The following is a 144179-nucleotide window of genomic DNA, read 5'->3' as shown; positions in this document are numbered from 1 at the left end:
CTGATTCAGGCTGGGATGGAGTTACTTTTCCCTATGGCAGCCCTCATTTTGCCATGGTGTGTATTGGTGCTGAATAAGTGTTGATAACACACCAGTGTTTGGCTACTGCTGAGCACCAAAGCTGTCTTTCCAAGCTGTCCCCCCTTCAAAGGAAAGTAGCTGAGGCATGGGCAAGAGTTTGTGAAGGAGCACAGCCAAAACAGCTGATCCAAGCTTAGCAAAGGGATATTCCATAGCATATGGCACCTGTTCAGCAATAAAAGCTGCATTTATCTTCTGGAGTGCTAAAGCCACTTGCCAGGAAGTGGCTGGTCATTGCCTGCTGATGGGAAGTAGTGATTAAAATCACTTTGGTTACCTTTGCTTCCATGCATGACCTTTGTTGTTTCTTTTTTTAACTACTTCCACCTTGACCCACAAGTTCTTTTATTCATCTTATTTTCTCGCCGCCACACACTTGAGAAGGGGAGTGATAAAGTGGCTTGGTGGGCACTTGGTTGACAGCCAAGGTCAACTGCCACAGGGATGAAGCAGGATCTAATATGTGCCAGCTGGAATGATCTCATCACAATCAGGATATTAGAGAAAGTGAACTAAAAAGAGGATGCTTTTCCTTTCTTTGTGCCCCCCACCCAAAACTGTCCTTTTGGAAATCACAGAAAGCAGAACCTTATATTTTTCAAGTTACCTATTAGAAAAAGCTACTTCCCAAAACATAACCTCTTCCCTTCCCACCCGCATACCACAGTCCCAGTTCAAAACACATTTTATCTTTTAGCACCTTAGTTAGATAGGATAAATGAACTCTTCCCTAGTCTTAGATTTTCTTGGAATATCCTCTTTATCCACACCTCAGTTTTTGCAGCTCTTTAGGACTTCTACACAACTTGTGTGGTTTTAAGTCCTTTAAGTCATTGCGAAGAGGAAATGTACCTATGTCATATCTCTGTACAAACTTGGGGTTTAAAAACTGGTGTAAACTATTTCTTTTATCTGGTATTCTATTCCTATAACATAAGTTAAGGAAAAAAAACTTCAGTGATTCTTAAAGCATGCTACCAGTCTTATGTAAAAATTGACCCTAGTAGCCATTCTAGGATAATTTTCAACCTGAGTAGTTCAGTCAGCAGCCCTTAAAGGGTGGAGTCCTCTTCTGTAAAACAAATTTATGATAGATCAACCATTTGGTAAGGATTAGTATTTGCTACCCACCTTCAAATTGTGTAAGCACATAAATTCTCTGTTAAAATGTAGCTAGATCAATTAATGGAAATAAACCTTTTGCTCAGCTTTTTACCTCGCCATATTAATATTATCTCTTAATCACATGTTAGAGGCTCTCAAATTCACCTGCACATTTCTATTTACTTTCTCATATATAAATTCAATATTCATCATATACTCAGGATTGTGTTGTCATAAAACCAACTCTGAGAATGCTCTGGCATTCTCCTTCTCTTTGTGACCATGGGGCTGTCAAGTTCTGCATTTTCAGTGCTGCATGATTAAAGACCTTACTAATTTATGTTAGAACTGTGAATTATCATGTTCCATGAAACATCTAACAGTGAACCAAATCTCCAAAATTCACCTTTATGTTAATCTATGCAGCAAAGTGGAATCTCACAGCGATACCAGGCTACTGCAAAGCTGTCTCATTCAGTCAGTGCTAGAGAGCTGTGCATATCTCTACAGAATTAGACCTAAAGAAACTAGGTTTCTGAGAAATTACTCACCACAGCCAAGGCAGAATAACACATTAGAATGACTATCCCACTTTGTCTTAGTGACAATGTATTTTTAGAATTAACCCAAATGTCCTCATGTAGTTTTGTCCTTTAGTTCTGTCTTGCAGTACTTCACCATATCCTCTAATAAACAACTTCACAAATTATTTTTGGTTTTTGCATACTTCTTTTATCTTCTGATATCCAATATTTTAGCTGTAGAACCTGCAAAAGCCCAAAAGCTAATAAGATTATGAATGTAAATATTAACCCTTCTGATTCAGGAGATAGATTTCTTAAATCTTCATGCAAGTCTGTATCAAAGTACTTTGTGTAGTAAGGCAGGGATGATATATTGACTAAAAATGGCTCTGTATTATAAAATATAGACATTTGTGGAGTTAGACATATGGGAAAACACTGTAGTAAAAATTTCATAAAGAGAAAAAGCCTGAACACTTTTCTTGATATTCTTCTGATTGTCAGTTATTTCTTTGGAAATAGTACCATTAGTACTACCAGTACTATAATACCTCTGAAAAGTAGAATACATAATTCACCCTGTCACTTTGAAAATGTGGGAACCCTTGGCAACATGGACTGTATATTTAGGAAACAAGAAAAAAAGTACTATCACTACTTTTATCAGTATCAGCTATCAGTATAAGACCGCTATGAAAGAAAACAAATTTTCTTCTACTTCATTGTAATCTGCATATAGGAAGTTAAAACATCTTATTAGTTTTGATTCTGACATGTCCTTTCCCCTTACCTCTGAATACTGCTTCAGCTTTACATTTTCAGAGGGCTTGCTCTGAAGGTACAACTTTGTCATCAGCAGTGCTAAGTTCATCCTACTAACAAAGAAATGCTTTGATCCACAGAGATGACAACAGGCTTTACTCTTCTACGCCGTAAATTCAATAAGTTCCAAGTCTACGAGTAGTCATAAATTAGGTGCACATTTTAGTGTTTATATAGGGAAGCTATTGTGTTTAGAGAATGAGATTAAGCAGAGTGGTCACAGAAAACTGAATAGTAAATCCCATGCTCCCAGTAAAGTCTTAGATCTCTAAGACATGAAAACACTGATCTGCCCATAACAGGGCTTTATTGAAGGTAAGAAATAATACTTCATGGGGTTTTTTTGTAAAATATCATGTATATAACAGTAAATTACTCTAGTGAGCTACTCAGTAGATTCTCCCTCTAAGTTCACATTTTCATTTTTAAATAGTACTCAAAATTTATATATGCAAAAAGATAAACCTAACTGCTTTCTTGTAAACAGAAAGTATATGTCAATGCAGGGACATATAATGGGACATATATAACAAAGTAGAACTGTATTTATATGCAAAGCCAACATTTTAAAATATGAGATGTTCCTATAAAAGTGAGAATGCATTAAAACAGTTAAACTTATAGTTTATATTGTCAGGATTTACTTCTTCAGAATTTGATATGAAAAATGATTTACAGGACCCCTACACTATTGAAAGAAAGAGAATGTGTTGCAAATCTATTTATAAAACAGATTTCAGGAGCACAGAAGAACAGATGTCCCTAATTGCTTAGTTACTGTTAGTTGTCAGCTTAGATATTCTGGCCAGAAAATTTTTATAATACAGCACAAGTAATTGCTGTACTGATAGACCCAGTTTAAATGATTGTTCCTAGTTTTGAACATAATCTCATTACCTGCTAGTCACGTAGAAATTTTTTATAAAAAAGCATAGATAGATTCTGATAGATTGTTGAATTTAATTATAACTATATTATCTGACAAATGAAAAGGAATCATTTTAAGAAACATGATAAAAAGTGAAATGGTAAATAGCCAATATGCTACTTAAGTATCTCCTACTTCTAGGAAGAACAGTCGGGCTTTTTTCCTTGCCTAAAATTGTTCTTCTGTCAGGATGTGATCATGCTCTGTCTGAGACAGAAGTGGACAATACATCATATAATCATAGAATATCCTGAGCTGGAAGGGACCTACAGGGATCATCAAACCCAATTCCTGTCCCTGCACAGGACACCCCAAGAGTCACATCATGTGCCTGAGGCTGTTGTCTAAAACCTTCTGGAACTCTGTCAGCATTCTGCTGTGACCTCTTCCCTGGGGAGCCTGTTCCAGTGCCCAACCACCCTCTGGGGTAAGAACCTTTTCCTGTTATCCTGTCACTGGGCACCACAGAGCAGAGATCAGTGTCTGTCCCTCCTCTTCCTCTCACAAGGAAGCTGCAGACTGCAGTGAGGTCTCCATCAGTCTCTTCTCCAGGCCATACAGACCAAGTGACCTCAGTGATTGCTCATATGGCTTCTGCTCAAGACCCTTCATTACTCTCATGTCCCTCCTTTGGAAGCGCTTTAATAGCTTAATATCTTTTTTATATTGTGGCACCCAGAACTGCCCCCAGCACTCGAGGTGAGGCTGCCCCAGTGCAGGGAGGACAATCCCCTCCCTTGCCTGGCTGGTGATGCTGTGCCTGATGCCCCCCAGGACACCCCAGGTTGGCCCTCCTGGCTGCCAGGGCACTGCTGGCTCACGTTCAGCTTGCTGTCAAACACAACCCCCAGGTCCCTCTCCACAGCTCTGCTCTCCAGCCTCTGATTCTCCAGTCTGTCTGTTTATCCAAAGGTGCCCTATCCCAGGTAAAGAATTCAGCCATAGGAAAAGCCAAATAAAAGTGATACTAAACTGTGCTTGTTTTCAGTTTCTCTAATAAATATGAATCACAGCAAAAGATGTAATCTTAGGTTATTTTTACCATAAGTATTTTACATTTCTTAACAACTAGAAAAAAATAGCTGCTTACAGCAACTTAGAGGGTCTGACCCTGGTTCCTAACTGGTTCCACAGTTAATTTGATCATGTTTCTGGCAACCTAACATCGTCAAGTGCAAACAGATGTTCTGCAGCAGTGAGATGCAGTTCAAAACTCGGACACATCAGTGTGGGTTCTGCCCAAGCTAATTTGCTGTGGTGAGAAAAAAAATCAGTATTTTATTAAAGCCACATGTTTTTAATTCTTGTATCAAGAATTAGAAAGAATAAACTGATTGTCAGAAGCAGTGAACAAGGTATAGTAAAGAGCTTTATGAGAATATGATCCATGACATTTCACTACCTGGAATGGGAAATGTTGTGGGTTATTTATGCAGCCACAGCTATATACTTTTTCTGTTAAGTGTACTTATCTGTGTTTAGGTTCTGGGCCCTTAAGACAAAATTGATCTGGAGCAAAACACAAGAATCCTGCCACCAATCATTAGCTCATAAATTAATCTGTAAATCAGTTGCTGTAATTTCTTTTGATTTACTTTTGTTTTCTAATAATTGAAGAATAAAACAATTCCGAGTGTTTATGAAAAGGATATTTTGATTGCATGAACATAATTGTTTTCCTTTTTTAATATATTTTAACTGTAATTAACTAAGATATTTGATGTTGATGGGACTAATTGTATGCAGCTTTACTTTGGGGTATAAACCTTGACAGGGTCTGCCCCTTACCATCTTAGATAATCAGACTCATAAATTACAGAAATAAAAGGCTAGAAGGAAATAGCATTCTTGTAGCAATCTCTGATTGTCACCAACCCTTTAACCATATTTGCTGTTCCTTTCACTGGATATTACAACATATCATGTTAAGCTGCACACCATCTACCTGCTCAAATCCTGTCTCCAAATCTCTAGAACTAGACTAACAACGTTATTACTGATTACTTTAAATAGCATGTGGCTTTAATTACATATGTTCATAGATGAACACTACTGGCAGGGCAGTACCGACTGTTTAAATACTGTATAGATAGAGAGAAAAATGTTGGCAACTTCTGAAGGCAGTTGTCCATAAACAGAAGAGTAGAGATATGAGATCAGCACTGACAAATGAGTGGTGATGTAGGCATAAATGTAAAGGAGAGTTTTAAAGAGTAATTTAAAGGGAAACAAGAAATTTTGTGAGTAGTTATGGAGATCTCAGATTGGCCTTACTGTCCTGAATGAATGATGGTAAGAACCGATCTTCTGAGAATAAAGGAGATAAAATAAGAGGAAAGGTAAAGGCAGTCATGGTCTTGATGGAAGCTTTTATATAGTCAAGCAAGTAGGTCCTTCTCATGAGAAAAAAGAGAAGGTGGAAGGATGCAGAGTTGCAAAAAGAACCGAGAAACAGTCTAAGGAAATTATCTTTGAATTAGCATTTTGTTTCCTCCCTTTTGATCATCACAAGCTGTTTGTCATAACGAAAGGCCATTGAGAAGATTAAAAAGTTATTCTTAACCCAACTGTATCCTCTGAGTTGATGTCTCTGAATTCCTTGGAATTTTGCTAACATTCCTACTAAAATCTCTGGATATACCCTTTTGATACTCATCAAAAAGGGGTCTCTCTAAGACAGTATTTGCTTAATCACACTTCTTCTAGACCTCTTAAGTAAACTATCCTTTCACATGATTAACACTATAAAGGCACGTGAATGTAAAAGGAAACTGAGAGTTTTAAAATATTTTAAATATATCTTCTCACTTTAGACAGCACATACAAGAATATCCCCTCTCTCTCTCTGTATGAAAATACAGGAAAGATAAAATGCACTATCATATCTCATTTTTCTAAACACTACTGAACCATGCGCTAGTCAAGCTACCCTGAAAACAGTACTTCATACCTAGTATGAGACTTAGTAGAAACTTCCACTTCTACCTCTGAGCTTGCATCCCAGTGGCTTTGACACGTGGCCCTTTGTAACAGGATTCTTAATTTCCCCTTTCATGTACACAATTGATTTTGTACACTAAAAATTTTATTTTGTATATCAAATATTTAATTCTGTCATTGACTATTAGAAGCATTCCCTCGGATTCTAATTTCCCTTTTCCATAACTTAGTCAGTTAGCCTTCCTGTCCTCCTAACAAACTCTCCTGTTGTTGTTCAAAGAAGTCAGTGCTTTTTAAGTTTTACTTAGTTCTTTGTAGAAGACTTTCTAAGAAAATAGGCTGTCATGTGAGGCACCTTCCTCAAAACATTTACTGGACCATAATTCCTCACTATGAATGTTAACACCACTACATCTTTCAGATATAGTAAAAGTAAAATCATCCACCCACTAAAACCACCAAAATTCATAATAGCCATCTCTCACTGGCTAACTTTCCAGACAGCAGCAAGGTCTTACAGGCTGAAGCAATTTTTTGCCTTTCCTCTAGAGATATGCTCTGTGTGCCTTGAGATAATCCGTTGAATTTAGGCAGGTATTTCAAAAACTGAGACAGGGAAAAAGAAACTTGAGTTTCCATTTGATTGGTGTTTTCAAAGAGCCACCTTCCCACAATCATTGAAGAAGGAAGAACAGTTACTGGGGTGCATCCCGTTAATTACTTCCAGCTTTACTTTAGAAAAAAGAGTATAAGAAAACTCAGCATTATCCTATAATTTTATTAAGGTTAGGAGTGACTAATGGCATAAATGCAGTAATGATGGGCATTAGTATTGAGAAACCCTTACAATATACAGCAGCTCATCTGAGCAGTGGTTTGAACTCATATATGCTACCTCTTGATCACAGGAGTCAGTACTGCTGGTAGCTTTAAGTAATAAATCTCACATTTAATCAATTCAGTTCTGTTTTCTGTATTGGGACTAACTAGCTTTATTCACTAGAGAATTTACATTAAATTTTCTTGATACTAGAAAGTACACTTTTAAATCTGATCAGCAAGGGTCAGGATTTACCCCAAAACTTAGTTTAGATTCTTCCAGATACTTGCAGACTCTTCTGGCATCAATGAAGCTGCAGGCTGCAAAATTGCCTTGATATATTTTCTATTTATTGTATATTTGCTTCCTTCATTTGTTGACAGTGGAAAACTCCTGACACAACTTTTCTGAACCTACTGCAACAAGTATATACATAAGACAAGTACACAATCAAAGGTATTATATTATCAAATACCACAGGGATATTGCAAGAGATATCCATCAGTCTGATCCCCATAGTTATCATTGCTTGAGGCATTTCAAAAGGACAAAACCTAGCAATTAGGTGATTTACTTTTGGTATTAGAATCTGCTGCATAAAATGCTATAAATCTTATTTATTAATTTTGTGTTTCCATTGTTTTCTTGTTATTCTTTTTACTATATATGGTTTCCTACTATTTCTATCTTGTAAAAAATAAATAAGGAGATAAAATTATATTCAAAGATACTTTCACAACATTTGAATATAATGAGCTCTTTTAGATGCTAAATGTTCTAATGCCTTGTTCTTAAGTAATTACTATGATGAGACTCTGTGTTAATGAGACTCATTTGACAGATTAATTAAAAAGAGATTTCTTTGTTATATAATCTCCATTTCATCAGAGCTTGAATATTGGCAGAAATGTAACCCTACAAAGTACAATGAAGAATGAATAAGAAAATGTTGATAATAATTTGGTTTAAGTCTTTGTGTAAATTTTAGCTAACATCTTTTCTTGTATACTGTTACGAAATTTTAGCACATATTTCACACACCCTTGAAGCAAAAAGGAAAACTCCCAGAAGAATAGTTTAATGCAGACCTTCACTTAGCACTGTTAGCTGCCACAGAGTCCAAATTTAAGTGCTTTTTCCCCTGATAGTTAAATTTTCCCTAATGTCACTTTGTAGCTGAAAATAATAGCTGGAATGCTTAAAAATATCATTTAATCAACAATTGGTCAATACTTGTTTCATATAGACTGTGTCATTTCAACTTTTGGTTAAACTGAACAGAATGGAAATGTGATTTTGTAGAATTATGGATAAAAATAGCCAAATTTAACCAAATTCCAGTACACCATCATACAATCACAAAGGAGAAATTATGCCTGACTGATATGATAAACTTCTGTGATGAGGTGACTGGTTTGATAGATGAAGGGAGGGCACTGAATGTTGCTTATCTCAAATTTAGCAAGGTTTGTGACACTGTCCATTAACAAGCTCATAGAAAGCCTTAAAAAAACAGGCTAGGGAAAATGGTTGGTAATGTGGGCTGAAAACTGACTGAACTTCTGGGATTTTAGAATTGATATCAACAACACAAATCCATGTGGAAGACAGTCACTAGTGGTATGCTTTTGGGATGAAAACTGGCACATATTGTGTTTAACACCTTCATTCGTGACCTGGATGATGGACGACTGAGCTGTCGGCAGATCTGCAGCTGGCATAAACATGGGAGCAGTAGGTTTTGCACTCATGGATCATGCTGCTGTCCAGGTGGACTTGGGCAGGCTGGAGAAATGGGACAGCAGAACTCCCATGAAATTCAACAAGGGCAAGAAAAACATCCTACACCTTGGACAAAGGAGGAATAACCCCAGGCACCAGTACAAACTGGGGCCAATGAGCTAGAAGGCAGCTCTACAGAGAAGACATTTGTGTCACTGTGGGCAAGTAGCAATCCAAGAGCCAGCAGTACACTCTCGCAGAAAAGAGTGTCAAAATTATCCTGGACTGCATTAGAACAGGTGTTGTCATCAGGTCAAGGGAGGTGATCCCTCTACTCAGCACTGGTAAGGCCATGAATAGGTGGGTCCAGCACTGGGTTTTCCAGTACAAAAAATATATGGACTTCACTAGAGTGCATCTGGTGCATCTTGCATGAAGATGAGTAAGGAATTGCAGCACCTGACAGCCAAAACTGCTGGGTGTGGTCAGTCTGGGGAAGAGAAGGTTCAGGGGCATCTTATCCATGTGTACAAACCTGGGAGGAGGGAATGAAGAAGAGACAGTCACCAACTTCTCTCAGTTGTGCTCTCTGAAAAGGGCAATTGGCACAGATGAAAATACATTAAATTCTATCCAAAGACAAGGAAACACTTTTTGTTTCTTTTTATAGGTGGTCAATCACTGGATCCCATGGTCCAGAAAGGTTATGCAGCCTCCATCGTCTGAGGTACAGAAAACTGGAGTGGTCCTGGGAAACCTGGTTTGGCTGCCCCTGCTTGAACAGGGGGACTGGACAAGATGATCTCCAGAAGTCCTTTCCAATCTCAGTTATTCAGTGATTCTCCGATTGTGTATGTCAAACCATCTTACAGTTTGAGTTATTTTCAACATTGTTTCAAATTCTTTGAAAAATGTCTTCTAGCATTATGACAGGCACGAGAGAAAATTTAAAACAGGAAAAATGTTCTGGCAGTAACTTTAATTTTCTTGTTTATACTAACCGGGATTTTGTTGTTTTTTTCCTTTTCTCTATAATTTCCAGCTTGTGAGAAAAACTACAATTCAGTGTATTTAGAGTGCAGAAATTTACTATGATTTCTTCTGACTTTGGTATGTCTATAGAAATACTAGAAAAGTGATTAAAATGCACCCACTAGGACTAGATATTTCTGGTTTAAATGCTAAAGATATGTTTATATCTTTAAATAAAGTTATTTATGGTTTCTTGTTTTGCAGGAAGGAGTTCTTCAATCTGTTCTAGAAATATTTTGAATACATAAAACATTGATGCAAACCATGTAAGAGATTATTTTGTGGATATATGGTGAATTCAAAGATAGAGTTGAAAAATGAAGGCTATTCATATTTGCGTACAAATCTATGTGTATGCTTCATAACAAAAACTAAGAAACTGAATAGCACTTTTAATGCCTATAAATATTAATAAATATTAATATTTCATTTTGCAGCACATCAAAGTTGCATCTAGGCTAGAGATGAGAAGTTCGTCTTTTCATTTAAAAGAACCATTGAGAAAGTTAAAAAGTAACTCTTTAGGAAGTTAAAAAATGAAAATAAGATACTGGAGAATATATGATGATAGCAGTACTTAAAAGGTTAGTTTATGGTTTAAGCAAACTACAAATACCTGCAAGATACCAAGAAGCTGATAATTTTTACTGTTGGAATTTTAGAACATAAATAAATAATACAATTTGCAACATTTTTTGTTTTGCATATACAAAGAAACTTGTCATTAATTATCTATTTACAAATCTTGCAATCAATGACAGCAAACCTACAGTAATACCACTGTGAAATAATCAAAGCAAGTTTCTACCATAGACCAAAAAGATTTTTCATGCATTCCTCACATGCGTTAACATGGCAACTTCTTCATAGGAGCAAAAACATATGTGCACTACAAATAAATTTAGTTTACTAATATCATTCTAATTTTCTTTCTTGGCAAAATGCTGTGGAACAAAAGAGTCTAGAAGTGATGCAAAACCATTCAGAAATGAAACACAATTTTTCATGCTTTAGTTCAGTTTATTTATGTAGCTAAAATGTCACTATATGAATCATTGGTTTATAAGACACCTACTTTGAAGGGTAAACAGCAGCTGAAGTCCCAACTGCTTCCAAAGCTAATCAAACTTTCAGCAGAGATTTTCCAGTGGTATTTTCTTCTATTATCATCATCTATTTTCATGTTTCTGTAAGAACATGCAAAACATAGAGAAGATATTCAGCTATAATATCTTTCAGGAAGTAATTTCTTTATAGTTCACTGACTTGAGAGAAAAGCATAATCTAACTAAAAGTCATATGCAAGTCAAAACATTTTATATATTATTTATATATTTTTAAATGTATTATTTATCTAAAATTTTAGTTAGCTATCCCCTTTTTAATGCAGGAATTTCTGTTTTATTCAGCCATACCAGTGTACAATAAAACTTACTTTTCAGAAAGTCATGCCATATTTTCTAATATTTTTTAATGACTCTCAAAAAAGTACAGTAGACTAAAGCTAGAGAGAGTATCTCAGCACCTCAGTAAGAAAACATACAGATGTAAAAATATACTTTATTTAGGGTGTGGTAGCATGCATGATAAAGACATATTTTCCATGAAAGTGCACTGACAGACTTACAGGAGTTAGAGGGCAGAATATAATTATTATAATCTCAAATACACATTGACATATCCTGCTTCATTACTGCTATCATATGAATGCAGTAATTTTTTCTACCAAACTACCTCTAAAGAATACACAAATTATTTAATTTTCCTTCAAAGCAATTTAATCCAGAAATTAAATCTATGTACATCACCAAGTGTAGATCCATAGACAAGGAATGGAGGAACTTTCTAGATAGCCAATTCCTTTTCCTGCAGTTCTTTGTTCCAAGTTCATTGGTTTAGACTTTTACGATTGTAGATCATCTGTGGGAACTAAGGACCTGACAGCAGCACATCAACTACAGTTGTGTTTTGTGGTTTTCTGAATGCTAAATTGTACCTGGAGGCTTCACAGTTTCCTTTTAGTGCAAAAAGAACACCAAAACATGTCTCAAGACTTTGATATTCGTCCCTTTTCTTCCCTCTTTGCTGCTTGTTTAGAAAAACTTAACTGTATTGTGTCTTTACTTAGCTCTAGGAAACCTGCAAGAATTCAGATGATGAATAATTACATGGGGGTGTTTTTGGATTTGGTCACCATATATGCTGTGAAAAATCCTAAATTCATCAAAACCTTGAGGGACAGCTGTCTAGTCCTTTTCCTTACTCAAGGACAGAAAAAAATATAACTAATGTCTGAAGTTTAGTACTACTACAAAACAAAATACGAAGCATCCACAATGTTGTTATGTACAAAGGAAAACCTCACATCTCCTGGTCAAAGAAGACTGAAATTAGAAGTTCAAAACAAACCAGAACCCTGTCAGTTGTGGTCTTGCAAGAATACAATTTTCTTCAGCTTTGCTATACTGTTCAGCAACTTACAGTAGCTTTCCAGGTTTCTACAAACTCCGCACAGTTCCTCCTGGGTATCCTGCTTTCTTTTTTTCTCAGTCTTAACTTTGGAAATCTTCCTTCATAAAGCTCCCTTGCTCCTATTGGGAGCAAAATGTCTGTTTATCTTCATGCTTCATGCTCCCATTCTGTCTTTGGCTGCTGTTCAAGGCCTTCTCTGCACTTATGCTATGCTCAGCCCACCTCAGGAGAAGAACAAGCTCCACTTCCCTGTTCCTTCCCAGAAGAGGTGGCACTAAAAAGTACAATCCCAGCCAGCTCTGGCAGCCTTTCTCTCAGCTGCTCAGCCACAATCTTGTTAACAAAATACACAATTTGCATTTATGTGACACAGGGTTATGTCAGTTGTCACACACAGACTGGAAGATTTTCATGGTGAGATCTTGTTTCAGTCAGCCTGAAAATAAGAAGGGAGAACATGGAAAGTCGATTCTGACTGATATTGCTAAAGATTAATATAAAATGTTTGCACAGACATAAAGAAACCCAGTCAAAAAGGCCAAGGTGCAAAATGAGCAAGAGACATAAGGGTTAGTTCTAACTCAGAGAAGAAGCTTTGTTCCTGAGGCAGGACAGAGAACTATTATCTTGATTTGATCATGTGTTTTATGTTCTCTTTTTTTTTTTTTCTTCTTTTTTTTTCTTACTTAAAAACTCAGTTGGTACAGTCAACAGTTGGTACAGGTGGAGGAGCAGAGACAAAAATGGGTTTACACTGTTTCAGTAAGAGAAGAATGGATTACAAAATAGCTGCATAAGTTGCAAATATTTTGAAGATCTAACAGAATCATCCAAATTTATCTAATAAAAGCAAGGAACTAGTCATTGCTAGGCTGGTCCATTTAACTTCATCTCCAAAACAAACAAACAATATGATGAAACAAAAAAGGCAAATATTTTCTAAGTAAATAGATCATAATAAGAAGTTAAGTAGCAATCAAGATAGACTTCTCCAAATATGATTTAAAAATAATGCTCTTCTATATGATAGGTATCCAGGTTTTTTTTGGTTTGTTTTTTTTTTTTTTGCAAGAGGGGAATTGGCAGAGATTTTTTGTCTTATCCAGTCATTCTTAAAACACAGTCCCACGATGAAAGTAGGGAAATGGCAAGTGGAAGAGGCAGCTGTACAGCTCACTGGAAATATATATCTAGAGGGACAGTCATTCATGTTCCAGTGTCAGACGGGCAGCTAAATAAAGGAGGTTTCTGTGGGAATTTCTCCCAGACCTATGAGTGTTCAGCACTTCTGTTTGTAACTTGGAGGAATGGCTGCATGTATTTTTAAGGAAAATTCAGAATTCAAGATCATCTTGACAAATCAGAGAATTGGTCTGATAAAAACATGCTGCAATTCAATAGATAAGTGAAAAATCTATCTTTACAGAGAAATGTTTGTCTGTGCAAATATAGCTTGGGCAGGAATACACAAATACTTTAGAGGAGAACATACAGTTATAGTAAATCAGACACTGAAAATGATGTAAATCTCTCATATTGTTATTAAAAACGACAAAACCCACATATTAGAAATAAATCAAAATGTTTACTGTTAAATGAATGGTCTGTGCTATCTGGTGCTGTGTGATCAAATTTTATAAAAAAGGTCTGGATTGAATTCTTGAAAGAAAATGGTATATTTACTCCAGAGGAAAATAATAAGAAGGAAGCAGTAAAAAATTAATAAAATCAAAAGATGTTTGTTTGCTTGTTTTTTATATAAACTACAACAAGTATAGACATCAAAAATTGTCTCAAATAATAAAAATAGAGTGAGGTGCAGGAAAGTTCACCTCAGGTTGTTCCTCTTCCATGGCTGCAAGGTATTACAGAAATATTGGACAAATGTTTGGCAGAGCTGTTTTTTATCTGTGGAAGAAGACTTGCAGTACACAAGTACTGCAAGTAGTACACAAACTTAATTTGAAGATTGAAAGGAGAGGCAGCTCACTAAGTGCAGACTAACACCTACTATTTGTAAGGGTTTATACACACATAGACTGTAATCTCTAATTGCAAATTTGTGATAGTAGAGTCTTGCTCTCAGAATTCTGATTTGAACACTTAAAGGACATTTCAAAATTAACACAGACTAAATGGGAAATCAGTCCCATAAAAGATTATTGGACTCCAGCTAAATACTCTAGAAAATTTGATGTTGAACAAGCAGGCAATTTTATATTATTTACTTCAATTTATCTTTTTAATATCAACATTTTTTGGCTGTTATAATTCAAATTGCCCATAACATAAATTATGTGCAGTTTATTAAATTTTTAAGTAGTTAACTGATAAGCCAACTTTAACTGATAAGTCAGCTGCAACTGGTCAACCAGAAAAATGCAAATATTTTTGATTTGATTCAAAATCTCATGTCCTTTAAACTGAACATAAAATATCTAGCAACTAAAAAGGTATAACAACTTTACAGGGAAAAACTAATCAACATATATGAAAAAGATTTTGGAAAACAAGTTTTTTAACATCATAAGGAGAATCAGAGTTTTATTGTTATTTGACATACATTCAGGCCTGGTTTTACTGTCTTCCATTTATGAGTTTTAGCTATTCTAATAAATCCCTTTATTACAGAAAATGTTTTCTGCTCAACAGTGACTCATATTCCAACAAGTTTCATATTTTATAATCTCACTTTGAAGCCCTTCACAATCTATCAATTTGTTATTACTATTTATTTTTAAAAAATTATTTTACTGGAGAATGTCATTAATTAAGCCAATAGGGCATAAGTATCTTCCTTATTTCTAATTGCATCATACATGTCTCTAGTGAATATCTTTTGATCTCATCTTTCCTTAAAAAGATTCAGTTTCATTCTAAAAATTCCCTCATGTACTAATGATTAAACTAACTTCTCTAGGGTGCAATAGGAGCTGAGAAAGTGATATTTAGCACAAATTTTATAGAACAGTTTCTTGTAACAGCAGGAAAGCAATAAAAGAACACTGCATACGAAATAATCTATGTACCATTCTTCTACTTAAAAGCACACATGGGACTGTTAAATAATAATATATTATTAGGTGTTCATTATACTGGATTCTCAATAGAGACAATTACCCTTTTGTTTCCATCAGAAAGTAAATTATTCTTTGTGGTGATGAGTCTTGTGCCTTAGTAATATTCCCATGTCTGATAAAATTTTTGAATAATTCAGTTTTCAGCAGAAGTTAGGAAGAGTAGGAGTGGCTTTGGCATGAGACTACAGTCACTGATTGGGAAGCAAAGATTCCCTGACCTGCTTCACTGACAGTAGCCAAAATGACCAACACTAACAGCTTTATAATATCTTGCACATTACTTTTCTCTTGTCTTCAATCTCTTCACCTTGTTTGTCATACAAATGTCTTTGATTAATCCCTATGTTATATTTCTTGAAAATACAACTACTTTGGGATTTAATTTGACAGTGTTGCTGTAAACCACAATATCCCTCAATGAGGACAACTCAGAAACCAAAAGTAAGGCACAAATTCTTGTCACCTGCTGTCTAATCCCTCAGCACCTGGGGTTATGTACAGTCCCCTTAACTGTTGCATGGGTTTTGGCGTCATGTAGCATGGGCAGTGACAGCCCCAGAGGGGAACAGGGGCAGGGCTGCAGAGTCAGAGAAACACAGAATCACAGAATCACAGAATGGTTGGAAGGGACCACAGTGGGTGATGTGCTCCAACCTCCCTGCTCGAGGAGGGCCATCTGGAGTGCATGGCACGGGATTGTTTCTAGATGATTCTTGAATATCTCCAGTAAGGGAGACTCCACAACATCTTTAGTTGTAGATACTCAGAATCAACTCTTCATTTACTACATAAGAAATTACATGACAAACATTGGCTGAGACTTTTCTGAGAAGTACTCTGTGTGGTTTGGCTGTGGTTTTCACAAGAGAGCTGTTTGGCTTTGCAGTGAAGTATTCACTGAACCAGAGAAAAATGAAGAAAAAGAATTTAAATATTAATTCAAGCAGACTTTGGAGTCCAGTTCTTCTCCTTCCTTGCTGAATTCCCTCAGGATCTCATGCTTTCTTACATTTTCTTGTTTCATTAATGTTTGATTCTACTATCTAAAGGGGAGCAGCTTAAATGAGAAACCTGATTCCTGAACATAAAATAACCATGCTTTTCACCCAACATGGTAGGTACAACCCAAACTTTTGAAAGTGTGGAAGATGAGAATGCAAATTTTACTAGCTAAATCTACAGAGCAGTGGGGGAAAGGAGTAGGAAGCAGCCCTGATCAGGGTACAGGAAAGCAAAAAGCAGAGATAGCCACTCTGAGATGATTGTAGATGGAACATAGAGCACCAGTTTTTTAATGTGATTTTTGACTACAAAAGGCTTGAGAATTGCTTGTTTGGAGGTCCCTCTGTGATGTAGTGACAGTTCCACCAGTGACATTTAAGAGTAGAAGGAGGAGATCTTTATCTTCCATCCCACACCATCCTGAGTTCCTTGGTGTACTTTCTGCCCTTGGATCCATTTGGGTGCAGAATAGGAATCACAAGGGAGAAGACCTATGTCCTGTCTGAATCCTGACTAGTTTATACATGAGACAGATATCTAGCAGAAGACAAGATACACCAATCCTGGTCATATCCAGAGGCTGAACTTTAAGTTTCCTATTTGCAAAATCTAAGTGTCCATAGTATTTTAATGACTTAGGAATTGGGCAATAACTGAAAAGTGATTTAGAGGGTTTTGAACAGGGTGTTTACTTTTATATTTTGCCATTTACATCTTTTATAGATATGGTCTTGGGGCTACACTACAATGTGTTTTCCTTTGTTTCAGTTAATGAGAGCCAACATCTCTATCTGTATGCCTGTGAAATATGTTCAAGAGGATTACCAAATGTCATCTGCTTTGAAATAGCCTGCTCATGAGTTATTTTAGTAAGTGGAATTTAATTAAATCATTTTTAAGGCAAAAAACTGATGAAAAATAGAAACTTGTCTGGCTTGTCATGGAAATATTTTGCTAATATATTTACATGGTAGAAAATTCTGAAACTTGAAAATATTTCAAAAACGTTGTTATACTGAAAAGGGACGTTTCATTTGCTCTGACATAGTTGTGTTCTGACATGTGCTGATCATACTGAATATCATTAAGAACCATAATATTTTGCATAGCTTTGATAAGAGAGACATCACTACTCCATTAAAAAATTCCTTTTTTTCCTCCTCAAAATGCTTCTGTCATAAAGTTAAAATGATACAAAAATTTCTCATCAACTTGAGATCCTGTTGGCAACAATTTTCACTTATAACAAATTAGAAACAGAATAATGTGAAATAATTTGCTCAAATCTCTTTTTCCTTCTAGGCCTGCCTCTCACCACCGGTGGGAAAAGGGCCAGTAAAGAATTGAAGCATATCTGATCCCTGGCTTGCATAAAAAAAAAACAGTAAAGGTTTGGAACATCAGAACCTACAATTTTAAGTTGCTTGGTGATAGTCAGGCTCTCTCATGTTTAAATGTGGCTTAAGAGAAATTGGTTGTACTCTCTATAACTGAAACTGATGTTTCTGAAATTTCTCACACCTCCACAAGAAGAGAAACCACTGAATAAGCAAACCATTCATATAAACTATGTTACGGCCTCTCTAATTTAGAGGTAGAACTTGAAGCTGGGTCTCCCACAGTCTGAAGGAGTGGCCTTGCCACTAGTTAATGAAACTTTTTATTTTGTGGTTCTGAAACAAGTCATGAAAAGTCGAGAATCCAATAATCAGTTTTAGTTTGTAGAAAATGCAGCTAGAAAAAATTACTAAATGTAGGAGCTGCTAGAGTCCAAAAGCTTTCACAGCTATGTGCTAAGCTGCTGAGTCCCTATAGAAATGTTACAGGCATGATCCATTCTAGCTGGACTAGTTGTCATCAGCTATCTCATCCCAGAACTGAGTAACTTCATAAAAATTTTGGCTTCAGTCAATCAGCATCTTTCAACAAATGTTATTTCACAGGAAAATTCCTGGATCAATTTTAATTATGACAGGTTAAGTCTGCAAAGGTGTGATACTTGTTTTGTTGACTAAGTGAAAGAAGTCAGAATGTCTGGTAAATTTGAATTCTACCCTGATTATCTGTAGGATAATAAATTACAGGATGTGCATGCAAGTTTGGACAAAGCTACATGACAGGCCAAGACAAAAAAGGAAGGGAGAAAAGGTGGGAGGGAGGGAAGGAGGAAGGAAGGAAGGGGTTTTTTTTCAAGGGAGAAAGAGGACAGGGCCAAAGATTAATTTTATTTTTTATGCATTCTCCCTACAGCAAAACAGGAAGATTCTAGAAAGAGGGATAGAAAGAGGTTAATAGGAAGAAGGTATTTCAGATGACAATTCAGAAACTCTCAGATGTTCTGAATTGCTCCTCTGGAATAGCTCATCTCTTTCCATTAACTAGAGAAAGAATGTAGCATGACTTCTCTGGAACTAACCTCTGTGTACAGTCACTCAGCACTGCTGTGCAAAGCAGTAATGCATACATTTGTACACAGTGTCTCTGACTTCTGGAACCCATCACGCATTCAAAGTGATCCAAGTTTCTATAGGAAAAGGATGGGGTTTGTTTTATATTCAATTTCTAGGCAAAAAAACAAAAAACAAAAAAACCAAAAAAACCCCCAAACAGAACAATTTTACACAAATATTAGACTCTTCTTCAAACTATACGGCTCTTCCAAAATATTATCAGTTTTGTTTACAGATTGCCAAAACTGCAAGTGCATTCTTAACCTGCTATAAAATCCACTGTGGGAACCATGCGCACTTTTACAGCCTCTCTGTTGAGTTTGGCAGGGTCAGTTGACCAGAAGCTAGTGGGCGGCTGTGGGAAGCTGGAAGACAAATGTCTTTCTCTGGCAACAGTTTTCCTTCTGGGTTGCGCTCATGGCTGGTGAAGTGAAGACACGGGTTCAATATTTTCACCATTGACCCAGAAAAAGGAAACTTAGATTTATCCAAAAAACAGTGCTAATGGAAATGCAACATCCTCATAGCATCACAAAACGCAGCATCTCTCTTTAGTCACGTTGTGGGGACAAAGGGTATCATTAATACCCTGCTGTTACCTCCCCCTCTCAGATCAGGAAGAATGCTCATTTGGAAGCCTGGAGGGCCTATGTAGCACAGTCTGAGAAGACTAAATGGCATTCCGACAGAATACCACCCAGCAGACAAATCTCATCCAGGTGCTTGAGATGGAAGCCCAGCAGTACCCTGCCACCTGCAAAGGCAGCAGCACTGATGCCTGCAGAGCAGCCCCCAGCACTGTGGAGGGCTACAAGTGGCAGTGCCAGCACCTGTGCAGAACTGGGCTCAGCTGACCCCTGCTCGGCTGACACTGCTGCAGGGGCTGTTGTTTATGATGGTTTCCATTATTTCAGGCTGGGGCAAGGAAACATTGGCTCTGTGAGCTTCCCCAGCATATTGCCTTTGTTCCCAAATACCATGTGGTGTGGCACATGGGAAAAGTCACCGTAGCACCTTTCTGTGGGGAAACAATGTGGATGGATCCTACTGCAGGGAGTGTCTGGCATCTTATTTTTGTTCCTGGAAGTGAATGTCTTTTTGTCAGTAAAATACCTTATCTTTTTTTGTATATTTCTGCTATTAATGTTGCTGTTGTTATTGTGCCTGTCTTATTCCACTGCTTTGTGCTTCTAGTAAATTGTCATTTCACCCATAGTCTCTCCTTTTTTGTCCCTCCCTTACCAAAGGGGCGAGGGAAGGGGAGTGGCTTACTTGCTGTTTAATTTCCTGCTGGTCTTAAAACCAGCACAGTGAACTCTTGGCAACTACCCTAATCAGCACTCCAAAGAGCAGGAAACCTTCAGGCGTTCTGATGTCTTTCAATGTATTATGGAAGTCCTGAGTGCAGATATTTCAGAGAAGTAACGGGGATAATGATTTTTTTAGGTGTAGACTCCAGGCTGTTTAGTTATTGTTCTTACAGTTGTGGCATTGTTCATTGGGCCACACTCTCACCTGGTGTAAAACAGATACATGCCTTAAAAATCAGTGGAACTCTGCAAAGTAATACCTAGAAAGGATGAGGTCCATCCCTTTGTAAATTCCTTCATGAAAATAATTTGTTAAAAACAAGTACCTTTTGATTCTTCCAGCTTTTACAGAAATATAACCACTTATCTTGTCTATCACTGGTATGGTTCATAGTCTTGTTAAGAGTGTGCCAAAGGAATGTCCAAGTTTATATAAACTCCTTTCTCACAGCTAAAGATGTGTTCCTCCTTCCTACTGCATCTCACATTCATCCCTGTCCCATCAAGTTTCTTTCCCACGTTGTAAAATGTGTACCTTTACTATTATATTTTAAAATTAGCCAGTGTATTGACACACCATTTCAGAACAGTTTTATTTCAAGAAGCAACAAAACCATGAGGCTGATTTGCTAAAGGCCATAGGTGTCCAAATCTTAAATTACTATCTGAAGTACTCAGCAATGACCCAAACATGAAAGTAGCTAAATAGATCATCTCGCTCCCATTTTTACTTAACAATTCTCTGGGTATATTTAATGAATTTTTTTGTGAACATATTGCATTGTCTTTATCAAGTCAACTGAGTGGATAACTCCCAGTATGGGTTTTCAGAAGTAGTTTAGAAGGAATACAGAGAGGGATAACCTAGTAGAGTTGCTAACATGCTTGTGCTTTGTTAAAATTTGATTCTTCTCAAACTGATTTGATGCTAATGGCATCAAATCAGTGTTCACCCCTCACCTCTCACCACTCCCCCAGTTATATCATGGTACAAAAGAATTTGCTTCTAATGTGATTAAAATACTTAGAGAGGAAGTGAGAAGTCAAAATTTAATTATTTTTCCCCCTTGGGAGAAATTGTTCTCTCTGTTTTCAGATAAATAATTTTCCTCCACTCTGTGAGCAGTCACAGGTCTGTGGTTAAAAAGAAAACATGTTTGCCAGAAAATTTAAATAAATATTTATGGTCTTCTTCAAAGAGTTTTCTTTGTAGGTGAATAGTATAAACTAGAAGGAGATAATATTATCAATATTTCTAGTCAGAGTTTTAACTCTTACATTTCTAACTAACTACAGAGCAATTAGACAAGATTATTAACCAGATATTCACTCTAATCAGATTAAAAGTCCTACTATTATCTTCTTTACTCTAAGAAACCCATTAAAAAAATGAAGTAACAGCATTATCATTCTCTGACCCATCTTTGACCCAAAATTCCCCTCACTTTTTACTTCAGTTTTGATATGATTCACTGGAAATTATTTTTAACTCCTCTGAACTGTCTAATTACTGTGAATTTCATATGTAGGCTGGTACGTGCTCCCTAATTACCATTGATAACTCTTTGGTTGGTTCTTAACATCACTGTTAGGAAATATAGGATCCTTTGTCTTCTAGCTCAGCTAATCAGGCACTGTAAAGCCTCAAAATATGACATTTTTCCATATAGGGTGAGTATTCTGTTATTTTGGATAGTTTTTGTAAATATTAGTTGCACAACTGCTACATTATAACCAGTCTTTCTCAAGAGAACATCTGACAGTTGCATTATGTATTGTTCTCCATATGATCTAAGAAACTCCAGCTGTCAGTTGTCCATAAGATTTTTTGCATACCCAGTCAATTGGGGAATGAAATACTATATGATATTTTAATAACTCAGATGCTCCATACAGAAGCAAAATAGGTGATTTTTTTTCTCTAACACATTTTGTCAAAGAACGTACTTTAATGTGTTTTAGAAGATTAGCCATATTCATTTGGAGCTAAGCTTATTACTAAGTCAATCTTTTAAATCCTGGCTTCTATGCACCTAATAACAACACAGACATAGCCCTTCAGTGTAAACAGTGCTCCTGTTTAAAAAAAAGCATCATGATGTAGGTCTTTTGTCCTCTTTTCACAGTGTCTTACCCTATTGAAAGTATATGGATTGACCTGATCTATAAATAATTTATATAACCTTCAAATTAAAACAACACAGTCATTCTTTTTGCCTCCCTTGACTTCAATACGTTAGACATAAAACACTGGATTGCATACAGAATTTGTCTGCAGCTTTTTGTAATGTATTATTCAAGAAGTCTGCTGTTAGCTACAGTATATATTGCAGTACCAGCTGCTGTTGCAACATAAATAGGGAGCTGCCACTTCTCCACTCTGTGATCAGGAGTATATGCTGGGTTAGTTTATGTAGTGAAGAAAGCATCTGGCAACTAGCTTTGCTCAGGTCTCTTCTAGTGGAGCTGTTTTAAACTCAGAATTAACTATGTGATAGGCTCCTCAGCTGAAGTGCAAGGCCTTAACTTCTCCTGGGTATCCAGACCAGCAGATCCAGCTGTCTGACTCATGTAAATGGCAGAGTAGCTGTGAATGTGAGAGAGAGAGACATAATACCAGACTGAGATTGCTGCCACAGCATGAAGCTTGTCAGATTAATTAGTAGCACATAAATAGGAAGGCAGCAGACTTCTTAACTCTTGCCATTGACATCATATTTATATATCCCATTTCACAAAATCAGCCAGACACAAGTGGCTTGTGCTATTCTGATTTGTACCACGGCAGCATGGTGATGCTAACGTATAAACTCATTGACCATTTCCACTTCCTAGCTCTTGGAAAGCCTTTTGTAATATGCAAAATATGCAAAGGGCTAAAATATCACTTAGGGTTAGATATTAGCACCACTTAGCTATTGTGGCCTCCAAAGATGCATTGGCCTCATATTATTGTGACACCAAACCGATTGGAACTCCCACCAGCCTAAACAGGACCATTATCATCTGATAATACCAAGATGCCTCTTTCCAAAGATGTATAACTTGGCATTTTCTTATGGCAGCAACATTTCTTAAGACCAGGGTGGGATAAAAACATGCCACAGACATGGTGAAAAAGGGACAGTCTTGTCTCACATTTTCAAAGGGCACAAGAGAGAGTTAGAGGGGTTTATGACTCCACAGGTTCCAAATATTTGTCAATCCAGCCAGACCAGAGAAGTTCTTTTCCCTACTCATAACATAGGAGGCATTTTTACGGTTTCCCTAAAGGGGAACTCCATAGATATCCATGGCCATGTTGGTCTTGGCATTCAGTCAGAACAGTAGCTATGCTGCCAGAGGCTTCCTGACCTAAAGAAATAGCTTTTGTGACAGGCAGGAAGAGACAAGGGAGTGTTTGGGAACTGTGCCTGGCAGGATGCATCCATGCATCCATAGGACAGTAAAGGCCCAACAGTTTTTTCTGTCCTCTCCCATGGACAATTTTTATGGATGGCTGTCATAGACATTCCAGTTCCAGCAGAGAGGAAACAACTCTTATTTTTATTAACTGCTCTTTGGCCCTGAGTTGCTACTGTAGGTGAGTCTTTATTCCTTAACTGCCTTGAAAGGCCAAGCAGTAGCATTGCCTTTATGTGTATTCCATGACTTCCTCTGAGGAATCTCCCTACACCATAGCCTGAAGAGGGCCTCTGGGAACATAAATCTCAAAGGTTTTGAGAGAGTCCAGATGGCCCTGGTAGGAAAGGGTAGTTTTCACTGATGTATTCTCATTGCACTGTGCCTAATGTGTGCTGGACAGTAGGAAGGCTGGCCAAGATGTAAATATTCTCTGTTGTTTTCTATTAGTTTTCCAAGAGGACAGTCAGTCGTTGAAGTTAAAGTCAAGCATGGACTGGTTTTCAGGGACAACACATTTTGTATCTGCCAAAAGGAAAATATTTTCATATTTAACAGTAAAATATTTCTGCACTTCAAAGCAGTGTGTCTGTTCTCTTGACTTCTAGGGAAATCTTTTAGCTGTCTGCCTTCCATCTCTGCTCCCCAGTTTTGGTGGAGTGCAAAAGTCACTGGCCTGAACCTTGATCTAGGCAAGGAGGATCTCTGCTCCAGCTGGAGGAGCATTTAATATGACCCTCAAGTCATGTACTTAGGAGAATAAATACAGGGTAGAGATAATGTGAGGCTGGGCAGCGAGCACCAGGGGACAGTAGGCAAGACAGCCCCCACAGGGTTGGGTTTGGAGGAAACTTGGAGGAAAGTATATATATAAGGTGGTTATATTTTAGTCACTTACTCACAAACAAGAGATTTTTTTTTTTTTTAATGGATGAGAACAGGGCAGACCTGCATGGGCTGAGCCCTCTTAAAACATTTTTAATGGCAGTAGGTGGAAAGCCTCCATAGGCAAATGAGACAGAGAAGGGAAAGGAAAACCTGTGCCAGAATGAGAAATCAGAGTTGTCATGAGGAGTATGGAGGGTTATGGGGTGTGCATGGTGCACATGTGAGCCAGAAGCTCTAGGATTAGTGTTGGATGGTACCATACTCATGGAAGCCCCAAGAAGAGCATGGTGTGAACAAGTCCATCAAAGGCTGGAGGGAGCTTGCAAGTCTGCTAAATTGCAAGGAAGCAGCAGCAGTAGAGGATGGTGGTCAAACACAGCAGCTCAGCTGTGGATATGTTGGACATGTAATTTTGCACTGTAAGTTAACTGCAAAACCTTATTTCAGATTTCTTTTTCTTGGTATACTTTTGGATGCTCCAGCAAACGTAACTAAATATGTCTCATGAACATTAAAATGAAGGAGGGTGTGTCAGCGTTATCTGTATCTAGGATCTTTTTATATTGTGTGATATTAATAGCAAGGATAGTATTAAAAATTTAAGTTAAATTTGGTAACCAAGTTTAAAATTAGAAGATGTTATTTTTAAAGCACAATTTAGTTAAATGTATTAATTTCATTTATCTGAAAATAAGTATTTTACTTTTGTGACACTTGTGCATCTGTTTTTTCAGCCATGACAGTTTGCAAATATTTTTTAGAATTTATGTTTGGGACAAACTTCTTCAGATTAAGGGTGGAGGTCTTTGGGGTATGATTATTTTATTGCTGGACTGTGCCAGTCTCTGCTAGTTTCTCCTGTTTGATCAAAACCAAATTTAAAAATCATGTATGACCTCTTTAGATAGATTTTGAAAGTGCTGTTTTTAACTCAGAATCAAAGTGTATTGTGTTTACTGGGCAGCAGAGATGATAACTAGGCCTATTTTCACTGAAGAGCATTCCCAGGGTGGCTCAAAAAGCAACTTCCTGAAATTATTATATTATCTTGACCAGATATCAGGAAAATGAGAAGCAGTACGTTATTAATGATCATGATGATTTCAGTAACAACAATTGGAGCTTTCTTCAGCCATGCATAATGGAACCAAAATGTATGGAGTTTATTTTATTAAGTCTATTTATAGAAAAAAATATGGTATAGGAAAGATTGCAATGATAAAGGGAAATTGGAATTAAGTACAGTGCGAGTATCATTAGTGGCACCTTTACTATATTGCATTGACTGACTAACTTGCATTGCTACACTAATGCTGCATTCCATAATATTCATGTTCATCACTAAAAAAACTGAGGTGTAATTAATGAAAGAAATTATTTTTCAGTAGAAATCAAATTATATTAGCACGTCACCAGAAAAGTCTCTTTTTTCCTCAGACATCTGCATTAACACCCTTAAAAACAGCTTGTTCAGCTTACAGGGCAGCATGCTCTTACTACTGCTCTTCGATCCTTTCGTGAAATGCACTGGGGAACTGAATGTTGTCAGCCTGGACCAGGACCTGCTTTTAAGCTCTTCATGTAAGTAAGAATGGAATGCTCTGGGGTCAGGCAACACACTTAAATCAGCCTTTATCTCAAACTGGGCTATGTAAGAACAAACAAAAGAAGTATTTATTTACCAAATGTAAATACATGACACTGCTTCTCAAATATTCAGAACTAAAAGGAAGTAACATATAGCATTTTAGCTTTTAAGGGCCATTTCACCCTTCAGAGGTCATCTAGGAAGCTGAAAGATGCTTCACAGCCTTCATGTCTGAAGTCTATTTTGCAAACAACCTAACTTAGTCTGACTACATATGTGGAAGAAAATCCTGGATTTGCTGTTCCTACTTCTCAAATACCATAATCCTCCTGATGAGGTTTAACAGAATTAAAGTTCACTCTGCAAGACACAGGAATTTTGGGCAAAGTTTCAACTTTGCTGCCACCAGAGAAGTGTCTGCTTAATCTAACCTGGAAAAGTTAATGTTTCTTGGGTATGATCCAGGGCTAACTTTATTTTTCCATAGAGCAAATGAAAGATTATTTTCAAGATGAGCTGAGCAAGTATCTAAGTCATTCATTGTAGGGTAAAAGCATTTCCTATTTCCTAAATCAATGAATGGTATCCCTTAAAATTGTCCCTACTATTTTCTAGAAATAGCATTTTCACAACATTGTTGCAAATGAAGTATGGTGATTACACCCCAAGATTTTCACAGCAAACAGCATTAGCCTAGTTTAGACTATGCCTACTGAAGAAGAAAGGATTGTATCATACAGGCAGGTAATATTTGTAAATGTTCTGGTTAAGCAAAAAAAGTTAACATAATTTGTTTAACTTAAAAGTATCAGCTTGGGTTAGAACCCTTTCTGCCTTCACAAACAATTGATCTCCACATTCATCACAGTGTCTCAATACTTGGCTACAACCCTGAGTTTAGCAGCTTTTGCATAAATATGTTCCACAGAAATGAGAAGTGGCAACCTATGCAAAACTCGCATCTACTTTTCCATCTGCTTTTCTTCTATTTTGTGTCTTTCCCCCTTCCTTACAAGGGCCAAGTGGATTGTGCAGAACTTCAGGAAGAAAGCAATTTGCATACACAAGTGCAAACAGAATGACGCTGGAGAGCAAGAGAGTGGCAATTCGATTATCTCTCTTAGTTAAAAGCTGAGAAAATCTCTGATCTGAGGGGATTACTCAGAACATCTTAGGAGGCTGTAAAAACCTTACCCTGATAAAAGTCACTTTGAATATATCATGTAACCTTCTTGTGTGAAAAAGTCTTTCCCTCTCCCGTTCTCCTGCTAAATTCTGGCAAGCTCCTTATAGTATCTAAAGCCACCAGGATTTCTGCAGCTTCAGGAGACAGTCTACAGAATACCAAGGAATCTACATTAGCATCTCTGGGGTTTGGCTAGGCTTTGTGTTCCTTGTAGACTGCTCTGGGGATTGTATACACTTCATGCCAGTGTGTTAATGGGTGTTTCGTGATGCTATATAAATATTTTCTTCTTTTTGTGTTATATTAAACATTACAGGTGGAGAGTAGGTATTTCATGTCTCAGCTAGGGTGATTGTGACAGACCTTATCAGAAAGGTCAAGTTAAAATGACTCCTTACATTTTAAAATTCACTTCCATTAAGGACACCAGAAAAATGCTAAGAATGCCACATCTACTTATTCTTTGTTTATATGCTTTGTGGCTATGCCACTTTCTTTAAATATTGTGTTAAGAAGGCATATGTACATATTCAGAGAAATGCGTATCACACTACAGGACACAGCTTTGTTCTAGCTCATTTGCTTTATAGAGTGCCTGGTGTAGTAATTTTGGATTTTAAAAAGGCACTATGTTCTATTTCTGTAGGGCCACAAGAACAAGACTTTATAAAGAGCTATTCCCAAGGGCAAGCCTGTGGGAAAAGTTGTGATAAACTGCCTCCCACCATTGTATTGTCCAGCAGACAAAAATAAACAAATACATGTCTTCCTTTCTTTTTAAAGAAACATGTATCATTGCAATTATTTTTTTTTAATCTCCATGTATTATGAGTAATGTACATTAATAAAAATCATTCAAATCTTATTGCAGACAGTTGCAGGATTACCAAAAATAAGACTGGTCTCTCAGAAAAGAAATAACATAACACTCTCCCAATTCATTGTGAAAAGGTCAACAATCTTAATACAATTAAAAATCTTTTTAAGTAGCCTTCTAGTACTTTTACTATCACTTTTCTTTAGTAAAGCAGCTCAAATTCAAGATGACCACTTAATAGCACATCATTCAAAACTAATGGCATATTATCTCATTTACTAGAAAATCACGAAGAAGAAAAAAAAACACTGTTTTTTTTTTCCACAGACCACATTTGTTATACCTTCTTTCACTTATATTTTCACACTATTGTATAAAAACACCAAAAGAGCCCATAGGGATACAAAACCTAGAAACACTTAAAGCTGCTTCTTGAAAAAGTTTGCCTGCATGGGGAGAATTTCCAAAAGGCATTAAAGCCATAGTCTATGTTGGGGAAGACAACAACAAAAAAAACCATGGCTCAAAGAGAGGCAAGGATGATCCCCTCAGTCCAAACACCATTCCTGGGGAGAAAGCACAGAACAAGATATTTAGAGGATTTCAGGCACCTGGGTGCAGCATCATGCCTCCGCCATGCAAGAATTGAGAAAGAAATCTATTCCAAGAATAGGATTTAGAGGCCCAAGCCATAAACAAAGCCCAGGCTTTCCTGAAAACCAGCAGGCTTGGAAGCGCTTGGCTCACCCACAGAAACCTTCTGGAGGTACTGAGCCAAGATGTGGTATCATACCCTTTTGGACCAAATTCTCTTGGGTAGCTTTTGCTCCCTTACTAGGTAATAAAATCCATTGCTAAATAAGACAACACTAAGCCTACCCAATAATTATTCATTGAAAAGAATTTTTCTATTTAAAGGAAAAACTATTTTTTGTATTTTTTTGGGGCAATCTCAGGGGACTACTCTTTATGAAAAGTTCCCTCAAGCAAAGAAAAGAGCAGACAGCAGAAACCTGTCTGCAAAGTTTGTTTTTGATATAAAAATATAACCCTAAAAATAGAATCATAAACAGGAACTGTGACAGATGATGCAGACTGTGTTTTGCAATGCAAGGTTTTGGTAGGTGAGTGACAGGTTCACAGATCCTCTTTGGAATTTGAAAAAGACCGCTGTGTCCCCAGCTCTGAGCAAGCAGACAGCTATTCGGGAGGACAAACTGCCAGTGACTTCACTCTGCTTTTTCATCAGGCCTGATCTTGTTTAGCACATAATAAACTTGATAATTCTTTCCTAAATTCTTCTTTAGAACAAACTTGTCAGTTCTCCCTCTGTGATGGAGCCCAGGAAGTGCTTTGGTCCAGTAATGATTTCTCAAAATTTCTTTGGACAAGGTCTGAGTCTCTCTGCTCTGTTCTCTCTTAAACAGTGCCTCAGCAGGTTCAGAGTCCTCAGCTAACTCTCCTCACCTTTATTCCATACTTCAGTGTATGGAACTGTACCATGAGCATCCCACCATCCTGTTGGGCTCTTCAGCAATGTCAATTTGGTGCTTTCAAGGGCACAATCACAACAAAAGTATACAGCTTTCAGCTGGATACTGCCTCAGCATGCATACTCACTATACTCACCATGCAAACAGCTTGTGTGCTTCAAAGAGCATCACCATCTGCAGTCAGAATGTGACCCTTGCTCAGCAACTTGGCCTGGGCTCCAGGGAATGCTCCCAGGGGACATTATCACTATTATTGGCAGTGTAGATGAAGTTAGAATCCAGTAATATGTGCTTTCAGTGAAAACTACTCCTTAAAAAGCTGGGTGCTGTTTCATGGGCAGCTTCGGAGATCCGATTGATATATGTTGGCATTAAATGAAGGCATAAGAGAGACAATTTTATTCAGTGAAAAACATCATGTAAACTAAGGTGAATAGATACATTTGATACTTCCTTCCCAGGCATTAATGAAATGGATTTGGGCCAGCCTGTTCCCTCATTTTCAGTACCACTGATATGACATTTAATCATAGAAAACTTCTAGGGATATCTACTTCTTAGATTTAGCTCAATATGTATGTGAATACTTGATGAGAGTTCAGAGTTTTCACAAGATTATGAGGCAATTACTTCCATCTTGCATCCTTAAAGTAATAGGCAACATATTTTAACAGGAAGTACATTTTGCTTTTGAAATGCAGAATTGCTCAAGCAATGACTGAAATGCTGCTTACTTCATAGGCTGTGTTCATGGTGCTTCTGTATATTTAAATGCTGTTTCATGTAGTGAAAGATTATGTCAGTTTTGATTAGTGTGATGTGATTTTTTTAGTATTCAGGTAAGACCCTGCAAAGTATACTCTTTCTGATGAGAATGATCTGATCTAGCTCGTTAGCAGGCAATGCCTGAATAAAAAGAAAAAGCTGCTTCTATTTGAGGTCGAGTTATTTTTAGCGTGCCTTCACTTGAATTTAAGTTTATGCAGCTTCATTCACACAAGAGTTTTTATAGATTTTTCTGAGGGGGGATGGGAAAGAAGGGTGGGAGCAGTGTAGTAGTGATTCCCTAGTTATTTGCAGGCTTTCTGACTGAGATATTTATGTTCTCTATCTGTAGTGATTCCTCCAGCTTAGCACATTATGGATTCAGATAACAATATTGTTCATTTAAAAATGATCCGATTATGAAAACTGGCAAAAATTGCAGCTTTATATGTATAAATACTTTTATTGTGTTGGCATACCCAATCCTTGAGTTCAGCAAGGGAGAAAGGAGTTAACAAGCTAAACATATCTAAGTGGCTACTGTTGGCTGTTCCTCACAGTATTTCAGAAATATTCCATATGGAAGGAAGCAGATTTGATAAAGTTCCTCAAGAGGGAATCAAAAAATAAGAGGATGAAAAAAGACAGAGAATCTTCTGTCATAATTAGAAGCATTTGGTCCCTCAGTTTTGACAAGTCTGCCAAGAGAAAAAGTAAGTTTCCTAGGAAGGGATGGTGGAGAGGGAAGAGAAATGACAGAAATTCTGTCAGTCTGAGATACTAGAATCAGAAAAATGAAAAAAATGTGAAATCAGTCTTTGAAACTAAGATTTTTGAAGAATAAATACTATTGTATGTGTTTGAGGTCTTTTTGCCTTTGTCATGTTTTTAGGGCGTTTTTTAATTTTATTTTGTAGTATTTCTCCAATGAAATTATATAGATTTAACATTTATGTGTGGAGTTTGTAAATAGAGAAATAATTCAATATGTATATAAACAGTCTCCTACAGACAACTGTCATTTTTGCATTAATGTCATATCTGAATTAAATTTGAATTCCATTGTAAGTGAGTTTAGTTTTATTTTGAACAGAAAGCTATGTGTATGGTCTCAGTTAGTGTCTCTGGGCATTCCTTTTTCACCTGGCCAGTCATAATTCTTTATGTTTTTCCTCTCTGACCTGTTTCTGTCACATACCTCTTGCAATCCATAGAAAGTATTGCAGAATCCTGCACCCAGATTTTTTATTTGCATCCCCCTAGGCTGAAGCTGCATGCCTGCAAGCATCTGAGTTGATCTTACAGCCTGCCAGAGCAGATGGGAGCCAGTTCCTGCCTCGCCAGTTCCTCCTGTTCATTCCCAACTCCTCTCACCCAGTCCTGCCTGGAAAGGGCCCTTGGGCTGGATCCTCACACCCTTCCACCTACTGACCCAGCTGCTCCTTTATGAGAGGAGGCAAAGCTTTCTGGGAGCCAGAAGGAGTTAAGTGGAAGCACATAAGAGAGACAGGGTGTGTTTGGTGGGGATGAGCGAAGGAGGAGAGGTCAAAGGGAGATTTTGACGTGTGCAGGATGTGTATGATTAAGGGCAGTAGGAGAATAGAATGAGGGTTGGGCACACCATCATTGAGGACAGGAGAGAGGATGGTCAGGGAGGGCCAGCCAGAAACTCTGAGACTCTTCTGGTATTGTTTGTGGAAGGAGCAATGCTGGGAGCTTGGGGCAAACTGTGATGCTGCCAGGAGTCCCCCCGAGCTGAGAGCTGTGCTGGCTCCCTTCCACCCTGGCTGTGCAAAGCTTTCATTTCCCCCAGCTTTCACTGAGATAAGGGAAAGCCTCAACATTAGCTGAATGGATATGTCTTTCTGTTTGAAGTCTGCTAACTGCTAAGCTGCCCTGAAATGTACTTTTGATCCTGTAAGCTTAGTGAAGGCAAAAGACAGGGCAGGATTATAGAAAGGTCTTGATTTCCTCTTGATACTTGGATGTTACCTCACTAAGTAGATTGCCAATCTGTAGATTCCCTTGTCTACAACCTATCTCACCCATAAATGTACTGCTGGTTTGGAGTATGCCCTGCCCCAGTGTTTGTTGTGACTTCTAGCAATAGGTGATCATTACATATTTTTTATTTCAATCTAAAAGCAACTTTTTATGTAAGAAGTTTCAAACTTAAAGTGACAATTTATTTACATGGTTATAAATACATTAAAATATGAATAGAGGGAGCAGCTCCAAATGTCTAACCTGGGCTTTATGTCAGGGTCTGCTTTTCAGAAGTTATGGAGAAGAAATCTACCTACAGTTTTCAATGATTGTATTTGATGCTCAGCAGCTAAGTGAGGTTCTGAGTATCTAAAGAATGGGTCTAGTGATCAAGTTTGGCAGTTAATTTCTGGCAAACACCTTTTAACCCAGATATTGTAATTTCTGGTGTATCTACAGATAAATCATATCTATAAATGTACTCCTATTTCACTTCAGCACAAAATAAAATAATTACATCTTTTGTGAAATAATATTTCACCAGAAAATTTTGCTGATATTTTGATACTAAGAAGTTAAGTTTTTTCAAAGTATATTGACATTATTAGAGGCCAAAATATAATTCTACTACTATTTTTTTTTCGTTAGGTTAAAAACTTTGTTATATGAAACAGCTATGGTTTTAGTAAAATTTTTATTCACAATATAATCACAGTGTTTTGCTTGCATGACTAGAGAAATAAAATTACCAACAAATCAAAACTACCAAGAAGACATTTTTCTTGCTCAGAAATATTCAGGTATGACAGGTATGACACCTTAGTAAGATTTTTGCTGAAGAAGCTTTGCCTTCTTTCCTTCTTCCTGGTGTCATGTTTTAAGTCCATCTGCCTTTGCCCTCTCAGAAAGCCACAGTTGGTGTTGACACTGCCAATCCTACACTGTATCCTAGATTAGATTTGGAAAAAAAATCATGATGAAGTGCTTGAACAGTAACTCTTTTCATTTGCATCTTATTTTGTTCTGGGCTTGTTGTGCAGACATGATGGAATACCAAACTAAATGGAGACTTATGAAAATCCTCATTGAGTGTTAGTATCTAACATCTCAGTACTCTGGCATTTCCTTCCAAATTAGTAGTTGTTTTAATATTCAAAAGAGATTAATTGTTCTTTTGTTGAGGCTGATGATGTGTGGCTGGGAAAGTCACTGGCTGTATGAGTTGATCCTTTTGGTTCAAGAGCCTGAGTCAAATTGCAGCTGTTTGCCCCCTTCTGCAAAACAAGATGTTGTAAAGAAACATAGAAATACCACTCTGAATCTTGGTAAAATAGTAAAATTTATCAGGATATAAACTTTAGTAAGAGCTCTTCTATGGCAGTTGTCTTAGAGTGTTTTTAATAAAAAAAACCTTTATAGAAACTCTCTCTTTGTATATTGGTAACTCCAGTATTTTCCACTGAAGAGGCAGAACATTCACTTGTATATGAAATATATGGAATAGCTGATATAGAAAAGATAATTTTTAGTGATTGTTCTATGAAAAATTCACATCTCATATGCTACATATTTTCTCTTTTTTTCTTCATTGGGGATCACTCAGCCCAGACAATTTTATTCTTTCTTTCTATGTGAAATCAGTAAATAATTTCACTTAGCTCTTCCTCCTTCTTATTTCACATTACCTAGCATAGTATTTGTTTACAATTGTCATGTGGATTTGTGGTTTGTAGTTTTGGTTTGGTTTTTTTTTTACTTTCCAGTAACTAATAAGGAGTAGGAATTGAGTTTCACTGAGATTAAAGTCTTTGAAAGCTTAGTATATGAATAGTTTTGAAGTGAGGCAGAACATAGATTTTTGCTGAAAGAATAGAGAGTTAAAATTTCTATGCTTTTTACACTGTCACAGGCCAGAAAGGATTGCTTTCTCCTTAGGAAAATAGAGGCAGTAACTGTAAACAACTACAGAGTATCCAGGCTCAGGTTTCTGATTCATTCACTTGTCATAAACACAGCACAACACCTTACAACAGTGCAATGTAAACTCACTCTTTTAAAAGGTTGAAAGCTCTTTCTCTTCTCAGTCTCCCTAGTTAATGAATAAAATTATTTTATGTCTTGGTGCTTATGCAAAAACAAAAAAACAACCCTCAAGAGAAACAGAAAAAATAGAAATCTTATTTGAGTGTAAAGCAGATTGTGCAACGGGTCTGAGTCTTACAGTTCTTTGTCTGAAGGGTGAAGTGAAAGTATTTATGTAGTGCTTTGTATTCCAACAAATGTTCTATTAAACAGGAGGAATGTAATCACTGAGTGTACTTCATTACATAAAATGAAGGAGACAGGGACACAAAGTAAGAGGCAGAGAGCAACAGGTCCTAAAAACCCGCTCAGTGTGGGTACCCTTCTAAAAGTACACTAAATGTCGGCAAGCTTTGGACCAGACAATCTCCATGCAGCCCTTCCAACCTACATTGTCATCCTGTAGTTTTGGTCAGATACTGTGATTTAAGCATAGACAAATAGACAAACAGACTTGTACCTGTCAATTCTTCTACTTTGGGGACTGAACTGTCCCTTTTATGGGTCTATTACTGGCTCTAGGGTTTTTTATGTGTGCCCATGCCTGAAAAAACAGATATTCACTTGCTTCCCTGCTAATCTTTGAGCTTTCTTAATGTGCTACAGGAAAAAAATCAAGACCAAAACAATTCACATCCCCAAGTGCTCTCAGTATTTCTGCTAACAATGGAGGACTTTGTCCTTTCACCCTCCCCTAAAACCCTTTCCATGAGACAGTTAGCCCTGCCTTTGCTTGCCTTCAGTTCAGACCAGTCTGCTGTGTCCAGCTATTGAAAGCTGGCATAGGCACAAGAATGTTTCATGAGGCTGTGCATGTTCAGATTAAATACGTACACTCCAGTGTGTTCTGCTGCACTCGTGTGTCTGTCCTACTCAGTCCAGAGGAGATGAGCAGCTTCCCAAATAATCTGTTCTGCAACAGCAGAAAGTCCATTTGGGGAGCTGTATTCCTGGAAATACAATGAAAAATAGGGAAGTCAGAAAGTCTTGTTCTGAATCAGACTACAATACTAAGCAACAGTCTCATTAATGTTGCTTTCTGCCAAAGCTATTTCACTTGCCTTCAGAACTGTCTGCATTAATGACTACTTCCACTTGCTAGTTATTTACATAAAGTATTGTTCTCATGTCACTGCTAGCAGCCACAAGCTGCTCCTTGCTAGGTGAGATGAAAAAGCTAGATAGACCAAGCTGCAAATGAATTCAGAGAAAGCTGGGTTTAATGTGTTGCTAGGAAGGATGGAATATTCCTCCTGTAATGTCCCCAGCATGCGCAATGTCAAATACATCACCACCAGGAATGCCCCTTACAAGAGACCCTCACCAACAGGTGAAGAGGATGAGCAAAGGTAGTCTGTGCTTTCCTGAATTTCATCTTATGTGTGTACCTGTTTCTCAGCCTTTCCTGGCAAAAATGGGTGAATCTGTGGAGATTAAAAGAAACCCAAAAGAAAAAGATAATAGCAAGATTCTTGAGGAGAAGACATAGGAAAGAAGAAGTTATACACCTGCTTAGTGTCTGTAGCAGGTATCACCTTTCCATAGTCTCTGGAGGACAGGCATGGTGTTTAACCCCCATGACCAGCAGCGAAGGTCTTCATACAGCTAGAGAGGTCACCAGGCTGTCTGCCAAGTCTGGTGTTGCCACACTGCTCCCACCCGTGTTTTGAATCAGTTTCAGGTTCCTGTGGTGGATAAGCAAATACAAATCAGTCTGAAACATTAAACCCCTCCCCTGAACTTAGGTTTCTTCCCAGAGAAAAAGAGACCATTCAAATGCATTCATACAAATTCATACAAATACACTTTGGTGTGATTTAAATTCTGCTCAAAAGGAGCTTCTTTGTGCTTTTGGCCTGTGGCACAGAATTGGCTATGGATACAGATGTTTTATCTGAGAATCAAACTTTATCATATGTATGTCCATTGATAATACAAGTCAGTTACAGACAATTTAGTATACTTTGAAAAAGTTAGAACTTCAAAGGGTGCTATAGTGGTGCTGCAACTTGATAGTGAGTTCATCTAAGCAAGAGAAAAACTGAATGTAAAGCCCATGTCCGAAAACAAGTTTTACTGCAGTTTGCTGCTGAAATTTTAGAGTTGATCTCATTCCAGTGTGACTCAGAGAGCTCTTCATTGTTTTGATTAATCTGCCCAAAAACATAAAAGCTGATGACTTAGGATGGCTGTAAAGATTGAAGCCCAATTGTTCAAAGCATTTTGACTTAATTGAACAGATATTTGGAAACATAATTACTATATAACTTATATAATGTGTGCTTTCTGAAGGCAGTAAAAAAAAAAAAAACAACAATATTTTGAAAAATTCCTGTAATAATCACATCTATTATTATATCTTGATTGAATAATTAGTTCCCAGGCTAATGTGTATTTTCCAGATTTGTACAACCCATTGATCTAAAGGATTTTGATACTTTTCCATTTTTGGCATTTTCATTGCACCAGAAACGTGCTTGCAATGGTGACTTAGCTGCAAAAATAATTCTTATCAAAGCACAGTTTAAATTAAAACAAAAACACCCAAAAACTTATTAAGCCAATTTAATAGATTTTAAATGTATAGAAGGTTTCTGAAGAGAGAAAGGTAATAGTCTGTTCTCCATGCTTTAGGAAAGCAAGTAATACTATACAGCAAGTGAGACACTAAAGGACATTATTTTAAGAATAAAGGTTGCTGTTATTTGAGTAGACCCAGACAGATGATGAGCTCTTTAGCACTGGCAAGTAAAAATTACTTATTTCAGAACTGATGAGATAACACTGATTCTATACTGGAGAAAGGATGGATTATTCTTCTAGCCTGTTTTCCTAAAATACTAAAGTAAGAAACTGAGCAATTTTAAAGCTTTACAACATAGTAGAAACTTTTGATAGAAAATTTCCTTTTATATTTCTAGACATGTGGGAGAAGAGAACTTAGAGGTAGTTATAAGCAGGGGGAAGAAAAGAAGGTGGTATGTCAAAACCTGAAATATCTGTCTTTTATTACTTTGATGCTTATTAATATTTGTATCTTGGTTATTCTACCTACTTAATATAATGAGGTTTATCTAGACCCACCTTACCTGAGTTAGATCCACATAATGTCATATGAAATGTCTTCCAAAAAATGGATGATTTTTTTAACTGAAAATGCTTTAATATTTTTTAAGACTTTCACTTGATGAAATGTTCTAGTTTTTCATTCCTAGAGATAGGCAGACAAGTTCAAGCAAGATATGAAGACAAACACAACCAAAGCATGTTAGATTTAAGAGAAAAAGATTTCAAACTATTGTGTAGAAGGAAAAAAAAAAAAGGAAAAAGAAAAGTAAGCTAGTCCTTGGAATAAACAATGCAGATACTATCCTTGGCTGAATTCTAAATGCAACATTTTTGTAGACAGTAATCAATTTTGGACATGGTAAAGTAAATATTCCCAGTAGATGGATAAAACATAACTGATGTTATTTTCTAGGGCAAAAACTGAGTCTTTGTCCTCAAGGTTACTGCAGGAAGCAAAATCTGCACATCAGTGCTTGCAGCAAACAACGCAAGTGACTCAAAAGCTTTTCTTGAGCCCAGAGATGTTATGTTTTAGGAAAAGCACTTAAAAATTTATTTCCATTCCGTATCTCTTTCCAGCTGCAAAAGCCAGTAGATTTGGTTATTTTTGCCCCACTGGTGCTCTGAAGTCCTGGCTGTCATTGAGAAATTCTCTGGAAAGTATGCTTCACTTTCCAGCAAAAGTGTGCTTCAACTAACGGGAAACTAGGCAAAAAGAGAGAGTTTAATTTTCTTGATAATTGTAAATCTAGTTTCTAGGGAATTATTTCAAAACTGGAGCTCATCCTCTGATGTTTCTTAAGATCTTGTAGTATGACCAAATATCAGCTTTTGTGTTGCTACACTCCGTTTGTTCTCAGGATGGCTGATTTGCCAGCCAGCTCTGTCAGCATGTTTGTGTGTTTATTTTTAGTAGCAGACTGCAGACAGACAATTACTATTGGCTGTGGTGTGATTTCTTCACATTTTCAGGTGTCCATTATCAGTCCTTTGCTGGATGTTGCCTCTCCCTCCAGAACTGGCAGAATGTATGATGAGAGAAGTCCTCAATCCTTGTAGTGCTCTATCACCTACCTCAGCTTCATTCATTAAATAGCAGCAGTTTTTAAAGTGTTTCAAGTTTTCCTGGTTGATTTGGTATTGAAACAGTGAGAAAGGCTTACCTGAGCTGTTCTGCCAGCTTTGCTCTGAGAGCAGTAACCTCAGGCAGAGGAGCTGTGGTAAACAGTGGGAAACTGTAACATACAGCAACTAGAGACTTCTCTGCAGATTAGTTTTCACTAGAACCGTAGCTTTGGTTGATTTCCAAAGTGCTTAGATCCAAAACATGTTGAAACAGAAAGAATCTTGTAATGAGACTGGAAACAATACATAAAGAAACAGTTGCAGTGGAGTTCAGCTCAGAAATGTGTTTGGTGGCTGTGAAGGCAAGTTGCTGACCTTACTGGTATAGCAGAGAAGTATTTAAGGTCATAAAATGGTTGTCAACAGAAAAGATATCTTGCAGTCTTCAAAGAAAAACTGCTTGTGTTCTTTTGCTGCTTCTTCCTCAGATTTTTACATTTCCATGAAAAGTAACATCTTATCAAGTAGATGGCATGTTCTGATATTCCAAATGCTTTATTTAATTGCCAAAATCAAATGATGCTTGCCTCTGCGTCCTGCAGTTGAACTTTCCCCTTACCAGAGCAGTGTTACCTCTTTATAGAACCACACAGAAAAGTTTGAAGTGGAAATTATGTAAATTTTTTTACATGAAAGTTAATACTTTTCTGCATAGTAAGTTGCTCATGTATCACTTTCAATTCAGATTAAATGTTTATTTGCAATGTAAAATGTCCATTATAAATTGACAGATTAAATTCAGGAATCCCTGCGTGAAATTCCATGGTTTATATGCAAGTGTTTCATATAACTAACTGGTAGATATGAATTAATAATTTCCTATGATCTCCTCTCCTTTTATGTTTATTCTGCCCTCCAAAGAAGTCTGAGAATTCCAGAACCTGGAAGTAATTTTGTCTAAAAAATAAATTACATTCACACCTCCAAAACTTGACCGCTTGAGTGCATAGCTGCTCTATATCACTTGTTTATTGGATGTTGTTTTTTTAAGTTTTTGGGTTGCTTTCTTCACTACTTACAGAGCTACACAGACTTAGTGGAATTTAAAAATTACCAGTTTTGAAAGGGCTACTTAATTTTTTTGCTGATGTACAATTTCTCAAAGATATTTCGTTTTTCATAACGTAGAAAATTCAAAGTTTATTTTTAAGCCACTGTCATGATATTTAAATATGATATTTACAAAACCATCAGGGAATTCAACAATCTTGGACTGCGTTCAGTCACACTGGCTTCCTGCATTATTGCTTATCTTTACATTTTCTTTAGAAATGGTGCTTTTATTTTGCTGCTTTCATTTTTAATATTGGGCACGAGGGACCTGCTCCCCATCCCATCCCAGCTCCATCATTGCACAGAAGGAGAATATATTCCTCCTATTACACAATAGCTAAATTCTTAAAGCTAAATTCTTAAAGCATTAGTCTATGAAAGAGGCAAAATGAAATGAAGGGGTTCTCAATCCCCTGCTCACCAAGCTGGGTACATGGTCATGCTTCTCTCTCCCTTTGAATCTGAGCTGCTGTGCAAAATGTAGTGCAGTACTCCTGAGACCAGGGTAGATGGAAGCCAAAGGCATGGCTTCCCACAGCCTGTGGAGCAGCCCTGCTGTTGCGGTGTCAGGAGGCAGTGGGCAGTGTTTGCCTCCAAGGACATATGCTTTTGTGTCTGACTGGTCAGAATATGCAAGCCTGGCCTGGATGGTCATAAGAAGGTACAGAAGGTGTTGGAATGGGTCTTTGGTCTGGAAATACGTGCTGCTCCTCAGCCTTGGTCAACACAGCAAGGTTTGGTAATGGACACAGAGTTTTGGGTAGGAAGAGCGCAGAGCTTGAGTTGACCCCTGGTTGGATAGGCAAGGGCCGCAGGAGGTGGTGGGGATGCAGCAAGATGAAACCTGGCAAAATGGCTCCAGGCTACAGTCAGTCTGAGTAACATCAACACAAGGGTCACCAGAAGGAGAGGTCAGACTTCAGTCAGTCTGCTCAGAAAGTTTTATCAGCAGGAACCCTCTGAGAGAGGACTGCACGAAGAAGCATCTCATTAAATTGACTAACTCTTGCTATCTTAAAAATCTGATGGGCAAATATTTTTAGAGTAAAACAGGGTTGACATATTTATTCAGCATAAATTGTTTGTTCCTCTGAGGAAAACTGTGGGAATTTTCATGCTCACAGCTGGCACACATACTGCTGTGCAGTGCAGTTTGCAGTCAGACTAGCAGTACCCTGGTTACAGCTGACCCCAGAAGACTAATCTTTTGCTAAACATTTTGAATTGTTTTCTTCCTAAATACTAACCCAGCTGTTTACTGTCTACATAAAAACTGTTAATGGTAGGGCTGCTAACTGCAACCAGGATACATGATGCTTTAATTGCAGAGTATGACTCAACAGGAGAGCACTGGAAGTCTGGGTGGAGGCTGAAGGAGGGACTGGATAATAACAGGACACAAAGGTGTGTATATGCAAGAGAGAAAACCTGGGGCTTTGCTGAGTTTCCAGTTATAGTCCAAGCTGAAATATAGAAGACCAGTTATGCAACCCTGAGCCAGATTTTTGGCTCTCAATGAAATAACGTTGGTGGCCTATATGGAAATATAGATGGGTTCATTACCTGAAGCCCCAGGGAAAATGGTAGGTGTGTGTGGTTCTGGCACAGACAGTCATGGAGCAGGAAGGTGCTGAGCTGCCAAAGGCTGGGGATCACAGCACAGTGTGGGATGCCCAGTGAACCTTTTGATCAGTGCATGGAAGTTGGCAATCCTAAGGCTCACTCTCGCCAAGGGTTGGATTTATGAAGATATTCTGTGATATGCAGCCATTCCTTCAGGGTATATGATTGAAGTTCATGGCAGTTACCTGATTTGCTAAAAAAATTTGCTGCATTGAAGCACCACCTCCTCCTCCTCCACCCGCACCAGCACCCCTCAACCCACACACGTGCACACTACATTATAGGTACATTAGGATGCCCACTTAAACTTTGCTATGTAGCACTGATTGTAGCACAAATTTCTATTTGAAATGCAGTGAGTACCCAATTATAGCACTTAATAGCATTCTTCATTCCCACAACTCTTTGTTTGATCCAAAGGTTGGAACATTTAAAATATCATCAAGAAAACACAGTGCTTAGTAACTGAGGCAACTGGATTCCTCTGAAAAAATATAAAACAAGACTTAAGAAAAAATTGCCAAGTGGTACCACCACGTCAATGAGATACTTTCTTCTCAACTTCTGGCAGAGGAGTAATTACTTCTAAGAACTCATTGCTTTATTCTTGGGGATGATATTTAAAAGATTTAGATGCTATGCCTCTGCCTTCACTGATGCTATTAATTGGTTTTGAGACACATCCCCATTTTTGTCATTTCTAAAGGTGAAGGCTGTTCTATGTTTTGTTAATGATGACAGCACTGCTGAGAAAAAGGAAGGTCTAAAATATTTGACTTTAAGAACATGACAGATTAAATAACCTGGGGGTCCTAATAATCATCATTCACAATGTAGGAGATGACAAGGGGAAATTTCTAAGATGACATTTTGTCACTTGTGGTAGTCACTTAAAATGACAAAAGCTATACATTCTGCTGTGCAGCTTCTTTACTCTAATTGGGCCAATTTTGCTATCATGCTATTATCCTGCAGAGCAGACTGGTGACAAACAAAGAGGCTTTTGTGATCTCAGCTGAATATTCTTCCATGAGCTCAAGAAAATAACTTGCCAAAAGAGAATGAAAATGGTCCCTGCATTTTGTGACTGGCCAGAAGCCTAAGGCTCATGTCTGTCTGGAAAAAGTCTCATCTGTATTTTTAGTTCCTGCTTGCTTATGATGGAATTTTGCAGAAGGGGCCACAAATCAGAGGAACTATAATTGCATTTGGGATTTTTCCTGTTACATTAAATAACTTACCTTGGGATACGGCATGGGAAAAAGAGGGCTAAACTTCTCTTTTGCGCTCTCTGTGATTTTGGCAGTCTGCTTTAATTTAACCATGTTTTCCACTATGCACCATCACATAATAATACCTTTTAAGTATGTAATGACATAAAAGTTGATTGTGTTAGCACATGCTTCTTTGTAGCTATTGGGAAACTTAATCCATTTTAAAAACGTTTGAACTTTGGGAGAAAAATTGTCATAAACAGCTACATGAAGAGTAGTAAGGAAGTGGTTCTATAAGCTGTTAATGTAGTGTGAAATCTTGAAACAACCCATCTTGTTAAGATGAAAACATATTATTTATCATCATTCAGAAGCTTTGGGCAAAAATATGTTTAGTAACACACATTTGTTAACATGGAATAAAATTACACTGGAGTGTAGCATGGAGTGTATGTGGAGTGGGCATATATCCAGCTCATCTAAAATACAGTCATTTCATGGAAGTGTTAAGCTGTTAAAACATATTGCTATCAAGAAACAGTTGTTTATTATAATAAGCATTGTTTTTCTGCATGACAGAAGTAGGAAAATGTCATTATTAATGCTGTCCATGATTTGGACAAAGATAGCCTTTGTTTCCATCTACTGAACGAGGTATTTATATTCATTGTTTTGGAGAAACTAAAATTGGAAAACTGAAGGTAAATATTTCTCTCAATCCTTTAGCACATTAAATCTGCAGGGTTCAGATTAAGCAGTGATGCTGGTATGCAGTTAGTCAGCATTATGTAAGGCACCAAACATTGTAAAACAGACTACCAAAAATATGGTGGTGTCACTTTGGCAGAAGAGCTGCACATTTTCCCAGGCCTTCCCTCTTGCCCTTTACTCCATATGCATATGCTGCAATTCATAGAATCATACATTAGTTTGGCTTGGAGAAGTCCTTTAAAGACAATCTAGAACAGCCCCCCTGAAATGAGCAGGGACACCTTCAACTAGATCAGTTTACTCTGAGCTCTATTCAACCTGACCTTCAATGTTTCCAGGGAACCTCTCTGGACAACCTGTTCCAGTATTTCACCTTTCTTACTGTAGAAAATTCCTTCTTTATATCTCATCTGAATCTGTCCTCTTTTGGTTTAAAACCATTGCCCTTTGTCCTATTGCAATGGCTCTTACTAAAAAGTCACCATATTTCTTCTAAGCGCTCTCTAAGTACTAGAAGGCTGCCATAAGGTCTCCTCAGAGCCTTCTCTTCTCCAAGTTACATAGTCCCAACTCTCTCACCCTTTCTTCACAGGAACATATTTCATCGCCTAACCATTTTTTGTGTCCCTCTTCTGGACCCTCTCCACAGGTCCATTCCTCTTGTGTGCTGGGGCCCCACAGCTGGATGCAATACTTCAGGTGGAATGTCACCAGAATGGAGCAGAGCAGAGGGCCAGAGTCACTTCCCTCAACTTGCTGGCCATGCTTCCTGTTTATGCAGCTTGAGATACATTTGGGACCACTCAGCTCGATGCTGTCTGTAAACATGGTGAGGGAGCACTAGATCCCATTGTCTGTGGCATTGATGAAGATACTAAACACTACTCTTCTCAATAAAGACCTTTGAAGGACACCCCTCACTGCCAATTTCCATCCGGACATTGGACCTGATTATGAATTACCAGCTCCTGATTTCAGTAAGAGTTGTTTTGTTAGCTAAGAGTGCTCAAATCTCATTTCTAGGTACCCTACAGTTACTTCTGCCTTCCTGAAATTCCAGGTCAACTTGGAGTTTTTGTTGCGCTAATGCAACTTGGCTCATGAAGTACATGAAGTACTCGTTTCCAACTCTGCAGCTACATGGTGCTCATGGAGCCTCAGCTGAATCAAGTGCCATCCTACTGCCGACCCACCTGAGCCACCAGCGTTGCTCCTCAGGTCATGACTCCTGCTACACCAGCAGTGAGGGCTGTTTCATGGCCTTCTTCAAGCCATCAACTCTGCACTTCTGGCTGTGTCCAGATCAGCAGCCACAGCTTTCATTCATAGCCATACCCCAGATTCTGGCATCTCCAAATTCTGTTCCCCTGTGTCCCAGTCCATTAACCCTGCTCTACTCTTCCTCATCAGTCCTGTCTCTACTTTATCCTTATTTACAAATCCCTCTGTATCTGCCTACTGCAACATCCCCTCTGTCTTCCAAGGCTCATTAATGCTCTCTGAGGCAGGCTGAAAGTCTCAGCAGGTTTACCTCTTTGTCTTTAGCTGGCATATTTTCATTCTCTCTCAGGAAGGGAGAGGTGCCAGATCTCCCTGAGCAGCTCTGTTTTTTCCTCCCAAACTCATCCCATCCCAGACTTCTTACAGAAAAGCCACAGTAAACTGCTGAAAACTTAAAGGAAGGATGTCATCCTTACCAGAAGGAGCAAAAGAAGTGCATTATCATGAAATGTCCGCATCAAGCAGCATATGTTCTGACAGAGAATTCTTTCAGATGATGACAGGACATAAAAATGTCTTAATTGGGACTAACACAATGCAATATACTAATTATTTGACAGTGCATAATATCTTTATTTAGAACAATAAAGCATATGTATATAATGTAAATTCCAAATCTGAACTGGTATAAAAAGGGATCTGGGAAAACATCTATCTTTAAGAGGACACATATGTACATACACATCACATTTTATAAACTTTGTTGATTACCTTCAGTCAGAATGTAACTATGCAAAACTGTGCTGACATTTACATTGAAATAAATGAATTTGCCCATAATGCAACCAGCAAACGTCTGTGTCTCTATCACTAAAGAGTCTGAAGTTTCCACGTTCTATTAATTTGATAAAAAAATAACAACATGCCACCATTACTGTAGATCTGCATTTAAGACAGCTGAATCAAATTTATGAATTGCAAAATGTTGGATAATTCTTAAACATAAATCAAACTCAAAATATCAGTATTTTATGTGTACTGTTAAAATTTCAAATTAATAATTCTGTTTTGTGTACTGAACACTTTCAGCATATTATGTAGAGCAACAGAGAAAACAGAGCTGCTGCAGATGAGAATCGAAAACATGTGCAGGTTGTACACATACTCCATAGTAAAGCACATTTTATATGCTTATAAAATGACCTCGTGATGAAATAAGTACCATTAATTCATTCAAGTAAATACACATCTAAAGTAGAACAGTTACTCAGTATAAGACTATCTGCTTTTTTATTCTCACAAGGCCACTAGTAATTGCATGCAAAGTTCAACTATTTCAAAGGAAACCTAAAAATGTTACATTTCTCACCAAACCACAGATATCCAAAAGCCAAATTTGGTTGACTTTTATAAGAAAAAAGAAAACACCCCTTTTCCCCCCAGTTTTATTCTAAGAGGGAGTGTGTTGATTTTCCAACTATGCTAATGTATGGGCTCTGTCTACCCAAAAAGAAGACTGAAAAACTGATCACTCTTTAGTAGTTAAATTTCTTTAGAAGTTGAGAAGCAATTAAAGGTCTATTTCTGCCACCCCATCTCCAACTGAAGAGTACATTACTCTACTTCCATTGATTTCAAAGATGTCTCACAAGTCAGTAGTCTTTCAGAACCTCACTATGTCCAAAGTAAAGATCTCCTCAGTGGACACAGAAAGTTTCCAGTAAATTCACGATGCCACTTAAAAGTGCCATGCCACCTAGTGTATCCATGAATGTCCAGAAGTCTCCCTCTGGGTTGCAAAAGGATTGAGAATACTCAATCAGATCTCTCTTGTGTTCAGATCTCTCAAAATGAGGGCAAAGAATGGGAAAACCACGTGGTCCAACAACAGTTCTGCTACTCCAGGTGTCACACGACTTTTGAACACATTCAAAGAACAGTGTTTGTGATGTGAAGGTCAAAAGTATACATGAGCTTTCTTTCTGTTCCCATATAATTCAAAATTTACCTTGCTCCATGGAAGAGATTAAAGTGTCTGACATTATTTGAAAGTGACTGGAAAGTTAACATTTTGCCATAGTCAATTTTTATTTCTGTTTCAATTCATAACTGATATTTTCAATAGTATTGAAGATTAAGAAGCCTAAAATTTGAATAGGCTGCTTTTGAATATCAAAGTATAATCTGGGGCACACCAATGTGACCCAAATTAAGTGTTATTGAATATTTGATTTTCTGGAAAGAATGCACTTAGAAAAATGAATATTTTTTATCAACAAAGAACATTAATAAATATAAGATTTTTGTTTTACTGAAGCTAAGGAAAAAACCCAAACCCTCAAATGCATGAGCTAGCCTCAAGAGCACATTTTATGAAGTATTTAAGGTTTTCATACAATGTGTAAGGATAATTGCTTCCATTTACTGCGGATACTTTTCCATTCAGTCAAAACCAATACACAGTTATTCTCTGCATTACCAATAAGGTGCAAATTTCCATCAGTTACATCATGCTGACATTTCTTTTAGAGTACCTCTTAAAAAAGTTTGAAACTCAAAGTCTGAGGGCCTTGTGAGTAAAGAACTACAGAGATTCAAAGAAGACTCAGCTTTATATTGGGAATTCCATTTTTTGAGGAATGCACTTGCTTTTTAGAAGTGATGAGCAACCCTGGTTATTAACTGGTGAGTGCTCCAGCATCTTCAGAATAAACGTGAAGGCCTAATTCTGACACTAAGCTTCTTTTGATCTAGTCTAAGAGAAGTTCCTCAGGTGATGCAAACTGCAAAGTTCTGTTAATAGAACTATGCTAATTTATACCAGCTGAGGAGGACTTGAAGACCTTTTTTTGACAAACAGATAGTGCAAAAAAGGCCTGAGTATAAATAAAAATCCCGCATGATCAAATCTTTCCAACAGTGAATTTGTGAGAAATTTCAACCTTATTACAATAGGGTCAAAATTCCATGCAGTGTAGCTACATGCTACATCATCAAGTATGGTAAGGTTCTGAGATTTTTTTTCTCTTTACAAGATTGAAAGACAGTTTTACCAATAATACACACAGATACACACACACACACACACACACACATATATATTAGATGATTCTTTTTATGCATCGTTCTCAGAAAATTGAGCAGAAGATTAAAACTTCCACAAGGACTCTTAAAAAATTTAGTAACTATACATTTTAAGGAGAACTCCAAATTTATGCAAAACTTAAAAAGATTTGGTGGTGTTTTTTGGTTGGTTTGTTTTTTTTTTTTTTTAGGTTTTCAAGTTATTTAAACTAAAACTCTTGCTGAGCTGGTCAATATCATGTGGTCAATATCATGACAGATGACAGTTTGTCACCTCATGTGAGCCTTTACCTTTACCCTTCTGAATTTCAACCCCTAATACAGGTAAATAATTCATACTCATTATCTGGGAAGAGATAAGATGAAAAGATGCACAACTACACTTGTAACTTTTACCATGGTATTTTTAGGATTTACTTGAAAATGCACATCTGTACATCAGTCCTGTTCATATTCCATGGATACTGTAACAGTAATAGATGCAGAAGACAGGTGGGAAACAAAGCCTTTCTCTTTTGTTTCAAAAGAATTAACTTTCAAGAGTGGAGAACGCCAGGATATTAAAGCTTACTAATCACTTAAAACACAATGCAAACATTAATTACAGCTGATGTAAGTAAAAGCTAAATACACTCTCAGGATCTTTCAGATTTTCTATGCTATACATTTACAGATAAGGTATAAATGGCATGCATCTTCAGAATTTAAAATGCATTTCATGGGCTTGTCTTTATTGTGATGTTTGAACGCAATTCAGACTCTTTACTTTGCCTTAGCATGACTGGAAATTTCACCAGTGTTCACATACTCAGCAGTTACACTTAATTCTTCAAAGCTCCATGAGGTACATTCACCTCCTGTTTACTTTGTCTTCATCCAGTATTTGGTTCTCCTGAACAGAGACCACCAACGCTGATGAATTCTTGAGGCTTTCTGTGGTGGGCAACCAGCCACCTGGCACCCGATAGAGACCACGTGTTGCTGTACTCACTGCCTTTGACAGGCATAAACACAGCTCCTTATAAGTCTAAGTCTAGAGCACGAGCTCAGGGCATGACTTTGCTTTCAAGTTTTATATACAATATTGAAGAGTATGTTATCTGTATCCGTTTCTGCGTTTTCTGTCAGTTCAGAGACCTTCATCTGAAGACATCAAGGTAGAGGACACAGAATTTAAATTAAGGATGCAAAGGTATTTATGACTTGCAATGATTACACACTGTTGGAGGCATTTGAAAGATACTTTTTTTGTTCAGGTCATATTTTGTTTGCCAGAGTAAGCTGAAAGTATTAATGCAATTAAAAAACCTCAAATATCACACAAGGTAGATATTCACATAAGATACAGTCCTGCTAAGTGCACACTCTTCTTGTCATTGTTCAATTCAGTGTTGGTTTCACAGTAACAAACACAAATTGTCCTCATTTCTGTATCATGTCTATGGAGTCATGGGCAGCAACAACAGATGCAGACTCAGTCTGTCACTCCAGAAGGAATACGAATGTGCTTAAAGCTGCTTCATTTATGAAGCGAACATGGAACTGTTACTTGCCTGAAGAGAAAAACAGAAATTTTGATTTTGCTGATTAGTTTTCCTTTCTGTATTACTAAAAAATAGATCTTTTCTCAGACATACAACATAGACATTTTTTACTTATAATTTTGGAAATAAATTTAATGACACTTGCATAGGGATTTCTTTACTCAGAAGGAAAAATGTTCTAAGATGTACTTTCCTGATGCAAGAACACACTTGCCTGCAAAAGCTCATTGATGTCATCTAAGGTAAGGGAACCACTCTCATGTTTTACAGAACTGTTTGGGCATTTTGGTATTGGCAATCTCTGGCAGCAAACTTCCCTTTGAAGTCATCTGGACAAACCGAACTGAGTTTACATCTTTGGAAAAATGGAACAACTTGTCCAATGCAGTGACAACTTTGCTTCTCAATGAGCATATGGTAGAACAAAGCAGTTAAGGATAAGGAAAAATCTCTCAAGTTGTAGATAACTCAATCCTTTGAACACCTGAGAGTAACTGCTACAGGATGAACTGCAGACTGAGATTGTCTGTTATACTCTAACACTGCTCTTTCCACTCATGATAAAAAATAAACAGCCCAGTGCTGTCTGAATTTTCCAGACTCTTACATAGATGCCATGGGTTAAATACAGCACAGTTTCTGTGGTAAGCAGCTTCTTGCCAGAGAAGTGCTGCTCTGCAGAGGACAGCTGGGACTGAGAAACCTCACTCACCTTTGCTGCTCACTCTTACATACTAAAGCAAGACTCATGCATCTGATAAAGCTACAGAGACTACAGAAATGTGCTGACTAAGCTACCATTATATGAAAGCTCAACTCTACTTGGCCTGTTCTCCTACACTCACCTGCTAATTTACCAGATTGTGTTTTTTAGTTCACATTCCTTTGAAACAGCTGTAGTGTAACAGCTGAAGGCTTCTCTGTATCAGCTCTAACACCGAAAAGGAGAAGCAGTAGCTGTGCTTTATGCTGGAATTCTTGTAAATTTCATTTTGAAGCATTCAAGTTAAAAATCAAAGGTCTACATTAATGAAACAGGATTAATTAAATTAGCTGCTAAAGATCTTATACACTGCTAAATGCTACCTACTGATAGCAAGATTTCTTTTTTTTTCCCTGAGAATGGACTCTGAATCACTTTATATTGCAGCAGCTGAAAGTAGTTCAGTCTGTGGTAAAACTCTCACCATAACCAACTTACCAGTACACGAAACAGTAACAGTGTTGAGGGAGAAAAAGCAACAGCTACACTTGTAGATGTTCCTTTTCTTTTTGCTGCAACATACTAGAAGAAAAAAAAGGTACTTTATTACTACAGTAATAGCCTTCCAAGGAAATAGAATAGAAGGGTTTATAAGTTAGTTAAAATTTAAAGAAGGAAACCCAAAGAATTATAATTTATGTTTGATATTACTTCTTCCTACTTATAGATGAGCATTCCTAATTTCTCATTAGGGAGGAGAAAATTGTAATAGTCATCTATGCCATGTATGCCAAAACACATGCCATATATTTACGAAGACATCTGATAGAGAACGCAATCTGTTTCAAGTTCCTGCAAAGGTCCTCTCCTGCATTTAACTCTGTCACCTTTTCTTCATATAAAATATGTTTTGTATTTTCTGTGAAATTAAAAGGAAGATGTATGTTCATTTCACAGGTTTTAACACCTATGAGGATGATGTGCAGAATGAGTTATTTGTAGGAACTAATATAATTGGTGAAATGAATACACAGCCTCCCATTCTATATACTGTATATGAAGAAAATTTGCTTTAAGAATATATTACTTTAGCAAGCTTAAACATGGGAAATTTCAGCTCCTGTGACCAAACTGCTAGATCAGAACCTTGCCTATTTGTCCCTTCACCAATGGGCAGCACCAGGCATTTCACACAGTGTGAGAACACTACAGGACATGTCCTTTTGCCACCTGCATCAGATCTTTCCCTAAATCATTCATAGTTAAAATCTGACCAAACATCATTAAATATGAAGCTAAACAATACTCTCAAAATCTTTAGCATAGACTTATTCTTACTTAAAATGTCCCTAAATACTTTCCTGGATTTCACAGAATTCCTTGCCCCAAGTCATGTCCAAGGAACTTCAAAGACTTGAACTGTTATTTCTAAGATATTTTTGATTCTCTCAGAACTTTCTCTCTTTAAAAATCAGATAATTTAGTGTATAAGTAGGAAGAAAGCCATGAATCATTTCAGGATGACCTTAAGAAGTTATTAGCATTTGATTGAGTTCTCATTAACTTTCCACAAATATTAAAAAAAAAAAACAACCAGAAAACATAGTATCCTGGGGAAATTGAAAAAGTGAAAGAACATAAAAAATGTTATTGTAAAAGGTATTTAAAAGGATTTAGGAGCACAACCAGAAAGACATTGCTTTCTATTTATTTATATAAGTTCAACCTAGCTTTACAACACACAGCAAATAACAACATTTACTTTATTTTGTTGGTTTTCCTATGGGTCTCAGCAATCCTTTCTCACAGTGGGAATAAAGACAGACAAAATAATATCCTCATAATAAAACACTGTATGCAGAACTATCCTCCATATCAACTTCTGTGCTGAAACCAGAAAGTCCTTTAAATGGCACACTATAAGCACATATTTTACCTCTGCAGCAAGACCTTGTGTTTGGGGTTTTTTTGTGTTTGTCACACAGCTAAACACAAAGTAGTTCTCAGAGATAAAATTACATCTGTAAGTAGAAATTTTAAGTGAAACAATATACCTTATCTCATTTTCCTCTTGATAGTCATGACACTGTGTAGTTTCATCACTTTCTGGTCTGGATTTGGGATGTATTTTCTAGGAAGAAAATGCACTAAATATAAATATTCTAAAGCTATAAATATTCTAAAGTTTTCTTTAGTAACTAAACAATTGTATGTTTCAATTTGCTTAATTTGCTTCAGATGTTCAAAATCAAAGTCATCTTGCAAAATGTAGGCCAAACCTTGTCCTCTGACATACATCTACTACTGATAAAAATTTTACTATTGAAGTTTTTGTATTTTAGGCAGGGGCATAAGGGCCAAAAGCAAAAAAAAAAGAATCATTTCTAAATATACAATAGGAGAAATGGAAAATTGGGTGAATCACACAATTTTTGTTTCCAATTAGAGAGCGATCATGCTGATAAGACAGGATTTGCACTTTGATGGTAGAATTCAAGAATTTGACACACGGATTTACATCTGCAAGTCACAGTTAAGTGGAGATAAAAGAGGTATCACTTGCTTTCAAATACAGAATGGTTCTCTTATTCCCACCTCCCCACAGCTAAGAAATGTAACATCACTATGTAAACAATATGTAGTATCTCTTACCTTCCAGTATAGGGCTCCCAAAATAAAGCCAATAAGGAGAGACAGCAATGATGTCAGTGCTATGCTGATCCCTTGCAGGCTGGAGCTGCTAATGAAGCCAAGTGCTTCTTCTGTAATTAAAGATACTCTCATTAGTGAAGACAGATTTATAGCAGAAAACTGTCTTCGGGGCAACACTATTAGCAAGAGCACTTTCATGCACCACCTACAGAACAGCATGTTAAATAGCAGAACAGATACTTCAAAGTGCAATGTACATGAGATGCACTTCATAAAAATCTTACAGCAAATTTTTGACCACAAGGATGCTCTACCCACCTCTGAAACAACAATGTTGAAAAGTACCAACACAATACTCTTTTTGCCATTTGTAGAGAATCATCTCTTTCCTACACTTCAAAGTTTTGGATTTCTTTATTTTTAAAGGTCTTACTTTGAAAGACAGAGCAATTATTTGAAAAAGAATATATATAAATTCATGCATTTGCATTAGTTCCATCAGACGGCTCCCACTGACTGCAGGCACTTTGCCTTGCCACTAACCAATGACCAACATGAGAGCTCTCAGGGTAAGTTAATTTAACAGAATAAACCCGATCACTTCTAAAGCTTCCTGGAAAGGTACTGCTGACTTCAGCAAGATCAAACCCTTGTACCTTGAGGTTTAACAGTGTGTTATTTGGTTATAACCATTTCTTGATAGCTTTTAATATTTTGTATAGAAGAGCACCAATCCTATTCTTTTATGTACACAAACAATTCCATTCCCCTCACTGGGAGCTGTCTGCAAGCTGAGACTAAAATTCATCCCTTCAATCATTCAGTCAGTCCCTTCATTCCCTTCAAGGGCAGGATGTGGAAAGTCCAACAGAATCACCTGGGGACCCTCCTTCTGAAATGCAAAGTGAACCTCAGGAGACTGGTATTTTGTCCACCCAGGTTTGGTTCATTTCAAACTGAGTGTCTGCAGCTCGAATGGTGGGTGTATTGACAGATTACAGGAAAAGAACCAAACTGTAAGCACTGGAAAAGTGTAGGTGATTGGATACATAGAAATGAAAATGAACTGACAGCACTCAAAATTTGCGTGACTCATGCAAACAGCAAATGTCTAAGCACACACAGTATGATATTCTGGGTCAAACAACATGTGTTTAGTAAATTATTAAACAGCTTTCAAGAAAATACGTTAGTTTAGAAAGAAGTGTTCTTATAATTAACTAGCAATTCATTTTCAACTCTCAGATTTTCTTGTTGACATTTTTCAAGTTTTAGACAAATATTCTTTTTATCTCTGAAATTCAGCTGTGTTTTCTAGGCTCAACGTTGTTAGAAATAACAAGACAACATAAAATCTATACCTTATATATTCATTATACTACATATATCTCTGTGTCTCATACACTATTTACAAAGTCTAGGTTCTGACTGCAGGGGCTTGATTTTCACCTATATCTGGTAGATTCGGCACACTAAAAGGGAACATCAGTCAAGCAGAACCGATGCCATCTTACCGTGAAAGAAATCTGTCTACAGAAGGGAAAGAGAGCAGACAAAGTTCTACAGAGGTGAACAACAGCTGAAAAAGAGAGGCTATCGATTAGTCTGCCTCTCTCTTCTCAGACATTAAAGCCAAGAGCAGACATTAACTAGGGAACACATAACCTTTCTAACTTTCTGTCTCAGATTAGGCACAGAGGATGTTTTCTTGCAGAACTGATCTGCAAGAAAACTGGGAAAAATCAAGTGGGTGTAGCCAGCCTGAACAACCCTAGAAATGCTCTCCTGTTAGTCATTTATCTAAACTGTATTCTCAGAAGAAAATTCTGATATTGCTCTTGTGCTCTAAGCAAGTAAAAAGCAATCCTCATTTCCCTAACGCCATTCTTCTCAGTGAGAGACTGCTGAGTTTTACAGCTAAATTATGTAAATCATATGGGGATGGCTATGTTTTCTGGATTCCACCCCACAAACTTCAGAAAAAAATTAAAAAGTGAAATAAAATTTAAACGAAAGACTCTTCAGGTCATGTAGAGCATAATGTGTTTGATAACATGTTACGTTAGAGTGTACAACCTCAAAAACGCTCTGCTTACCTACAGTGCTGGGCAGCATGTCATAGCAAGCATGCTCTTTCTTACATGAACTTCTAGAGAAATGTTCTGCATGCAGGATAATCAGTGATAATTTTGTACCTTTGTTTTTAACAGTATTTTTCAAAAATTTAATGCAATTTAAGACAACAGAAGAGACCCCTTTACAATGAGGTATCTAAAACTGGAAAAATCTGATTTCTGAAAAGTTATCTCCAAGGCAGGTGATTTCTTCATCATCTATGGCAAACTGAAAGGAATTTATAATTAGCTTTCCATGTGGGGACATGCAATCCAGGGATCGAGCCTAAATACAGTCGCATTATGACACTCTCCTTAGCCTACCTTTTAAAAATGACAACAGATTTTCTTTTCCACAACATGACAGTGTATGAATTAATTTGAAAGTTAAGTAATCCATAACTACCTTAAAAAGCAAGCAAAACCAGAATATTTAATTTCACTTTCAAGTCCAGAAAAAATTCTCTTGAACGATCTGGGGAGAATGAAATGAGTCATGGCAGGTTTCTTCATGTGCCTTTTATTCATATTAAAATTTAAAACAGAACAGGCTGAAGAATTTCCAGTCTGGAGAACCTCTCAGGGACTTGTCTTAATGAAGAATATGGAGAGAAGGAAAGAAAGGTGGCTACCACAGGGACCTTTTCCTTTGTTAGAAACTTTGGAGCTCTACACAGAGAGATTCTGATTCCCATCAGTTGTAAAGGCAGAGCAGGAGAAGGAATAGCAAAAACCAGGTGTACCAATAACTTTATGAGCTCTTTGGGCAATGCCAGAGGAACTGCTCACTCTATCCAGCAGAGTGAAAAAAGGGAGTGGATGCAGGCCAGCATCTCTCAGAGCTCTCAGTCTGTATCTTGTGGAAGATGCCCTAAGGAAGTGATCTCATTTGATGCTGATTTATGTATAGTCTTCATGGACATTGAGATGTTAAGCTGTAAACAAAATATCTTTACATTAAAAGCCACTCAGTTACACAATGAAGTTATTGACCTGCTTCCTACCTTGAGCCATGTGTGATTATGATTGAAAGCACTGGCTTCTTTTTTTTTTTTTGCCATATATGTCTCAAAGGAATTTCCAGTTTACCTCTGCTCAGTTCCAGCACAATTACCACAAGATCTTATCTGTAAAAATGCAGAACAGCTCTCACCTGTTCATTAGGGTTTTCCATTAACTATTAAGTTGGAACAACGGAACAAAGGCACGGAAGGCAGGACCAATTGCATTAAGCCATGGGTGAACATTTTAAAATTGTTGTGCAATTACTGAATTAAACTATGGTATTTTTTGCTTAATTAAAAAAGGAGACCTTCTTCCTAAAAGCAGTTACACAGATCTCTGTGTTTACATGTTCTTTGAGGTACTCAGGACTAAATAATAGGGCTAAATTATTGTGAGGAAATTACTGAACTCTTCATGAAATTATAAAGAATGTTATGGCATTCAATTAAAGAAGAAGTTTTAGTCACAGCTGGTAAGTTCAAGCTTTGATCAGAGCAACATGAAATTCATCTGATGGCTTCAACCACTGAAAAGAAGAGATTAGGACTCAAGACTTCTTATCCTGAACCTTCTTCTTTACATAGGAACCATCTCATCTACATATTCTAGGCAATGTGTGGTATAATCATGCAGAGAAATATGAGCAAGACTGGAACTTTAACAGCTAATTGGAACTTCAATGGATTACAGTCAGGTAACACAAAGAGGAAAGAACAAAGCAGCCTAAATGAATTTGGGATGGTGGTGCTAGTCTTTTGAGAATTTTATGAGAAATAAGAAAAGATCTTTCTGCTTCTGAGGGGGGGGAAAAGATGAAGTGGAAACATGTTACAAGTCTACATTCAATATACAAGAATGAATAAACCACTATTTCCATTCAAAAAACAATTAGAATAGCATAATTGTTCTATTTTTCATTTGGCTGGACTGAGACTTTTTGTGTATATTTAGTTGAGATTCTACTCTATTATTGTAGTTTAATTTTATTGTTGTATAAGAACAATGGAGTAATGAAATATGACTCAACAAAAATAGCAAAAATAAAAATCCATACCTTAGCTAATTTATATAGAATTTCTATGATATTTCACTAATTATTTTATTGGATGATGCACTTCAGGTTTGTTTAAGTTGAATTTACAGTTCAAAGTCATCTGACTACATAGACTGTTTTAATAGACTCAAAATATATTAATCTGGAGGGGTTCTTTTGCAAACACTGAACACTTCTAAATGCTCTAGAAACGATTAAACTGAAGAACAACTCAGCTTAAAACTGTTTAGAATTAAAGGGTTAATTAAAAAAAAAATTACTTTAGCTTGTGTCTGAAGATGCTTTTTTTCAGGCTTCCCCTCTTCTCAATGTTTTCCTTTTTGAAATTTGAATTTAGTGGTGCTTTTCTGAGAACAATACTGAAGCCAGGGGACTGTTATGCTGGGGAAGCTTCACAGGGGAAGTATTAAGGTTTATTCACTGTTGTTCATTCCAAGAAGGTAAGGATTAACTAAAACCAAAATTTTCTCAGCAATAAAGTCAAGACCAAACTACGACTGGCACTAAAGGCCATTTCAGGAAATAAACCAGTGATGTCAATAATGATTCCACAGCTCCCTCCCTGCAAAAAACCTCCAAATGAGTAACTACAGTGTAACCAGTCAACATCCAAATTAATATAATTTAATCTGATTATGAGTTCAAAATGTCCCCTGATCCAGCCAGACATGCAGTCCTCATGTCATTTCTACATAAGGCTGTTAACTGATATCCAATTTTCTAATAAATTGCTTAAGAGAATGATAATCAGTTAAAACACACCTGTAGAGCATATGGCAGCCAAGCAATTAACTGCATTATTTTAATTAGGCTTTTTTCCTACTTGATTATCAGTTCCAATTATAAAACAAGATTAATAATCCTGCTTCTGCACTCTCCTCCACAGTACAAACACAGGTGCCACACTCCACTGCACTGCCTGGCATTCCTCCTCCTGTCACTGTACTGGGTCAAACTCCTTACATCTGAACTTCTCCGGTAATCTGTCTGTCTTTTGGCTTCTTGATCCATTCCCATTGCTTCAGGCTATGGCTGAATATCTTTCCTCTAGCAATGACAGCAAAAATCATCACACGTTCAGACCTGAGAGAGAGACAGGTATGAATACTTTTACCCCTTCCTAGTGCCTCAGAGTTGGCCCTGGGCTCATCAGGTTATTTGCAGACAGCTCTATGACCTCCTGGCAAGGAATCTACAGCAGTGAGTCTTCTCTTTTCCAAAGACTCAGGCTGGCAGCCAGGAGTGGAGGGGATTTTTTAATTCCTTCTACTCTGAGGGTTCTGGGCTGTGATGACTTAAGACCTACTCTTAATTAGAAAGCAATCAAGAAGGGCTTCAAATCTGATAGCAGCTGTGAGCCAACTACAAGGTAGCATGCATGGTGCTAAAAGCCCAGAGGGTAACTAGATTACACATTCCAAAGAAAAGGATCATGAGAAAAAACTCAGGCCTAGTATCGACTGTGTCACCAACAGAAGCTACCATTGTGCCCACTAGATTACATCAGGCTGCCCCTCTGCACATATTTCCTCAAGCACAGGGAGTACCAGTCACATACTTCATCATCACATCATCACACACTCAGATAAGATAGATCTTTGTGGAGTGAAAAGGGGAAATTGTAAAGAGAGCCAGATACACGTTGTCATCTTGACGTGTCTGGGAAACGAGAACAAGGAAACAACAAGGTTAAACTTTGATCACCATTTCAGGAACCTCTAAGGAAAATCCCCTCTTGTTCACGTGGGAAGCTCCAGATAGTGTTCACCTTGTTGTACATGATGTCACTAAAAGCCCCTGAAACTTCACTGTTTCCTTTCACCTCAAATGCCTACACCCTTTCTGACCTCGTGATAGGTAATGTTGAGGCTCTTACAGCAACCATTCTGGACTCTTATCAGGGAGCTGTCATGCAATAAGTGACCAAGACAGATAAGAAAGGTGACATGAGTATGCCAGAGAGAAGATTGCAGCCTGCCAGAAAGGTAGTGACTTTGTCATTAACCCCAAGTGAAAGCATGCTGACTTGTGGAGGCGGCCCTACTGCAACTACACCAAACAAACATGGGGACTGGCCTCAGGGCTGGTGTAAAGCTTGGTTGGGATTGACAGTACTCTCAAAATGCAATGTACAGGTATCCTCTTTGTTCATGTGAGTACCCTCATCCGATTTAGGGTAGCTATTCTGTTCATTTGGAGCAACTTCCTTTTCTGAGAGTTAAAATGAAGTGTCTGGCCAAATTTTCTGAGGCCATATGACTAGTGAGACCTCATGACAGCCAAAACGAAGAGGCCTGCCCTCTCCAAGTTGTAGATTGCTGTCACATAATTGTAACTCGATAGCATCTCTACATTTTGATTAGATAAGTTCATTGCATTTCAGTATGACAGCTGAGAAACACATGGTACACCATCAGGAACATGTAACTTCCCATTAATTTGCACAATTAATGACATTTCCTCTAAGCTCTCACAACCAGCTACCAGAACAAGATGGAGACATATATTCAATCACTTGTACTTACTGTTACTGCTAGTGCTACTGCCAATGCTGTCATTCCTAAGAGAGCTGGCAGCAACAGGAGGAAACAAAAATGTTTTTGTGACAGCGACTCTGGAATCTAAATAGAAAATGAATGTGTCAGAATTATGAAACTTAAAATACAGTTCCCTCTATATAAGACTATGGGCTACAGGACTACTCTAATGGGGCTATAGGGCTGTTTTAAAAGCTGGCTGTAGGACTCTTCATAAAGTGGATTAAGCCAAAAAAGGTAGTTTTATTAAGATGCAGAAGTGTCTATATGCTGAGCTGCTGCTGAATAGCTAATCTGGAAAAGCAGTTACTGCTTGCAAGTTCTTAAGTTATGGCACTGATCTGCTTCTAGTTACTAGTGATGTAACTAACTGTACAACTGGACACACTGACCTAATTAAAAAGCTAGTATCTGTCACTGGAGAGAGTAAAAGAAAAGGTAATACAAACCCTCCATTTACTGGAAGGATAAGAAAGAGCTGCAGGAGCTTGACCTGAGCTTGTTAAAATGTTCAAATGAATAAACATTTCCCTGTTCAGGAAAAGTGGGATGAAATTGAAGATGACTTGAGGCTGCTGCAATTTACAGTTTGTCCTAACTTCCTCTCCTTTCAGTTGTGCAATCTTAGGCTCCTTTACTGCCTTATAAAACTAAATAGAGCATTAAGAGAAGATAAGAAGGACAATGCAAAAAAGACAATTCAGGATATATTTTGGAGGAATAGAAACAGAGCAGCATAATGCAAGGTTATTTTGATTATACTGAGAAATGATGTATCTAGGAGTGATGGCACTAGAACTCGACTTCGAACAGAAACACAACCTTCAGTGTTGGTACTTATTTTAACTTGCAGTAAAAAGGGGACATGGAGGCATGGTATCAGATCTTTAGCATCGCTGAAATCCAAGGAAAATCACACACTTTTATCTGCCAAGATTCTGCTCCCCAAAAGGAGACCCCTCTTACCATTCTCCGGTGTTCCTACTGTTGAAGGCAGAATGCAGTCATTCTTATCCAATCTGTCTGCAAACTCTTTGTAGACCTCAATGGTACTATTAAAGTGCCTAAAAAAATCCTCAGGAATGAAGTGACCTTCTTCATAAAGGTGACCATTTTCTTTTACAAAATCCTAGAGTAAAATATAGAATTCAGCTTGAAAGAAGGTCAAGGGAGATGCTCATTTCAACATCTCAACAAATGATAAAAATACCCAAAGATTATACAAAATCATTTGTATTTTTAACCTGCAGACAACCAGATTAGCTGTATATAATCTTCATAAAACAGAGAAACCTTCTGATCTGAAGATTTCTAATTAGCTTTGCAAATAGAAATGAATTATTAATACAGTGTTGCAAAATTGCTAAGGAATGAAAGACAGTCTCCCATCCTATACTGAAAACCAAGAGACTTTTTAAAATGCCCCTCATTAAAAAAACCCCCTTGATTTCACATTACTTTGCAAAGTTTCACATGAGTCTTTTAATCTCAACACATGAACACAACAATCATTTGTATTGTCATCTAGATGATGGGGAACAAAATACAATAGCTGGGGTACACCACTGCTCAGAAACAGGCTGAGATCCCTGATAACAGACCTAAAAATAAGAGCAACTATAAACAAGGAAGCACAAGGAAGCCCAGTCACTCTGAGGTCTAACAGACATGTTTGTGATGCCAGACTAAACAACATGATTGAGATCCATGATGATTATTAACGGTTTTCTTATTTATTTTTTTTTTAATGTCAGCAAGTCAAGTTTGGCCTGGGGTTACTCTGTACTCTTAAGAAGGAGGACAGTGGTAAGAACATGGTCTAAGTATGTCCTAAAGAAAACCTCCTGGTTTTGGCTCCAAAGTTATTTTATGTTTGATGCTGAAAGTGCTAGACTTAAGATCATTATTCTCTAAGGAAATCAATAGCTAGTTGTTTTGCTGAATTACAGGATATTTACTTTTCCATTCTACAGAATGAAATTCCTCTTTCTCAACCACATCCCAGCTGAGTGCTTTGAATCATCAGGACAAAAATAGAAAAGAAAAAGATATATACACTGAAGACTCGAGATAATTCAGTTTGAACTGGAAAAGTAGGGAATATCTAAATACTCACAGCAGTGCAATGCAAATACATAGCAAGCTTACAAGGTTATTCCACTCTAAAGGCACCTGAGTGTTTTACTTATTTGATTCATTTTGGGTGTTGAAAAGCTGCAATTACAAAAACTAAGGACTTATCTGATAAAAACAACTGTATATGGAAGATAAAATACTTGCTCTAAAGGACATGGTGTATTTTACCTGTTTTATTCAGTGGGACAAAACCTTCAACTACAGAATTATTTTTAATTAGTGATAGTCTGGTCAGATCTGGATAACAGACTAGAAAATTAATTTCTTCCCCACTTCCCTGCCTGCACAGAAAATCAGATATCTCTTGAACAAGAATCCTTCCAGCTGCTGTCAGAATCCAGAAACACATGGAAATGGACCAATGTCCTCTGGTCTTTGCTGTGCCTTTATATAAAAAAGTTAATTAAACCATGGAAAAGCTTTTAGAGCTTCACACACTGTGATACATACTAAGAGTATATTAATAACTTTAACCAAATCATCTTTACATTTACATTAACATCACTAGCAAAATATATAATTTAAGCTGGATACACAAGGAAGATTTCTGCTAGTTTCAAAAAGATCGGAATGGATTAATTATCTTTAGGAAGATCACTGCATTTCTGACTTTAAATAACTGCATACGGGTAATTGTATTTACTGTAATTCCTTGTAAAAATTTTTCTTTGAAACAGGAGATAAAAATTTACCAATGTTAGCACAATGTACTCAGTGCATTTCTAAACAAAGTAGGATTTCAGATGCACAGGAATAGAAATGAAAACAAATCTAATAAAGCCTTGGAAATTCCTAAACTATTACTGAATATTGTGCAACAGAAAGTAAAAAATAAGTATCCAGTACAAAAGCTGAAACTCTGCATAAAATTACCTTGTTTTTGTCAAAAGCAAGGCATGCCATAAGATCATTAATTATCCTTGTGAGATTATTGATGATTGAATAGTTGCTTAAAACATCCGACATATCTGGAATATCTGAAAATTTCTGGAGAAGATTATGTAGACTTATTGAAAATTCAGGCACCATCAAATGCAACCAACAGTGACTAGGCTGTCAGGGGATAAAAAGAGAAACAGATGTAAATTAAATATCAGACATTTGTAAAAACTGGTTAAACATCTCAATGTGTAAAAGTAAATTAGACTGTTCTTTCCAATTTAAACTATCTCAAAAGTACAAATTACAATTCTTCTTCTTTAATGTGACCCATTTTCTCTTCGTTCCTTTTGGTAATATTTCTATTCTGACTGATACTGACATGTTTATGGTTGTTTTTTAAATGCCATCCCTTCATTAAATTATCAATGAATGCCAAGTGTCAGTGTGTTGAGCATTTGAGCCTTGGAACATGTTACTATGAACCCTAGTCCATGCTTTCATTAACCTATTTGTTTTCTTTTCAATTCCTACTGCCTTAACAATTCTTTAAATATCAGGATTCATTTATTGCTGTTGCCTTACATGACTCAGTTGACCCCAAAGATCCCTGACTTAAATTTCTTTTCAGGAGGGTTTCCATAAAAAATTTGCATGAAACCCCTGTGTGCTTTTATCCACCTTTAAACTTTTTAGCTGAGTTAATTCTTTCTCTTCAGCTTTTTCACTAAATGCCATTACTGGGAGCAGTTTCTAGATCTAAAAGCCTTTCTTCTTCCTGAATCTTTGATAACAAAAGTGTTTTGCACAGCCTGTCCCTGTATACACTAACACCTATGCAATTAGTTTGCAGACAAAGTTTGTACAGCTGTTCACATGACTGAAACCTGATAATTCCTTGCTGTCTTAGAGGAAGTCATTAACTTCTTTTAGTTAGATATATATAACATATATAACAGTAGTCAAATAGAGGAAAAAGTCACCCAGCCCAGGAAAATTCCTAACATGGCATGATCAGCAAAAATACAGGTAATGCATAAGTCAGAACTGCAATTTGTACCTGTAAATACCTTCCCAATAAAAGCTAATTTTTTATGGCAAATGTTATGAGAATTTATTCCATATATATCATTATTTTTCCAATATTGAAAATGTCTCCTTAAAGACTTCCAGATACAAAGATCTTGGCCCAACAAACCCAAAGTACTCTAAGTATCACTAAACCAGTTTCCAATTGCTGTGCAGTGGATAGGCAGCACCCACTGAATCCACCTTCAGCAACACACAGCAAATGTTTGGCAATGTACACACTTCTAGGCTTAATCTCATTTATTCAATTTCTTCAATAAACCTGCATACAGATTATTAAAAAAAAAAATCCACAGGTGTTGTTCTTTGATGTGTAAATGTTTCTCACAAGAAAAAATACACTTCACATTTCTGAAGACTAATCAGACTATTAGGCTTCCAGGCTTAGAGAACCAAATGTAAATACATTGTTCAGCTCCACTTGAATTTCCACTTCTGCGTACAATTCTTTCACACAATGATAACCTGTGGCAAGTAAGTGATATAACCTTTTGCAATTATCTCAACAATGACTTAAAAAAGAAAAACAAAAAGCAAAATGATAGCATTTGACTCAAGTCTGCTTCCCCTTTTTCCTTCGAGGACAGTAAGGTGAAGGGGGAGGCAGAAGCAAATAAATCAGAGAAAGTTTGTTGAAACATATTCTGTTCAAGCAGCATATGTTGTGCCATGTCCCACTGCCCCCATGAGACAGGCAATGCATTTTCTTTCTTCTGCTTTGGGGTGGGAACACTGACACAGAACTAGCTACTGTGCTTCCCTGAACTGGAAACCTTGAAACCTTTACCTTTGAGGTTTTGTGGGTGAGCATTATCCTCTGGCAGGGACTAGCATAAGCTTGCTGCTTCTTCTAGTGAGCATTTGGCAATTCCAGCAGGGAGCCTATTTTGTTGCTCCTGTGGTTTAGCATGTGTGTGGGAGTCTCCTCTAACTGAACTGTTCTGACCTACAAAGCTGTATTTCACAAAAGCTCTAAGTTTTCTTTTCAGTAATGTCAAGCTGTGCAATCACTTCCTATGTCAATACCTACCAAAAACGTGGTTAAAACTGCTCTAATTGAAAAAGATGACATTATTTGCAAAGAGAAATGGAGGCTTGACTTTCATATTTTGTGTAAACTTTGACCAAGATTTACATTTTAGGGCAATTGCAAATGTGATTTCCCTTGTACTTCAGGGTTGCTCTCATTTGGCTTTTACTTTCTACATCTGTGTAGAAGTTTAAAAGTTATCTCCTCTTCTGAATTCAGCCCTTTGCTGTCATCTCTGCCTTTTAACCTTCAGGTTCGACTACACAGTTTATTCTATACAAGACTACTTTTAAAGCCACTCAGTTGCCTTGAGCTAGTGCATAATGCAACAACCCTTTTGTTTAATGGATGGGTCAGTCTGTTCCTGTTACATGCACTACACTGGCTTCCCATCTGCTTTGTGTTCACCTTGCCTTCCTACCTTTAGTCATCTACATTTGGGACTTGCTACCTTGAGTACACTTCCCACTTTATGCACGCACTGAAGATTAAAATCTATTGAAAAAAAAATTGCAGAGCACCATTTCAATCTCTTCAGAGCTGAGCAAAAGGCATTTACTTTAGGCATAGTCATGGGTTTCCCAGCTTGCATGGACCAGAGTAAAGCCTACTTATCCCTTGCTGTGGTATGCATAACACAAACCTGAAATTCCCAGAGAAGAATTTGGCAAAGTGGGATCTGAATACTGCTGAGTACTTTCTCCTGTGAAGGCATGTGGCCAAGAGCTGCACCTGCCATTACCATGACTGAAAGTGCTGTGCAAAGGGAACATGGAAGTCTCAGCTCTGAACTTCTTCCTTTTTATTTCTTGGCTGCTTGCTGTAAATGTAAACTGGATCTAAATTTCTGGATATGATACCTCAAGATGACATAGTACTGAAAAGAATGGAAAAGAATTTGCATACTGGCAGTCAAAACTGAACCATGGAGAGAGGCAAGAGTGAGAACAAATAGGACTCATTGCTTAAGCAGGTTCCCTGGCCTTCTTCATCTGCCAACACCCCCAGAAGTGCAGTGGAGGGAACAGCCTCAATCCAGCCCAACAGCTAATGGGCTGGAAGCTGGGGAAAGGGCACTCAAGCTACAGCTGTCCTCCACAGATGTGAATGTCTTCACATCAGACACCAAGATCAGTGAATTTCAAAAAGCCCAGCAGTCAGAGGATGGTGGCAGCCAATCTTGCTTCCTTTTTCTCTAAATATTGGATATTCTAAGAAATGGAAAATTTTCTATTAGTTTTATTTATATTGGACCGAGTACCTGACTTCACAGCATTTATTCTGCAGTTTTCCTGTCTAAAGAACCAACTTTAAACTGGGTTTTCCAAAGTACTCTAAGTTTTAGTGAAAGCCTCAAGCTTCCAGCAAAACTCTTAAAAACACTTCTACATCTGACATAACCCTCCATAACTTCACAACTCTGCCCTTCACTATCCTGCACCCTCCTTTTCCTCCTCCCATCTTCTTTTCATTCAGGATTGAATGTTGCTTCTGGCATAATTTTCCATTATCAATAGGGAATATTGCTAGATTTGCTACATTGTTGTAGAATAGGACACATTTCCATAGGTTTATCACATACAAATTGGATTTTTACAGTGAAAACTTTGTACAGACACAAAATCAGTTTCTTACATCCAGTAGATATTTTTCAGCTACTGATGTATTTGTACAATGATTAATTCTTAAGACAGGCACAGTGTTGTTCAGTTTAACTGACAAAATCATAAGTTTCTTACTTTTCTCCTTGCCTAAAACAATATAGCATTCAACATAATTTGTACTTTCAACTTGTTTCCTTTCCTCCTTTTTATTGCAGTGTATGCAACAACCAAGTTTTCAATACAAAACTTTAAAATGGTTTTGCTAAACTGAGGAAAAACAAAAAATATGTAATAGATTGATCAATAAAATAATACAATTTAAAAATAAAAATGTTATACAATTTTAAGATGTATAGATAACGCTTATTTGAAAGTACCACTATGTATTAAATATGGGATTATAAAGAAAGAATAACACAAAGTATGTTTGAAATTCTACTGGTTTGTTTAGTTACTGACACCACCATTTGCTGAGCTTGGGGCTCTCTTTACTGGCTACTTAGTATTTTTTGTGCTCTAGTGGCATTTCCACTGGTTGAAACAAGAAGGACTTCTAGAGTATGCTCCAAAGTACAATTACTGAGAACCTATTTCTTTAAGAAAGCAATATTTTTCAATTGACACCATGAAATAATATTGACAAAATAGTAACACAATGAAAATCTGACTTTTCACAAAAAAATAAGTTAAAAAATTTAATATGAAGAAAAAGACTTTCCTAGAATCCCTGTAATTAAAAAAGTTTTAAGGGACTGGGAATCGCTTGACATTTCTATTAAATAAATACTTGGGAACCATATGAAAAGTGAAATAAACATTATTTAACTGTAACTTGCTAAGACATAGGACTAGGTACAGAATGTTACAGCCATTACTGGTTCCAGTGGCTGTTTTATTGGGAATAACCTGAAGTGATTGTACATACCAGACTATCCATCTTCGGGACATATTTAAGGGTTATCATATAATCATTTGGGAGATTTCCAACCTAAATAATAAAAACAGATAATAAAAATGTTATTACTTACTACACAAAGTAAGACTTTATTTCCATTACTGCATTCAACAAAATCGACCAAATATCAACACAAACTTTCAGTAAATTACCAGGTGCAGGCAAAGATGTTTACTTACATGCTTACTTTCCTGTGGAACTGCTACTGACACTTATTTATTCACAAGTGAACTACCTTTCCACAGCTCTGCAATATGCCCAGATCTGATCTGATCATGGTCAGTGCTACTGCTTCCCAGCAAAGTTAAAGTCAACAATGGGTTGAGAAGAAGTGATCTGATGTTTTTCCTTACTGCAGAAACTCCACTGCCCTTCCATCTTTTAATGCCTTGAAGTGTTTACATGACAGCTTCTACTATAGACAGTAGAGGACCCAGAAGTATCTTGTCCTTTTTCCTTCAAATAACATCCAACTTCAACATCCTTCTGAACCTAAATACTTGCCTGCCTTGTGCTTAGTTATGTCCCAGGTCAGAAAAACACTTGAGTACAACATTAACTTTTCAGTTGTGCTTCTTAGTAATGATGAGCAATATCATTATGTCATAGCAATGTCCTGGGGCAAAGGTGAGCTTCCACACACGTAAGATGCAGCTTTGCGGAAGGGGGCGAGCACGAAGTGTGCTGCAGCAAAGACAAGGAGTGGAAGAAGGGTTCCCAGTGAATTATCCTCTACAATCTGCCACAGATGGGTTCCAACCCTACTGTGAGACATAGTTGAACATCTGGGGAATGTGCTACGTTGGGAGATGAACAGTCCAACAGTCACTGGACTGCCACAAATCCACAGTTTTTTAAAATATTTTTTCAAAAGCATCATAATATGATACTTAATACAATAAACCTATCTTCTATCAATGAAAGTGTCAATTGATACTTATCCTGGTTTGAAATCCACATAGTCAAAAACAATATGCACAGATGTAGCTCCTTTGGTGCAAAAACATTTCTACTTCAGGTTAAAGATCATTCTGTTATGGCTGCTTTTGATTCTGCTGCTATAGCAACCAGCCCAGGGATTTCTTTTCTTCCTGAGCAGTTTTTAGGTAGTATTTTGTTTGGCAAAACATAACGTTTTATTTCTTAATTAAAAGTTTGTTTCAATTAAAAATTAAACCAGCTATTTAAAAACATTATGGTTCTAGAAATGATCAAGGACAATGCTTATACACAGCCAAACACAAGTGAATTCCAGACATTTTTTGATTTATGTGGGTTAAGATACAATTTTTCAGTTCAATGACATCTACTATTCTCCTGCAGCTTTAGAACAGTTTCTGTAGAAATGACCCTTAAAAATTTCCTCCCATAAACCAGTTTTTTTTTCTTCTTTTATTCTTGTTTTATTTTTATACCTACACATTCCCAAAGCAGAAGCACCACTAAAATTCTCTGTATTAATTTCTATTTACCTGGCATTTTGGTGAGTTGATTCAAGATGCTATAAATACTGAAAAATATTTCAACACATTTGTTCTTTCTTTAGAGCATCAGATTTATTCTAAATCCTCATCCAAATTATTTATCTATTATTCCTTCCTTTAAAACACCACAGCATCACAGCATATGAATACGTATTCAATTTTTTTTCTAGCTTCCTTTGCACGCCTAGAGAGGTAGGATTAGCAGCACTTTAAGGACTACAGATGGTGAAGATGCAAAGTTTCCCATACTCACTCTAGAGGGATTCCACACTTAGCAATGCCAGCAAAACCACTGTTCTTTAAGAAAGGTCACTGGAAGATTAAATTTGTTCCATATAAATGAACACTACAAGAATTGACATGCATTATGTATAGAATCTACTTTCCTGGCATCAGAGCCTCTCAAGCACTTTTCACGCACAGTTAAAAAAATTTAAGTGCCCAAGAGCCCTTACACCTTCTCAATCAGAGCTGGAGCAAGCAGCTCAGCTGCAGATATATCTCTCCTTGACAGACTGTGAATCAGATAAGATATTTTTGAATTTACTACTAAAAATGAAGATCACTGGGAGGAGGGTGTCAAATACAAAATATATGCACTGCCTCAAGACAAAACCTGTTGAAGTTTTGTTGACTGAAGTCCACATGTCAGATGCTGTGCTGGTAAACGATGGATCTCAGTCAAAGTGAGTGACTTACATTTGTATTGCACTTGGACTTCCCAACTCTCACACAGAAAACTGGGTAAAGCCCCTGATGTAAGAGTGAAAGATATGTCTGTACTAGGTCTGCATTTTGTACACCCTTGCTTTGCTGAAATTAATCTTGAAATTTTGTTGAACACTAACCACCAAGACTCTGATCCAAACGCAGCCACTGGATTTTCATCTGCTGAAATGATCCTGAAAGGAATGAATGGACTCTGCACACCCACTCACTGAAGGGTGCCTGACTGCTGTGCCTTCCAGCAAGGAGCAGATGACAAGGTGACTCTGACCTGCCTGAGCAAAGATGGTTGGAAAAGAGCTGTTCCTTGAAGCCACCTGAGTCCTGGAATGGCTTTTTTATTAGTTCCCCATCTCAGCTCCATGAGTACAGTGATAAATCTGGGGGGCCACAAAACACCTGCCTGCACAGCTTACCTTGGTTTAAACAGAAGTAACAGTTTTGATAATTATAGAAGTAACAGTTGGTTTAAACAGAAGTAACAGTTTTGATTATTACATAGAATGTCAACTGATAATCTTGCAAAGCAACATACAGAACCAAAAGCATTGAACTGCTATTAAAATGTCATTAAATTTTTCTCTGATTTAGTGGCTGTGTGTGATTGCAGATAGCCTAACAGGCTGAGAAGAGTTAAAGAGCAGGGAATCTAGCTCTTTAAAAAATCTTTAAATCCATATAAAACCAACAGTAAGTGCTATATTCCCAGTTGTAACAAAATCTTAAACTGGGGAATGTAAGATTACTTTTGACATAGAGAAGTCTGAATATTTAATACAGCACTGTTAACGTTGCATAGCCCAAACATGTTTTAAAAAATGTTCATGGTCACATAGATGTGGAGATGAAAAAAGGATATAAAAGTAATTTGGGTTCCATAAACTACTCTTTCATTGCAACAGCAGACATGAGAGATGACCTATCTGCAGTCACATCCTTTAAAATGAGGCCTACTGCTCTTGAAAATTTCTTTTATTGTGATTTTAATGAAAATTACAAGGAGACAAGCACAGATATAATTTTTATACACATATAAAAGATAAAGTATGCTAATAAAATAAAATTACCATTTTCCATTGTCAGTGTTTTCTTATTTACTCTGAAGCATATGATGGGAAAAAACATACTTTCCTTTTGGATATAATTTCTACCTTGAGTTTCTCTCTATTTATTTCCCTTTTCTCTATTTATTTCTTTTCACAGAATAATAGAATGGTTTAAGTTGGAAGGGACCTTACAGACAGTCTGGTTCCAACTCCCTACCATGGACAGGGTCATCTTCCACTACACTGGGTTGCTCAGAGCCCCATTCAACTTTGTCCTGACACTTTTCCAGGAAAGAGCCACCCACCACTTCTCTGGGCAACCTGCTGCAGTGCCTCACCACCCTCACAGTAAAGAATTTCTTGCTTACATCTGATCTAAATTTCTCCTCTTTCAGTTTAAAGCCATTCCCCACTCTCCTAGCACTACATGCCCCATGTCAAAAGTCCCTCTCTAGCTCTTTCTCACTGGCTTCTTTTCCTTCAGGAGATTCCACTGTCTATCCTTCATCTCTGCAATCCACTCTATTTCATCTGCTAATGAAGCAGTTAATAAAATCCTCATCATTTGGCTTAAGACAACATGCTAACGATTTCCGTTCACACTTTTTACAGTCATAGTGGCAGATTATTTGCAACATAACAACTCTGGATCATTTTTTATAACCCCTTCAGTAAGGAGAGTTAAATCCATTTAAAAATAAAAATCAAACGTGGCAGAGAGTGTACATATTTACAGCAAAGATGTAATTTGAAAGCAAAGTATTTGACAGCATGTCTCCAGCAAGGAACTGGTCAGTAAATCCTGATTATTGTTTGGGTTTCCTACATTAAAAGAAGAAAATTACAAAAAAGAAAATTGCTTTAGAGAAGTAGTTCATGGAAGAAGAGGTATTTTAGATTTTGTTAATGAACAAAACAAAAATATGTAGGTATATTCTGTACATACTGCACAGCTCAGTGAAAATTCTATTTATATGTAGGTTTTGATGTTCATATTTAACAAACATATATAAACAACTGATTTCTAATTCTTATGCAAAATCAAATGCACAAATACAGAGATGCAGTTTTCTGCTGACTTACTGTGCTGAAAAGAACAATGGGGACAGACTTTATTGACAGGTGCTGCAATTACAGTTTCATAATATGGAACATTTGCTCATCAAGGAATGTGCTTCCCTCCAGACATGTTCATTACAAAAGAAGCAGGAGGTCACGTGGTGAGTAGTGCAGAATGAATGTTTTCTAAATACTTTCATTCTCTATCGGTATGAAACTATGCTCTTTTGAACTTCTCACCATTAAAAAACCAAAAATGATTGTTCAATTGTTCTTTGCTTCTTAAGATCATTTTGCTTAGGATATATTCTTCATATGACAAAATTATATTACCTAGATGTGAATAAATTTAATCCTACAAAGTATACAAGTCATTTTTTCTACGAAGAGATACCAGTCTGGTTTGATCTTACATTGACTAATGGTCAGAAACCTTATAGTTATTGAATTTCTTCCTTCCAAGTCTTTATTCTGGTGTGAGTCTAGCATGGTGCTAGTGAAAATCCAGATTAAGAGCACTGAAAACAAGTTACAGCAAACATCTGTCCTCAATTTATTACTCAAAACAAAGTTGATTAGGCAAATGACCCACATTTTCAGGCACTGCACAGCATGCCTTACTAATTCTCCAATAGCTTAGGCTTAGTAGACATCTAATGTCTATATTCACTCAGGGTCTTGACTGAGGCATGTTCTCATATCCCTATAGTACAATAAAGTTGAGCAGAACACAGCCACAGTCATGCTCAGGAGTTTTCTACAAGTGATGTAGAGGGTTTACAGTACCAGTTTACAGCAAGCCCAGTACCAAATAAACAAAGACTGGATAGGGAATTGTGGCACTGTAGCAAGCTGTAGGTGCACTGCAGTAGAAGCATGTGTGGGGGGTGGGGAAAAGCATACTGGAGAAAAAGCCAAATGAGGGACATGGATTCATACTGCAAAGAATTTTAGCATGAGATAGGAAGAGGATGGGCATCTGCCTGGAGTTCATCAAGGAGCATTTTTCCGGCAACCACAAACAGTGTAACAGATACCATGGAAATAATGAGGAGAAGCTGAGGGCAAACTCAGCATGTGTTATGACAACACAGGCAGTGTTAATAGTACCTTTGAAGATAAACCCAAGAAGCTTGCCATTGATAGTGGAAAAAAAAGGAGGAACAGCTTGAAAGAAATAAGTAGAGGAGAAAGGGTCAGAGCAGCATGTGTACAGACAGAAGAGCAAAATTACAGAAGCTGAAGCTAGAAAAAGATTTTTCATAGACTGGATTTTTATCCACCAAGAATTTGGAAGAAAAATGTACTTGTTTGTCCAGAGAACTACAAAAAATATTTCTACTATTATGACAAGAAAAACAATGAATGTTTTAAAAGCGAACTTTGAAGGGTCTGTGAAACATCAAGAGCCAAATCAGACACCTTTGTTGAAGACCTGAATGGCTGGGGAGAGATGGTGATGTAACTTTACAGTGAGGAGAAATGGCCCAGGACAGACTAACATTTTGGGGAGATGAAAGAGATCATACTCTGCCTCTGAGGAGGACTCATGCCAAACTGAAGCTAGGCTCTAGACTAGTTATGCTTGATAATTTGTGATGAGACAGGAGGAGATGGGATCTGTGATGGGAAGTGATGAGATCTGTGCACTACCGCTGAACAGATAGTTTGTTGCACACAGAGATGGGGCTATACTCACAAATGTGGACAAAAAGGGTTAAAGAACATGACAGTCTGACTGAGAATAAAGCTTACATCACTGTGTCCAAATGTGACAGAGTTTGTGCATAACATCATAATAACTATGAGCAATAACTGTACACATAACACTTCTGTGAAATCCTCCGGGCTACAATTTGTTCTCAGTGTGAAAGAAAAGGATATTTATTAAAGACCCTATGTTCTACAGGCACAGATTCTTTGGATGAGTGAAGAAATAAAACTCAGAGGCCCATAGAATCTCCAGACAAAAGGGAAGACTGTGGACGTTGTCTACCTCAATTTCAGTAAAACCCTTGATACTGTCTCCCAGAGCATATTCCTGGAGAAGCTGGCAGCTCATGCTTTGGACAAATACACCTTTCACTGGGTAAAAACTGCCTGGATGGCTGGGGCCAGAGACTGATGATGAATGGTGCCACAACAAGTGGTGATTAGTGTTCCCCAGGGCTCATTATTGGGGTCAGCCAGAATCAGTTTATTCATTTTCTTTATTGATGATCTGGACAAGGAGACCAAGAGCACTCTCAGTCACTAAGTTGGGTGGCAGAGTTGATCTGCTGGAAAGTAAGAAGGCTCTGCAGGGGGAGCTGGACAGGCTCCATCAGTCAACTGGGACCAGTTGTCTGAGGTTCAATAAAGCCAAGTGCAGGTCCTGCACTCATCACAACTCTACCCTGTGCTACAGGCTAGGGCAACAGTGGCTGACTGGAAAAAAAGCACCTGGGGGTGCTGGTTGAGGGTTGGCTGAATATGATCCAACATGTGCCCAGGTGGCCAAGAAGGCCATTGGTATCCTGTTCTGTATCAGCAATACTGTGGCCAGCAGGACCAGGGCAGTGATTGTCTCCCTGTACTTGCCACTGGTGAAGCCAGAGCTCACATCCTTTGTCCAGTTCTGGGCCATTCACTGCAAGCAGAACAACAGAGAAGGGCAGCAAAGCTGGGGAGGGGTTGAGAGAGTGAGTCATATGAGGAGTGGCTGAGGGATTGGGTTGAATTTTGAAGATACACATCATCAGAATATCACTCCTTAATTCAATGAGTATATGGTGTTTCAAAAAGCAGAAATGGTACAAAATTTTTACTTCAATTTGCAAGAGTTATAGGGTCACCTGAACCATATTTTTAAGTAATATCAGGTTGGAGTCCTTTTTATAGGTACTAAGGATATAGCTCATAGAGCATAAAAAACCCTGTACTTGCTACAAAGTAGTATGATCAGTCAGTATTCTCTTTAGGCTTCTCCCTCCTCATATTCACACTGTCAGCTAACAAAGTTTTGTTTTAAAAGTACTTTAAACCTCATTATGTATTTTTATATTTTTGTTCTCAATGTCTAGTTGCCATGTTGTAGAATTTCAAAAGAGAATGATCAACATGCAATTTAGTCACATTAATTGAAACAAAGAGTTCTTATACTAAATTCATAGTACTAAACTTATTTTCACCTTATCCTTTTAATTCTCAAGTGACTTCATTGTAATTATTTCTGCAAATATTAACACAGAGAAAACAGGAAGACAGGCTTTCCTCAAAACAACTCATGCAACTCAAAACAGAGAGAATCTATGTTTTGCATCTGTCTGCATCTGTCTGTTATTTCTCCAACCCAAAGTATCTTTGAACTTGTTTGGAAACTTGACCTCAATTTTGCATTTGTAGGGTGATCTGAAAGACACAGGTCTAAGTCAGGAGAATGACCACACAGCATCCTCATGAAGGAGTGTCCAAAGTAGCTCAGCCCAACCCCACTCTACTAAAGCTTGTCAGTAGCAGAAGAACAGGGTAACCTTGACAGAGTGATTAATCAAGCTGCTTGCACATTTTTTGTAATCTGTATTTATATGATTTTGAAATTTAAATTATACTACAGGGAAAGTTAAAGCATTTGTTTTCAGGACACATAATTGACAAAAAGTTATTACTATCCCTGCACTGCACAATTTCACCAGCCCTCACAGGAATTCTGTTGTTCTTGCATGCTGTCAACAGGTTTACATCAAAGCTTAATACTTTTCCAAGAGATTAAATATTAACTGGAATAAATATGCCAATACTTCAAAATTCTGCCTAAAGGGACTAATTTGAAGCACAAAACTTTTAAGTAGGACTATAGAGCACACCTAGAGATTCACACTATGTGCGAATGTGTATAAAAAGGACCAAAGAAAACAAGTTAAGAACACTGCACAGGCAGCAAATGCTAGGGGTATTAATATAGGTGTTTGACAATAATAACACAGATGTTGCAACTTTTTTTCCCACAATGAAGCCACAATTTTCAGCTAGATTCAATATGCAGATGAAGATATACTTGCCAAGTGTTCAGTATATATTATTTCTTAGAAACCTTGGTGTTATATCCTGCACTACTGCAAAACAGCATAATTATTAACTTCAGTGGAGCTAAACACCAATTGACTTCACAAGCAGATGCTGTTTTTCAGGTTAATGCAGTGGTAAATTAAGTAACAGTTAAAACTTCCTTAAGGGAATTTAGTTTTTATATGAAGCTGTGAGTCTTTCAGACTTAAACTTCTGTGTACAGCAAGCAGAGAAACATATAATGTGTGTAACCCACTCAAAGACTGCAAAACCTGTTCAATTGTTATTGCTTTGACTGCTACAATGATGTCTAATACCACTTTATTTCTATGTGCACCACTTGTCTTTCATATACCCGAAGTAAAGACTTCTGCTTCGGTTCAGCTCTGTTTGCTGCCAGTCTGCTCCACGCAAGTCAGTAATACAAAGACAATAATCTTTCATCTGCATGGGGAACAAGCTGCTCTGAAGGAATGTTTGAGGAAATAAAGATTTTTGGCAATTGTTACTGAAGTTTGGAGTCAGGAAACTACATATGTACATACACTCCATTTTGGTCAAGGTAATCTCTTCAATTAACACTGGATTTGCTTTCACTGCAAAAAAAGATTTTGTTCAAGTGACAGATGTTAATAGATTTTCTTTTAATATTCCCCTAGTTTCAATACAGATTTACTAACTTTACTTAGAAATGTAAGTGCCCTTAGACACTGACAATTTTTTAACATGAATAATGTAATAAAAGGTACTTACCAATTTTGCAATGTCATTCACATCATCTGTGACTGGATTCCCGCAGGAACTCTGGGCTTTGACAAGAGGATTAAGTAGGAGGAGTTGAAGACAAAAGCAAGTGATAATCCAAGTCTATTTAGTAAAGAAGAAACAAGAAACCCCAAGTAAGCAATTGCCAAATATGAAGCAACAAGAGATTGCAGTAATGTTTTTCATATGTGCTGTCTAGAGGTAACAATACTCTTTATCCTTCATGAAGGCATACTTCTACCACCATTACAGCATCACCTTCATGGCAGGAATCCATGAAAATGCACTTAATTGATCTTTTCTGGAAGCAAATATCTTTAGAGTGTTAATGGAAAACCTAGTGTTGAGCCATTAGGTTACTTGCACAGGATCATTCTTAGCTGGGTTTTTGCAAAGTTTGCAAGGAAGAGAAAGATACAAATCTTGCAATACTCTTTATCATCAAAATACAATTGACTGTATACTTGTCATTCACTTGATAGATCTGTGGCTCTAATGTGATAAATGATAAGGAACAAAATTATACCAGAGTAGATCAAGACAAAAGGAGAAAGTTCATAATCACAGCCATTTCATTTGAGTACTTAAACTGCAAGCAAACCCACAACTGGACTCTGCCCAAGTACTGACATCTCAAGCAGCAATACAGTACATCTTCTCCAAGTGACGTGCTCTGGCCTCTCAGAAGTGCCAGCTTGGCTTTGGCACTACATTCCCCTCCTAAATCCTGCTGGAAACAGCAATGCAATGTACTGACACAGGCTTGTGAGACTCACACAGAAAAGCACCAGATAACTAGCTGCGATGCACCTGGGTGTCTCCTTGGCTACACTGCCTGAACTTCCTTGCCTTCTGTTGTTCCTTGTGCTTCGCTGGTTTCCCACAGAGCCCTGTGCCAAGTTTAAGCTGCAGATCCCTAGTTCCAGAATGTTAAAGCATTTAAGTTATGGATAATCAAAAGTTGCCTCGGGTTGTGAAGCTGCTTCTGCCAGCTGACTGAAGCTGTCAGCAAAAGCCGATGATGGTGTACATTTACGGCAAGTATGGAATTTGCCTGTGCAGGCTCCTCAGCCTCCATAAGGGCTGGACTGAGATCAGGATTTGCTTTTGCACAAACTAAGACACAGCTCAGCCCCGTCTGTTCTGTGTGACAGGTAGAGAACTCCAGCCTCCACCCTCGCCTTCATGTGCTCTCCAACCTTTCAATTTAAGAGCAAAGCAAATGAAACAACAGCAACACAATTCTCTAGGAAAGCAAGAGAAAAATCACAGATTAAAAAGATGTATCATTATAGTAATCTAGAAGGCCTAAGAAAGAATGATAATAAAGATTGCTCAGGAATTTCATAAACTTGACAGAACAGTGCCAGGCACTTTAGCTAAAAGAGCTGTTAAATGACAAGAGTAATCTCTTTCTTGTATCTTTTATCTCTTAAATCTTGTATCTATCCTACAAGTAAAACTGATCATTTGCTTTCTTAGAATACAGCTTCCTGACATATTTAGGTAAAACCAGTGTGGGTTGCTGGTAGAAAAGACAATCCAGCTTCCTCTCCCTACCTCTTGCACTGGCAGAGATGGTTTTAGTCAGTTGTACCAGTCAGACAACTTCCATTTTTGTTTTCCTGTAGTATTTTTCAGCTTTCTGATCCATGTAACTGACACAGCTGAAATACTCTGTCAAAGATGAGGCAAGCCAGGACTGCTGATTTCAGTGGAGCCTGCACTTGCCTTCCCCTAAACTGTACTCAGACACCACAGAGAAAGAAATCAGAAGTATTCTGAGCAAAGTGCATTTACAATATGCATGTCTTTTGAGAATGTCTCTTGCTTCAACAAAACTAGCATTTAGAAATAATTTCATTTTAATATTTGTACAAATAATTACTGAGAATAATTACCAAGGTGAAGGATTGAGAATAATTAATAGTCCATCTTACAAAATGTCTGTGTTTTAAGCCACAGAAAGCTTTGCAGTTATATATATATGAACAATTTGAGCTCTGGGGAAATGGAAAGATGCTGCTAGTTTTAGAAAGGACCTTTGAGAGCTCCTTGCAGTGTATTAGAGCTCAAAGCTGTTTAATAACTGATTTCAAGTGATCAAGAGAAATGTCTCCCTTTCTTTCATAAGCTCCAGAATCACAGAGGAAACAAAAGGTGACCTCAAGTTAACAGGCTACCCCCTCATTCACAATTTTTGGAAATAAATTGCAGTAAAAAAGGCAAGAAGTTAATGACAACTATATACGGCAACTATACTATAACTATAATGATAACTATACTGCTTTCAAGAACAAAAACTGAGTAGTTCAACCTTTGGAGTAAACCAGTGCATTAGCAGTTACACTGGCAGAGACTTTTCCCTGATGTCTTCGTTGGAGATGGAGTTCACACCAGGAACTGACAATTTCTTGATTGGATTCCTTAGTATTGATCAGTACGTAAAGATGGAATTTTTTACTGAACTGTGTCCTGGTCATAGGATGATGTTAAGCGCAACAGTCTAATAATCAAAAAAGTAACAAAATTCTTTAACTAGAAATGCTTTTTCAGCAGATCAGCTAAATAATATTAATAAACACATTAGCACACTCCAAATAAAACCAGAACTTTTATGCACCTTGCCAATTTTTTTACTTCTGAAGTTTAAAATCACTATACATTATATAATTATGTAAATAAATAATACTTTTTCTCCTATGTAAAAATGGATGGGATTTAAAAGCATAATAATTTTATAACGGCTATTAAAACCAAATTATCTGTAATTTTTGAGATTGTTTGAGTTTTTCTTGCTTATTTTCTCCCTGTGTCATCCAACAGGAACTAAAAAAATCTTCAAAATACTGCTAGTTTCAACATGTCTATTATACAAAATCTTTTAATTATTTGCACTTACAAAATATTTACATTACGCATGCCTTCAGGCACATTATATGTAAAGACTGTACAGATGAAAGGGTTGAGCTATTTTCGTGTTATTTACTAATGACCAAACCTGCTGTTTGAGCAAAACTTGAATAGACTGAATTAAATCAAGGACAGAACAAATGGGAACCTTAAACAATAGCTTTATAAAGAGAGGTGCCCATTTTATACTTTACTAAGCATAAATAAAAGTTACCTACACAGCGCTCATAACAGATTTCCATATCTAATTACCCCTAAGTTAACATGGGATTTTTCAAAGCTGGCCTCAGAATTTAATCACACATCATTTATTAGCATTAATTTGAAGATATATAGCAGACTGGAGGCAGACCTACATACCAAAGTGCCTCTTCCTATTTTTGGCTCAAAAATTATTCAATTGTCTTTAGATTCTAAAATCTCTTAAATACTAAATATTTATGTTTGTGCAAGGGGGAAAAAATAATGATGAGACTCAAAAGGATATTTAAAACTAAGGATTTCAAGTACACACATTTGTTTATTCTGCAAATGATTTGCACTATTGCTTGTAAGCCACAATCTAGAATTTCAGCAAACAGCATCTTAGAAACTCAGCTAGTGATCCAATGTGTTGAAGACCACCCTTTCAGTTGTAAATCAACATCCTTTTCATTCATTCACTTCATTTACAATCTCAAGAGTTGACAAAGGCTGCTGAGTGAGTGGTTTAGTATCTCTTTCACAATATGCTATGAAAGATATTCAATCACGTTAATGTTCAGCTAATTCCTTAAGAGGAAAGCAGCAAGGGGAATACCACACTGCTAAATAAACCATACTTTGGAAAGTCTGGACATTCCCAAATATCTAGTTTGTCCGGATAACACTTCTAATCACAAGAAGGTTGAAGACATTAAAAAAAAGCAAATAAAAAACCACAAAAAAAAAAAAAAACATTAAGCACAGGGAGAGGTAGTAACTACACAGATGAACAGGTTCTCCAGGTTAAAATTTCTTATATTCAAATCATATTAGTCATGGAATTTTTCAGCCCAGTTTCCTGAGCAAATCACCCAATTAACCACAACCAAGCCATAGCTGAAGAAGGTTAGCTGACAATGTGAAACAATGTTCACCCTGGGCTAGGCTTCCCAAATTTATTTTCCACTTCTGTTAACATTGGAGTAGGAACATCTTTCAATATTGGCCCCTCAGACAGTGTTTACACGCTGCTTTGCTGAGACACAGCTTGTGAACTTCTGCCACAGGCAACCCTGGTTGGTCAATCATGGACAGGTAACTCAATGTTCATACTTCTGCCTTGAAATACCTTTTTTATGAAGATATAGAGAAAATGTAAAGAGCAAGAAAATATATTTCTTTGCTATTTTTTTAAAGCACAAAGCATCCAGATGCATAGAAGCACGGTAATTTTTCCTAGGTCTATTTAGTTATCTAGCTGTGATAGAGATTAAATAATTAAAGTCATGGAAGAACTGTCTTAAACCAATTAAGAAATTAACTGCCAGAATAGAAAAATCTTTAAATGAAAGAAGAGCATTTATACAGAATGTAATCCAATTACAATTTCCAAGGTATTCAGTGACACCTTCACACTGCAAATGGCAGTGCTAACTTAAATACCCAACATGGCCATACCTAAATAGTGCTTAGAGTACTAAACGTTTCTCAAGCCCTCGAAACAGTGAGTTAAGTGTGGAAAAAGAAGTCACCCACTTAAGACCACCTAGTTCTGGAACACTGAAGTACTTGGCAAGCACATTTGGAACTGGCAATGTCCCCTGCACATTCTCAAGTACCCAGGAAATTACTTCAGAGTAGCTGAAAGAAGCACTGCAGAATAAAGCATAGTTAAGGATTAAGTCTAGTGAACACCCCCTGACCACCAAAACTGGCCCTAGTCTCAGCAAATACAATAGCCTATCAACTGGAGTTCTCTCTGAGTGACAGACCTGGGTTACATTTCCTGCAACCAAGGTCATTCGAACTCATGGGAGGTGAGCTGGGATTCTCTGATATATCTACCTTGTAATTACCATGGAATCATAGATTCATTTAGGTTGGAAAAGACCTCTAAGATCATCAAGTCCAACCATAAACCCAGCACTGCCAAATCCACCGGCAGACCACGTCCCCAAGTGCCACATCTACACATCTACACTGGAGCTGATTTCCTGTCTATTATGGCTTCCTGGCTAAAAGGGGCAAACGAGGGGTATACTGGGTACTCTTGACCCTTATTTTTCACAACATTTATGCATTTTACATTGTCAAGCCAATATGTAGAAAAATAGACGTGTTCACTGAAGAGACATCACCATGTTGGTGTGTATCCTTGTGTCACACATGCTCTTCCATCTGGGCACCCTAACTTCTGCGAAGCTCCCCAGTCAACTTGTGAGTTTTCCTGAACAACCTTTTGGCAGTCCAATGAACAAAATGCATAACTCCAGCTCAGTGAGTCACTCTGCGGTGGTGAGACACCTAAAAATCTCTGGATCACACCCTCCATGCTTAGTTATGATTACAAAATCTAGATACATACTTTTCTAGTGACTGATACCACTCTTTATTTCTTTAACAATGATGTGTAATAAGGAGTATGATGGTAAAAGTAAGCAACACAGAGTGTCAGAGATATTTTTCTGCATTTTTTCTGTTTAAACACAGACTATAAAAATACTAATAACAACTCTTTTTCAAAGTAAGTTTTAGAATGTTTTGGACACAAAATATTTGAACATATATTTGGTTGTTTACAAAACACAGTATATTTTCTACTCAGTTCTGCATATAATATCTAAAATACATAACATGAGGGTATTTCAAGGGGTTAAGGGGAAGGAAATTAGCAAGTTCATGCCACAAATATAAGCAGGGAGAGGCGCCATTGCTACCTACATTCAAATGAGTTCAACAGGCAATCTGCTTTCATAGCTGTTTGATCTTTTTGTGGCAATACTGTATTTGCCTTTCTGTGACTTTCCCAACCCTAGAAGCTCTTCCCCCACACCTTTACACTCAGGTGTATATTCACAGGGGACTCCTAGAATGCCTTTGCACTCACTTGTGTGACCACAGGGGACTCCTCTAGAATGTCAAGAATGGGAGTTTTCATCTAACTGTTCATTTGGTGGCAAAATGTTAAAGTGGCACTTGCTAGACTCCACCAGCCATATGTGCAGAAGCAAAGCCAACTGCTTTTGCAAAGCCAATTGCTGTATTCAGATGCTTATAGGCCAGTTCCCTTCCTAAGGTACACTCTTAATGAACTGGAAATAATTTTATTCAGGTCAATGGATAAAAGGCAGTCCCAAACCTGTTAAGTGCTAATGCAGAACTACTTTTTCTCCAATATTTTTCTTTTTCAGCTGGAAGGAGAAACCATTCTCTAGCTCTGCCAAGTTAGTCACATCTATTTCCTGAATCAGACAAATTTAAGATATGTAGTCTTAACCGTGCTGAGAAAATGATGAGTCACACCATTCTTTCCCACCATCCAGACCTTGGGAAAACCGGGAAGCTGCTTAAGACTATATGCCAACTTCATTTCATATGACCTCAGGCCAACTGCTATTATCCTCTACCCCTTGTAGCTCTTCTTGACAGAAGTAGCTGGCTGCTCCAGCCAATGTGCAGCTGCACACTTGGTAAGGAGCACCCAAACTCCTGCTGAGTTTGGTTTGTGTGTTTCAGTTGAAACCAAGATGGATGTGATAAGCAAGAACTGTAAAGTGATAGAGAGTTTGCCTTGCAAATCAATGCAATTCAGGTATTTTGCAATTGCATTCAGTAAACTACAAAAAAGTCTTTTTTGTAAATTAATGTGTAAATTAACATATTTATTTTCAATCTCTATAATGATACCATTGCAAAATATTTGTCTGTTCTAAAAATATAAGCTCTGGTTCTTTAAAAATGTTATCTGATCCATAATAAATTTTGTCCACTCTTTAATCTCACTTGACAATCAGGGATTCAGGCAGTTTCCATGCATCTTAAACTTGTCCTGGATGACAGCCAGTTTGTTTAGTTCCCAAGTACTGGGAAGTGAAGTTACCAAGAGACAGGTAATTATATATGAATGTTGCCTCTGGAACTCGTGTTAAAAGCGTCTGAATAAATATTTACTGATAATAATCCATCAGGTGGCATTCTAGTTCAGTAAAAGAGCCAGGAGATTTAAAGGACAGAAGTGTTTCAGCTGGAAGAAAGGATAAGAATTTAAAAACTTCTATATTTTGAAAGAAATCTTCCTATAAAATCAGAATCAGAGATTATCAGGATCTCCAGAGGTCCTGCACTTAGCAGTCTTTTTAGGACATGTGTACTGGCAAGAGATTTCCTTTTCCACTTCTTGTAAAATTCCATAGCAAACATCCAGGATTGATACTGAAATTTTTCATCTTTCTGTCTATAGAGTAATAAAGGCCAATAATTTCTTGTCCTGTAAAAAAAGCACTGGGATCCAAATACACGCACAATCAAAACAGAAATTAGCAGACAACCAGACTTCAGTTGACTCAACAAAACCTCCCACAAACTTCAAAAAGGAAGTTGTCTTTTTTTTTTCCCTCTTGAGAACTTACGGAATTCTAGCATAGACCCAATGGCATTTTTAAGTAATTTAAAAGGGAAGGCAACATAAGATAAAATTATCTTTGCAGGGAGGAAAAACTCCTCACACTATATGGAGGTGGATGATCTGTCATCCTCAGGGAATGAAAAGACAGTCTCTTGGATAAAATACTTAATTAAACATTTTTTTCTAAAGATCTATTTCAGAGGTCTTGCTTGTTTGCCAAATTCATACAAAAAAAAAATTCCACTATATGAAATATTCTTTTGAATTATAATGAAGATATATACCAAGCAATCTTCTTTAATCTTAGACTTTTAAGCACCAGTAAAGTAAAGGAAATAAGACTTGTTATAGAAATTCTGTACTGGATCTTTAATTCTTACCATCTGCTAGAAATTATATGTTGTTTGGGTTGGAAGAACTATTACACTGGCAAAATAAATTAAAATAAATAAAATCATGTAGAAAAGTGAAAACAGCTATTTTGATATTTGGCATACACCAGAACTCATGTACATAATGAAAATGTCCTCCTATATCATTCTTAGTATGAAGCAAAAAATCTTAAGTGGATTCTTAGTCTTTCATGCACAGAAACTTTGCTAGATAATAAACTGCATTATTAATCTGAAGAATTTTCAGTTCATGCTCAAGCCCGTGGAAAGCAAACATCAGGGAAAAAATACTTATACAAAATTAAATGGAATTTAGGCACTTTTTCTTTCTTTCTTTCTTTTGAATTCTTTTATACTTTTTTATATAAGCAGGGGATGATTTTCAAAATTTAAATCACAGAATTGTCAACTTGGTTTTAAACCAAAGACATTCTCAGAAAGACACTGTTCTGTTTCTCAACTCAGAATTTTTTTTATAACATCCCTGATAGGCTGTATAAGGATATATATTTATAAGGATATAAATCCAGAACTAATTTCTCTGACCTGCCTGATATGAGACCTCGTTACAAAAGGGTAATTGCTGAACACAGACTGAAACTAGATGCCAGTATAGTCGAGACTGTGTTTCAAGCTCCTACCTTAACTGTATTACATTTATATAATTACAAGCTTAGCTGTGATTAAAGAGCAGTTTGGAGGTCTTTGATATGCCAACACCAGTATAAGCTTTGACAGTGCTGATGGATGACAATTTTTCACATCAGTATTGTACTATATATTGAAAGACTTTTCATTGCCAGACTTTTTATAGTTGCTGTCTACATTAGTGGTCTACGAGAACACTCAGAATAAGCTGAGGAAACAGAGTTTGTGTTAATGATATGGTTTTTATCATAATAAAGATCATGGGATCCAGCCCCAGAAGCTTTCCTCAGTCCCTCTCTCATTGAGAAGGTCTCATGCCAAACATGTGCAAATGTGGTCCTCTGCAGTCCATTCAGAATGGCTTTGGCATCATCTGCTACTAAAGGCAAATGATATTAGTAACCTGAATTCCAACATACAGGGATAGGTCTAGACAGTCCTCCTTGACAGACATTCAGAAGACTGGTATTCTTGGAGCATAAATCTCTTCGGTAACTTTATCTGCCCCATACCACAGCAGGTATCAGTTTTCAAAGACATTGTGGGCTTCAGGTAACCCCTGGGATACATAGGGTCCAGATTACATTTTTTGTATCCCACTCCTTTGGTTAGATAGCTTATATTTTTAACAGAACTGGATAAAATGAAATAGAAAGAGTGGAGTGAAGAGGGATTGGAGGGATATTCACAGAATCATTCAGGTTGGAAAATACCTCTAAGATCAAGTCCAACTGTTAACTGAGCATTGCCACCACTAAATCATGTCACAAAGCATCACATCTATACATCTTTAAAATGCCTCCAGGCCTGATAACTCAACCACTTCCCTGGGCAGCCTGTGCCAGTGGTTGGCCATTATTTTGGTGAAGAAATTTTTCCTAAAGTCTAATCTAAACTCTCCATGGCACTACTTGAGGCCATTTCTTCTTGTTCTGTTGCTCTACTTGGGAGAAGAGATCAATTCTCACCTGGCTTCAAACTCCTTTCAGGTCACTGTAGAGAGCTGATCACTCTCCTGAGCTCCCTTTTCTCCAGGCAAAACAGCTGCCCAGCTCCCTCAGCTATTTCTCTTAAGACTTGTGCTCCAGAGTCTTCACCAGCTCTGCTGCCCTTCTCTGGACATGCTCCAGCACCTCAGCGTCTTCCTTGTAGTGAGGTGTTCAGAACTGAGCAGAGGATCTTAAGTGAATCTTGGGAAATTATCCCAGATCTTCTGTTCTGATGGTAAAAGCCTGGTAAAGTCCAGTGTAAGTGACAGTGGTTTATATCAATGCATTCTCATGGAAACACTGCTCCTTTGTTTGTGCATTCATTGTCCCATCTTTCTGGTGTGTTGTCTTCATGTACTTATAAAAATCAACCCTACTATTTGAGTCTTTGCTATGCATAATAAAAAAGTCCATTTGACTTTCATTGCTTCATGACAAAAAAGCAACATAAACTCCCCCCAGATCTCATGGAAATAAAATTTTCTCTCTTACCTCTTCTCAGATTACAAATTTTATTTATTTGCTTTCTACAGTATCTTAGACTCTCCTCTCCAGAAAGTGTAAATATAGGATTGCCCTAACTCTTACTAAGTATTGTTACAACTATCTCAATGGGTGCAGCATCCAACCAGGTGGTTGCTTCTGAAGTGAAGACAAACAAACCAACACTAAGTCATGCAACCTTTAAATGGGATCTCTCCTCATTAGTCAGAGCAGTTTCTCCCATTGATAAGTAACTGTTGACATAAAAAGTATACCCAATCTACTTTTCACAAAAGCTGGCTTCTTTGGATATATTCCAGACAGCAGCACCTGCATCAACTTAAAAAGGTTTGAAACAGGAAATAAAAAGTTTTCACTTTGATCCCCCAAAAGCCCCAGTTGAGAACTTTCCAAATTATGATGTAACATGTATGCTGGTGAGGAAAGTGATTTTGTATTTTGAAGAGTGTTGTGGTTTAACCCAGAAGGCAACTTAAGCACTATGCAGCTGCTCATTCACTCTTCCTCCCCAGTGGGATCTGGGAGAGAACTGAAGAATAAAATTGAGAAAACCCATAGGCTGAGATCAAGACAGTTTAAGGGGAGATAAAAAGAAGAAAATACTAATGGTAACAATAGTAACAAAATAATTAGAATATACAAAACTAGTAATGCACAATTCAAGCATTCCTCACCTTGCTGACCTGCCAGTTCCCAAGCCGCAGTGGCCCTCAGCCAGCTTTCCCCCATGTACATGGTGAGCATGATGCCACATGCCATGGAATACCCCTCCGGCCAGTTTGGGTCACCTGCCCTGGCTGTGTCCCCTCTCAGATTCCTGTGCCCCTCCAGCCTTCTCACTGGCAGGGCATGAGAAGCTGAGAAGTCTTTGACTTAGGGCAAACTCTACTTAGCAACAACTAAAAACCTCAGCATGTCATCAACACTATTCTCACACTAAATCCAAAACACAATGCTATATCAGTTATTAGGAAGAAAATTACCTCCATCCCTGCTCAAACCAGGACAAAGAGATTTAAAAAATAAAACAACCAACCAATCAGATAGTTTGCCAGGCCCGTGGTGAAAGTTTTCAACACCAGCTACAACACTGATGAAAGAAGGTCATTCTTATCTACAGCTGTATTAAAACTTGGATCTCTTGGGAAATAAATAACAGATATTTTAGGTTTCCTCCTATCATCAGTAGTGATACCTAACATTTTAAACATAAGTAATAAAAACTGTTATTTATTCTTTCAGAATTCAAAAGATGCTTTTATAAGCATTATTTTAAACCTAAATTATTACCTTGGGGCATGTATAAAGGATGAAAAGTATTTTGAACATATTGATCTCCTGTAGCATGAGGGAGTGCCATTACACAACTCAGCTGCAGAAATGGGGCAAGGTTATGGTCTTCCATAGTGAAGCCTGCATTTCTGCTCCTTCTCACTATTTTTCATCACAAAATTTACTTTATACCACATAATGTCTATTAATGATAAGCCATTCATGATTTAGAAACATGACTTTACAGATTAAATGCTATGTTTTACAAGCACCTTGTACACTGTGCCATAAGAAGATGAATGAGGAAAATTCAACAAAACAGTGTCTTGTTTGCCAGAAACAGTTTGAGATTTAAATAAAATACATAATCCTTTCCACATTATGTTTTGTCTGTTTCGAACAAAATGTTGTTAGGCAATCAAGTCAGCTTCTGGTCCCATAAACAGCCCCTACGGACACTTTAGCAACTATCCATAGTTAATTTTTACAAAAACTGCCAAAGGTTTTGGTAAGATACTTTGGTAGGGGAAAAGATTAAAAGTATTTACAGGCAAGCCGCTTAAGAGTCAGCATACTAAAAAACCAAAAAAGTGAAAAATGAAACCTGCATCTCCTGTCCTTGGTTTTAAGTTTTCATCTTCCTTCATCAAGAGATATAAGAAAACCCCTGAGGACTCTCAACATGTTGAACATCTTTGTCCCAACAAAAATTCTGTTCTTTGTACAGAGCATTTCTTGGTACAGTAGTTACCTGACCATTAGCTTTAAGGTAATGATCTGTAAAAGGATACATTACATTTACACTGTTATTAGAATATAAGTGCATTAATAATGGATCTATGTTTTTTTGTGAAAAGAATATTTATCCAAAGCAATAGACCAATGTATGAGATTATTCTCAAATGCCTTGAAGCCTGTGAGACTGCAGACAAATCAGGTAAGAGACACATCAAATTAGAAACTAATCTTCAAAACATTTAAGTATGCTTGCAAGACAACGTAAGCACTAGGCAGCCAATAAGCCATTTACCTCAGCAAGCTGGAATTACAAACACATTATGCCTTGCCTTAAAGTAATTACATTAGTATATTAGTAAGAAAAACCAACAATATTTTTTTCAGGTTTTTGATCTAAACCAAAAGCATTTTCGTATGCCAAAAATATTGGCATATGAAAAAAGTTGTTATTATTATTCTAACTGCATATTTTTACAGTAGAAAACAAGCGTAAATTCCTTTTTCAAGATGTACTAAAATGCATCATGCCATTGTTAATTCTATAAATTTTGTCTGAAATTATTTCCTGGGGCATATGTTGCTGGGTTTTTTTAAGAAAGCAAACTGTCAGAATGGCCATTTTAAGAATTTCAACTCATGTGTAACATTTTCCAGGAAAATGTAAGTTTAAGGTAGCAAAAATGGGGTGAGACTGATCAAAATGCTTCCTTTAACACAAAAATCCAGCAACTGCATTACTGCATCAGAAACTCAAGCATATTTTTAATTCCTATACACCTGTAAAAGTGGGCACACTTTTAAGTGTTTTTTCCTGCTAACACAGAAGTGCTGTACAAGAGTATCTTTCAGGGATGGTGCATGGAAACTCCACTGGTTTTCAATGGCTAGAGCCATGCAACAAGTTTAAAATTTTGACTTCTCACCATTGATAGTCACATGGTAAAAGAACAATCTTTCAGTATAAACATCTCAGCTGTCATTACTTTCCCATGTAGTTGAAGTTCAGCTACAATATATCTTAAAAGTGTTTTCCTTTCCTCCAAGCTAAAGGCTGAATTGTTACAGATGGTAGTTTTGGCAGATGGTTGTATATGAAACTGAGTTTATAATTAGGCCAAACCTGACTTGTACAATTAAGGCAATGAAGATTTGAAAAATAAGAAGTGTCAGATCAGTACATGATTAGTCTGGTGCCCACGGAAAACTGAAGAAACCTGATAATTCAGATTTACAGAATGCATTGCCTATATAAAAATTTCTCCTGAATTGCATGAATTAGAAGACAAGAAACATTTCATGCACAGAGTGTAAACTGAAATAACCATGGCTTTTTACTTACTTAAGTGTATAATCCCTTTTTTTTCAGTCGAGGCTAATGAGATGGTCTGAAGCCATCTAACAGCTCCCTGCTGCTGAGACAGGGCTCCTTCTCTGCAGCTTCCCTCCCTCTGACATTCACCCGACCCCTAAGCAAGCCAGTAAATTCAAAGTCAGTGACTAGCCAATTCAGCTGAGAGACAAAAAGTAATCCCTGAGGAATGAGTGGAGGAGGAGATGAGATGTGCAAGGATGAGAAGACTAGGGCTACCCCTTTCTGGATGTGACCTCTTGGGCTTGTTCTAACATATATCAAGCTGCATTTCAAGCCGTATTATATCTAGTGTCCAAAACCTTTCCAGAGTGGTAATTTGGTGTTAAGGCAGCATTGCCAGTTTTAGCCTCTTCTGTTAAATATTTATTTATTCTTATACGAAGAAAGGATCAGTAACGTCCAGCAATCATTCTCTCTACTACTTTCTGCATATCATTCAGTAGTTTCTTGCAATCAACTTTCAGTCTCTCACCATATGCAAATTGCTCCCTTATAATGCTTTTGCCTATTTTAAGATCCCTATTTCTGTTATGCTCTTTTTTTCAATGGGAAAAACTAGAACTTTTTTTGGGATGGCTGATGAACACTATCATAAAAGCACTCCACTTTCAAATTTCTCTTTCTGCTCCTACTGCATCCCAACATGCTGTCTGATTTGTTCTACTGTGGGCACAATATAGGGATTTTTCATTAATTTTCCTGACCAAGCATTGCTACAAGAACATAAATAAGAGCTTGTAAGTAGCTTTCAGAAGTAATTGAAATGGCCTTTATTAATTCAGTTACAATTAGTTCAAAACATTCCTTCCAAAATGCATCCCCCTTGCTCTTCAACACAACAAACTCCACTTGCCATCACACCATCTGTTCTCCCATCTCCTCTAAACCTTTACAAAGTTCCTCAGAATCTCTTTTAGTTTCAATTAACCTGAGTAATTTATGTAGCTTGCACATGTTGTCATGAATCTGTGAACCCTATTACAAGATTGAACTATATGAGGTTACTGACAATTAGAGAACATTACCTTTTAGGTTATCGCCATGTTACAAATTAATGACTTGTTCCTACACTTTGCTTTCTGTCCTAATTAATTTTTTTCCCCTTAAACTGTTAAGATAAAAGAGATACACTGTGGGGCTACATAAGTTTTTTATTAGGCCTTTATGTTTTAAGAATCTAAATAAGTAATTTCCATTCTTTCCCCTTGTTCATCCATTTTGAAACACAAATATATTTCATGCATTGAATGCATTTCTTTTACAGGAACTGGGCTTTTCTATTCCTTTCATTGAACGCTATTAATACAGAGTTCCCATCTGCCTTCTACCAAGCAAATTAAATACAGCAAGATCTGCTAGCAATGCAACAATAGAGGCAAGCTGGTAAGAAAAATTCTTTTTAACTCTGGACATATTCATTAATTCTAAAGACAAGAATTAAGATTTAATGTGTTAAGAGGTACTATATATTTAAGAAAATTAAAAACCACTATGTTCACCTATATCTATGAAGTTATAATCACCTTGTCTTTACCTTAAAATTAACCCAACTTACAATTTATATCCTGCCCTTATCTTTACATCTGTTCACACAACTATATTTTTAATATCCTGGTGGTTTGTGGGTGGGTTTAGAGGGGGTTTTTTGTTTGTTTGTTGTTTTTTTCTTGTTGTCTTGTTTGTTTTTGGTTTTGATTGGGATTTGTATAGACTAACAACAACAAACTCCATCAAAGTGTTTCTGGTATTCCAGTGTTTCCCCACAATTCTGCTATATGTCCAGGAAGAACAAGCACATTACTACGATATATACCAAGATGCAAGTGCTCTCAGCTTACAATTAAGAGACACAGGATAAATCCCAGCTAACTTCATCATCACAGAGTTGTGACTACAGAATTAATATGAATGTCATTTACATGGTATCTTGATGTTTTTGTTTGAGTTATGCTAACTAGAGAGAACTGTAAATATCTAATCTTAAACCTGAAGCTCTACTTGTGGCTTTCCTTACAAAAAACCCACAGAAATTGTGGGGTAAGCATTCCAAAAAGAAGTTAAATCATTCAGCTTACACTATGGAAATACACACATAACTGGACAGAAAAAAAAATCTGAGAAAAAAAGCTCCCTAAGTCTGTACAATTTTGAAGAAATATAAATGCCCATGAAACATGACTTTTACACCAGTAACAAAGTATTATCAATTTAGTTAAATAACTGAGATTAAATATTAGCTATTCTCACAGCATCTGCAACAATACAACAAAACACAATACTTTGAAAAAACAGCTATTTTAAATTTACTTTTACTGATAACTTTCACAGGGGTTACTCATTAAAAAATGGAATTGTAAATCACATATAGTGTGATACAGAGCTTTACATTTGGTCAAAAGTATTCATGTGAATTAGAAAGAATGGCAACTGTCAGTAGTGAAATTATTCTGGTACAGGTTCAATAGAACCTTTGTTACAGATGTGCTGATAGAAAACTCATACAAATATTGACACAATATAATATGGTTTCTTGGATTATTTTTACACCTAGTTCTCAAATGCTTCCTAGGATCATTCTTATTAAAGAAGACCCATAATTTGCCTAGCCTATTATGAAATTTCTTCGGCTTCCATAATTAATCTCACAGAAAATATAACCCATTTTTGAGAAGATTAGTGTAAATATCCTCAGAGCATTTACTTTTCAATGTCTGTACTCTAAAGTTCCAGTGACTAGTTATGCATTTTCATAATTGATACAATTTTTAGCAAGTTTACTTGAGTGACACTTATCAATTTTTACAGGAGAAAAAATCTTCCCAATTTTACAGGAATTGCACTATTTACTTTGAAATAAGTAATTGAATATGTATGTTAAGAAGACGGCTCCTTCATAGTGAATAAATCCAAAAAGAACATAATCGTTTGACAAATAGCACTTTGAACAGGTACTAATTCAACAGTAACTGAAATAGTATTCTTGGATGGAATTGACTTGTTTCAATAGAAATGAACCAGATTTTAGTAGGCTAAAAGCAGATTAACTTCACATATGTCTCAGGCCATTTGCAAATGTCAACAACATTCTGTTACAGTGGGAAATGACCAACAGTACTGTAGAGAATCTGACCATTACTGGCAAATGTTTAGTTGATCTCTAAAACCTGCATGTGAGAAGAGATTTATTTTTTTTAATGCACTGAATGAGAAGACAGAAGTTCACTTCAATTATTTAAAGAACTTATTAGACCAGAACTTTTTTAAAGTAAAATGAAAGCACCAGATCAGGTATTTCTCGCTTGGTTAGGTAACAGAGCTGAGACACACAGGGGAAGGCAATACCAAATACTTCTAAAAGGATTTCATTTGGTCTCAATAAGTATCTGACCATTAAAAGAAAATAAACAAACAAACAAACAAAAGCAAGAATTTCTTAATGTATTAAGAAAATTACTGACTTTACAGAGAAAAAAAGTATTGTCACTTCTAGAAATGGCAGAGCAGTATTTCAGAGGACTCTTCCTAACTGTAATAATAGCTTGCAAGCATTGTAAAACAAAAAAAACAATATATTCCACAGAACAATGGATTCATTCTAATCCTGTCCAAAGAGACACTTTGTTTCCACAGATGATACAAAATACAGTGACAACAGGTTATTCAGAGGACTAATATTTGAAGTGGGCCCCAAAAGGTAATGGGAAATAAAAATGCCAGAAAAAATATAGAGAACATACACTGGAGATGAAGCTTAAGGTGTATGTGAGCAAACAAGATGCTGATAGACACACCTTCAGTACTGTGGATACTGGAAGTGCAGAAGTTCTGTTGGCAGAGGTGAGGACACCAACTTAAACACAGCAGATGGTGGGAAAGCTGCACAAAGAAATGAAGGTATTTTCTGTCTTGAGGGGAAGAGGTGATAAACTTGCTGACATTTTCAGATGTGGCCTTAAGCTATGAGGATAAGAAAAAGAAATCCAGAAGAAAATGGATGGAGTACTATAACACCATCCGACTTGGATTGGAGTCAATTTTTAAAAATAGCAAGTTTTTCATTAATTTTAGTAGCCTGAAACACTGGCTAGTATCGCACTATTAATGGAACAAACACTGAAGAAATACATCTAAACAGTTTGGAACATACTACAATTATGGCCAGAATTTTTAGAGAGTGCATAGCAAACCTAGGGCACATTCTTTGTCAGGGATTATAAAACAGAATATCAAAGCACCTTCAGTGACAGTAATTAAATTTACAGTTTATAAGAAAAATTTGCATTTCCTAGAAAATAAAGCAACATCCATCAGAATCATTTAAACTGGTGTCAAATACAGCACTGGTAGTTTTTGCTGTTAGAACAGAAATGCAATGCACACATTGCTGAAGCACAGTAACTTGAAAAAGACACCAATTATGAATACTGGAGATACATTTTTTCCCTCCTTTTTAAAATAACCACCAAAAAGCTCTGTTTATTAAGGAACATGTTTTTTAATCCAAACGAAAGAGGGTGCCAAGCACTGTTATACAAGCTTCCTAAATTCATTTGGCTGACTAATGCTCCTATTCCTGCATGCTTCAAAGTAGTAAAAGAAAAACAAATCTCAGGAAGAACTGACATTCAGATCTGTATCAGCTTAAAGACATAATGCATAATATTATCTGCTTGCTATTTAATGCAAAAGACAAATTTTGCTGAGTTCACTTAATAATGAGTAAATGAAGGGTGGAAATTAGAGGGCTGGAACTTAGGACTTTTTTACAACAGACTATTAGCGCATTTAAATTTCAACCTCCCTAAATTTCTAAGCACTTCTTTTCATTTAGTGAATTATTTTGCATATATACAGCATATTATTAATTTAAATTTATCATGCCTGACTCCTTAATGTCTTACTTCAGTTAGACCACAAAAGCCAGCACCTTGGTATCATACTCCCATTTTATAGAATTATGAAATCTCTCTAAAGAGACAGGAATTTTTTTGGACCAACATGAAATGGTGGAAGAAACTTTCCTACACAATTTAAACCCTCCACATTACAGACACTTTATAATATCAAATATTATATAGTATTTTATATCAGTATTGTACACTAATATAATATTTAAAGTTTAAATATATTATATTAATTTCTTTTAAATGAAATTTTTATATCAGTGTATTACACCACATTTTCAGAATGTGTTATATACACATCATCAAGTTCATTCTTTTGTCCTGGAACAAGTCTTACAAAAAGAGCTGCTGTATGCTTTGCACAGAGTTCATTTTGTGTTCTAAACAGAGACAGATTGCCAGGACATGCACAACTTGGTTTTACAGTCTGACTTATACTGCCAGAATAACTTTTTTCCAAAAGTAATTAAGAGATCATGTGTTACTAAACAGACCAAAGAATCTATCCAGTAATGATGCATCATGCTGCAAACATAAAAGGAAGACATACCTTGGTCTGCTGCTACAAAGCAAGCATAAGCTCATGAGAAAAGTTACAAAACAGTGTAATTCATTTAGGAGGAAAGACACTGGAAGGTCATCACTACAAGTCATCCTGACTACATCAAGTACAGAGATTCCAGCCATAGCAAATGCAGAATTTAGGTCCACAGGAAATACACTGCATACTCTTCACATATCTCTAAAGCTGTATTTAGGGTGCTTCTAAAAACTTCTCAAAGTATATCTAAAGAATAGATGACAGAGCTAATTGGACTAAATTTATTCTTGGCTTTAATTGTCAGTAAACTGATGTTCCTGGAGGTCATGGCAGCAGAACAAATGAAAGGCAGAAGGCCTGCTAAATAAGACACTGGATAAGGGTTTATTGTTACTAAGACATTTAAGGTGACTGAAGCCAGGTTCAGTCACGTGGGATTGGCCAAGCTACAAGAACAGATATGACAGACAGACTGGTATTTTCAGACTCTGACTTGAAAATGCTTAAATCTTTCTGAATGGAGGTTCAGAGGGTGGCATGATTCACAATCTGTGAATTAGGAGTTGAGGTCTAAAATACAGTCTCCCCCACATTCTTAGCTCATATGTAAGCCACCCTCAAGATTGAACAAATAAACCTTCAACAGAACAGCTTCAACAAGATAAACTAGATAGTCAGAAGCTTCCCAGAGACTTAGGATGCTACCCAAGAAAATATGTGAACGTGTGTCTCTCTCACTCTAGTGCGTATGCTCACGTAAATTTTTCTAGATTAGCTTTTCAGTCTGGATTGAACCAAAGCTGTTCACAAACTCAGAGTTAATTGCTGTAGACCATTCATGCTTCCTTTTGTGACAGCCCAGACTAAACCTGCATACTTTGCAGAGCATCAGTCTAATCTGAAGAGTGTAGCCCACCGCCTGGCCCAGCTCCAAGGCTGCCAGGACACAACACCTCTCTCTGACTTCCCAGCTCTGCTGCCTAAAACCAGTGAGAAGCCAGTGAAGGTAGAAGAGGACTGAAATACCTAACTGGACTCCTAGAAGTTCTTCACTGGGACATTAACAAGTACATGTGAATGACTGTCATACAGGTGGGAGAAAGGGTGGCTCTTGTGGCTTGGGCTAAATATGGTCTTGAGGGTCCTAAACTCAATTTTCTCCATTGAGTAGGTTTTGCAGCAAAAGTGAAGAAAAAGAAAAATAACCAAGTGTTCTTTAGCAGCAATGAAAGTTTAGGGCTGGGAGGTAAGTGAAAGGTGACCTTTCAGAAGACCTGCTTGAGAGATCCCTCCAGGAGCACTGATCACCGTGAAGCAGCAGTTGGCAATTGGCCCTGCAATAGAGGAGCCTGCACTCAGTCCCCCAAGCCTGCACCACATGGTCTCACTTTACTGTTGCTTCAAGTGGTGATGAAATAGCTCGAAAATCAGCATTTACCTCCCCACTTTGCAAAACAGTGTGCTCCACAGTATGGCTTCACAGCAGTGAGAACCATAAGTGAATTCTTCAGGCAATACCTGCAGTGGTATCTTGCTGATGCTAGACCTGATGCTATTTTCACCTTGCACAAAAAATTAGCTCTGCTCCACACAACAACAATAATGGAAAAACACATATAGAGCAGAAAATTCCTAATGAGATTTAAAATCATTACTGTATTCATCTACCTTGTATAATTTGAACCTCGTTTAAACAGAAACAGCAACCAATCATTCACCCAGAGGTTATTAGATAAGTGTAGGAAATCAGATGACAATTATCTTCTACACTAATATGATCCAAAGTGTTCATAAATCTGACCTCCAAAACTGGCTTTTATTCAGACATACAGTAGAATTAATGTCTTCATTATCATACTATCAATGACGTCTGATACTGCACATGCTACCAGCTTAAATAAAATAAAATACTTAACACCATTTTTGTTTTCTCATACTTTCATTCACATACTAATAGATGTCTGATACTATTTACATTTGTCAATTAGTAAAACCATCCAGCAAAGAAGTCTGTGTTTCATGTGCCCCCTGCAGCCAGTTATTTCAGCATCGGTAATATTTACGACAAGTCAGTTTTGCAGGTTTACATATGACTTGGTTGGCAATACAAACATGGGCCAAACAACACAACTAAAAGAGAAGTGCTACCCCTTGCCACTCACCTTACATTCATCCATCTCCTTTACCCACAAACACATGGAGAAAAACACAACCAACAAAAAACAAGTGGTTTTACAGTGTGTTTAAAAGGTTGACTAATCTCAGGTTTGGCACACCAAAGACCAGGGCGAGAACAAACACTTTCGTTTTCATGTCAGCTCCCACAACACTCAAATGGAATTGTGTAAGGAGATTTTTCCCTCCTTTGCTTCTAATAAATGGGTGTTGTGTTTACATGCTGCATACTGAGCATTGCCCATCCGAAGCCAAGGGCTGCATCTTGCCAACTCTTAACTTTCGTACAATATGGTGATTACATGAGCCAGCATACCATTAAATCACATAACAAAACTTGGAGAATAGCACTGTCAGCTTGCAGAGCCGTACCTGAAGGACTGACATGCAGTGCATAAAGGGAAAAAACAGATCTCAGTGCAATGGCAAAACTGGGTCAGGAGAAGACTGGGTTACTGGCCTCACTTTAAACGACAAAGCCACGTGCTAAATAGTTCACAGAGATAAAAACTTGCAGGCGCATAATAAAAGCAAAGAAATCAATAAAAATATCACTAAACAGTCCTTAGAAAATGCTCCCCCACCCCTAAATCTTTCAAGGTCATCTGTTGTTTATTCTCCATACCACTCTTTATTCCAGGATGTTCTTTCCAGCTGCAGTACTTACAAACTGGCTTCCCGTGAGCAGAGTCAAAACCAGGGGAACAGAGACCTTAGTCCATTGCCTAATATGAATAGCACAGCATCTTTCTGGCTACAGCAAATTCTCGTATTCTATTTAATGAGCAACAGATCTATACCTGCCATGAGCTCCAAATATCTTCCAGTTCCTAGTGTTCATTTTTTTGCAGAATGTGCAAGAAAGACTGATGATCAGAAGTCACTATTTCACCTAAAATCAAGCTCACACCAAGGTATCAGGTATCTGATTTGCATCTCTGATTTAGTCTGCTGATAGGAGAGTAGAAGTGCCAATTTAAGTACTAATTCTTTTTCCAGGTACCGATCCACAATAATTTCTACAGAGGCTTCCACTTTAGTGACCCAAACATACAGATAGGACAACCTAAGATGGTAATTTAACTGCCAACAATAATGCACACGATCAGAGGTAGAAAGTTCTGCTGAAATCTAAGACACTTTCAATACTGAGGTTTCTAAGAGGATGTGCATCTAACTTACTGCAGGAGATCAAGTGCCTGAACCATGTATCTGTGATACCTTATCAGCCTTCAGAGCTACCCTACAGGTGACCCCTCTTTGCAACATATTTCTTAGTAACTTAATCCTATTTAGGTTGTCTTCAAATCACACAAAGAGCAAGCAAATCAGAAAACTGCTACATGTTTTTGCAAGATCATATCACACTGGCATCACTAACCCTGTTCTATTCAAATTGTAAAAGGCTGTCCAGACATCAGTGATATTTTATTTGTTGTCATATTAGCATGCAAAAGGACATAAACTCACTTCTGATAATAGTTTTAATTACTAAGTAGTTAAGCCTACAAATCCTCTCATCCAAGTAATCCTTCAATAAGATTAATTCATGGAAATAGCCTCATTGAAAAAGGATTTGTATGACTGAACCCTAAATGCTTAATCACGTCTTTAAGGAAATCATGACTTACAAAGAAAAATCCAGGTGTTGGTATGTTTAAAACAGGGGGGGTTATGTGTCCATCAAAGCACGGAGTTTCATAAACATTACTTCTAGGACTGACACTGTTGGGGAATGTGCTCCTGCAGTTCCTGTGGTTTCTCAGGTTAAGATTGATTTAAATAAACAGACCAACTTGCTCACATTGAGTCTAGCACTCAACAGGACTCTTTTTTCAGCACTTCCGTTGTACTGACGTATGACTCAGCTACTCCTTCAGCTGCACTACTTATATATTATCACTGTGCAACATCATCTCAAAGATCAAAATCCCTGATTTATCTTAAACAATATCCGGGCATAACCAAGTGTTTGCAAGGCTCAGCGAGTGTGTGGTTCTTGCTTTCTGTACTATGTCTATTGCAGAATATTTTATTGTAAGAAATATTAACCTTTTTCCCAGTTTTCTGATCTTGTTCTTTCCATTACGACAGTTACCAGTCTAGACAATGACTGAAGTAGCCATAGAGAGCATATAGATTAAGATTTACTTTGTAATGTGTCGAGTGCCCTCATGTGCTTAAGTTCTCTTCCTTGTACCCATTTCACTTGCTCGCTCTCTTTGCGCAGGGCCTTCATGGTATAAATGGTAAGTCTTCTTGAAGTATGTCCTGCTCTGATCCCCTTGGAATGATTAATGGTTTGGTATCACATTTGTTTGCTACTCCTTAAAATACAGGAAACAAGCCTTTGGAGAACTAGGAGTCTATCAGTGCCTCCAAAAAGCAGAAAGCATAACTGCTTGAAGGCTGACAGATGCTTCACCACCATGACAAGAAGCTGTTCCACAGGCTACAGCTTGTGAGCCCCTGAGTCAAGCCATATGGTCCTGAATGCCAAGACTGCCTGTCTTTCCCAGTTTACTGGGAGAGATGGATTGTTCCTGCTTTGCTCTGAATTTGCAAAAGTAGTCTGTTGATTTTTATAAGTTTACAGTTCAAATGTAATAAAATGCTTCACTGCTTCCACTCATAAATCTTCATTCGTAAACACAAACATGGCTCTCAGACTTTAAGAGACCCTTCACAATTAATAATCTATTCAGTACATTTAAAGAATTGTGTACACAGGGTCTCAAACATCTTTGTTCAAGGCATCTATAGTAATCTAATGTGAATAACAGCAATGGATACACATTGCTAAAATTCAGAGCTGATAACTTAAGATAAAACCCCAGTGTACTTCAGAATCACAAAAATTAAGTCTCCAAGTTTTAAGTTCTTAAACATGGGTACATTCTCCAGTGCTTCAGTCAGGTGAGATTTAAATATTTCAGAATGTGAGTATTTCTAATTCCTCTCATCTCTTGAAAAATTATTTAACTACCCAAAATGCTTTGGTAAGATCTTTTTTTAAAATATGTTTTATGTCTTTTCCAGTGACTTCTGAAGTGTCTTCACTGGTGTGTAGGTGACCCAGCAATTGCCAAGAAACAGACGAAGGCAAAAAGTATCTCGCTTCTAACGCAGCAATGTAGGAGGTAGGAAAAGCCCCCAGCGAAGAGACAGCGGTGTGCGTGTTCACGCATTGTTCTCTCCCGGAGCAGTCCTGGCTCTCGCTGGGGTCTGCCCGGATTGAGGCTATCGGCACCTTGCGAAGTCCAGCCTTTAACTTTCTCCCGTTAGAGTTTCCTTGAGCCACTTCTTGTTACAATTTTCCACTCATGTCTGTCCCTTGCTTCCTTCTAAAAAACGCACAGCATAGTGACTGAAATCTCTACAGAACCTGCAGAGATAATGGCAAGGGCCCCCGCAGCGGCACTGAGCGGCACTTCCCGGAGGGATGCGGGTGGACGAAGGGCGAAATGCCGGGGTTCCCACAGCACCCGCCCGGCGCCGCACGCTGGAGCGGCGTGCGGGGAGACACCGGGAACCGCAGCCACTGCACTGCTGCCCCCGATTATTTCATGTTCTCGCACTCGTCAGGGAAACACAGACAACTGATTTACTATGGCAATTTTTCCCAGTGCCTTCCGAGATCTCCCAAGGCTCGGCCGCTAGTCCGGCTGTTTGCTGCAACTTTTCCACGGGCTGCGGAACGCCGAGGGCAAGAACGGGCGGTATTTTTTTTCTCTCCCCCTCACCTCGCTCCCCCAACCCGTTCCCCGGCGGCAGCGGCTCCCATCCCCCGGCGGGTCCCCCCCCCCGCCTCTCGGACAGCCTGGGAGCCGCCGCCCCCGCGGACGCGCACTGCCCGCCCGGCGGCTGCCCCGGCCCGCCGCCCCCTCCGCGCCCGCCGCCGCAGCCCCGGTCCCGGCCCCGCTCCGCCGGGAGCCGCGGGGCAGCCCCGCCCGCGGGCAGGTGGGTACCCCCGCCGCCGCCGGGCCGCACTCACTTGTGCCTTCTTCATAAGGAACGGCAGCGCTGCAGTCCAGCCCAGCCGGCCGTGTGCAAACTCCCTTCAGCGGAACTGTAGCTCCAGCATAATGCAGCAGCCGATAGTCCACGCATTGGGGTTGCCCACGGCGAGCCCCGCGCTGCCTCCGCCCGTCCCGCCGCTGCTCCGCGCGCCCCGCTGCGCCCCCTCCCCACGGCCTGAGCGTCCGCGCTCACTGAAGCCACCGCCGGCCCCCGGCCAGGTCTTTTATATCTCCGATCTGCCTCCAACCGCGGCGGCGGCGGCAGCCCAGGCAGGACACGCCTTTCCCCTCCCTCCCGCCCTCCCGGAGGACCGGGAGCCCAGGCAGACCCTGCGGGGCGGGGGAAACCCGAGTTAACTCGGGGCAAGTTGGAGGCAGGAACAAGCCGAGCCTGCCCCTCGCCAGCGCCGGAGGGGAGCGGGGCCGCGGGCGGGCGGGGATGCGGAGGGGGTGTGGGCATGTGGGGCGGGGGGCGCTGGCTACCGGCCCCGGGGCTGGGTGCAGAGGGCTCCTCCCGGCCGGTGCCGGGGCGTCCGCGGTGCCCGGACAGGCGATCCCAGCCGACCGCGGGAAGCGGGGCGGGGGTCGCCGGCCCTGCCCGAGTGGGCTCTGGCAGCGTGCGGGGAAGCCGCACGCCGCCGCGGCACTTGAGGTCAGCCGGGCTGCGGGCGCCGAGCCCAGTCCTTGGGTTGGGTCCCCCCACCCTCGCTGGGGAAAAGGGGGGTGCCCCCGGCTGAACCCGCCGCCGGGCGCCGGCTCGGCCCGCGGCGGGGAGGGCAGCGGGCTCGGAGGCTGGCGGGGCTCCCAGCCGGTGCCCGGTGCTCCCAGCGGAGCAGCCGCTGCTGCGGCGCGCACGGCCGAGGTGGCAGCCCTGGGCTTGTCATTGCCATTCCGGGGCTGCTTTCCCATACTCGGTGAATGCAGGTTAAGCACTGGGATAAGCATTTCAGCTGGAGCTTAGAAACTCCTGTAACCTGCTCCAGACACAGAAAAAATTGTTGAGCAGTGCCTCCTAACGCTTCTTCAAAGGTGATCCTGCGGGTCTTTTTTACATGCTGTTAGAATTTGCATCGTCCCGTGTAAATAATGCATTAGTGTTGGGTGTGGAAAAGCGACTTGACTCACTGCTTGGAGTCTTCTGGCCAATCCATCACAGCAGTAGCCACAGAATTTTAGTCCTCTTTAGAGAACGCAGCTCCCAAGGTTAATACGAATTAAATTTTGGGTGTGAATTAAATGGAATGCAGAGCAGTTTATGGAACTAGTATCTCCTGAAACAGCCATACCAGGTGGAAATTTAAAGAACATTAAAGTGAAGGAAGAATAGTCTGACCCAGTCCATGGTCATTTCCTAAAGGAGATTAGGCATGATCAGAGTGTACAATAAGAGATTTCATTAGAAAGTCAGTCTAATATTTGCCTGGAATTAATGATAAGTTTTTGTAAAGTCTTGATTTCTGCCAAAGTAAAGGTGAGCTGTTCAGGTACAGAAAGGTTTTGAACTCATCCCCAACTTTGCTATGTATTTGGATAAACATCTAATATAATTTTGCAGATAAAAATCTAATATCATTTTGCTTCTGCATCAAATCCAGGAAAATGGGTCAATAATTTTCTTTTACAGCATGACAATACTGATGGATTCATTCCCTTTTTGTCAGTTTTTTTTGCATTTCATGATTGTTACTGAGCTGAATTTGTCAGACTTTTATATGCATATAGAAATAGTCTCTTCCTTTAAAGCAATAGGTAAGCAGTGAAAGGGAGGAAGCCTGTAACAACAAAAGAAATCAAGGACCTCAGTCACTGAAAGGGCGGTTTGTGTATCATCTAGCAGTGATCAACCAAATCACTTTCACTGTCTACACATTTAACTAAATAGGGCCAGGAAATTAAAATTTTATGGCATATTTTCTCCATAGAACAGATGACCAGTTTAGTCTCCTGCAGAGAAGGCCTGGAAAGTGTGAAAGAGCAGTCTCTCGCAGCAGTTACCAGCCTTATGGAAAACGCTTCTGGTCTTTCTCTGTGTTGAACTCTATCACAGTTCACCATTAGTCATGACAGGAAAAATTTTGTGGATGCCCTGTATCCAGTTGCATTATTGGTAACTGTGCAGAGTGAATAACACTCTTGGGCATAATTAAGTTTCTTTACCACCCTGGCATCATGCACCTTTTCTCTCCTTTCCCAATCTGACTATTTGAACCTGCCCTTGTGTTTAATCCCAACTATAGTGAAGTAGTGCCCTTTTCATCTCTTTCTTTTGTGTTTGCAATTTTCAAGTGTATTACTGCTAACACTGTCTGTTCTCAGTTTGGTTTGGGAAGACTTTTCTATGAAGTTCAGAATTTAATAGTTTAAACTCATTAATATCTTGTGGCTGTATCCCATAGGTAAGCATGTTTTTATTAGTCTTGCCCATTTCCAACATAGTACCAACTTTTGATTTCCCAAGGGTGAGAAGTGATTAGCCATAGACTGGTTAGTACATTGACTGGTAGCTTTCCAACGCCAACTGCAAACCACATTTAGTCTTCTATGGCCTACCTTATTTGCATTTCTTAATGCTTGGGGGTGCACACAGGCCCTGTCATAGTTTTGTGCAAACCTGTTCCTTCACAGGGAAGATATGGAAAACAGTGCTAGTTATCCCAGCTCTTCACAGGATTTAGTTCCACCCATTCAGCAGGATTGTCCTCACCAGGAATACTGTTCGACCTGTATGGAAATACCAGCAACTGAGAATTAAGCCTTTCCAGTCTAACATGAATGGAAAAGCCTCACCATCTTTACCAGCTGAGAAATGGCTGTTAAATGGCTCTTAAATGGTTTTTTTATTCTGTAATTTTGTGGAATATCTGCTGTGCTTTCCATAGCTTCAGCTCTGCACTCATTCTGTTGCTAGCTTGGCTGCTGGCTGGAACAGCTGGAATTTGGGAATATGCAGGATGACATCCAGCCTCGGCCGCTGAGATTGCTGGATTAAAAAGTGTTGTGTGTCAACTTGGAAAATTGAAAAAATTTCTCCTATGAAACCATTTAAGCTGTGGAGGCAAACACCAGTGTGTGAGCATTAGAAAGACAGCACACTAATCCCATCTAATCGGTTACAGACTGAGCATGTGGGCGCTTTGCTGTCACAGAGACCTGGCCTGTAGCATCAGCTCAGTAAAATCCCCTCTCACCAGTCTTTTTTAAGGACAGAGTAAGTACACACATTCCTAACCTACTTCAGACACACAGAATTGAAAAAATTATATTTAAAATTGAGGTATGTAGAGCCAAGAAACTCAAAAGATGGCCTCAAACTTCTTTAGGTTTTATTTACAGGAGTATGTGATTGTAGTGGAATGACTTTCTACAGAAAAGACAAACCTTGCAAGATTTACAGAAAGTTACATTAATTTCTTTGACACTGAGGAAATACATTGGGATAACTATCTCCCTAAGCAGTCTTTTATCTTTGATACCACAAAATGTTCTAGGTGTTATTCTGTGATTGTGAACTTGTACATTCTAATTTCAGAGCACAACCAAAACCAATATTTAATATTCTGTCAAAGCACATATTTTGAATTTTTAATTGAGCCTTATGTTCAACTTTACCAAAGGAACTGTTAGTTTATTCTAAGCATTGTACATCTTTTGTGCTCTATACAAGTGGCAGGGAACTTCTGCTGATATTCAATATCACTGGTCAGTAAGTGAACAAATGACTCAATCAATACTCACTTCACAGGGATGTGCACACCACCATAGAGCCACTTTTTATCTCATTGAGCACCATAAGAGCACAGGATTCAGGTGTATTTTTTTCACTCACATGACCTGCCTCTAAAGATTGATTTACAAGAAGTGGTTTCCATGCAACTGATTCTTCATAATATATTAATGCAGACTCAGATTTTAAGGATAATTAAGTTATTATATGGTAAAATCATAGTTCATTTGGCAGAGTGGTTGGTAGATAGCTGTAAGGTCTTAAAGAGCACAGTTGTCTGTCTCAAACGCTGTTAGGGCCACAGGAGGACTTTGCCATGAGATAAGCACAGATCAAAACAACAGGATGGCACTGACTCCAGGCCTGGTGGAGATGAGATCCTGGTTAATGCATCTGGACAAAAATTCCCTCTGTGGCAAACTGTGTAAAGAGGCAATTTCTCATACACATATCACTGGCCAAACAAAGATCACCCCAAGTTATGGGACAGATGGCATCTCTGACCACCAACAGCCACTGAAACCCCCCTGAATATGCCTTTGTGGATGCTTGGAATTTAGACTGTAAATTAAGCCACCACAGGAAACTAGAGATAAGAAAAAGATGAGTTTATCTCAGACCTAGGGGGAGCTTAACAGGCTGGGGGAGAAGAATCTATCACTGATAATGGTCGTAAAGAATGCGGAACTTACAGACCACAAGGAAAGCCAACTCAGCAGCTGTGCTGAAATCAGCTCAGACTGGGTAAAAGTTAATTTTGGCAGGGGGAGGTAGCAATCACTGACTCACAGCCCATCAACCCAAGAAACCCACTTACTCAGAAAAAAAGACTGAGCACAGGACTAAACAACTGTAGAAGTGAGGAAATAATTTAACCAATAGAATGAGAGAATTTTGTAGCCAACGAGTATTCCTTTGTTTGTTAAAACATACAAATAGTGAAGTTTTGAATGACCTCAGAACTCCCTCCACAGAGAAGCCCAGGGTGAAGAAGGACAAACAGAAACACTCATTGGATCCATGGGTGGTGACTGTTTTCTGCTTGAACTGTCTCTCTCTTCTCCCACCCCATGCCTCTTTTCTGTTTCTTTCTATCTCTCTAATTTACATTCATTGATAAATCAAATCTGTGTTAATGACTTTGGCATGTTTGTACCTTAATTCAGGCAGGGACATCTCTCACCGATCAGATCTTAACACCAGCTGAGGGAAAATGCAATATTCTGGATGAACAGAGATATCTCAAAAGGAAAAAAAAAAGATTGAAATTCAATTATTTACTATAATGACAGAATTAGTAGCTCAGTATCTCGTTACGATGCTTCTCCAAAACCCATCTAAATGGAAAAAGAAGAAGCAAGCAGTACATCATTGGAGTGGAGCCAGGGAGCTTCAAACTATCAGAAATCTGTTCAAGTGCCAGTGAAGGAGGCTGGAGTTCCATGATTGTGTGTGAGATTTATTTGCCCAGAAGCAGATATGGAGACAGGTAGAAAAAGCTAGAGTGTAGTCTTTGTTGTCAGTAGAAGGAAGGTGGGCTTTGTTTATTTGAGTATGATCCTGGTCTGAAATACTGATGGAGTAAAGGAATGATGGACTTTTATTGGAAGTTTAAAAGTGCTTCTGTCTATTAGTGTCTTTACTGGTTTACTTTCCAGTAAAATGACAGTTTAATTAGCATGCAAGGGATACTCTGTTTTACTAAGAGAAATTTTTTGGCAAGGAAGACAAGCCCAAAATAGGAAGTTGCACTGATGCTGTTAAAACTCAATCAGAGCCTGTAAAATATAGTTGTAGATAGTAAAAAGTAACCATTATCTGACTTACATGAAATCTTATTTCTACTATTCTTTCAGTATGCTACAGTTTTAGCCTCTGAAGATCTCACTGTTATGGGTGGATTCTCAGCTAAGAAAAGAAAGTTGAAGAACAAAGCCTGGGAAAAGCTGATGCTGCTGAAGTTTTCTGATCCTTGGCAATCCCCTTTTGGCTTCTAGTGACCCTCACGATGTTCACAGATGTTAGCAGAAATGTGAAGCTCCTTGAAACTCACGTAAAATTTTGCAGCCACTAAAGTTCCAAGATCAGAGGACAGCAGCATTTCAAAGGTTTTTTGGTCTTAACTCTCAGAGTTTTCTTCACGTGTGTGCCAAGAGGGATCGGAATCTGGGATTGCACTAAAAAACACTAGTCTTTTGAAGAATTACTTATGTGTGCGCTACTGAAAGATCAGGGCGTGCCTCTGTTTCCTTCTGTTGTGGAGGAGGTAACAGGGATAAATGCTGTCCATCCAACTCTGATTCCTGGCATTTAAAAAGAGACTGGAGTATACCTGAGGATGGACAGATCAGCTGTTTTCCAAGCCTTGGGCTGTGTACACCATGCTGTGGTAGTTGCTAGTGGTTATGTTCAACAGTGTTCAGCATGGCTCAGTTTACCAGAGTACAATCAACACCATTTTTCTCTTTCTAAAATGATGGTATACTGAGCCCACAAGGACAATTTGCTCTTCCTTGCAGAGTTTTTTGAGTTGGGTTTGGTTAGAGTTTTGGAGAGTAGTGCTCAAATCTCTGATCAGCAGATGCAGTTATTAGCCCTAACTCTGAAGAATATTCTCTTGCTGAAGTTTACCAGTCATCTGCTGAGGGGTGTCCCCAGAGATGTTGAATGAAAATAGAGCAGTTATTGTATTCTACAGATAGCAATTTCTTCAGAGCGCTGTAGTTAATGTGCCCACAGCGTCCAAGGAGCATATCCAAGGAGAGTGTAAAACACACTGCCTTACAGCAATGACAAGGACTTATAGTTACTGTATTAAATAACCATTATTTCCCCAACATTCACATGATTTTTCACTTTCTTAGCATTTCCTTCATTTTCCAATTTGTGAGAAAAATAAGATAATTATGCACTACAATCACCAAGCCAGGCAACATTGGAGGTAGGCAGGTTCAAACTGATATATCCCTTTGAACAACTACAGTGCAACTAGATGTTTATTACAGGACAGGACAACCTCTGCTTATTACATCTAAAATTCATGTTTTCTGCCTCTCATGAGATCATGCCTAATGTGTTATGGCTATACAAGCTCAAAAAAAGGTGCTACTTTGCTTGTACAATTCTTTTTTCAAAGAAAATAACAGTTTATAATTTGTACCATAATTATGTAGCTCCTTGTTATATTCACATTTTGATTCCAGTAATTTGGAAGTGATAAATGTGTGAGAAATAAATATCTCTGTTCCTAGATTTGTTGCCTACATCTCTTGATTTGCATTGGTCTGTATCATATTAGTCACAGTAATTACAGCCCTAGGGAGTTTCACAATAAAATGGGTTCATTTGGAAACAAATGCTGTGTAAGTGGTATTGGATGTAAATATTCACTGTTTACAGGGAAAGCTGAGACTTTCCTCTTCAATGACATATTGACATCTTTTTTTCTTAAAATGCATTTAGTCTGGAGGAAGGGGGAGGTACAGTATTATGTAGAGTGACCTCACAGCCATATCATGTCATCCCTTTTCTCTTAATTTTGTAAATTCTGGTTGTGTTAGGACTGTAGCAAGGATTAAAACATAGGTAGTAGTAGAAGGACTTCCTAGGCTGAGATTCATGCCATCAAGAAGAGCTGCATCATTCAGTCTTTGATTTGAACATTTATCCATTTCCAGCATAAAATGAGTTAACCTTCTTGCTCTTGTTCATATATGGGAATGTTGCTTTAGAATTTGACTCATCTCATGGTTGGAAACCATCTTTTAATTTGAAGCCTAATATATTCATTGTTAATTTATACCTGTTTGTTCTTGGGCTGAAGTTATGCTTTACCATAAATAGCTTTTTCCTTTCTCTACTGCTTTTTGATCCTCCTCCTCAGCCTACTGACAATATGTTACTAATAAATGAAACAGAGACCAAGCCTGAGCTCAAGTACTGGCATGCAATGGTCTCTGCAGCTTGACTTTTAGCACTCATTTTGGCATGTGTTCAGTCCAGCCAGCATTGTGATCTCCAGGCCTGAGCTCAGAGGAAGAGTACAAGCCAGGGCCTGTTTCGAGCAGGCAGTTTCTGGGGAAGGAACAAAGTTTTGCTGTGTGGATGCAAACCATCCTCTGCCACTTACCCTGGGGCCAGAGAATGTGTCCAGGCCTAAAGCTGTGGTTTGGACTTTCTCTTCTAGTGCAAACACTATAAATAGTATTTTCAAATTATACTGAAAAAAAAAAAAAAAAGGTTGGTAAAACAGATGTTCAGGAAATACCCAACCACAGCACCTGTGCTGTAAAAGCCAACCTTAATTCTGGAATTTCATCTGTTTTGAGGTTTGGAAATTCAATCAAAGCATTCTATTAACAAGAAGAAGGGGAAGAATGCAGAAATTACCTTATGCTGAAGTATTCTCTCCCATACTAAGGTACTCTGCTCTTGGAGCTCACTGAAGGAATGAGGTCTTGCTGTACCAACAAGGTGTTATGGTGCACTGAGGAATGGTCATCATCCTGTATTACTGCAAGGAAACACTTGGCTAAAGCTTCTAAAGTGCTGAAGAAGGTAGGATGGGGAGACCAGTCAGTGAATCTACATCCTTTGCAGGATAAAGAGAGAGGAAAGGTAGAAAGTTAAGGATTTTTTACATTTACAAAGAGTCATTGTCACACAGGTGTTTTCAGTGCTGCTCTAGAGAGACACTGTTCAAAACAGAGGTCTGGTAAGAGTGATAAGAAATGTTTGAAATTAATTTTTTGTCCAATAGTTTAAATCACCCAAACTGATGGTTCAGCTTACAGCATAAGGAAATACAGAACTAAACTCTTTTACTTTGACTTTCATTTTCATTAAGTTGGCAGTGCTAATCCATGCAAAGCCCTGAGATCTGACAGGATACGTCATCAAGAAATGTGAAGATGACATTTTTCTCCCACCTTTCAGTTTGAAAATAATGCAAAATGTAGAGCTGTGATACATGAATTAGCCTAAGTCATTTCTCAGATGGATTTCATGTGGGGTTAATGACCATATTTTATAGAAAACATGCCACCTGTACGTTGAAAGGATGATGTATTTTCCTGTTCATCTTTCTTAAGATTTTGTGTTAGAGTGGTAGTTCTCATTTAACACATTCGATCTGTGACATGTACTCATATAATACCTTTAATAAGTAATTCACTCATTTTAAAAAGTGGTTAAAAAAAAGTAAATGTAGTTCAGTCTGTTTTCATTTATGAAGTAATATGAATTCTAAGTATTATTGTTATAAGGAAAAAATCATGTCGCAACCCTTTCCCCAGAGTTTACAGCTCTGGATGACTGTGTTAAATGACTTTCACTTTCTTTCTTTTTATCTCATCATGCAATGCTCTCTGACAACTGTTTTCAGAAAGGTAGCTTTCCATATTTTCTTCTGTAGTCATAGATTTAGTAAAGGGCTATTTCAGAAAGCGTTAGGAAAGCATGAGTGAAAAAGAGAGGAAATGCAATGAAACTATTTTTGTTATCCACTTCATTTTCATCTTAAAATTTTGTGAAGTTATTCTTCAATTATTGTATTGCTATCAATTTCACAAGCTGACTATTCATCTTGTAAAATATATACCTTTCTATTTTAATCCAACTGCCTTTCAATATAATTTAGTTACTTTGTGTTCTTTAACTATTGTAGAATTTACAGAAGTGCACTTAGTATGCTTTTGGTGCTTAATTGTTCGTTACACATCTAACATATATCCATTTATATTTTCTCTAGACTAATAATGTAACATTTTTAGTGCTTTTTTACAGGAAAATCACACCGCAACTTAAATAAATTCCATTTTCTACCTTTTATCATAGCTTACTCTCTTAAAAAGAGGCTGAATGATGGCATGCTTTGTCTGTCAGACAGGAAAGGAGTTCATGTAGTGATGCAGACAGCATACTTCAGGCTGGTACTGGAAATGATAAGGTTAAATCTGATGGGAGCCAGCAGCTAAAAATTTCTTTCAACAAATTCTGCTGCTCCTAATGTCAGCCTTTCCTCAGGAGCTTTGGCCCTCTGTGCTTGAATGGCCTTTCCTCTTCCTTCTTCTCAGACTTAGACCTAGCTGTCCCTGCTTCCCTGTATATCCATTTGTATAGAAGGAGGAGGGTATCCTTGCCAACTTCTTGCCTCCCAGCCCTGGCACTGAAATTGGTTGCTGTTCCCTTGGCAGTGTGTGATCCTGGAGCTCTACAGTTGTATACTGCAGCTAGTGACAAATAGACAGCTTTGAGCTGCCAGCTTCAACTTCTCTAAGACATTTACTTTCCCAACACATTTCTTTTCTTCGTAAAATGAAATACTAAGTCCAATCCTAAAAGACAAAAATCACAAATAGGGAAAGCAGAGGTTTTCTTCAGCATTTGGAATAAAATTTTTCAGTGGACAAAAAACTTAGTAAAGGAAATAAAGTAGGATCATCCAAGCTTTTAAATATTTCAGAGTCACTTGTAGCTTGTAGCTGTGGAAAATGTAGATAAGGTAATTGTTCCCCCCCCGCCCCCCCATACACCCTGCAGCAATACAGAAGTGCCAAGGTGTGAGACTCTCCTGAGTTCTCACCTTTAATAATGGGTGAAAATTCTATTAATACTGTCTTAAGAAATGTTTATTAATTTTGAACACCTGTAGAGAAGGTTTATTTTGGAGAAATAAAGACATTGAGGTGCTGGAGCAAGTTCAGAGAAGGGCAGAGATGTTAAAGTCTGGAGCATTTGAGTGATCTGGGGGTGTTTAGCCTGGAGAAAAGGAGGCTCAGATGAGACCTTATTGTTCCCTGAAAGGAGGGTACAGCCAGGGGGATGTTGATCTTTTCTCCCAGGTAGCAAGTGATAGAGTAAGAGTAAATATCCTTAAGTTGTGCCAGGGGAGGGTTAGATTGGATATGAGAAATATTTCTTCACCAAAGCAGAAAACAAGCACTGGAGAAGGCTGTTTGGGGAAGTGATTGAGTCAGCATCCCTGAAAGTACTTAAAAGAAGTGTGGATATGACACAGGGTGATGGCTAAGTGGTGAACATGGTGGTGCTGGAGTAATGGTATGATCTTAGAGTTCTTTTCCAACCTAAATGCTTCTATGATTCTATGGAGGGGATGATATGTTGTGCTGGTAGGAAAGAATAATAGGTGACAAGAGCTGGAGAAGAATGCCATCTCTTGCTCTCCTGCCAGAAGGGTAATAATCATAACTTTCTGGTGAATATTAGTGCATGAAATTCTTTACTATCTGGTTTTTACAAATAGCCAGTTTACACAGCCTCGATAGAGTGCTGTGTAATGCACCTCTACAATGAGAAGCATTTCTGTCTCAAACATTGTCATCAATGTCCTTTATAATCTTCTGGTTGCTCTTTCTACCATAAAACCACCTGATGTGATTTTATGTGGGATGTAGCGAGTGATACAAAGGAAATAAAGTCTGAGTGTTCTCCCTAGCCTGCAGAAGGTAGTGGCACATCTCTTGGCTGCTGTAAGGATCAGTATGTGTTCTAAGTTCTTCATGTTATATGCTGCTATGCAGTGAATCAGGATAAATACCTAATCATACAGGAAAGGTAAGCTAGAAATGAAATAAATTGTGTTGGAAGGAGCTGGGAATATCTTAAGCTTGTCCTTTACTAGACAGTAATGCCAACAAGAAGTAATCTTTCAAAACATGTAAGAATGTGTCCATATTTCGTATTAAGAGAGGCTTATCCTTTGCTGGTGCTGTGACATAAACTAGATCCTCAGCCTTCTAAACCCCTTCTCTCTGTGCTTTCCCTTTGTCTGGGGAGGCATGACATCTGCCAGGCTTTGGATGTTTCAGACATGTTCAGGTATCCTCAAGCAGTCCTGCCTATTTCAATGTTCTGAGAGGGTGGAAGGGTACTAGAAACTGAAGAACTAAGAAGATGCTGGAAGCTGATCCTATCTCTTATCCAGGGTAAAATGTTATGGGCAGATTTAGAAATGGGTATCACCTCTGTTCATTTTTAGAAAAGCCTTCAATAATCATTGGCCAAAGTACAGGATTAAAAAGGACTGTGCTCAATTCTAAATCATAATTACCAGTTCTCTTGGATTAAGGGAGTAGTGAAAAAACTGCAAAACTAAACTAAATGGCTTACAGTAAAATATATTCATCCTATTGGAAAGTTCCTTCTGCCAAATGAAGTTTTTATTTCAAGTAATTTAGGCTTGATATTGGATTTTCTTGTAAACTATTGCAAAATGCTGTCATAGTCTTTATCTTTTCCCATTTGCTTTTTAAGAGAAATCAAATTTTATAGCAAGATAGTGTTATATATTCTTGTCACTGTATGTGTGTCCATGCGTTTATTTCTAATTGCTATTTCTGTAAATGCCACAATTATAAATTAGATCTTTGGCCAGCTATTCCAACAATTTCATCTTACTCAGTGGAAATATTCTTTATTTATATACATGGTCACATGATCAGAATTTGACCTTCTGTTTAGAATTGTGTTATGCGGTATGAACAATAACAATATAATGAACTTCTGCCATTTCAATGGCTGCTGTGACATTAACTAATGATCCTGGACCACAGCAAAGATTCCTCAGCCAGATAAGATACGATAAATTTAGCTACTAGAGCACTGCTAGTGACGACGCTGAGGTTTGATTTTTAAACAGAATAGCTGTGTTAATCCAATCTCCATTGAATGTATAAAGGAAGAATTCATGATAATTAGGAAGAGACAAATGGCAGTATTCAGTTCTGGAATTCCGTGCACACATGAGCATGCAGTAACCACTTTAGGTCTTTTGGTTTCTTACTTGGCAGAAAAGGAATTATATACAAGGGGAACTAGCATACTGGAAGGAGGCTCCACTCTGTCTCCAGACACACAGAACTTCTACAGGATGTGTGGAAGCACGTTTATAATAATTATACAGGGAGATGAAAGCAGCCTGGTTGCCTACTATGTCCCATTTTCATTGTACATTTTCCTTGTATTCGTGTTAAACATTTTAATATCTTCTCTAGGGATGCTGCAAATCAACAATTAAGCCTAGAAAAATGTGTTTTCCTTTGTCTCATGAAACTCTCTCTAAGTTTGTCTAAATTAGAAGCTGCAACAAATGCAGTTCCTTTTCTGGGACTGTTATTCCCCTGGAAAACTTTAACAATCTGGTAAAATGCTAGCTGAACATGAGCAACCTGGAAATGAACCTGTTCTGCTCTGTAGGGGTGCATGCAGAGCTGCAACTGCCCTAAAGCTTTCAGAGCCTTGATAATGGAAGTGGAAGGTGAAGGAGAAAGATGGGTTTATTGTCTCTAATTTTCAGCCTCAAGTACAGAATTCTAATTATGGGACAGAAAAGGAAACAGGATGGACTTGGCTTTCAGGAATGGTGGTGGCAGTGGCAGTCACTAGCACATTTTCTGATGTGTAGTAGAAACTGGCCTTGGCTGGTAGCTATTCAAATTAGACTGGCATCTTAAGTTCAGGTCTGCTTGTATGCTGAAGAATTGAGTTTAGGGGTTTTCCCTGGTCGTGTTGCTTAATTTGCAAATCAGAAAATTCTTCACTGTCTCCTTTTAAATTAAAGATAGAAAATTCCCTACAGCAAATGTGACCATTACCCTGTATTGTATCAAAGTTCCAAAATTTAATAACTGGTACGTATACATAAGTGTGTCTGTTGAAACCACACTTCTGTGTCTTTGATGAATTAATTGTACTGAATGTCTAATTATATGTCCATCTACTGCTTCTCTTTTTCATTTACCATGTACCAGATGCATAAAGAGGTAAAATGTCCTCACTAACAAATGCAAAACTAAATATTGATTTGGCATTTCCTCAGATTCTTAGTCCTTTTGCATTCTAAAAATATTTTAATAAAAGCAGGATGGCTCTGGGTTTAGTATTTCATAGGCTGGAAAATGCATCCCAGAACAGCTGTAATCGCTGCATATGGTTTAAAGAGATAACTCAAGCTTTGTGATTCTGGAGGTTCCTTATATACTGACACTTTGTATTAATGTTTCTTGAGGGAGTCGATAGAACAAAGATGCTTCACTCAGAACAAAGTTCTCCTGCCTGTGTATGTATATATAACATTTTAATACAGTCAGAGTATTATATATCACTCACTACAAACAAAAAATTTAAAGTATATTAGTTATTACATAGATATATTAGTGATTTTGAACAGCGTTAAAACAGAGAATAGGAAAATTGTCACCTTAGAACAAGTATCCCCAGGAATCAAAGCTAAACCCCATAATTTTACAAATTTTCACAGAGGAAGAATTTTTGCCACAGCAGGTGTCAAAGAGCAGAATCCGGTAAGATAAATGCACCAGAAGAAATTAATTGCCTTGCATGTCTTCATGAAATCTGAAATGCCTCCTGAGCACAGAAAGAGTGCTCTATTGCAAAAGCTCATTCAATTGATGTGTTCTAAACCTTGCTTGTGTGTTGATATTCATATATTTGAGGTTGAATCCCATACTTTGATCCTGGTGTAGAAATTCTTTGAACTTTTAAAATGCAAAATACTGAAAACTGATGCTTTAAAGAATTCTATTATTCTATTGAGGGTTTATATTCATGTGGCCTAAATCCCAGTACCCTGCTCATGCTTGTTCTAGGAAAGAGTCCTTATATGTGGAGTGTACAGCAGCTTAATGTTTGGCCATGCTTGCTCTTATATTTGGGATTAGAAATCTCTTAAACAGCCAGGAAGGAAGGATTGGTATTTGTCCCTAAACTTTTCAACACCTATTAATTGGGATTAATCCTTATGTAACTACTCTATTGCTATTCACCTTCTGTTAACAGTAGTCACAGAAGTGTTTATTGTATTAGATTGCTGAATTGGGATTACTGGTCTGTTATAAAAATAAGTTAAGAACTGGCTGTACCCTAGCTATTATTTACATGCACTGAAATGGGAAAGAAACGGTGAAAGAAAATATTTGTTTTAACCTAAGCCCATGATACCAGACTGTCTGAGAAGGATCATATCTTCTCAGACACTCAGAAAAATAATCACCTGAACATACCAATTGTTCCTAATTAGGAAATAAAGTGAATATGCTCACATGAATATGCTCTTTAAATTCTGCAGTGATTACAGCATGGGAACAGAGAAAAAAAGGCAGATTCAAAAATCCTTCTCCTAGAGCATCAAATGTCTCCTTGTGAGACACTGGGAAAGAAAATAAAAGCCTGATTTTAATAGCAAAAATTTTTAATAGGGAGCTACTACTTTTATTCATAGAGTCTTTCAAGCTGCTAGGAGCTTTGAGAAACCTAGTCAAGTGGAAGATGTCCCTGCCCACAGCATGGGGTTGGAACTTGATGATCTTCAAGGTCCCTTCCAATTCAAACCGTTCTAACATTCTATGATTGTGTGATTTTGAGATTCTGTGTTTTATTCCTGAAGAATTTTAAACTTAATACTACTTTTTGATGTTGTTGCCATTGAAAATTTACTTCCTTGACTTCCATGGAAACAGGATGAGGCCAATAATATTGTCTTTGTTTTTTCTATTAATTAGGTATATAATAGATTTGATTGCCTTTTGAATCAGGTCCTAAGCATCCTTTGGATCTGCACTAGCGGCATATTTGGAAGGAGAGACCTGGGATATCACTCTGCATTTTTTTCATCATCATGGCAGGAATCAGCAAAAAGACACCTGAGAAGTGAATTATAGTTAAAAAAAAAAAATATTTGCAAAGCTCCTCTCTGATGTCCCAGATGAAACACTTGGCAAACATTATTAAGAAAACAGTATATTTAGTGCCATATTCTAAAGTCAGCTTTGGGAGACTCCTGATTTAATTCTTGGAATTTTTGGGCTGCTGACTTGTTTCTTCTGTCCAGGGAACACCCAGAGGACTTGTAAAATATTTTAAGAAAACTTTTGTGTCAGAGGCATATGTGATTCTTTTCTAATGACTAAATCAATATACTTACTGGAATTAATGGAATCCTCAAGCTATGGTGCTCTTTGTGCCTCAGTAGAGAGCAGAGCCTGGCTTTCTACTGGAAACCTAAAAAATAATATACTTGTCATCACCAGAACTAGACTTCAACTGCCTGTTTTCATTCTCTTGATTTATGTTCCTTATGAGTTCATTCCCTCTGGCAGAGACTCAAACAGGGAAATCTGTCTCTCCTCTTTCAGGTTATATTTCTTTAAAAAACATTGTAATGTTTTCCTCCTGGAATGCTACAAAACAGCAGCCAGAATCTCAACCAGTGTAAATTGTCCTGCTGTGTTGACTATGATAAACTTTGCTAGTTTATATTCGCTGATGATCTGGCCTATGTTCTTTGACTTTCAAAATGCAGAGAGCTTTTTCAGGGACCAAAAAAGTCATGCTTGACCTTTAAAATTACTTACACACAAGCGAAACAAGAGGAGAAATGCATGTGTTTGTTCTTAATCCCTTACTGCTTTAAAATTTAAACAAGGAATATAAAAATAGTTGAGGCCAGTGTTAAGCACTTTGCTAACAACATTCTCACTTTTTCCCCTTTTTTTTTTTCATTTTAGCCAGGGTTAGATCTGTAAGTGCTAAGCTAATTGCACTGGGAAAAAGAGAAAGTAATATACCAAGAATGATATTTTAGTGTTTTCCTTGTTACTGTCTAAGTAAGGCTGTAAGTCAATAAAATATTACAGCAGTTGACCGAAAAAAAAAAAATCACAGATAAATTGTAAGTTTTTCTAATGCTGCTTCTCAACCTGAGAATCAAAATTTCAATAACCATGCTGTCTTTCTCTTCCTTAGCTTTCATTCCATCAAGTCTTCCAGTTACAATTGTTTTATTATACCTCTGGCCTTTAGCATCCACCATTCTTCCTTGACAGTGGCAGTGATGTGTGTCAGACAATTTTTGTTGTCTGTTAATACAAATTGAGTTGCCTGAGTTGGACATTTGGAGCTTTCATTTCATTATCTTGTACAGCATTTAAATTCTCCTCCTGGTTTCCAGGTCAACACTGCTTGGCCAGGATCAGCTGTGCCTTAGGTTCATTTTGCCTATGCCTTGTTTTCACAGCAGAGTCATCTCTATGCAGGGCAACTTTTGAAGTCCAAAAAGCACAGAATTTTATCACACAGTAAGTTAAGGAGAACAGGCAACACCCCTGTAGTAGTTTTAGGGCTAGGTGCCTGAAGCTAAGAGAAGCAGGAGTATAATGGCTTGCAACATTTGGTGATTTTCCAGATATTGTCATCCTTAGAGAGGACCAAGTGTTTTTTCTTGTTCCAGTAACAGTCAGCCATAACCCTGCTGCTTGCACGGATGATTCTGCACTTCTCTGATCACTCACTTTCACCCTGTCCTCCTTGTGCTGGGGTAGGAAGGTTGGGTTGTGGAAGTAGTGAGGACCTCCAGCAACAGAATAAAGAACATGAAGCATGGAAGACAATGTGTTTCCTGGCCATCAGCCCTCCCTCCTTCTCTTCCCCTGCAGATGTCTGCATTGCAGCCACACCAGCCCTTTCAGCAGGGTTTTGCTCCCACCCTCCAGAAAGGCATTGTCAATGGAGTATGTCCATTTCTCATATGAAGGCAAATTTTGCTGCTGAAGATGAAGGTAGAATTTGGTTTCACTTACACAGAGGAAATTCTGAGCTAATTTTTTTACCAGCATAAGTTTTATTTTATGTGCAATTTTATGTGTTTTATGTTCAAATCAGAAGACTGTTGACAGTCCCATGTTGGAGATAGGCTGTATGTGCTTGAACTTGTTGATTCAGGGCAGTAGTGTAGTTTTGAAACTAACTCTTGGTCAGCCTCACTTGATACATATTGACCTGGCTTAGAGCAGCTTTTGTGCACATGTACTAATTTTTATCTGTGTGCAATTCATCCAGAAGCTTTTCTGCAGAAACTTTCACATGTGCTCTACCCTCTAGTGGGGGTCCAAACAAACCAGGACCAGTCCTTGGAGCAGCTGTGAATCATGCACATAATGAAGATGTTCGGTTCAAGGCATCAGAGCAAGTCTAATCTGAAGGATGAGCCCTGAAGCACATATAATGTGGATGTGGGGACACCAGTAGCTTCAGTCTGCCAATGTACTGTTTGATAAACTACATGTTAATGTACAGGTCGGCTTAGATGCCTGAAGAGAGATTTATGGGCTCTTCAGACTTTCTATGGAACTAGCCCAGAGCTAAAAGGAGGAAAACTAAATAGTGTGTGGTAGATGATGTCTATGGGAATACATAGAGGCTTATGTTTTATAAAGTTGTTTGGTGGGAATGCATACTTTGTGCCTTCATTTCCTGGGAAGCAAAAAGCACTCCACAAAACAGAGGCTCTGTTTTTAGATGCTCTTATTTCATTCCACGTTGGGAGCTTAAACTTTGATCAGTTCTTGAACTTGCCAGTGGATATAAAAAGCTCAGAGGCATAAGACTCCATGTACCTTTGAATCTTGTTTACTGGCTGAGCTCAAAGCGATGAAAGTGATGAAATCCATGTCACAGAATATAACAGAAAATAAATTCTAAGACATAATTTTGATTGGCTTCTGCTCGGTTCCTGAATGTCTCTCGTGCTTCACTCCTCAATACCTATATGAATAATGCTATTTTTCTATCCCTATGTATGGAATAATTATATTTATTGTTATACAAATGTATTAAACATATCCTATGTTTGCCTGATGCTAACAAGACCAGTAGCCTTTTTTTCCTAAACAAGCTTACACAATTCTGCAGTTTACAGTACTGCATATTTTATATTTGAGTGAGACCTTAAAGGTCATTCTAAAATATGTTTTCATTTTTCATTTTGACACATCTTAATAGCAAGTTTCATGTGTATCAAAGACGTATTCAGAAAATCTTCAACTTCCATAAAACAAATGTGAATGAAAGACTTCTATACACCCATGAAGTAAGCCACATGTTACTGAAACATATTCATGGATGGATTCATCAGTCTACACAAAGAGTAAAAGACTGTTGGATTTTGATTGAGTCATTCCTGTATTGGGCTGAAGTTACTCTGGATGCAGTACTGCTGCATAACTCTTGTGTGGCATTCCTGTAGAAACCTTTATGTGTGCAGAAGTGTCTGTTTCTGCTATGATGTGACAGTATGAATGTTCTTTAAGATATAAATGCAAATGACATCATCACCCCTCCCACAGTACACCCAACCTATGCTTTTGTCATTCCTGGGGACACCAGATTTCAGCCAGTAAAGGCCCAAAAGGCTCATCAGTGAGTGCAGTAATTTCTGTAATGAACATATTCTAGCTACTCACCAGCCCAAGCTACTTTGAACAGATAATTATTCAGGAGAACCTGAGCCAGATTATTTCATTTACTGTGCTTTTTTTCAAGTCTGACTGGATTCACTTTCTTCACAAACTGACACAAATCCTGAAATGGTATAAAATTGGCATATCCTTAATATGGCTCAGGTCTGCAGTTTCTATACAGGTCCTGATTATTTCCCATCCCAGCTTCTGCACAACCAGTTTTCTGTAGGATTGGGAGTTAAGGGATATGAACAAGGGATAACAACACTCCTCTTTTGGCTTCCATTTAAAACCATGTTGCTTTGTCTTCTAGCACCCTGCTAAATCCTTTCTGTTCTTATCCAGCTCTCTTCACCTGCTACTTCTCAATGGCTTAAAAATAACACTTGACTTACCTCATACACTTCTGCTGTTCCTTTATACTGATTCTTTCTGATGTATATTTTGATGTGTTCCACCTCTTGTATGATTTGTTTCTGCTTCAATTGCACCTAATGAAGCAAAAGCCATTCCTCCTCTATTCTTTGCGTATCAGATTAATTGTGTGTTTCATAAGGTTTCTTTCAGTAAGTACTTGCTTCTATGCTTTACTTTTCCTTTTGTCTGCCTTTGCACGAGATCAAACCCACACATGCCTGAGTTACATTTTAAAACAACTGATTTATTGTCATTGTTTTGTTACTTTTACTCCATCCTTTCCTTGCTCTTTTTAGAGTGGTACTGCACTGTTCAGTTGCATGCAAATTATTTTCCATTTTCATATTCTCAACCACTACCTATTATTCTTCTCTAAGGCAGTAGCCCTCTAATAATTCCCTCTACCTTTCAGATAAAATAGTGAGCCTGAGCATATTTCAGTATCTTGCTGGAGAGTCTGGGAAAAACTGCTTTCAAAATCTCTCTTAAAGGACTCAAACAGGATATTTGAATATTCATTATTTGTGAGAACTTCAATATTATTTCTTCTTGAAAACATGAAGATAAAACTCAGAACATGAGTCTTGTTTCTTGAAGCTGGAAATATAGGTGACACATTTAGCTCACAGAGATGGTGAGTTCCTACTGAGCTTGAATTTGACCATGAGTTTTTAAGTATTTCTAATGCATACATTTGTATAAGATGAAAACTAGTACACTGGATTGGACTAAAGCCAGTGGCATGTTTCTAGCAGTTCTGAAACCTAATTCATCATAGAAATACAGAATCATTCAGGTTGAAAGGCAGATCAGAAGATCTCTAGTTCAATCTCTGTCTTCTCAGTAGCCTCTTCTTAGGTACCGGAAGGAAGGAAGACTGCTATTAAGTCCATCCTAAGTCTTCTTTTCTCCAGGGGCAACAAATACAGTAAAGAAAGCTTACAGTATTACTTCCCTGGAATACTCTCTGAACTTCCAAGAATTTGTGGCTCAGTGCCTAAATTGCTGTGTCAGGGATGATATTTCTTTTAGTTCCTCTTGATTATTTTGTCTTTTATTAGCTCTTTGAAAATTTCTGCATAAAACTTCTTAGCTCAGCTGCATTATCTTGTCTATTTTCACCCAGCCAATTACAAGTTTTATTTGATGATTCTTTTTGTCAAAGGAAGATGGTACAGTCTATTCAGTAGCATACTGATGCTTTCTGTTTTCTTCTTAATACTTTTAAACATTGTTTGTTTTTCCTGACAGCTGCTGAGTACTGAGCACAGAAACATCTGCATCCTTGAACTCATTCCTGTGGGGTCCATCAGCATTTTTTTGTCTTCTCTTGTCTTTGCTGAATTTTGTCTGCCATTTTAACATCCAGTCATTATGTCTCCTGCTTTCCTTCTACATTTCATTGCTAATGCTTGTTTTCACTCTCCTTCAATAATGTAGTAGTCACATGAAATACTGTACTGCTATTTTCTAAAAGCTTAAGCAGCACAATCTCAGCACGCATACATGTAGACCTTCTTCCAAGTATCAAATTGATCCTACACTGGTTTTTATCTTTATTTGTCTTTAATTTGTGAGTAAATATTCACTCTTATTCTATGTCCCCACAAAGGCTTTTGATGGAGCACCTCATTCAATGCTTTTTGGAAATTCAGGTAGACTGCAGCAGCTGTTTTGTGGGTTAACCCCATGGTAATTAAGTCCCATGCAGCCACTTGCTCACTCCTCGCCCCTGTAGAACAGGGGGGAAGAGAACTTGGAAGGGTTAAAGTGAGAAAACACATGGGTTGAGATAAGAACAGCATAATAATAATAATAATAATAATAATAATAATAATAATAATAATAATAGTAGTAGTAGTAGTAGTAGAAAATAATAGAAAATAATAAAGAGGAAACAAACTTCAAGACAGAGAAGAGATGCAAATTCAAACAATTGCTTACCACCAAACAACCACTGCCCATTCAGTCCCAGAGCAGCAGCTCCCTGGTCAGCCTTCCCACAGTTTTTTATGCTAAGCATGATGCCATATGGTGTGGAATATCCATCTGGTCAGCTTGGTCCATTGTCTCAGCTGTACCCCTCCCAACTTCTTGAGTACCCCAGGCTTCCTTGCTGCTGGGGCAGTATGAGGAGAAGAAAATGCCCTGATGTTGCTCAGCAATAGCTAAAAGATCCCTGAGTTATTGATACCTTTTCCAGTACAAATCCAAATATAGGCCCATATTAGCTACTATGGAGAAAATTAATTCTATCCTAGGAAAAAACAACACAAGCTTGTTATCTCTGTCATAGACTGCCAGGAGGCTAGTAAGGTAAAGCCTCCCTTTCCAATAGTGCCTTGAGCTCTTCTGCACTATGTTGTATTTGTTCATGTGTCTGCTGATTTGGTTCATTGCTATGTTTACCAGCAGCTTCAGAGAATAACTTGGGTTGGAAGGAGCTCAGTAAGATCATCTAGTTCCAACTCCTCTGCCATGAGCACAGGCAATTCCCACTAGAACAGGTTACTCAGAGCACCATCCAACCTGGACTGGAACACTTCCAGCCATGGAGAATGTACAATTTCTCTGGACAGTCTGTTCCAGTGCCTCACCACACTGAGTAAAAAATGTCATCATATCATCTAATCTAAACCTACTCTTTCTCAGGTTGAAGCTATTCCCTTCTTGCCCTCACTGCATCCCCATGCAAAAAGTTTCTCTCTACCCTTCTTGTAGGCTCCCTCCAGGTATTGTTAGGCTACAATTAGGTCACCTTGGAAGCTTTCTCTTTTCCAGGCTGAACAATCACAATTGCCTTAACCTTTCATCGTAGGAGAGGTGCTCCATCCCTCTCATCATCTTGGTGGCCTTCTCTGGACTTGCTCTAACAAGTCAATGGGACTTCCTGTGCTGGGACCCTAGAACTGGAACCTTGCAGGTGGGGTCTCACCATACAGGAGAAGAGGGGCAGAATCCCCTCCCTCCTCTGCTGCCCACGCTGCTTTGGATGCAGCCCAGGACACCTTTGGCTTTCTGGGCTGGGAGTGCCATTGCTGGGTCATGTCCAGCCTCTCATCCACCTGCACCCACAAGTCCTTCTCAGCAGGGCTGCTCTCCATCTATTCATTCCCCAGTCTGGAGTGGTACCAGGGGTTGCCCAAACCCAGGTGTAGCTCATTGCACTTGGTCTTGTTAGACCTCATGAGATTTCCATGGACCCATTTCTCAAGTTTGTCGAGGTCCCTCTGGATGGCATCCCATCCTTCAGGTGTGTCGAAGGCACTAGTCCAATTCGTTCAGTGAAAATGGCAAGCATACTAGTCATTAGTTCATTGGTTCTGTCATGGAACCCATTTCAAAAAGTGATATCACATCTGCTCCCTTCCAGTCTACAGGCTGGAACATTTCAGACATTTCTAATTTAAAGGTTGTACATTACTGGCTGAACTATTTTATTCTTGAGTTCCTTGGTGAATGACACTCAGTCCTGCCTGTTATCATTCTTTGTTACATATTCTTTCCATAGCTAGCACTTAAATTTCAGTCAACTCTTCAATGAGTTCTCAGTAAAGAAGTTTTCTGGTCTGAAAGTCTCTTCATGTGCATCCACAGTAAACAAAAAAATAAGGTTAAATTTTGTTTCTTTTTTATGGCCCTGTCTTCCCTCAGTACTTTTTTTATTCTTTGAATATCTGCTGGCTCTTTGGACTCTCTGATAGGTTTCCTGTCCCTAAAATATTTGAAAAAATATTTACTGGTTTTTTGCAATTTTTTTCCCGGTGGTCTTCTGGTTTGCCTTACTCTGTTTTTATATTTAACCTCCAATGTTTCATCCTCTCTAGTTTCCATATTTGGACACCACTTCAGCACTTTCAAACTTGCCTTCTTGCATTTGCTAATCTTTCTTGTACTGTTGTTTAGCCATGCTGGCTTCCTTTAGCCTTTCTCAAATCTTTCATGACAGGAAGTATGCGTATCCTTTTTACCTTCAGTGTAGTCTCTAAATTGTGCTCATTCTGCTGGCAGGGATTTAACTCTTCTAGTCAGCTTTTTATCTTCTTTTAGCTACCCTCTTTAGCATATTTTTAATAGGCTTCCTTACTCTTAGGTAATTCTTTTTGAAGTTTACTGCAATCATTATTATTCTACTTTGTTTTGTTTTGTTTTGTTGTTGCTGCCAACTTTTTAGAGCATATTGTGGTCACTTTCATGGAGTTCTTTGTCAGTAAATCATGATGAATATAGCTCAGATGAATTGAAATAGAACATACCTCCAGAAGGTAAAACCAAAATTTTTTTCCAGTTTCATAAGTACAATTATTTCTCCTAAAAGTTTTCCTAGAATTCTTCATTTTGGACTCAAACTTCCCTTTAAGATCCAGGCTAGAGACAGGCTAAACAATTCTGTGTAGTGCAATCTATTGCATCAGCATCTGTTTAAGAGAGTAAGTGGAGCATACAGGCAATTATTTCTAAAATGTTTTAGTATATCTGGTTAGACTCTGTTGCAGAAGCATCTTGCCTATGTCTTGGCACAGTCATATGCTAATAAATGTCAGAATAGCAGAATAAAACAGGCTGCTTGGACCCTAGGGGTTCATTTAACCTTCATGAGACTCTTTAAAACACAGTTATAGCCCTTTTGTTTCACTGCATTCAATCTCACTAATATAATTTAAATATAATTAACAGGATATGTTCAAAGTACATAAAAAGAGTGTACGTATTTCAAATGGATTGATCATATCTACCTTTACCCTCACTTTATTTACCTTCTCTTGTCTTCCATAACTGACTTGAAATTACCTGCTGAATTTACTCTAGTAAGCACTGTGGTATCCCTCAGAACAGCAATTTTCACCTTTGTTTCCAATAACCAAAAAACAGTTGTGTAAGTAGTGCTGGTCACCCTTGACTAATTTTATCAGTATGGGATGAGATTCACTGGTCATTGAACATATGGTACAGAGTACACCGGCTTGTTTTCTTCCTGTTTCTTACAGAATTATTAACTCCTATTATTTTTCTTTAAAAAGTAAACTGCACAGCTTTGTCTTTTCTGTTCCAAATAAAATCCTCATAGGCATGTTAATGCGTTCCTAGTACTATTGGTCTAAGAAGTTTTTTCTTCAGCTGATCAAACTGTACTATATACTATGTGTATTTTTAACATGTATTCTTCAGCCCAGTTGGAGTCCTTGCTTAAATAACCCTTTATAGCCCCAGGAATGAACAAATGATAGAGTATTTAAGTTAAACTGTACCAGACATCTAATTCTGAGGGTGTCAAGCAGGAGCATAAGACTGTAACATAACTTTTAGGCTAATCTCTACTGGCATCGCCAGGATTCTATTTGTCCACTCCAGCTCCCTATTGCATTTCTTGTCAGCATTGGCAGTCATCTGATTCCACAAAACAACAACAAAGAAATGCATAGGGGTTTTTTATTTAAAGGAATTAATTTTATGCTGGACTGACTTTCAGATCACCATGGAGTTAGAAAATAGTGGGAACTGATGGGGAGCTCAGAGGAGGAAACATTAAAAGCAGAAGTTTCTGCAGGTATGTATCCAACATATACAGACTTTGTCTTCATTGTTAGCTAGATCTTTGTGACAATGGGTATTAGTAGAGCACTTGAGATTGTTAACTGCTTTCTTCCAAGGCCCCATCTATCTAGACTTAATGGCAGCCACTACAAAAGAAGAGAACCTGAAACAAAAAAGATCTGATTTGTTGCAGTGAGTGTGGTAGAAAATTGTATTTGAAGTGTGGAGAGAGACTGGTTTTTTTTTAAAAGAAGATGAGAGAACTAAACAAGAGTTTTCAAAAGTACCTCGCTCTCAGTTACAGTTTTTCCTACCTGCTTTATAAAACTGTAAATTTTGCCAATTTCTACATTCTCTTACAACCCCGAAAACTGCTATATTCAGTGAGACACCACAGTTATTTTCCCTGTATCTACAGTTGGCAGAAGGCATTTTAGAATAAATCTGGGTGAAGGGATTGGCACTACCGTCGTTTACACTACATGTTGTATTTTTAGGAAAGAAAAAATAAGAACATTTTCTTTCAATGAAAGGGTAAGCTATGAGAAAATTGCACACCAGAAGTTGTGCAATTCAGATGATTATGAAATCTTCACATTTTTGTCTGGGATGTGATGTATTTAGCTGCCAAAGTCTTTTTGTCACAGAGGAGGCTAACTCCCTATTTGCCACAGAAACTATCCCACAATGTACTTCAGAAAAGGGAGACTGTTTACTAAAATTGAAAGCTCAGAGTTGAAACATCAGACCTCTCTTATTTCTCGTCATGCATTACCTTTGCAATTGCACATGACAATCCCCTGAGTATTATTTCAATTTATTGCCTATTGAATCTGTCCCTTCTCTTTTTATGTTAAAAATAAAAATTGTTAATTCTTTTACGTTCCCAGTTTCAGTGGCTGGACCACATTTGATCAGAGCCTATTGCTGCTGAAGCTACTTTTCAACAACAAATCATGCTTGAGAGAAGAGTTTGCAAAAAATTTCTTCTTTCCACTTTTCCCTCACATGAAGGAGCTATAGGGTATGTTCCCCTGCTCCTGAAGGATGATTCCTCTGTCTTTCCTGATGAATGAGGCTTCAGCTGAATGACACTCCAGTGATTGAAGAAGAAGGCATGAACTGGTTGCATTAAAAACACTGTTGGCTGTACAGTGTCTCTGGTTGAAGTGTGGAACCATTAAATGATAAACCCATGTACAAGATCATTACCTGCTTGTTTATAGTGTGTGTATCTGGATGACTGCTTGGTTTTGGCCACTTCCACTTGCAAATATTTTGGATTAGATCTTCTTGTGTGGTGAAGAGAGAATATAAATCTTACATTTACTGATATTTTCCTTTATTTTTTTTTTCTGTATAATAAAACAGCTTGCTTTAGCCTCTTGTTTTTAGAACTGGAGATTCACGTTAGAGACCAGTTTACCATCAAGATGTCAATGGGAAAGGTTTCAAATATTTTAGTTTAATTAGCTTGATCGTTTACCCCAAAGGTAGTGTAATCTTCTACAATGCTAGTTTGCAATGTAATGCCAGAAATGAAAAATATTTTAGTTTTCAGATAAGCTATCTTCCTGGTACTTTTATGACTGGAATGCAAGGTGTTAGAGGGTGCTAAAAGAAGGAAACTAATGAGCATTAAAATACTTCAAAAATCTTAACAGCATTCAATTAAATTTTTTTTGGAAGCAGGACAAAATGGACAATAGAAGACAGTATTTTTTAAAAAAATACCCATGAATTCTAAATTGTAACAAACTATAAGTTTTCTTAAATTTCAATCAGTCAAAAAAGGGGTTTTTTTTTCTGATGTTGTTGCAGTAGTCCTGCTAACCTCAGAAGGAATTTATTTGCCTTGTTCCTCTGAAAAGAAAGAAAGAAAGTGGCATGGGGATTTTAAGGAAGCAGCTTGAGAGGAAGGGGACTGGGGTGCTAGTGCATAGAGCCTGGGGCAGACCTGAGAGGTAGGAGCTTCGTAGATTGGAAGTGGGACTTCTGATATAGTTGGAAGAGAAAAAGGGCTGTAAGAGGAGGGCTTAGTCCTTGTGAAAAGTAATTTTACACCCTGCTAATTGTATGAGCAATCTTGCTAGTGATCTGGGTTTGGTTTTTAGGTTGATGATATAGCTGGAGACCCATCTCTACTTGTGATTTTATCACAGACTGAGAGACATGGAGAATATTGAAAATGTAATTAACACAAAGTGATGCTGTAAATTTAACTAATGAGATGTAACACTTCAAAGTGTTCACTGAGGGGTTTTTTTTCTGATTAAGGATAAAAGCTTGTTCTAAAATTTCAGTTCTGTATTCCCCAATGTTACCATAGGATTACGCTGACAATAGTTATGTTGTTTTACCGAATCATTTTTAGGATGTTGGTAATTGCATTGGCAATACAGAGTCCTGGAAACTGGTGTTAGAGAGATTTGTAATTAAAATTAGGCTGTAAAAACAGCACACTTACTCTCTGCATCTGATTTCCACATATTAGAAACTAATGCTTATTTCAATGTCAAAGCTGGTTTTTATGTGTTTTTAATAAGTGTTACTGTGCAAGTTAAGTATCTGGTTTGTAAATTCACTGATGGAAATTCGAAGATAAAATCACATATACTAACATTTTGTCATTTCCTCTGCCTTCCACATGTAATTTTTCTACAATTACAAGCATTTCTACACAGGGGCTTTGGATTGGATGGCACCCCAGGCTGTAGTGCTGTGTGAGGCAGCTCTGAGGATAACAGCATCATTCTGGCACGATGCTCAGGGGAGTTAAATCTCCAACATACAAAGTACAGTGGCTTTCAATGGATCTTGTGTCTGTGGCTAAGTATGTTCTGATTCTCATTTACAGCTAGCTTATGTGTCACATCAGCACGCTGTCATCTGTTTTGTAAGTCAGACCATTTTTCTGTGTTCTGGACACTTGAACAGCTTGTTGAGATCTAATTGGATCAGGGAAATGGGCACACTCATATTTGATATTTATCTTGTCTATTGTGACAAAAAAAAGTTAATTCATGTACACTGTGAAATTCTGGGATTGTTAAAACTGATATAAGTCACTGAAAATACTGGTATTTAGATTAAAATTTTGCCTCTGGAACCTCTAAGTCTAGTCTTAAGCCTGTTCAATGGATATATTCCTACTAACTTCAAGTCACTTTTGTGCCAGGTCTTTTATACATACATGAGAAAGCCCACAGAGTGACATTTCAGAATGAGTATGCAAGTTTGGCAGAATTACAAGAACATTTATTATTTGTAAACTGAACAGATAAAACACTAAAAAAAAAAAAAAAACCCACAATGCCAGTTCATCAATTTATTTTTTAAGATCATAATCATAATTTTAAAACCCCATATCTACCTTTATTATTAGATAGGAACAAAAACAGTCTTTTATGCGCAGATATAAGAGGTGATTTTTAGCAGCTTCTGTCCTTAACTCTCTTTTGGAAAGGCTAGATTAAGATTCCTGATGTTGCCAGTGTAGAGAATTACTTCATTTCCTTCCTCCTAAGACAATAATGACAAAAATATTACATATAACCTTTCTATACAGGAGAGGAGAAGGAAGTTGCTCCTATTAGAAGTGTAATGAATAATATAATCATCCTTGGCTGTTCCATCCTGGATATGACTTCAGGGACAGAAAAGTGTAAAAGCAGTTATGACTCTTCTTTGGCCATCTGAGAGATTAAATCAATATTTAGTTTTACCTCTGCTACCATGCTGTTCACATGGAGCCATGCATTTTGCAGCAAAACTAAGGGAAACCTTTAGGATGCATACTAGCATTTACTGTGTAGCCACCATAGTTCTGTTGCTAGAACTGAACCATTTCATTATGAGATTTTATTTAACTCTGGCCAAGAGTATAGCAAAGCAGATTGTGCAACATTCTGTTTTTACAGTTTCTGTTTAAACATATTAAATAGATTTTTTAAAAGAACTTCATGATACAGTCATTTATTAATAACAAACAGAGGGTTATAGATCTGATTTGTTATTGACTTTTAGAAATTCTGATTACAGGAAACTTGCAAGATTAAACCTGTATATTATTATTCTAAACACTGCTAGGATTAAGCTGAGTGAGACTCAGGCCATGCCAGCTCCACTGAAGGCTTTCAGAAAATATATGTCTTGTGAATACATATGTTTCTGCCCATTCATTCAAAGCCTGTTCTCTTTTCTTTTTTTTGTGTGTTCTCTTACTTGAAGCCAGAACCATTCCTATCTATTTCCCACACTTGATTCTCTTCCCAGTCCCATTTTTCTGGCACAGAAAACTCTACTTCTTTCTGGGTTTCTTCCAATCTACATATCTCTTCCTTTCAACTGTCTTCTGATTACAGTCTTTCTCTCAACTCCACATTCTACCTCATCAATCCTTCTTCAACTCCTCAGATGACTTTCCTAATCCCCACCATATCTTGTCTTGTCCCCACTGCTTTGAGAGTTGTCACTCTCCTACTTCTAGGTTCTCAATCATTCCCATCTCTCTGCTACACTCCGCCAATTGCAGCTGTACATTTCAACCTGTCCTAGTGCCAGACTTATCATAGAATCATTAAGGTTGGAAAAGACCCTGAAGATCATCAAGTCTAACCTTTGACTGAGTACCACCATGCCCACTAAACCACATCACAAATTCCATGTCTACTAATTTTTTTAATACTTCCAGGTATGGTGACTCCACCACTTCCCTAGGGAGCCTGTTCCAATGCTTAAACCAGTGTTTCAGCAAAGAATTTTTTCCTAATGTGCAGCCTGGATCTTCTTCAGCAAAGGATTTTTTCCTAATGTGCATCTGTTTCCCTTTGTCCTATCACTAGTTGCCTGGGAGAAGAGGCCAACCCCCACCTTGCTATAACTTTCTTTTAGGTAGTTGTGGGACTTCCTTTTGGGCAGTTGTAGAGAATGATAAGGTTTCCCTTAGCCTTGTTTTCTCCAGGCTCAACAAGTCCATCTCTCTCAACTGCCCCTCATAGAATTTATGTTCCAGCCCATTCACTAGCTTTGTTGCCCTTCTCTGGACACCCTGGAATACCTCAGCAGTCCATAGGGTCTGCTTTCAGTTTTCCATTGTTTACTCACCTGGAGGTTTGCAAATAATGTGAGTACTTCACCAAGTACTTGAGCTGGTCAGCTAACATGGTTTGATTCAATGCATAAACATATGCACAATGGTAGAAATTGAACTCAAGTGTGAGCAGGGAGCTTGTGCGAATACAGCTGCATAGAGGCACCCACTCAGTCTCTCCTGTTGCGTCTTCCATTTTGTAGGGAACAGTCATATTTACAAGGGTAGAGAGATAAGAAAGTAAATGAGTTGAAAAACCCGAGTCTGCCAAATGCAATGGCACCATAAAAAAAGAGAACATAATAAAAATTCCTAAATGACATGACTGTGACACAGGGAGAGTGCCCTCCTTTTAGCACATGCCAGAATTAAGATTGTTGTGAACAACAATGCTGCTGTTAGTTCCTAACAAACTATAATAAACACTTCTTACAGGTATCAGACAAGGCTGTCTAGCAGGGCTTTAAAATATTTTTGTTAGAGTTTTCTAAACTGTGATGATTGGGTTTTGTTTGTATAAGTATCAGAATAATAATTTCAGAGACTATGAATCTGTGGTCTTATTGCCATATATAAATGCATGTAAAAGTAAGAAAAACACATCACAGTCTCAAAATCTTGTAATTCAGTCTTTTTGTTTGTCCCCAGAAATTTGAAATTGGGAAAGAAATAATCACAGTCACATTGTGTGGGCCTTCACGTGTGCCATTAAGAATTGAAATTTATGAATACCTTTCACTTTCTTAGTTATAGCAATCTTGATTGGTCAAATTCTTTTGCAAATCTGCTCTAAAATGCAATGGTTCTTTACAGTTTGGATTTTTTCATTATATTCTACTAAAATGCTCTTCCTTCTTCCCCTTATCCACTTATATTTCACTTATTTCCTTAGTGCCTTACCCTCCACAAAAAATCAGCATAACTACTGTGTTCTCAAATAAACTGCACAGATTTATATGAGCTGAGGTTTTGTTTCTAAGCATTTAGACATAAATAACAACTGTGAATAATAATTCTTTTCTCTAACCATATCTTAATAAGGAAAAAATGAAAGCTCCATTAATTTCTTCCTGTAAGTCTTCCTTCTATAAGCACTTTAAAAATTTTTGTTTCTCTGAACACCTGCTAGTCTGTCCATGTTTTTATTTTTTTGACACACATTTTATTACACATGTAGTGTCACCATGTGTCTCCACACTAATAGAGGATAATTCCTTGCAGTGTGACAATTCTTCTCTGTGTGAAGCTTAGATGGTGCCAGTATTTTTGCTGCCAAATCTCTCACATTTAATTTATTGAACATGGCATCTTTCAGTCATACAACACATCTCAACAAGTATGTTGTCTCTGCATGTTCTTCTCCAAAACTTACTGTATTTATTTGCTTTTGGATGAGATTCTGATAGTTCTAATAAAGCTGGTACAATTGGCATTTTATTTCAGTAGATTTGATAGTAATAAAAGATGATATTGATTTCCAGAATGTCTAATGGTCTGTTTCTTGAGATATTCTGCTCATGTTTATACTCTTACTCATGTCTTTATACTAATCTATTATTTTCAGTTGTGTTGAAACTTCTAAATTATTATAACATGATTTTTGTAATTTACTTTATATATTGCTGATATTGCAGAAAATGGTATTTGCAGAAACCTCAAAAGACTGAGAAGGGTTTATTACAAAAAATTAAGACAATTCAGATAATAGATGCACGATTATATATTTTTATGTATTTTCTTTATAGATGCATGGAATAATATCATATGACTACCCTTTCACTATTTTGGAGTTCTTCACCTGACAGATATCATGACGACTATTAAGGAAAACACTGATGGATTCTTTAAAGAATATTGGAGTGTTTTAATGAATTAAATAAATTTTAAATAATCCATTTTTTTAAGTGGAACTGTATAATGATTCTGAGAAGCAGCAGCTTGAGTTTTATTCAATGGAGAATTTAGAATAGGCATAGAAATGTCACACTGGCAGGGAAAAAAATGTGTTTAGAGTGTCTTGAGCAAAGTAGGTGTCAAGGTACTTTGACACCTACTTGTTAAAGAATTTCAGAGATGAAGATTTGAACAAATCTCTGTGCATTCAAGAAGAAATAAAAACTGTCTTCTCAAAGGTAGTTGAAGCCACTGTGCAGTAAAAGAACAAGATTTTTAATAGAGTAGAAGTTTCAGTTGGACTAAATAAAATAATTTTAATACCTAAGCTGACAAAGATACTATACATAAGGCGTGACGTTATAGATACAAGAGTTCCTGTGGAATTTAATTCACCATTTTCTCCCTTTACGACTGCATGTAGAACAGCATGCCTTTTATTCATCTGCTTCTTGTCAGCTAGAGGTAAGGTCTTCTGGAATTCTGACAGTGAAGGAAGCAATCCTTTACTGAGGAATGAAAAACTAAAGTAATATTTGAATTCTTAAATTCCCTGGAATAGTGTAAGAAAATTTTATTTGTGTTGCAAAGGTAGAATGATAGAATCACAGGTTTGAGTTGGAAGAGGTTTAAAGAACCTCTTGTTCCAAGCCCCTGCCATGAGCAGGAAACTTCCCCTTAGATCAAGTTACCTGGAGGCCCATTCAACCTGGCCTTGATCACTTTACAACTTCTCTGGGACAACCAGTTCCAGTGCCTCACCACCCTCACAGTAAAGAATTTCTTCCTAATACATAATCTAAATCTATCCTCTTTACCCTCTTTTAGGAGTTGAGGACAAAAAGATACTGAAGGGTGTATGTCAGTGGTTGACAGTGTTAGGCCTCTTGCGTGAGGCTGAGAAGAAAATGGTGTAAGTGGCTGTCCTGTCATCACTGGTTTTGGTTTCTGGTGATACCTAGCAAAAGGACAGGACTTGCTGTAAGCACAAAAGAGCTTAACATTTAACACATTAACAGACTATTATATGTAACAGATGGTGGAAGAGAAACCATGAGCAGTAAGGAAGCTTTGGGAAAGAATGTAAAGAAAAGTCTTCAGAGATGAAAAAACAGTCAAAGATTATGATTATCATCACAACCAATGATGACAAAGATTTTCATAGCATGCATACCTCACCCATACTCTAAGTGCTTCCTGCCCCTTTCTTCTCACCCATTTCAATCCTTGTCTTTTATCTGCTTTTGGACACTACCGCCAAAGGTTTCTATCAATGAAAGCAGGGAAGAGAAAGTTGTCTGGCATGCCTCCTACTCAATCTCTCAGAAAGCAGAGGTAAAAATACCAATAACATAAGTTAGACTGGAAAGCATTCAATGGTATTTGGCATAATCAGTCAAGTGTAAACAATGGCAAAGCAGTAGCAAGGATAAATTGGCTAGAAGGGGCATTGCTGAACAACTTCAGAAGGTGAATCAGCTTCTCTACAGGGACTGACTGGGCACTATTCACCATTTACTAGTCACCATCAATGGTGGCAGATTAAAAAGGTCCAGGAGAAGACAAGGACAACCTAGAACATGAATGTCTGACTTCTTAGATTATGGTACTGGGAAAGGCTTTGGCTTCTTCAAACAAGAGTGAAATTCTAAAGAAGGAGCAGAGGCAGAGAATGCCTTTCTACACAGATTAGCTAAACTTGAGAGGACAGCATTAAAATAAGACTAGTGATTTCAAATAGCACCACATCATCAATGTTAACAAGGCAAATTGGTAAACAGAACTAAGAAGTAGGGGACATTTGAATACTTTACTTATAATATGGTCATAGAAGACACAAAGAGGAAAATAGTTTGATAAAACAGTTTGATAATCCTCAGTGTTCAAGCAGCACAGTCAGTAAATTAGAAGACTTTAAGATCTTGATACACTATTTATTTTCATTATTATTTTCATAATTTGCACTTAAAGACATTTGATTTGGAAAAAGTACTTCCTATAAAATCTAAAGTCTATGACAGTATTAGTAAACAGTCCCAGAAGCACTCTGGGACACAGGGACACCGTCACCTCCTCTTTGAAATTAGTAAGGACTTTGGCATGGTTTTGGCTTTGGGCATGGCTGCAAGTACTTTCGATAACTTTGGAGTGGTAGCCACCCCAGTTCTGAATCCTCTAACAGGCTGCTGTGGAATGGGAAAACCCACAGAGCGTGACCAGGACAACAGGCAAGAATTTCTTGGTGAGGGAAGTGATGAAAAGGAGGAGATTGCACACTTTAGTAACCCACTTACTTTTATGAAAAGAGGGAGAGAGAGAAATGCACGAGGGTAATGCTGAGGGAGGACTGTGGCTGCAATCACTGGGGTGTAATAGAACTGAGTAAACAACAATTCTGTCAAGACACAGGTCAGTGTAGCTGCATCCAGTGCCATCAGACAACACCATTGGATGTGGGTGGGCATTGACAAGATTAATTGCTGACAGCTGCCCAAGAATACTTTGATGGCATCCCTTGTGTGTGAACAGTGAGGCTCACAGTTATGGGATGTGGCATGCTTTGTTACCAGGAGGAAGGGCCATGCAGCCCCTGTGTCCCAGGCCCTCTCAAGTCAGGCCTGGATTTCCCCTTTGGAGCCAACAGAGAGAAGGGAGTGGTAGGGAGAGGCAGAGGGGAAGAAGCTGAAGTATTCTCCCTCTGCCAGGATATTACTGCTTTTTGTGTCCTGGCTGCCAGACCTGTTCAGTGACTCACTTAGGAGGTGTCCCTGAAGAAAAGCTTGCATGCGTCATCTTTTTCATCTTCCAATACCTTTTTGCCCCAGTATTAGAGTATTTACCTCTATGTGCTCACCACAACTCATTTTGCAAGGTTTCCACTGTCCTACTTCTCTGGAACCCATTCTGTGGAGAAGGTGGTAAGGGAAGGGTGGTAAGCCCATGCTGGGCTTCCAGTCATCTCAGTCTGCAGGTGGTGAAGAAGGCTCATCCCTGGTGCTCTCAGTCTTTCTCATGTCATGTCCACTGGTCTTACTGTGAAGTGGATGGATGGGGAGAGGAAAAATTAGGATTCTTTAAAAGTTTTCAGTATAAGTGGGAAGTATGTTGTTGTGGGCTGTCCCATTGCAAGTAGAAGTATAAAATCAGTTTGGGGTTTATGTCTTTGGTTTTCTAAAAAAGAACTCATATTCCTTACTTCATCTGCACTTCCACTACAAACAGATCACAGTCCTTACTCAATTCCAGAGACCAGTGCACAAGAATTAGAGTAGAAAATCAAGGAGCAGGAAAATATTATCAATTTTTATAAATGCCTGGGCAATTGGAGTGTTAACTAGCAAAAGGAAACATCATGTCATTGAAAATTCCCCAAAACAATTTAGAAGAACATACATCAATAATGTTTTTAAGAATGGCTGTTTTGGCCTTGGAACAGTGGACTGAATTAGAAGACACTTTGGGTTTCCTTGCCTTTCTTTCTTTGATATCTGATGTCCTACTTTAAAAAAAAATGCGAAAAACAAAACTTTTTTCTCTATTTTTGCATTATTTTCTTTGCACAATGCAAAAAAGTATTACCAGAGAACAGCTAAGAGTACTGACTACTTCCAGAAAGACCTAATCCTTATGTGACAGCAACAGGATTATTAAATGAAAAGAGGAAAAAGGGTAATAGCATCATTTAGTATTGAAATATACAGCAAAATAAAGAGTAGAGAAATTGGGAAGCAGTTAGTATTTGCTATGAAAAATAATCAGAAGAAAGTATTATGAAACAAAGCTCTGAGTTTTGTTGGCATAACCAAAGCTGGCTGTCATGTTCAGGATTATTAAATGAGAAAAAGCTTTTAAGTGTGTCATATCAACACACTTTTTAAACAAGTTCTTACAGAACCCCTGATAAAGAAAGAAGTCAATAAGCTTGTATAAGCCTCTGGACATCTACAATTAACTAAACCAAAGTTTAAATACCTAATGTGGGACAAAATGTTGAAAGTATTTTTATGTGTTTGAAAATGAAATCTGTGTTTATTTAATGTATACTTTTGATGCTAGACTATTACTGTTATCATATATCTAACACTTGCCCAAGAAGAAAACATTTAAACAAAACAGCATTTATTAGCCTCTGTAAATAAAATCTGGAGTAAGGAGTAGACAAAGGAAAAGGCATTTTTATTTGAAAACAACATTTTTTCAACTTCTTTGGCTTTAATAACTGAAGAAAATTGAACACTTGTAACGTAAGTTTCATAGAAGTTTATGAAACTAGAGCTTCATCTCCCTTGTTTAATACAACAGTCTCTATCCTGACCTGCAGAAGCCCTGTTTTAATTTTTAACTCTTTCTTTGATTATTTGATTCCTTTGATTATTTGAAGAGAGCAAGCCCGTCATTAGAATGGGAAATATAGTTTTGTGACTTGAATGAAGATGATGTAAAAAAAGATAATTTTGTGATATTAAGCAAAGATAGATCTGGTTTTTATCTGGAAAGGTCAGTCATAAACACTGTGAAGCTCAGGTCTAAAACCTGGAAGGTTCTCCATTACATTTTTTGAAAATATGTCTCTATGGGACATGAGGGCATTTCTTAGCCAACAGCTAGCAGCTAACATATGGTAAGCCATATTCATTTTCTTCATAATGATGAAATATGTATTAAAACAAGAAATATCAGAGGTGAAAAAGGCCTTTTATTTATGCAGTTTATATACATTGTAGAAAGGAGCATGTTTATATTCTAAGAAAGAACTGGATTTAAATTAAAAATATTTTCTGGATGCAAGTCTGAACAGCATTCACAAAGATGTACTTTAAATAAGACCCTCAAACATAAATATTAATGCACTAAAATAATGTGTTGTCTACTATTCTGCCAAGGAATATTACCACAAGGGAAAGTAGATAGTTCTTCTTCTGCTGGAAAGAAACTGAATCAGAACATTCCAGATATGAACAATAAGAGAGACTTGAAGACAGAATAGCCTTGAAGTTCTGGTACATGCAGCTGCTTTCTCATGTCACAGTGGACACTGTAGAGCAAAGATGTTAGCTTGGAGTTCCATTCTCTACATCTTCCATGGTTTGTCTGGACTCCAGTAATCTCCCCAAATTGGGCACTTTGGCTGGATTAAGTTAGGGATCTTTAACGTAAAACTTCCATGTACAAGTCTTTTGGCTGGCTGGACAAATAGTTAAAGAAAATTAGCCTCTGAAATTAGGTATTTAGGGTTAGATATTTAAAGGTCAGCAATGTAAGTACCTCCAGTTTAAGCTCTTTTAAGAAGAGCTTAAAGAACAGGCCTACGATATCAGGCCTGTTATATACTTGCGAATGAGTATACATTAAGTATAATTTCAATATATTTGGTTTAAAATGTGTTGAATGAATTTCTAATTACAATACCTACTGAGTACAGGGCACTGTCCTGAAGCAAAGAATTTCTGAAGTGCAAAGCCCTAGCCAGTGTTTTAAAGTTAAATCCAACTAAAATTTGGCACAAGGATGAGTCCAGCAAATAATCTCCTCCCATCCCAAACTTGACAAACAAAGGAGAATGGGGCAACAAGAGTTGCCCATCTTAAAATATATTCTTGTTGAAAAGCCACTCCTGCTGATCGATATCTGCTCCCCCTGCTTTGCCACATACAGAGTAACTTTCTCTATTTAAACAATTCGATCTAAGAGAAGAACAACAGATGTTCAGTGAATTGCATTTTCTGTCTATTGGTAATTTGATTTTAAAAAGGAAATAGGAAATAGGAAATACATACTTTTGTTTAAAAGCAAAACACTGGTTCAGCCCCCACTTCATCTTTATATACAAATTCCACAGATTGGAAACCTTCTACTGCTGAAAAAAAATTTAAAAACATCTGATATGTGTTTTCATGGTTTTTTTGGGGTTTTTTTGTATCTCTTTTTACATTAAGATATTTATGTGCAGCTACCTAAAGACCTAAACAAACAAAAAAAAAAAAAAAGAAAAAACCCAATCCCAGACCAGCGCTGTCTAGAAAAGAAAATACCGACAATGATAATTAAATAATTTATGAAAAGTTTTGGTTTAGAATTAAATGAAATTAATTACAGTACAAATCTGGAAAGCATCTCTTTATTGTTTTATAAAATAAGATTTCCCATTCATTTTAATGGGTTTCCTCTTGCTGAATGCCTATCCCTGTATCCAATGCTTTTAGATGAAGAGAACAAATGACCTGGTCAATTTTGAAATACATTAGTGATTGCCGGACTCTCATAACTGTAGAAAACTATATTTCTGTGCAGCTACTATGGAAATCAATTGTACATTGGAAATCAAAAGTACATTGTTGAGTTCTTATCTGAGATCATCCCATACCTATTGAGGCTAGAGACTGTCCTGAATTCATGAAGGGAGTGTAATTTAATGCAGAGAAATCACTACACAAGTAGATATAGAACAGTTTTAAGCAATGTGCAATGGCTTTCAGAAGACTGTCAACATGATGCTTTAAAAAAAATCTACCTGTGCTAATAAGTAACACATTATTAAAATGTAATTAATTTGTTTTATAGCAAGTAAGTCTAACACTGAGAATTCTTCTTAGGTGGAAATTTGTTAAACTAAACCTAGGGACTTTATTGTAGATTTAGTTACATAAAGTTTACAGTATGTCTCAACTTGTTGTGTTTTGTGTGATTTTAATGCAGCAGATCAAACGTATTTTTTAAAGAAAAACTAACGTGAAAATATCTCTGGTATTTGAAGAGTATAATTTGCATAGTTGTCTTACCTTTTGAACTTGTCTTTCAGCACGTAGCGATCTAAGCAATGAAGGGAGTGCTATCAGTCTTCCTCATTAAAATAATGAGTTAAATACACAAATCCACCTTCTGGGCAGTAACATGCCTTCTGTAAGGTGGGAGGCCAAATGGGAAGGTATTAATTATTTTTCAGAATGTCTAATTTTATGTTTATTATTCAGAATAAAACTTCTTTTCACCATTGACTAGATATTAAGTGTGTTGGAAAGCTTAATAACCGTGTAGATTGAAGGCTTAATAACTTTGGAGAGGAGATAGCATATTGCATGTAGCTCAAACTTGTTATTAATTTTCCACAACTTTTCCTTCATGCTTGTCAGAGAGTAATAGTGCTTGCTTTGCATCTCTCCAGCTGACCTTTTTCAGTGGAACCATTTAAGTCCTGCTGAAAGAAGTCTGAGGTTCTGATCTTTTCAGCTGTGGAATGGTGAGCTGGTCAAAGGCCAGCAACTCACTTCTGCACAGCCCTTTGATATTAACTTGTGTATTCCCCTCCAAATGTCTTTCTAGTCTCACATCTTCTCCCAGCTTAGTTTTTATGGAGCCCTTTTTTTTCTCTAAGCGAATGTAAGGAACATTTTCCTAGACGCTTTGATTGTATTTATATTTTCTCTCTGTACAATTTATAGGTTTTTCTCCTACATCATAGTGATTGCTGGTTATCAATATGATGTAGAAGGAGATCCAATTGCTAGCCACAGTTTTGCATGAGATATTCTTACTTTGTCAGTCATTGTCCATTTAGTCTTGAGATGCTGGTAATTCACTCTGCTAAGTTTTTGATGCCAGCCTCCATTGCGCTGTTTCTCAACATTTTAAGAAGTAATTCTATTTTTCTTGGCCAGTCACACACACATGTATTGCTTCTCAGAGATTTCTGAATAACCAACTAACTCTTCCACTTCTCAATTGTCCTCCAAATTTTCTTTTGCCATATTAAAAAACAGTCATTCTGGAAGGTCTTGCCAGCATGAATGCCAGAGGAGAAAAAAAAATATATTTATATGTAGAGATTATATTTAAAAAGCAGTAATGAGTTAAAGAAAATTCTGTTTATATTTGTGCCCAATTGTGGAATACCATATTTGGTAATTTAAAAATATTCTAAAAATTGGATAAGGGTATAAGAGCAAAACAAGAAAATGTTCTGATATCAGAAAATGTCTCCATACAGGAAGTTCAGTCTGTTCACATTATTAAAAATTAGATGAAGCAATGACTTAATAAGACTTTCCTCACATGAAAGAGAATGTTGTGTATTTTCCAAGGAAGAATAAGGCTCAAGATTTTAGAAGGTAGGGCAATCTTAAAATGCTTCCATCTCTTGGAGTTTTTATTGCTCAAATGGAGTGCCTTTATTAATTATACTCTGGATAAATGCCAGTTATTATACCTGTAATGGAGTTATTATTTGTGCAGTCTGTAAGACTCATTGATCTAATAAATTTGTATAATTTAGTTAATTTTTGTAACCAAAGTAAACACTTCCGTAAGAAATATGATGTCAAATATTTATTTCTGATCACTGCATTCTTTTGTGTCCCAATAATTTCCAATACGACAAAATAGACATGGTATCAGTCATTAATTCATCAGCCATTATGTTTTTCAACATTAGCCATCAGCCATTATGTTTTCAACGTTCTTCTCTACCATGAGAAGCCATTTGATACCTTAATTCTAAGACTATGAGCGGGCTTTTTTTTTGGTTGTTTTTTTTTTTTTCCAAAGTGAAGCTATGTACTAATTTACAACAGACTCCAAAGGAAAGTCTGCATACTCTCACTCTGTGGAAACATGAGAGAGCTTATCCTCTGGAGAGAGGAATAACCTCCCTATCATTAACCTACATGTGCCTCAGGGTAGGAACATTTCATATGGTAGTTCCTGAAGAGAAACTGATGTGGTAAAGTTTCAAACATTGATGCACCTTGGAATAACTTGTTAGTCTGCTCATGTCTTTAATTTTCTAATTTCAGGAATGTTTTCAAATGCATTTTTCCACAAGCAGTAGGATGGCTACCGCAATCCTATGAGTTTGGAGAGGGTACATAATATGAAAAAATATTTTTGATAAAATGAGAGAACAATATGTTTTCATGAGTCTGTACCAACTAATCTAAGATGGCAATTTTTTGGTAAAACAGAAAAGAAAAAGCAAGTTTCTTCTTATCTCCATTTAATCCTCATATGCCCATTTAAACCTCACAAAATCAATGTGAAAGGTGTGAGAGCAAGATTTGCTCTTCAACCTTCTGTTGGTCCTACGGTGCTTCTGGTCTTAATTTTTATTTATTAATTCAAAATTTATGCTGATATCTTGAAGTGTTTCAAGATATGTGAAGATGAGGTGAAACAACTACTACTACTACTACTAAGTATTTCACCTTGAAATCAGAATAGTGCAAAATTCCTTGATATTTTTAAAGGAAACAAAATTCCTTTTATTTTTGGGAAACACATCCTGTTTGGGCACCTAGACTATTAAATATTCATATATTGATATTGATTGAGATATTTCATCTCTCTGCCTAATTAACTCCTTTAGATTTGTGATTTTTTTAAGATATAGTATCTTACATCTATCTCTTTTATGGCTAAGCAATTTCCCTTGGGTATTTTTTCCCTTTTAATTGACAGAGGTACTACAGATTCAGGATGTTAAGTATATCTTTCTTTGAAAAGGTTAGTTGGTATTTGTTCCTAATTGTGCTTTTAGGTAATATTAAAGCCTTCACCAAACTCTTTTACATAATAATTTCAATATTTTCATCAATCAGTGTTCAGGACTTATTCTTTCCAATCTCCTGTAGACTTTTTTGTCTCCTGTAGACTTTTTATCTCTAAAATTGTGAGCCTTGATGTAGATTTTTTGAGCAAAGTCTTATAGCCTAAGGGCATTAGATGTTAATAATTTCAAAACCATAATTTTTAGAACTGATTTTAAAATTATACACTGATCTCACAGTTTTCAGCATCATACAATAATACATTGTTATCCCTAGTGCAAAGGGAAATTCAACAGTGTTGAGAAAGAATAAAGCAAAGGTCTTAGTTGGAAATATTTCTGTATTTCTTGCTTCAGATTAATTTTTGGTGTTGTGAGGGCCTCTCAAATGAAAAAGAGTTCCTAGAAAAGTTCTACATATTTTGCAGGAGTTAAGAGCTCATAGGTTTCTTTGTAAAATTTCTTTCTAGTTTGTAAAAAGGTAGGGGGGAAAGTTTATTATCTTGATGGTTCAAGAACTGCTTCCACCTCACAGTCCACAAGTTTTGTGAAAGCTCCACTGAACAGATTTGGAAATGCATTTTATAAATACGCTTTTCCTTAATAATCTCTGTAACACTATACCAAGTGAGAAATATCTGTTTAATTGTTACTTTTTTTCAATTTGGAGTATAACCGAGTATTTTGTTAGCATTTGAATTTCTATTTATAGGCGTGAAAGGAAAGTAAATTGTGATATTTGCAATTGTTTCAAATCAGCAAAAGGACTATTGAAAGCCATGTAGAATATTTTTTCTGTGATCACAAAGTTAGTCAAGGCAATCCATGCCTAGCTTCTTTCGTTAAGAAGCAGAAAAAGTATTTGTTATGCTCCTATGGACTATTTTAAAAATATTATTGTTGAAAGTGATTTCTAGTAATTTAGTGTCAAACTTCACTTGCCAAAATGCATATTGTCTCATTTTTATTTACTTTTTAATTTAGGGGTTTTTCTGCATTTAGGTAGCAATTTTGTTTTCAGATGTTAGCACTTTAATGTTAATTGTTTGAATGTTTACAAGGATCTAAGCTTCTTTGATGATATCAGTTTTTGAGCATTTCAAATGCAAATAGTCTAATACTGTTGGCACCTCTGTGTAAGCAGCATTTTTTCTAATATAGCAATGGGAAACCAACTGACCTTTAGATAACTGTAGCAAGGATCTTTCTTAATGGCTGAACAGATTAGGGGTGCTCTTTAAGAGCCTCAGTTATGAATCTCAGCTGCCAAATCTCAGTCCTGTGAATGAGTCAGTAAAGAAACTACAATTCATAAATAAAAACAAATATCTTTTTTTTTGTCAGTAGAGAAGAATTGCCTAGATTGCACAGAATTGAAGAAAGGCTTGAAAAGAAATGACTGCTGTGTTTGGGGGCAGTTTGTCTTTAAAGGAGGCATGCTCGTTCTGGCCTGTGTGTGAAGCCAGAGAGGGAGCTTAGAGATTTTCCAAAAAGATTTTGCTGCTGAGGTCCAATGAGATAGTTGTGGGAAAGACTGATACCATAACATGGTTCATCTTCCTGTCCCATCCAGGAAAACTAGCTTTCAGCCCAGTCAGTATTCAAGGGAACAGCAAATAGTTCCTCT

The 144179-nt window shown here is 37.6% G+C and overlaps 1 protein-coding gene across 1 annotated transcript; it reads right to left on the bottom strand.

Moving 5' to 3' along the window:
* Positions 1-45119: 45119 nt before the first annotated feature.
* On the bottom strand, positions 45120-101200 carry KITLG (KIT ligand). The gene is made up of 10 exons (XM_066549686.1): positions 101054-101200; positions 76012-76125; positions 66867-66929; positions 62213-62392; positions 60170-60332; positions 59192-59287; positions 52494-52603; positions 51896-51972; positions 50340-50423; positions 45120-49147 (listed from the first exon to the last, which is right to left on the bottom strand). The coding sequence occupies exons 1-9, from the start codon at positions 101066-101068 to the stop codon at positions 50384-50386; spliced, it is 858 nt and encodes a 285-aa protein (XP_066405783.1). The 5' UTR covers positions 101069-101200; the 3' UTR covers positions 45120-49147; positions 50340-50383.
* Positions 101201-144179: the final 42979 nt, after the last annotated feature.

The sequence above is a fragment of the Molothrus aeneus genome, chromosome 5 (assembly GCF_037042795.1).
Source record: "Molothrus aeneus isolate 106 chromosome 5, BPBGC_Maene_1.0, whole genome shotgun sequence".
Lineage (NCBI taxonomy): Eukaryota > Metazoa > Chordata > Aves > Passeriformes > Icteridae > Molothrus > Molothrus aeneus.
This window is presented reverse-complemented; position numbering and strand designations above follow the sequence as displayed.

Excerpts from the sequence above, each read along its gene's own strand:
- KITLG (XM_066549686.1), bottom strand. Across the intron at positions 62,393-66,866 it reads TCCCGAAGATGGATAGTCTG|CCTAGTCACTGTTGGTTGCA; the intron begins GTATGTACAATC and ends ATCCCCTGACAG. Across the intron at positions 52,604-59,191 it reads CAGTAGCACTAGCAGTAACA|AAGAAGCACTTGGCTTCATT; the intron begins GTAAGTACAAGT and ends CTTTAATTACAG.